At 44.6% G+C, this 138,116-nt stretch overlaps 5 protein-coding genes and 1 long non-coding RNA gene across 8 annotated transcripts; all 6 read right to left on the minus strand.

Annotated features, from left to right (window-relative positions):
* Positions 1 to 24,059: 24,059 nt before the first annotated feature.
* On the minus strand, positions 24,060 to 41,986 carry LOC121550848 (ribonucleoprotein PTB-binding 1). Of its 2 annotated transcripts, XM_041863237.2 has the most exons (15): positions 41,631 to 41,986; positions 39,901 to 39,967; positions 39,225 to 39,694; positions 37,554 to 37,745; positions 37,320 to 37,440; positions 36,590 to 36,690; positions 36,402 to 36,473; positions 35,979 to 36,057; positions 30,420 to 30,607; positions 30,206 to 30,290; positions 29,947 to 30,086; positions 29,402 to 29,473; positions 27,180 to 27,323; positions 26,315 to 26,374; positions 24,060 to 26,202 (listed from the first exon to the last, which is right to left on the minus strand). In XM_041863237.2, exons 1-15 carry the CDS (start codon positions 41,937 to 41,939, stop codon positions 26,056 to 26,058), a joined length of 2,247 nt encoding a protein of 748 aa, XP_041719171.1. In that variant the 5' UTR covers positions 41,940 to 41,986; the 3' UTR covers positions 24,060 to 26,055. The 2 variants fall into 2 exon arrangements, with proteins under 2 accessions (XP_041719171.1, XP_041719172.1); XM_041863238.2 differs by lacking the exon at positions 36,402 to 36,473 and having other exon boundaries at positions 41,631 to 41,985.
* Positions 41,987 to 44,699: 2,713 nt separating this feature from the next.
* Positions 44,700 to 57,511, minus strand: LOC121550849 (non-receptor tyrosine-protein kinase TYK2-like). Its single transcript, XM_041863239.2, has 24 exons — positions 56,826 to 57,511; positions 56,025 to 56,227; positions 54,356 to 54,479; positions 53,295 to 53,427; positions 52,969 to 53,132; positions 52,379 to 52,754; positions 52,060 to 52,245; positions 51,661 to 51,818; positions 51,467 to 51,584; positions 51,147 to 51,330; positions 50,866 to 50,984; positions 50,453 to 50,626; positions 50,082 to 50,169; positions 49,685 to 49,812; positions 49,319 to 49,454; positions 48,791 to 48,942; positions 48,518 to 48,668; positions 48,321 to 48,412; positions 47,985 to 48,177; positions 47,629 to 47,747; positions 46,116 to 46,288; positions 45,882 to 45,999; positions 45,612 to 45,722; positions 44,700 to 45,521 (listed from the first exon to the last, which is right to left on the minus strand). The coding sequence occupies exons 2-24, from the start codon at positions 56,200 to 56,202 to the stop codon at positions 45,381 to 45,383; spliced, it is 3,516 nt and encodes a 1,171-aa protein (XP_041719173.2). The 5' UTR covers positions 56,203 to 56,227; positions 56,826 to 57,511; the 3' UTR covers positions 44,700 to 45,380.
* A 95-nt stretch (positions 57,512 to 57,606) lies between these two features.
* On the minus strand, positions 57,607 to 60,501 carry LOC121550850 (hsp90 co-chaperone Cdc37-like). Its single transcript, XM_041863240.2, has 8 exons — positions 60,161 to 60,501; positions 59,604 to 59,885; positions 59,382 to 59,487; positions 59,165 to 59,280; positions 58,660 to 58,782; positions 58,368 to 58,550; positions 58,171 to 58,242; positions 57,607 to 57,988 (listed from the first exon to the last, which is right to left on the minus strand). The coding sequence occupies exons 1-8, from the start codon at positions 60,269 to 60,271 to the stop codon at positions 57,848 to 57,850; spliced, it is 1,134 nt and encodes a 377-aa protein (XP_041719174.2). The 5' UTR covers positions 60,272 to 60,501; the 3' UTR covers positions 57,607 to 57,847.
* A 146-nt stretch (positions 60,502 to 60,647) lies between these two features.
* On the minus strand, positions 60,648 to 63,496 carry LOC121550852 (hemicentin-2). The gene is made up of 6 exons (XM_041863243.2): positions 63,287 to 63,496; positions 62,441 to 62,707; positions 61,952 to 62,284; positions 61,580 to 61,831; positions 61,416 to 61,463; positions 60,648 to 61,003 (listed from the first exon to the last, which is right to left on the minus strand). The coding sequence occupies exons 1-4, from the start codon at positions 63,336 to 63,338 to the stop codon at positions 61,581 to 61,583; spliced, it is 903 nt and encodes a 300-aa protein (XP_041719177.1). The 5' UTR covers positions 63,339 to 63,496; the 3' UTR covers positions 60,648 to 61,003; positions 61,416 to 61,463; position 61,580.
* Positions 63,497 to 64,516: 1,020 nt separating this feature from the next.
* LOC121550853 lies at positions 64,517 to 75,894 on the minus strand. 2 transcript variants are annotated; one of them, XR_005996990.2, is made up of 4 exons: positions 74,777 to 75,894; positions 67,467 to 67,742; positions 66,995 to 67,371; positions 64,517 to 66,409 (listed from the first exon to the last, which is right to left on the minus strand). It is a non-coding gene; the product is annotated as an uncharacterized LOC121550853 (long non-coding RNA). The 2 variants fall into 2 exon arrangements; XR_005996991.1 differs by lacking the exon at positions 74,777 to 75,894 and adding an exon at positions 74,291 to 74,335.
* A 1,270-nt stretch (positions 75,895 to 77,164) lies between these two features.
* On the minus strand, positions 77,165 to 98,593 carry LOC121550851 (hemicentin-1). The gene is made up of 8 exons (XM_041863242.2): positions 98,275 to 98,593; positions 97,452 to 97,724; positions 97,036 to 97,362; positions 89,714 to 89,974; positions 80,460 to 80,708; positions 79,770 to 80,099; positions 79,294 to 79,536; positions 77,165 to 78,118 (listed from the first exon to the last, which is right to left on the minus strand). The coding sequence occupies exons 1-8, from the start codon at positions 98,336 to 98,338 to the stop codon at positions 77,892 to 77,894; spliced, it is 1,974 nt and encodes a 657-aa protein (XP_041719176.1). The 5' UTR covers positions 98,339 to 98,593; the 3' UTR covers positions 77,165 to 77,891.
* Positions 98,594 to 138,116: the final 39,523 nt, after the last annotated feature.

The following is a 138,116-nucleotide window of genomic DNA, read 5'->3' on the forward strand; positions in this document are numbered from 1 at the left end:
GAATGATGGAGGAGGAGGTGTGATGGTGTCGGGGTGCTTTGCTGGTGACACTATCTGTGATTTATTTAGAATTCAAGGCACACGTAACTAGCATGGCTACCACAACTTTCTGCAGCGATACGCCATCCCAACTGGTTTGCGCTTAGTGGGACTATCATTTGTTTTTCAACAGGACAATGACCCAACACACCTCCAGGCTGTGTAAGGGCTATTTGACCAAGAAGGAGAGTGATGGAATGCTGCATCAGATGACCTTGCCTCCACAATCACCCGACCTCAACCCAATTGTGATGGTTTGGGATGAGTCGGACCGCAGAGTGAAGGAAAAGCAGCCAACAAGTGCTCAGCATATGTGGGAACTCCTTCAAGACTGTTGGAAAAGCATTCCAGGTGAAGCTGCAATTTAGCTAAATATAATGTGGCTGTCCATGGCACTGATTTCTGTGTGTGTGCGTGCGTAAGTAGAAAAAACATGTTGACTCACTCTACTTGTAGAGAAACACCAATGCCATCCTCCTCTCTTTCATGTTGCTGAAATGGTCTATGACTCTGTCATACAGTACATGCTTTTAGTTTTTGTTGTCATAAGCTACCTGGCTAAAATGCTTGCTCGCTAGCCTAACTTCCTTTCATGGGCAACAATTAGTCAGCTAGTTAACATTAGCCTACTACATCTACTGGGGCGGCAGGTAGCTTAGTGGTTAAGAGCGTTGTGCCAGTAACTGAAAGGTCGCTTGTTCTAATCCCCGAGCCGACTAGGTGAAAAATCTGTCGATGTGCCCTTGAGCAAGGCACTTAACCCTAATTGCTCATGTAAGTCGCTCTGGATAAGAGTGTCTGCTAAATGATTAAAATGTAAATCTAGCTACATATTGAACTTCCATCTTCTCAGGCCAGAAGCACAATGTGTGAATTTATGATTTGATCAGAATCGCTGTTATAATCATTTGCCAGTACAGAGAAGGAAGTAAAAACCCAAGTCCAACTCCCTATTTCTGTCCATGGCTAATTTAGGAAAGGGTCAATTTTAGCTAGCTAGCTAGCCACAGGAGCACAACAACACAGCAAGATGCAAAAATTCAAGTTTTTTTATGTTAATGACATTTGGCTTGATGTGATGTGATTGGTGTGAAACCAAATCCAAACTGGCTTCCCTTTATACTTTTTTTGGTGCACCACGACCATTCACAGTTGAGCTCACTCAGTTTATCAAGGCCAAATGCTTGCTGGCTTCCCTTGCATTCAATGCTACAGGCGTCAACAACATCATACTCTCTTTGACCAGACAGCATCAGATAGATGGGCTACACATACAGAGACAGAGGGGCGCTGTTTTGCTTGCTCGGATGCTTTCTCCGGTGAGATACAGTGCATTCGGGAAGTATTCAGACCCCTTGACTTTTTCCACATTTTGTTACGTTACAGCTTTATTCTAAAATGGATGAAATTGTTTTTTCCCCTCATCAATCTACACACAATACCCCATAATGATGAAGCAAAAACAGGTTTTTAGAATTTTTTGCAAATGTATAAAAATAAAACAACTGAAATATCACATTTACATAAGTATTCAGACCCTTTACTCAGTACTTTGTTGAAACACATTTGGCAGCATTTACAGCCTTGAGTTTTCTTGGGTATGACACTACAAGCTTGGCACACCTGTATTTGGGGAGTTTCTACCATTCTTCTCTGCAGATCCTCTCAAGCTCTGTCATGTTGGATGGGGAGTGTCGCTGCACGGCTATTTTCAGGTCTCTCAAGAGATGTTCGATTGGGTTCAAGTTCGGGCTCTGGCTGGGCCGCTCAAGGACATCCAGAGACTTGTCCCGAAGCCACTCCTGCGCTGTCTTGGCTGTGTGCTTAGGGTCATTGTCCTGTTGGAAGGTGAACCTTCGACCCAGTCTAAGGCCCTGAGCACTCTGGAGCAGGTTTTCATCAAGGATCTCTCTGTACTTTGCTCCGTTCATTTTTCCCTTGATCCTGACTAGTCTCCCATCCCCTGCCGCTGAAAAACATCCCCACAGCATGATGCTGCCACCATTATGCTTCACCGTAGGGATGTTGCCAGGTTTCTTTCAGACGTGACGCTTGACATTCAGGCCAAAGAGTTCAATCTTGGTTTCATCAGACCAGAGAATCTTGTTTCTCATGGTCTGAGTCCTTTAGGTGCCTTTTTGCAAACTCCAAGCGGGCTGTCATGGTCATTTTACTGAGGAGTGGCTTCCGTCTGGCCACTCTACCATAAAGGCCTGATTGGTGGAGTGCTGCAGACATGGTTGTCCTTCTGGAATGTTCTCCCATCTCCACAGAGGAACTTTGGAGATCTGTCAGAGTGACCATCGGGTTCTTGGTCACCTCCCTGACCAAGACCCTTCTCCCCCGATTGCTCAGTTTGGCCGGGCGGCCAGCTCTATGAAGAGTCATGGTGGTTCCAAACTTCTTCCATTTAAGAATGATGGAGGCCACTGTGTTCTTGGGGACCTTCAATGCTGCAGAATTTTTTTTGGTAGCCTTCACCAGATCTGTGCCTCGACACAATCCTGTCTCGGAGCTCTACGGACAATTCCTTTGACCTCATGGCTTGGTTTTTGCTCTAACATGCACTGTCAACTGTTGGACCTTATATTGACAGGTATTTGATTTGATTTGGATTTGTGTGTGCCTTTCCAAAACATGTCCAATCAATTGCATTTACCACAGTTGGACTCCAATCAAGTTATATAAACATTTCAAGGATGATCAATGGAAACCTGAGCTGAATTTTGAGTCTCATAGTAAAGGGTCTGAATACTTCTGTAAATAATGTATTTCTGTTTTTTTTATTTTTTATAAATTTGCAAAATTACAAAAACACTGTTTTCGCTTTGTCATTATGGGGTATTGTGTATAGATTGATGTTTTTTTATTTATTTAATCCATTTTATAATAAGGCTGTAACGTAACAAAATGTGGAAAAAGTCAAGGGGTCTGAATTGAAGGAAAGTTATGAAACACAGAGAGACGAAAGAAAGCTTATTTTATTTCTTTTTTTCTTCGTACAGTTTTTGGGGAAGCCTGGCTTCCCTTGGCCACTGCCTTTCGATGGTGGGGTCATATTAGTGTGTAACCCAACTGTTCGGACTCTACAGACAGAAGTTGGCAGATCAGTGGTACCAACTTCAGACGAGTCCCGTGACGCTTGTGGGGGTCAAATGGTCAAATAAATATTTTGCTAGGACTGTGGGAGTGGTCTGAGTGAGGGACCTAATGGGATGGGCCTCATAGGAGGGATACAGTATGTAACCTGAAAACCAGCTGTTATTGGTAGAGGGGTTTGGACCTCTCTTCGTGATTGGTCTTTTAACTTATACCGCCTGGTGATGTCACCAGGCAAGCCAAAACTGCACCCATGCAAAACCTGCTGATTAGAAGGTCCTGCATAGATTGTATTTTCAACCAGCAACTATCAGGAAATAACACTTTTACAGTGTTAGCTTCATCAGCTATGACTGTAAGTCGCTTTGGATAAAAGCGTCTGCTAAATGGCATATTATTTATTATTATTATTATCAGCTGTTGAAAACACAAGAAAAACTGAATTTTGACTGCACAGGGCCTTCGAAAAAGCTAGCATGTGCCATCAGCAGGGCATCAGTAAGGGAATGAGCAGCTGTGTGTGAAGCTGTGTCCCCTATAGATACCACGGGCCTGAAGGAAGCTACACTAGCCCTGGGATATAGACAGGGAGAGCTGCCTGCTGGAGCCTAACTGTTATTAATAAAGCTTGATAAATCCAGAGAGGGGCCCAGGCACCCAGCTCACAACGTCCATTATTATACTGATGTCAGTGTGGGGGGCGGGATTTTGCTCTAATAAATGAAAATAATGGAAATTGTGTGACTCCCCCCATCCCAACCCCCCTAAGATATGAATGTAGATAAAACAAGCCTTATTACCATCCAGACACAGCTAACACACCATCCTGCCACCAACACACACACACACACAGACACACACACAGACACACACACAAACAAAATAGATTAATCACAAACCACTCCCATAATATTTATTCATACAAACGTACGCATATTCATACATACACTGTCCTGATCGCAGACACCCACAAACAGATGCACACCATTTCACTAATGACCTAAAGTGCACACTTAGACACAGACATATTTCTGACCTCACAAACACACTGTTGTGTACACACAAAACACACACACACACACTCTACTCATCAGACACCACTCACAAACACACTTAGGCTGCGTTTACACAGGCAGACCAATTTTGATCATTTTTTAACGAACTGGTCTTTTTATATTTTTTATTATTATTTATTACAGGTATATTATCTATTTCAAATTATATGTTTATAAAACCTGTACCCGTAGGCTGCCACTCAAATGAAAAAAATAAAGTATTAAATACATACAGAGTTTAAGATAAAAGAAAACAGGAAAAGAAAACATAAAACCTCCCATCCCATTCCCCCAACCCCACCCAGCCAACATGTCTCTATACAACCACCCCACCCCCCACTCCGTGAAACCATGCCCCACCCCAGCAACTAAGGTTGCTCGTCAGTCACCCAGCAGTAATCGTCTCTGATTGTTTGAGAGATTCAAGGAGCTATCATCGTTACATAACATAATAGATGCAAATCATTGCATGTTTACATTCATGTACTTCAAAATGAATTTTGTAACTTTGCCCCAGAGGCAATAACTGCAGGGCAGTTTTTACATTTACATCATTTAGCAGACACTCTTATCCAGAGCAACTTACAGTTAGTGAATACAATTATTTTTTTATACTGGCCCCCCGTGGGAATCAAACCCACAACCCTGGCGTTGCAAACGCCATGCTCTATCAACTGAGCTCCATCCCTGCCGGCCATTCCCTCCCCTACCCTGGACGAATTGTGCGCCGCCCATGAGTCTCCCAGTCGCGGCCAGTTGCAACAGAGCCTGGATTCGAACCAGGATCTCTAGTGGCACAGTTAGCACTGCGATGCAGTGCCTTAGACCACTGCGCCACTCACATCAGATCTTTTCAGAGCTGATCTGATTGGTCAAAAGACCAATTAGTGAAAAAAATGATCTGAATTAGGCTGCCTGTCTAAACGCAGTCTTACACTCCGAGCCGCCTGGGCTCACTCCCCCTCTCTCGCCATCTCTCTCTTTCTCTCTCTCTGCGCCCTGCCACCCACAGTAAGGGAGTAGGGTCAGGCAGAGTCAGCCCTGCTGCACTAATGCTTGGACTGGCTGTGAGCATGTCCTGGGGACTGGAATTCCACTCCAGTGAGTGTTGATCTGGCCTTATTCCCAGGAGCCTGCCGTGACGGCAAGCTGTGGCCCAGAAGAAACCTGCAGGGAAGGAAGCTAGGACTGGGCTCCCCGCGGCCCCCAGGGGCCCACGACACTCACAGGAGTCTGCTATTATTACTGTAATAATCACTGTCTTTACTGGACTACTGCTCTGGAAACCACCGATTTGGATTGAGAGAGAGAGAGAGAGAGAGAGAGACAGAGACAGAGACAGAGACAGAGACAGAGACAGAGACAGAGACAGAGACAGAGACAGAGACAGAGACAGAGACAGAGACAGAGACAGAGACAGAGACAGAGACAGAGACAGAGACAGAGAGAGGGAGGGAGAAACAGAGCGAGAGAGAACCACAAACACTCCAACAAACGCTTTCACACCCACACACACACATTCAGGAGAAACATCTGGGGGTATCAGTGTGTCACATGGGAGGAACAGCTTGGAATAACAGCATGAAGGCCTGTCTCTTTTTCTCACTCTAGCTTTCATACACATAAACACAAACACATACAGTCCACACACACACACACATTCTCTCTTATGCTTCTATGTTGAATATGTGAAAATACAATTATACAAAATGTGAGTCAAACAGAGGTGGCGTTCAGTTCTCCTTATTTTCCCCCTGTTCTTTGAACATTTGGGATATAGCAGCTCAAGAGTTGCCGAAGAAGCCATAGTCGTATTGATGAAGTTTAAGATTGATATTGGACTGGGAGGACTTTTAATTGTTGTGAGAGAAACAAGAGTCAGATATAGATTTTTGTCTGACTTGGCTCATCCAATTACAATGGTTCATCAGGAAAGCTTTAACAGAGTACAGCTTTCAGTCCTGCTTTCCTGTGCTACTGTCACTATCTAGAAAATAACTAATTAATTATGTGGTAATTCTATAGCCATATTGGATTGAAGCATAATGCATCACTATTTCATAACCTGTGGGCTATGTATCTGTGCCCCTGTGCCAATCATAAAATGAAGCACTATGTCAGTAATATCCAACCTAGCCTTGTCCAGAACCAGGCTTCCGTAATCAGAAAGCCTGTTGAAGTCAATGGCTGTGTTCGAGAGCATCAAAACCGTGATGTATCATGGGTAAATTGTGACGGACTGACTGATATACAAAAAATATTGACTAGTTATTTAGGATGCAAGGTGATTTGTAGATCAGTCCGTCTCGACTCTGCTTTAAAGTCAGCTCAAATCAAATTGTATTTGTCACATGCTTTGTAAACAACAGGTGTAGACTAACAGTGAAATGCTTACTTACGGCCCTTCCCAACAATGCAGAGAGAAAAATAGAAAAATTATAGAAAAAAATAATAACACAAGGAAAAAATACACAATGAGTAACGATAACTTGACTATATACACTGAGTACCAGTACTGACTCTGTGTGCAGTGGTACGATGTAATTGAGGTAGATACTGTACGTACATATATGTAGGGACAAAGTGACCAGGCTACAGGATAGATAATAAACAGTAGCAGCAGCGTATGTGATGAGTCAAAAGAGTTAGTACAAAAGGGGGTCAATGCAGATAGTCGGGGTAACTATTTGGTTAACTATTTAGCAGTCTTTTGGCTTGAGGGTAGAAGCTGTTCAGAGTCCTGTTGGTTCCAGATTTGGTGCATCGGTACCGCTTGCTTTGCGGTAGCAGAGAGAAAAGTCTATGACTTGGGTACTGGAGTCTTTGACAATTTTTAGGGCCTCCCTCTGACACCGCCTGGTATAGAGGTCCTGGATGGTAGGGAGCTCAGCCCCAGTGACGTACTGGGCCGTATGCACTACACTCTGTAGCGCCTTGCGGTCAGATGCCAAGCAGTTGCCATACCAGGCGGTGATGCAGTCAGTCAGGATGCTCTCAATGGTGCAGCTGTATAACTTTTTAAGGATCTGAGGGCCCATGCCAAATCTTTTCAGCCTCTTGAGGGGGAAGAGGCATTGTCGTGCCTTCATCACGACTGTGTTGTTGTATGTGGACCATGTTAATTCCTTAGTGATGTGGACACCGAAGAACTTGAAGCTCTCAATCCGCTCCACTACAGTCCTGTCGATATGGATGGAGGCATGCTCGACCCTCCATTTCCTGTAGCTCCTTTGTCTTGCTGACGTTGAGGGAAAGGTTGTTGTCCTGGCACCAAACTGCCAGGTCACTGACCTCCTCCCTATAGGCTGTCTCATCGTCGTTGGTGATCAGGCCTACCACCGTGGTGTCGTCAGCAAACTTAATGATGGTGTTGAAGTCGTGCACGGCCACGCAGTCGTAGGTGAACAGGGAGGGGACTAAGCACGCACCCCTGAGGGACCCTGTGTAGAGGGTCAGCATTGGAGGATGTGTTGTGGCGGCCCATCAGGAAGTCCAAGATCCAGTTGCAGAGGGAGGTGTTCAGTCCCAGGTTCCTGAGCTTAGTGATGAGCTTGGAGTGCACTATGGTGCTGAACACTGAGCTGTAGTCAATTAACAGCATTCTCACATATGTTGTTGTAGGTGTATATCGATCCGCTACTACAGGACTAGTAAAGGCACTACTTTTGTGAGATTTTTTTTTCTTCAAAAATTAAGAGACCACTGCAAAAATTATTAGTTTCTCTGGTTTTACTATTTATAGGTATGTGTTTGGGTCAAAATAACATTTTTGTTTTATTCTATAAACTACTGACAACATTTCTCCCAAATTCCAAATAAAAACATTGTAATTTAGAGCATTTATTTGCAGAAAATGACAACTGGTCAAAATAACAAAAAATATGCAGTGTTGTCAGACCTCGAATAATGCCAAGAAAATAAATTCATGTTCATTTTTAAACAACACAATACTAATGTTTTAATTTAGGAAGAGTTCAGAAATCAATATTTGGTGGAATATCCCTGATTTTCAATCAAAGCTTTCATGCGTCTTCGCATGCTCTCCACCAGTCTTTCACATTGATGTTGGGTGACTTTATGCCACTCCTGGCGCAAAAATTCAAGCAGCTCGGCTTTGCTTGTGACCATCCATCTTTCTCTTGATCACATTTCAGAAGTTTTCAATGGGGTTCAGATCTGGAGATTGGGCTGGCCAAGACAGGGTCTTAATCTGGTGGTCCTCCATCCACACCTTGATTGACCTGGCTGTGTGGCATTGCGCATTGTGCTGCTGGAAAAACCAATCCTCAGAGTTGGGGAACAATGTCAGAGCAAAAGGAAACAAGTTTTCTTCCAGGACAACCTTGTACGTGGCTTGATTCATGCGTCCTTCAAAGACAAATCTGCCCGATTCCAGCCTTGCTGAAGCACCCCCAGATCATCACCGATCCTCCACCAAATTTCACAGTGGGTGTGAGACACTGTGGCTTGTAGGCCTCTCCAGGTCTCCGTCTAACCATTAGACGAACAGGTGTTGGGCAAAGCTGAAAATTGGACTCATCAGAGACGATGACCTTAATCCAGTCCTCTACGGTCCAATCCTTATGGTCTTTTGCAAACCTCAGCCTGGCTCTTCTTTGCTTCTCATTGATGAAGGGCTTTTTTCTAGCTTTACATGACTTCAGCCCTGCCCCTAGGAGCCTGTTTCGAACCGTCCTCGCCGTGCACTTCACCCCAGCTGCCGTTTGCCATTCTTTTTGTAGGTCACTTGATGTCATCCTACGGTTGTTGAGTGACATTCGAATGAGTTGGCGGTCGTCCAGGTCAGTAGAGAGTCGTTTTCGCCCTCTGCCGGTCTGTAGCTTTGTTGTCCCCAATGTCTGCTGCTTGACCTTGTTCTTATGAACCGGCGTCTTTGAAATTTTAAGGATGGAAGCAACCTGACGCTCACTGTATCCCTCTGCCAGTAAAGCCAGAATTGAACCCTTCTTTTCTTCACTCAAAACTTTCCTTTTCAACTCTTTTGGCATGGTCAATACTTATTTTTTGATTAATATTACTTTGAGGTAGTATTAGCACTGTTTCTGCCATCCAGCTGGTCCAATTGCAAGAGGATAGTGATGACCACAGCAGTGGTTTTTATACTTTTCCTCGTTAAATAAGATTTGGTTCAGGTGATCTCCTAATTAGTACCTAATTCAGTAGAATGAGATGTGCCTGTGTTGGAATTCAACAGACACTGGAATGGAATGGCTGTCATACATGTAGAGATGCTGATTTAAGAAAAATTTGCAGTGGTCTCTTAATTTTTTCCACAGCTGTATATATCTCTTTTTTTTTAAATAATATTGTTTTTTAAATTATGATTTTTCAGGGGATGCTGCAGCACCCTCAACACCCCTACTTCCTGCGGCTATGCCGGTTTGTGTCAAGAACTGCAACACTGCTGGGTTTTTCACGCTCAACAGTTTTCTGTGTGTATCAAGAATGGTGCACCACCCAAAGGACATCCAGCCAACTTGACACAACTGGGGAAGCATTGGAGTCAATATGGGCCAGCATCCCTGTGGAATGCTTTCGACACCTTGAGTCCATGCCCCGACGAATTGAGGCTGTTCTGTGGGCAACTCAATATTATGGTGTTCCTAATATTTTGTATACTCAGTGTATGTGCATACTGTATTGCTCATCCTATATAACTACTGCTGTACATGCCTTTTTCGTCTTTATACAGTGAGCTCCAAAGGTATTGGGACAGTGACTTTTTTTTGGCTCTGTACTCCAGCACTTTGGATTTGAAATAATATAATGACTATGAGGTTAAATTGCAAATTGTCCGCTTTAATTTGAGGGTATTTTCATCCATATCGGGTGAACCGTTTAGAAATTACAGCACTTTTATACATAGTCCCCCCATTTTAGGGGACCAAAAGTATTGGGACAAAATCCCTTATATGTGTATTAAAGTAGTCAAAATATAAGTATTTGGTCCCATATTCATAGTACGCAATGACTACATCAAACTTGTGACTCTACAAATTTGCAGGATGCATTTGCTGTTTGTTTTGGTTGTGTTTCAGATAATTTTGTGCCAAATAGAAATAAATGATAAATAATGTATTGTGTCATTTTGGAGTCACTTTAATTGTAAATAAGAATAGAATATGTTTATAAACACTTCACCATTCATGTGGATGCTACCATGATTACGTATAATCCTGAATGAATCGTGAATAATAATGAGTGAGAAAGTTACAGATGCACAAATATCATACCCCCAAGACATGCTAACCTCTCACCATTACAATAGCAGGGGAGTACATGACAAATAAACTTTTATATGATTTCTTGAAATGTAACATCCAATAAAAAATGTAGCAGCTGGAAGCCAGCATACCATTTTAGCCGTTTCGGCTAATACAAAACTCCCCAGACCTCCAAGGAAACGTGACAGCAGCGTGATTTGGAGGTATGGCTAGGTCAGTTCCACCCTTGAGGGCAACATAATCTGCTGGTTCTCATTTTAACCTTTCATTTGATTCAATTCAATAAGAAAGATGATATCATCTTACTGAGGCACTCAAGCCCTGAAATGAGAACCACTGCCTTTAGGTGATGCACCTGACCTGTCCAGGTAGGATACATGGAGATGCCCCGCCTCTTTGTGAACTCTACCCATGGATGGCGTATCAGCTATGCCAACATTGCCAATAGCCGAACGCTTCAGTGGAAGATTATCTGAGTCAGGTATGCACGCACGAACGCATCCACTAGACCTTTTTATCCATTACAAACGCGCAAATCAACTGTATTTCTGTTATCTATATAATGTGTCTGTCATGGTCATATAGGCCTATGCTACTCTTAAAACGTTATTGATATTTTCCGTTGTTATTCCTGTTTTTGTGTGGGCGGGCGGGTTTGCTCACAGTGCTACTCGGAATGCTTAAATTCATGTTCTCTGACATGCCCAAGACGCATAAAGCATCACCACCGAGAACCCACGCGTCCCGCCTCCCAATACCAAGCACTTCATATCAGTTAACCCTTCCGGCATACTTTAACACAGAGCACTACACACTCATTTTTAGAGGCTCTATTTATGTATATGTGCCTCGATTATAATGTAGGGGAATGTTTGTTGAATGCACGTCATACCGTTTATTTCCAACACAATTGCCGATGGAGGTGTTCGTGGTTCCTTGGAACGAGGATGGCCAGGACATCCGACACTTCCTAAGCCCCGGTCTGTCGCTCGTGTCCATGGCATTAGAGCGCTCTATCCCTCGGTGGTGATGGCGGTCGGTGTCGGAGTATCCCCGGTGTTTGATTTTGATGGGGGTCCGTGGCTGCCTCCAAAGATGTTGCGGAGGCTTTAGGGTCGCCTGCTCCCGGGGAACAGGGAGCGAGAGAGAAAGGCTCTTCTTCGAGCATGGTGGTGGTACTTCCATCATAGTGCAAATTAAAATATCCCTTTTATATCTCAATTTATTGACACAAATAATAATATGGCTATATATTCTTTGACTTCAAATTACTAACCGGTTAATGTCCATCATTGGCACTTAATCGTAGCCTACCCTGTGAAATTGGGTAGAAAAAGTGACCAAGTTGAGTGCAGTCCGATGTTATATGTAATATTCTAAATAATAACATTTAAACCTTTCGACAATTATCACAGTGGTACTGTCAGGCAGAGAAGGTGACTAATTTCACCCGGAAAGTGTCTTAATGATTTCTACCGTCTATCCAATTAAATTCCAAACAAAAGTTAATCTCTCTTCTAAATGTAAAACGCTTCCCTTCTTTTATGCTTAGAGCTTCGCCAATCGTTAAAGTATTCGTCTGGTAGGTGACGATAGCCACTTGCCGGTGCTTCCCCTGAAGTTTGACGGCTTGTCGCTCATTGCGCACTGGATCACTTTATTTACGGAACAATTTAATGCTTTCATCAGCTCCTTATTGCAGAATCACAGACCGCTGGCGCTGGCTCCTGTGCGATGCGGGGTATTATTGCTGCTCCCGACTGCACATGTCTGTCAAAGACGCTCGTAACCGCTCCGTCTCCAGCTGGAGCCATAAAAAGTAACACACAGAATACCGCGGTGCATCTGGAACTACATAGGCCGAGCCACACGCGCGGAGCCCACTGTCTCGACTTTCCCCTGCATTAAAATGTTTGATCCAATTATTTCAGTTTGAGATTAAATTAGACTTCGAGCAATAGAACATCTACATTAATTACATAATTTCGGTTGCCTTTGGAGTTGTGGTTGTGCCTGTATCCAAAACCCACGCGATGTTCTTTTCTTTGCCGCTCTTCTTCGCACAATGCATTATCAAAAGCAAAAGGCCACTAGAAAAGCATTGACTGTCGAAGTCCTGTAGGTGCTGCTTGCATTATCTGTCCATTATCAGGTCTGAACTCCAGATTGACGACAAATATTACATGAACCATAACGCATCATCAACCCCTCCAGTCTCTGTCTCTCGCTTTTTTCTCTCGCTCTTTTTTTCTCTTCAGCAAGCCCACACTCGCGGCTCCGGTCCAGTTGGTTTATCTATTTGGACTGAAAGGAATTTAATAATGTATTATTATTTCCCTCATATTGCGTTATTTTCTCGACAGTCAATTTTGTACAAACGCATTTGACGGTATTCTCCTGAAAAGCCCTCGACATAAAATCAAAAGAACTGATGTATTTTAATAGCCTACTAAATCGTTTTTCACCACTGTCTGCTTTCAGTGCACTGCAGACGTGGTCAAAAGTGTTAGCCGTAGTAAATGGATAACCACTTCTCACAAAACGCGCTATTTGTTGTATCCGTTTTAGCTGTCACTTAGATTTCTCTGACCGTTTTCAGCATAATTGGATCAAATCTGGACTCGCAGGGTTGAAACCAAGCGCACTCTCAAGGCAATATGCGTTTGTTGAGCGCATTCACAACTGCATCTCTACAACCTTCCGTTAATCATAGCATTAATCATATTATCGTCTCATCTGCTGATGCATAATGATCAGGGATTCTCAGCTCCAGTTTTATTAAATCTCCAGGCAATGACATGGCACCGTGCGCCATCAAATTAAGTATTTGTAATATCACATATGAGCACATCTGCTCACCTATAAAGGCATTCCATAATTTGCTTGTTAATCTGAATGCGGAAGTGCTCTCACATCAAACATATTTTTTTTGTTTATCAGTTAAACATTCTACAGCTGTGGAGAGAGATGGCTATAGGCTACAGGAATAATTGTGTGCAGTGCAGTCAAAAACGGGATTTTCTTTGTTTTATATATACACTACATGACCAAAAGTATGTGGACACGTGTTTGTCGAACATCTCATTCCAAAATCATGGGCATTAATATGGAGTTGGTCCCATTGCTGCTATAACAGCCTCCACTCTTCTGGGAAGGCTTTCCACTAAATGTTGGAACATTGCTGCGGGGACTTGCTTCCATTCAGCCACAAGAGCATTAGTGAGGTCAGGCACTGATGTTGGGTGAATAGGCTTGGCTCGCAGTCAGCGTTCCAAATTCATCCCAAAGGTGTTCGATGGGGTTGAGGTCAGGGCTCTGTGCAGGCCAGTCAAGTTCTTCTACACCGATCTTGACAAACCATTTCTGTATGGACCTCACTTTGTGCACGGGGGCATTATCATGCTGAAACAGGAAAGGGCCTTCCCCAAACTGTTGCCACAAAGTTGGCAGCACAGAATCGTCTAGAACAGGGGTGTCAAACTCATTTTAGCTCAGGGGCCACATGGAGGAAAATCTATTCCCAAGTGGGCCGGACCGGAAAAATCATGGTATATATAACTTAAAAACAACAACTTCAGATTGTTTACTTTGTTTTAATACGATCAACATACAACATAAAGCTGGAGCCTGAGGACAGTGTGTCCAAAATAGTACAAGCACAACATCACTATTAATCATAAAACACTTCAAGTTTATTTGAAAATTCTAAAGAAAAAGAACACACAAACACACAATGCCTCAGTGATTAACAGAACTGTTTCACAGATCACAGAACTATATCAGGGTGTCATTTCTCAGGCAGAAATGTAGATAAAAATAATGAAATCCTGTTCCCCAAACAAGTGCAAGAACCACAGAGTCAAGAATAGGTTAAATATACAAATAAAATAAAATCAATTAAAAACAATAGCACATCAACATAAAAACATATAAACATAAAGCTGGAGCCTGAGGACAGTGTCCAAAAGCACAACATCACTATTAATCATAAAACACCTCAAGTTATTTGAAAGTTCTGAGGACAAAGAACACACAAACACACAATGCCTCAGTGATTCACAGAAGTATATCACAGATCACAGAACTATATCAAGGTGTCATTTCTCAGGCAGAAATGTAGATAAAAATAATGAAATCCTGTTCCCCAAACAAGTGCAAGAACCACAGAGTCAAGAATAGGTTAAATATACAAATAAAATAAAATCAATTAAAAACAATAGCACATCAACATAAAAACATATAAACATAAAGCTGGAGCCTGAGGACAGTGTCCAAAAGCACAACATCACTATTAATCATAAAACACCTCAAGTTATTTGAAAGTTTTGAGGACAAAGAACACACAAACACACAATGCCTCAGTGATTAACAGAACTGTTTCACAGATCACAGAACTATATCAGGGTGTCATTTCTCAGGCAGAAATGTAGATAAAAATAATGAAATCCTGTTCCCCAAACAAGTGCAAGAACCACAGAGTCAAGAATAGGTTAAATATACAAATAAAATAAAATCAATTAAAAACAATAGCACATCAACATAAAAACATATAAACATAAATCTGAAAGCGTTGCTCAAACTCCCGTAACAGTCCCGTTATTTTATCTTTGAACCGCTTCATGTCTGCCACATGTTGGGTCGCGCACACATTTTTTCAGACAGGGGAAGTGAGCTGCATCACCACCGGCAAGTTGCGTCTCCCACAATGACAGCTTCAACTTGAAAGAATGTATGCTGTCATAATACTGCATGACAACTTTGTTGCGCCCTTGCAGCTGTTTGTTCAAGTTATTCAGGTGCTCTGTAACATCCACCATAAATGCAAGGTCCTGCATCCATTCTGCGGAATGAAATTCTAACACTGGTTTGCCCTTTTCTTCCATGAACTGTTCAATTTCTTCTCGTAAATCAAAGAAACGCCTCAGCACAGCACCTCGGCTTAACCATCTTACCTCAGTGTGGTATGGCAGGCCATAGATGTGGTCTTTCTCTCTGAGAAGGCTGTCAAACTGACGGTGATTCAGGCTTCTGGATCGGATGAAATTAACAGTTTGGATGACCACCTTCATGACGTTATCCATCTTTAATGACTTGCAACACAAAGCCTCCTGGTGCAAAATACAGTGAAAAGTCAAAAAATCACGTCCTCCATTTGCAGATTGCACTTTCTCTCTGAACTTTGTCACAACGCCTGCTTTTTTCCCGATCATTGAGGGCGCACCATCTGTAGCCAGGCTGACAGCGCGGGACCAGTCCACTCTGACCCTGTCCAGCGTGCCGACGAGTGCGGTAAAAATATCAGCTGCTGTCGTTGTATCTGTCATCGGCACCAACTCCACGAACTCCTCGGTGACGGTCAATGTGTCATCAACTCCGCGGATGAAAATGGCCAGTTGTGCAACATCTGTAATGTCCGTGCTTTCATCAATTGCAACCGAAAAACGCAATAAATGACTTTACTTTTTGCTTCAACTGGCTGTCCAAATCCACTGAAAGATCGGAAATCCTGTCTGCAACTGTGTTTCTTGTCAGGCTGATATTTGCAAAAGCCTGCCGCTTTTCAGGGCACACAATCTCCGCTGCTTTCATCATGCATGTTTTTACAAATTCACCCTCACTAAATGGTTTTGAAGCCACTGCGATTTCATTAGCAATGAGGTAGCTAGCTTTCACTGCAGCGTCACTGATGTCTTGGCTGTGAGTAAACACAGACTGCTGTTTCTTCAGACCCGCCAACAGTTCATTCACCTTCTCTCATCTCCGCTGTCCTTGAAAGTTGTCATATTTGTCGGCATGAAGACTCACATAGTGGCGACGAAGGTTATATTCTTTCAGCACTGCAACATGCTCTGAACACACCAAACATACAGCTTTCCCATTCAATTCCGTGAATAAATAGGAGGATGACCATTTTTCTTGGAACACTCTGCACTCTGCGTCCACTTTTCTCTTTTTTGACAGAGACATATGAGGGTGCCAAAGCACATAATGTTAAAAGTAGAAGCCGTAATAAATATCGCGGGCAAAACAAAGTAGCTCATTGGCTGCACGTGCTTGAAGTATGCTCTGCCCCGGTATAAACAGTTTGCTTGCTTAACACAATTGCTATTGCGCCATCCAGTGGACGCAATTGGAACAGCAGTTTATTTTATAGAAAAATTGCAGCGCATTTTTATACTTTACAATTTTTTATTTTTTTTTATCATCTCGCGGGCCGGATTAAACCCGTTTGCGGGCCTGATCCGGCCCGTGGGCCGGACGTTTGACACCCCTGGTCTAGAATGTCATTGTATGCTGTAGCGTTAAGATTTCCCTTCACTAGAACTAAGGGACCTAGCCTGAACTACGAAAAACAGCCCCAGACCATTATTCCTCCAACCAAACTTTACAGTTGGCACTATGCATTGGGGCAGGTAGCGTTCTCCTGGCATCCGCCAAACCCAGATTCGTCCGTCGGACTGCCAGATGGTGATGCGTGATTATCACTCCAGAGAATGCGTTTCCACTGCTCCAGAGTCCAATGGCGGCGAGCATTACACCACTCCTGCCGACGCTTGGCATTGCGCATGGTGATCTTAGGCTTGTGTGCGGCTGCTTGGCCATGGAAACCCATTTCATGAAGTTCCCGACGAACAGTTCTTGTGCTGACGTTGCTTCCAGAGGCAGTTTGGAACTTGGTAGTGAGTGTTGCAACCGAAGACAGACGATTTTTATGCGCTTCAGCACTCGGCGGTCCCATTCTGTGAGCTTGTGTGGCCTACCACTGTTGCTCCTAGACGTTTCCACTTCACAGTAACATCACTTACAGTTGACCGGGGCAGCTCTAGCAGGGCCGGAATTTGACGAACTGACTTGTTGGAATGGTGGCAGCCACGTTGAAAGTCACTAAACACTTCAGTAAGGCCATTCTACTGCCAATGTTTGTCTATGGAGATTGCATGGCTGTGTGCTCGATTTTATACACCTGTCAGCAACGGGTGTGGCTGAAATAGCAGAATCCACTAATTTGAAGGAATGTCCACATACTTTTGTATATATAGTGTATTTCCACACTATGAGGTTGGAATAGTACTGTGAAATTGTGAAAAATATGAAAATGCAGTTTAGTGTCAGAGCTGTTTGAAAAGACCACCTGAAATTTCAGCCTGTTTTGTTGAGATTAAGTTTTGGCCTGCAGTATAAGTTAATAGATCAATAAAAAATTGTTTCAAACCTCGCTGCCAATAACAGTCCGTTTTCAGTTTACATTTCCCTACCATTAGGCTCGTCCAATTAGGCCCCTTACTCAGACCACTCCCAGACAGTCCTAGCAGAATTCTTGCTTGAGAAATTGGTCTTTGCTAAGAAGCAATTTTTGTTTATTTTAATCAGTCAATCAGTCAATTTTAATTGAAAAAAAGAACAGTAAGGTACTTAATTTTCCCCCAGAAATGATTTGATGTTGAGATAAAAACAGCTGCATTGGGCCTTTAACACAAAAAGAATGGAACCCTGTATATTCACAATTTATCATTTAAATGCATTCTCCAAATCATAACCAAGGCCAAACTGGCTAAGTCCCCTGCAGACAACATGTGACGGTCTCCTCTCACGCCTTTGAGGTGGCGGTGTTGCCCTGTTCACTTTGGGGTTTCTGAGAAGAACACTTGCTGCCTATAACCTCAAGGTTTCTGGTTCAATCCCTGCTGCAGCCCTTCTCCTCAACCGCTATATTATTTATCAGGTTGTAGGTTTTCTCCAGCACCTAATTCTGACATGCACCATAGTGCAGCTGCAAAGTAGATATAGCCTACAGACCTGCATGTGCGCAACGGAGTAGGGGGGGTATCCCACTGGTTGAAACAACGTTGTTTCCACGTCATTTCAACCCAAAAAATCTATGTGATTACGTTGAATCAAAACTGAAAACTTGTTGAATTTGCCAAAAGTCATTAACATAAAGGCATTTCTCTTTTTTTCACTCAACTTTTAACCTAAATCCAGTGACATGGTGATATTCTTTGTTGAATTCACATTAGTAGGACAACTTAAACAAATGTAAATCAAATATTATGACACTGATTATACCAAACATTAGGAACACCTTCCTAATACTGAGTTGCACCCTACCCCCTTAATGTTTTGTATACTCAGTGTAAATACCTGCTATGCTGATGAGGTAACATTATAAACACTACTATAGATACATGCTACGCTGATGAGGTAACATTATAAACGCTACCATATAAATACCGGATGTGCTAATGAGGTACCATTATAAACACTACCCTATGAATACCGGCTATACTGATGAGGTAACGTTATAGACACTACCTTATAAATAAATACCTGCTATGCTGATGACAGAGATAGGAAGCAATGTGAATTATATGTGTTTACTAGATTAATGAAAAGTGACGATCCATTCAGACCAGCCTTACTGATTGAACTTTAGTAAACTACATTACATTCTGCTGGTAAAATACCATGGAGGCTATTCACATTTAGCCCCCTGTAGAAATCTCTCATTAGTCCTCTGAATATAGTGTGTGTGTGTCTATGTGTGTGTGAGAGAGAGAGAGAAAGAGAGAGAGAGATAGAGAGAGAGAGAGGGAGTTAGAGAGCAAGAGTGCTCAACATAAACCTGTGCCTGCTGGGTATTTGATGTTTTGGAATATTGATATTAAGATGATTCCGGTAAAGGAGCGCACCCTCTCTCTCGCTCTTTGATGCATCACCAACACACGAAAGACTCCTCTGTTTATATCATGCCAAGAAAAGCCCTCAGTGTCTGTCTGGCCTCTGTCCCAAGCTGTAGTGTAGTGTAATGTAGTGTGGTGTAATGTAGTGTAGTATAAGCACCAGGGAATTCTGGGAATTGGAGCTCCTCTCTTCTCTTAGGGAGGCCCATGAAATATTAATCCACACCACTTTTCTGACAGTGAAGAATAGTCTGGCCTGGCCAATCAGTTTGTGTATATGTTGTGTGTGTTGCGATCATGTGTGTGTGTGTCAGTAATTATGTGGTCGTTAATTTGTACTGTAGGACAATGGGTGGTGGAATAAAGTGCATACATGCTCATATGCCTATGGTGTCATAGAATGGCCACCATGTGAATACAGCCATGCTCAAGAATGTACTAGATGTATTTTCCTCCAGCGGGGTATCTGATGACATCTGTATTATGTGGTTTGATACAAACCTAGAAATTGTCTTTTTCTTTCTCTGCAGTGGTGATGGTACAGTGTGTTCATATTGGCTAGGAGTCCGTTACCTACCTGTGTCCTACTCTAAACTCCATTTGAACCTGCACTGCAGTGGCTCTCTCTTTGTGTGTGTTTGTGTTACAGGACCGAGGAGAGAAAGAAAGAGATATGGCGTGACGTAATGTATTAGGAATGGGAAACCTTGAGGAGACTGTGGTTTACTTTGGGGACCAGCTGAGCAACATCTATGACTTTAAAGGCCAGATAAGTAGATTTAGGAGCTTCTTAAGACCATATTGATGAGGTTGAGCGGCTGGAGAGGATATCTGAGAGCAAGATCCAGTAGCCGACCCATCCACAAGGCTGTCCAATTTCCTCACTGCCGCTCTCCCATCTCCCCATCCACTGCCATGGCTTCTGTTTCAAACACAATTAGAAAATGATGCTGATACTGCTTCTGTATGGAACATGGGCATTGGACACCATTGATGTTGCACCACTGAAATTGAGAGTGCATGGCAAAGCAATTGCTTTTTTCTTTTCTTTTAACTTTGGAACCAGTTGAGCTTGACCTATTGACCACCACATAGAGATTCCTGATTAATAAAACATAGCAGGCAGTCTTACATTTTTCACATGGCTTAGCAAAGCTTTTATACAGTCAGCAAAGCAAGCCATGTAGTGGAAAGGGTGGTTGAAGAGGAATTCATGCTAAAAACGGCTTCATTATTTGAAAAGGATTTTAAGAGTATGATTTGTAAACCCCCTAAAAGTCTCTGGTTGATTGAGTGTTCAATTGTCATTTCACTATTGCTTCATAAATAAATTATTCTAAACAGAATTTATCCTGCAGAATAGGCACACTTCATGTCTGTAAGTGTAGCACAGGGAACACATTGTTCTCTCTACTGCTGATATTTATGGTGCAGTCCTCTGCTCTTCGTAGCGCTTCTATCTCCCTCTCTCCTGTATTTTGGAAAATCACAGGTTTCTGCAGCATTCAACGGCAACTGTGTACAGGGTGACTGCGTGGGTGGAAATATGAAAGGCAGAAATCTAAATGTGTCTGACACACCGTCCACTGAGCTGCGTTTGGTGGTTTCCCCAGAGCTCTCTGGTTCAGGAAGCAGGCACCACAAGAGAGATATGGGGCACTAAAAGTATCAACAACAAATATACAAATACAAAATGGAGGTGTGCAGATTTATTGTTTCCAACATGCTAAAATGATGTAACCATCTGAGCACTGTTCCATTTCTATGGTAACATGTTTCCTTTGTCATAAAATTGATATGAATGTTCCATTTAAACCATATGACAATGGTGTTCAACCAACGTCTGCTGCCGAAATGTAACACACTTTTCCTCTACATGGCATCTAATTTGTCACACCTCAGTGCCCCAGTCAATAGCTGCTGCTTCTAGCGGTTGTGACCAGGAGACAGTAACAGCCAACCAAAGTCACCTTGTAGCCTGATTACAGGATAAAGGAGGACCGGCCTCTTCAGTCCCCCTTGTTTCTTACAGTAGAGGAGCTGAGGGGTTGAAGGGCACCAACAGTAAAACGTTATGCCACAGTGTGCCCTAACCCAACCCTGCGGTTTTCACAAGTATCCCAGTGCTGGTGCCCTTAACCTCATCAGCTCTTTTTCTGCTGTAAGAGACAAGGGGGACTGAAGAGGCCGGTCCTCCTTTATCCTGTAATCAGGCTACAAGGTGACTTTGGTTGGCTGTAACTGTCTCCTGGTAGTAGTACTGTTTTCTCCCTACTGGACACAACCCTGATGTCCACAATACAATGTACCCTGAACACTAGGTATAACTGTCCCACCCCTCCTATTACCCTCTGACTATTCAGACGGAGAACTGGACAAAACGAATAAGATAGTTCACATTTCCACACTCATGTCAGTCTCTCCATAGGGATCTCTCCATTTCATCGTATTGACATTTATCCTCCTCGCCACTGAGATAAATCACACTGGGTTTGTGTTTATTGATAAGAGTAATCTTTAAATTTCAACCTTTGGAGTTGACACAACGAAGACAGCCAAGGCTTTGGGGGGCTGCAGTCAGCCAGTCTCAATGGCCAGAGCCGGGTTCACCGAGTCTAAAGTATATTCTGACATCTTCCTCCATGTCTGTGCAACTCCAGGACTGAATTGTGCATGTGGGAGAGATGCTTTGTGGCCCAAGGCACAACAGACACAGAAACAAAGCAAACATAACAATCCTCTCCGCTAACAGCCGTCCTATGCAGCCTACATGACAGAAGCCATACTTGGTCAGTTTGTATCTGTATTCTGAAGCCATCTGTTGTATCATTGATTTACCACTACAATGGTTTCAAGGCAGCCAATGAAAATGTCAGTTTATGAATAGCAGAATTGGCAGTTTATGAAAGCCTATTGAAAAGCAGTTATTGTGCATAGGGTAGACCTACAACCAAAATAGTGCAGGTTTGTATGCCAACTAAAAACTGGTAATTGCAATTTTATGGGGTTGCATTTAGCCAGATAATATAACCTATTTGCATGTGTACAGGACTCCAAATGTATTCACTTGATGGGATAAGGATTATGGAGGTATTGAGATAGATGTACAGTGGGGAGAACAAGTATTTGATACACTGCCGATTTTGCAGGTTTTCCTACTTACAAAGCATGTAGAGGTCTGTAATTTGTATCATTGGTACACTTCAACTGTGAGAGACGGAATCTAAAACAAAAATCCAGAAAATCACATTGTATGATTTTTAAGTAATTAATTTGCATTTTATTGCATAACATAAGTATTTGATACATCAGAAAAGTAGAACTTAATATTTGGTACAGAAACCTTTGTTTGCAATTACAGAGATCATACGTTTCCTGTAGGTCTTGACCAGGTTTGCACACACTGCAACAGGGATTTTGGCCCACTCCTCCATACAGACCTTCTCCAGATCCTTCAGGTTTCGGGACTTTCAGCTCCCTCCATAGATTTTCTATTGGGTTCAGGTCTGGAGACTGGCTAGGCCACTCCAGGACCTTGAGATGCTTCTTACGGAGCCACTCCTTAGTTGCCCTGGCTGTGTGTTTCGGGTCGTTGTCATGCTGGAAGACCCAGCCACGATCCATCTTCAATGCTCTTACTGAGGGAAGGAGGTTGTTGGCCAAGATCTCGCGATACATGGCCCCATCCATCCTCCCCTCAATACGGTGCAGTCGTCCTGTCCCCTTTGCAGAAAAGCATCCCCAAAGAACGTTTCCACCTCCATGCTTCACGGTTGGGATGGTGTTCTTGGGGTTGTACTCATCCTTCTTCTTCCTCCAAACACAGCAAGTGGAGTTTAGACCAAAAAGCTCTATTTTTATCTCATCAGACCACATGACCTTCTCCCATTCCTCCTCTGGATCATCCAGATGGTCATTGGCAAACTTCAGACGGGCCTGGACATGCACTGGCTTGAGCAGGGGGACCTTGCGTGCGCTGCAGGATTTTAATCCATGACGGCATAGTGTGATACTAATGGTTCTTTGAGACTGTGGTCCCAGCTCTCTTCAGGTCATTGACCAGGTCCTGCCATGTAGTTCTGGGCTGATCCCTCACCTTCCTCATGATCATTGATGCCCCACGAGGTGAGATCTTGCATGGAGCCCCAGACCGAGGGTGATTGACCGTCATCTTGAACTTCTTCCATTTTCTAATAATTGCGTCAACAGTTGTTGCCTTCTCACCAAGCTGCTTGCCTATTGTCCTGTAGCCCATCCCAGCCTTGTGCAGGTCTACAATTTTATCCCTGATGTCCTTACACAGCTCTGGTCTTGGCCATTGTGGAGAGGTTGGAGTCTGTTTGAGTGTGTGGACAGGTGTCTTTTATACAGGTAACGAGTTCAAACAGGTGCAGTTAATACAGGTAATGAGTGGAGAACAGGAGGGTTTCTTAGAGAAAAACGAACAGGTCTGCGAGAGCCGGAATTCTTACTGGTTGGTAGGTGATCAAATACTTGTCATGCAATACAATTCAAATGAATTACTTAAATCATACAGTGGTTTTTTGGATTGTTTTAGATTCCGTCTCTCACAGTTGAAGTGTACCTATGATAAAAATTACAGACCTCTACTACATGCTTTGTAAGTAGGAAAACCTGCAAAATCAGCAGTGTATCAAATACTTGTTCTCCCCACTGTATATACATCTATCATGAACACAATAATGGGGGGCTATAGGAGAGCCATAGGAGCAACAATCATTTATTGAGGAGTTTGATCTGTGTTCCTCACTTATGAGAGGAGGCAGGGGGCTCAGGTGTGGTGGCTGCATCCATGGCAATAAAACTTCACAAGTCAGTGTTTTCCTGAGTTAACGAGCTTCAAAACGTAACAGAAGTGCTGTCTAAAAAAAACATTGCAACCGTATTGACCATGTAAATAAATGGAGACCACAAAAATATGAATTAAATAACATTTACTTGCTCCAAAACATCACAAGACATGGCGGTACAGATGACAGACAACAGGTATGAGGAAAAACAACGAAAGCAATCTGAATACATATACAGCAGCACCTCTTGGTCTATACAGAACATGGGGCAATCTACCAGACAGGTGGCTGCACTTGGGAATAGTCACTAAAAAACATACACAAAAAATATTGAGCAGCAAGTTTCAATCTTAATACAACAGACCAGAGGCCAAAGATATGATTGAGAAAATAGTTTAGGACTCAGGAGGAAATGATCACGCTTTAAAGTATGTACACAGCAAATAAAACAAAACAAAAACGGGGGTAAATGTAGTCAAAAAGCCCAGAGGGGAGGATGAGATGACAGGGAAAATGACTATTAAGGCTCAAGTGTAATTGCAGTTCCCATCAGAAGTCAAGAGGTAATTGTTATCACAATCAAAATATCAACCAGATTATTCTTCAGACTCAGAACTCGCTCATCACTGACCAATCAAACTTAATTTCCATGCAAACCGTCCGAGGCAGACCGAGAAACACCTGTTGTTAAGAGTCACTGGACACTCCAGCATAGTAACACTTCAGATAGAACTTAACAGTGAGCACAGGCATAGCCTGTCATCCAGACTGGCTTCTCCTGGACTGGAAAACTGTATGGTAATTCTAAAACCGGTTTCATTTTGTCAACAGTCAGTGTGTGAAACTGCCAAGGTTGATATCATTTCAGTTTAGCCCCCCTGAGGATAAACAGCCCCCCCTGCTGGTCTACAGGGGAGGGACAGCCACAAGGGAGCCAGCCTAGCCATGGATCATTAATAAATGATTGTACAGTTAATTAAATGTTTAGGCTCTGGGTGGACAGAGGCCACAGGTGTCCCTGATAGCTATTATAATATGCAGATAATAAAAGTCTGGAAAAGGCACAGCAACCATCCCCTCTCCACCGAATGAACAAGAGCAATCAGGTGCGGTGGTGGTTGAAATGGAAATACTAACTCCGCAGACAACGAGCTCACGTCAAACACAGAATATACAAAATTCTGCACAGAGAACAGATTGGAAAAAAAACAAAAACAGGTGAGAACAGAGCAGAAATTCAACAAACCTGGAGAATTGTGACCCACCCGTGCCCTCCAAGTCCAACACTAAACATTCAGTGCAGAGAATGGGCTCCCTAAACAAGATGGAGGGGTGGAAGCGTATAGGGTTGAAAACAGCATATTCCAGACTAGTTTTTCAGTAAGGTGACAATTTTTCCAAAGGACAAATGACAGACAAAGACAGTACTGCTACACAGAGTACTACTACACAGAGTACTACATGAATCCAAGTAAAGAATGCCTGAATCCTGTCCAGACAGTCAGTATTACACCAGTACATAACCCCTGTGGGAGGAAGGAGTGGGAAAAACACCATCCTGTCAAACAAACTAATGAACTATATACGAAAATATCGGGAGGAAAAACTTTTAAAAATAGAAACCAGTTGACACAATCACAACAGGAAGAAAAAAACCTAAATGCAAAAAAATAATATATATTATTATTTTTAAAAAATGAAAGTGTTCAACCAATGAAGGGAATACGCAGCAAAAAAAAGACCTGTAATTAGATTTTACAATTTTCTTATAGTACAAGATAACTCCCAGTTTTTAAACAAAAGGATTTCCTGATGGGGGGAAAAATAAGACAATAAAAATCAAAAAGGTTAAAACTTAATTTACAAACACACTGAAATCATATATTTACCAAAAAAACACATCAAAACTCCCATACACTGGCACGCATTGTTATGTCCTGATTAGCGACAGGCTGCCCCCCCAGCGCTCTCTTGGGGTCGCTGGCAGGAACACAAGTGAGAGACCACAGGACCGCCAAGCCCAAACCTAAATGCTGATTGGAGGAGTTCCGGGGGAAAATGGAGCCCTGAGCCACATCCTGGCTGTTAATTGGCAACTCATACAGGAAGCTTTGATTGGTTTACATTAGAAGATACGCTTGCGTTTCAGGTAGGAGTCAGCATAGTGGCCCCCCAGGCCCTGGGAGTGTTGGCCCACGTAGCCCCCTTCTGGGCTGGGCTCTGGCGACGGGATCAGACGGTTGAACAGACGCTTGTGACCACCAATGGGAGACTGGAGGGGGCAGAAACATCATACAATCACTGTCAATGCAATGCCATTGTCAAAAATGGGGACAGAACAGGAAATGGCAGACAAACAGACAATGACTAAGAGATGCACTAACCTTCATCCCCAGACCAGATGGGTATGTGTTAGAGTGGCTCACAGGAGGCATGCCCACAGCCTGAACAGTGTTCAGTGATCAACCAAAAACAGAACCACAAAGCATTAGTCTCATCTAAAAAGGCACAATATGTACATTTTATTTCCAGTAAAGACAGGAGGCTTGGGTCTTTGTGAGTGCAAAACTAAAGAACAACAAACGGGCATAGTAAAGCCTGATTTATACCTTAAACTTTAGTGCAGGCCGCTCAAACAAAATGATGCAATATCGAACATTCGCTCCCATACGCATATGCCTTCACAGGGTTCAACTATGAAATCTCTGCAGGACACGTCGCCACCATTTTATTTGTCATTGTTCTGCCAGCATGGCTACTGTGGTTATGCTAAAATGCGCAGCTATAAGCATATCGGAAAATGTGTTGTCCGCTTCCGTTCGAGTGGACCAAGGACACGCAGATTTAGAAGCCAATAATTTCGCTTAACATTTTCAGCCCAACTGTGTTTCATAATACATTGTCCCCAACATGATGGGTGCTAGGCTAGCCAACAGATGTCAATACATCCATCTTCTACATGCTGAGAAGTCATCTCCACTAAGTATAAATAACAGAGGTCAGCCTTTCTTCTTTGATCAGACACATTAAGCAACCCTCATATCCTTCCTGCTCAGCTCTGCCAATCAATACATCAGAAATAAACACCCAAGGTGACAATGTACTGTAGCGTCGGCTAATGCAGAACTGCGGTGGTACCTTCTGCTGGCAGCTACAGCACACAGGCAATTCAATATGTTTATTACATTGGGAAGCAGCAGAGAGTGCATGTCTTAGCAGCAGTGGGGGCGGGAGTCAGTGTGGGCCTACCTTGTTGAGATGGCTGGAGGGGAAGCTGCCGGGGAGGCTGCCGGGGCCAGGTGCCACCAAGCTGTAGTAGGAAGACGAGGGCGGGCTGGGGGGGTAACTGTAGTGGGAGGAGGCCTGCTCACTATAGCCGGGGTGGCCAAACAGCTACAGAGACGTTCATTATGTTATTCTATGCTGCATGTACAGTTGAAGTTGGAAGTTTACATACACTTAGGTTGGCGTTAGTAAAACTCATTTTTCAAACACTCCACAAATGTCTTGTTAACAAACTATAGTTTTGGCAAGTCGGTTAGGACATCTACTTTGTGCATGACAAGTAATTTTTCCAACTATTGTTTACAGACAGATTATTTCACTTATAATTCAATGTATCACAATTCCAGTGGGTCAGAAGTTTACATACACTAAGTTGACTGTGCCTTTAAACAGCTTGGAAAATTCCAGAAAATGATGTCATGGCTTTAGAAGCTTCTGATAGGCTAATTGACATCATTTGAGTCAATTGGAGGTGTACCTACATTTTACATTTTAGTCATTTAGCAGACGCTCTTATCCAGAGCGACTTACAGTTAGTGAATACATTTTTTTTTTTTTATACTGGCCCCCCGTGGGAATCGAACCCACAACCCTGGCGTTGCAAACGCCATGCTCTATCAACTGAGCTACATCCCTGCCGGCCATTCCCTCCCCTACCCTGGACGACGCTGGACCAATTGTGCGCCGCCCGATGAGTCTCCCGGTCGCGGCCGGCGGCGACAGAGCCTGGATTCGAACCAGGATCTCTAGTGGCACAGTTAGCACTGCGATGCAGTGCCTTAGACCACTGCGCCACAGTGGAAGGCCTACCTTCAAACGCAGTGCCTCTTTGCTTGACATCATGGGAAAATCAAAAGAAATCAGCCAAGACCTCAGGAAAAAAATGGTAGACCTCCACAAGTCTGGTTCATCCTTTGGAGCAATTTGCAAATGCCTGAAGGAACCACATTCATCTGTACAAACAATAGTACACAAGTATAAACACCATGGGACCACGTAGCAGTCATACCGCTCAGGAAGGAGATACGTTCTGTCTCCTGGAGATGAATGTACTTTGGTGCGGAAAGTGCAAATCAATCCCAGAACAGCAAAGGACCTTGTGAAGATGCTGGAGGAAAAGTATCTATATCCACAGTAAAACAAGTCCTTTATCGACATAACCTGAAAGGCCACTCAGCAAGGAAGAAGCCACTGCTCCAAAACAGCCATAAAAAAGCCAGACTACGGTTTGCAACTTTTAATGGGGACAAATATCGTACTTTTTGGAGAAATATCCTCTGGTCTGATGAAACAAAAATAGAACTCTTTGGCCATAATGACCATCGTTATGTTTGGAGGAAAGAGGGGGGAGCTTGCAAGCCGAAGAACACCATCCCAACCGTGAAGCACGGAGGTGGCAGCATCATGCTGTGGGGGTGCTTTGCTGCAGGAGGGACTGGTGCACTTCACAAAATAGATGGCATCATGAGGAAGGAAAATTATGTGGATATATTGAAGCAACATCTCAAGACATCAGTCAGGAAGTTAAAGCTTGGTCGTAAATGGGTCTTCCAAATGGACAATGACCCCAAGCAAACTTCCAAAGTTGTGGCAAAATGGCTTAAGGACAACAAAGTCAAGGTATTGGAATGGCCATCACAAAGCCTTGACCTCAATCCTATAGAACATTTGTGGGCAGATCTGAAAAAGCATGTGCGAGCAAGGAGGCCTACAAACCTGACTCAGTTACACCAGCTCTGTCAGGAGGAATGGGCCAAAATTCACCCATCTTATTGTGGGAAGCTTGTGGAAGGCTACCCGAAACGTTTGACCCAAGTGAAACAATTTAAAGGCAATGCTACCAAATACTAATGGAGTGTATGCAAACTTCTGACCCACTGGGAATGTGATGAAAGAAATAAAAGCTGAAATAAATCATTCTCTTTACTATTATTCTGACATTTCACATTCTTAAAATAAAGTGGTGATCCTAACTGACTTAAGACAGGGAATTTGTACTAGGATTAAATGTCAGGAATTGTGAAAAACTGAGTTTAAATGTATTTGGCAAAGGTGTACGTAAACTTCCGACATCAACTGTATGTATATAAAAAAAAGACTACAAAAGGGGAGTGGAGATTGAAAAGGCAAGAGATGCCACAGTTTGAAGGCTGGATGTGAAGAGGAGATGGTATAGTGTCTCTTACCTGCTGTCCGAACCCTGCCAGAGATCCAGTGTCCAGAGCCTCCTGCTGTTCATATAGATGGGCCAGAGGATCCTGGGGAGAGAGGAGCCAAACGCCATTAAACCTGCTGCTCATGTAACTAAGTTAAGATCGTACCATACGTTTACTCCACAGCTTCAAAAAGTCTGCACAAATTCAAGCTTTTTGGTGCCGCATCTGGCTAGTACGTTGTTAAGCGGGCAGTCACGTGTTTGCGAGGCAGAGGACCATAGGTTCAAGCCATTGTGAGGACAGTGTAGCCAGACAGGGAGGAAGTGGTGTGATAAGCAGGCCCACTGTGTTCCATCACACCTGCATGACACACTAGAAAAGTCCATGTACTGACCACTGGGCAACCACGGAGTTAGAAAACCCACCTGCGGCCACAATGACCTTAACCAAGGCAGCAGTGTCCTCTGATATCAATGAAACATCAATGACCAGGCATTCTATCACAACACCATCCAGATTAACCTGGCCAAGCAGTAGGGCTGGACAGTAAAGGTTAGAGGATAAGGGGGACCTACCTGGTGTATTGGGGGGTAGTCTGGGGTGTAGGACTCCTGGTAGCGCAGGCTGTAGTTAGAGTGGATGCTCTGTGTGCGCTGGTTGGATGAGTTGCCTAGCGCTGGCCTCTTCCTGTAAGGGTGGGGTCTGCAGTTGGCGCCTGAGTGAAGGACGGCAGGAATTGAAAAGGTCAAACAAACCCTATGGGTCAGTACTGGGAAGGAATCAGAAAGCAGAGCCAGACTCCACAGGCTGCAGACAGTAGGAGGGGCGGCTCACCTGAGGATGGGAACAGGCTGTGGACATTGAAGAAAGGGTTCTGGGGAAGATTCACATCTTTGGGAGGGTGTCCTAGTATGGACACCTATGGGAGATAACATCAAGTACCCTGATTAAATGTCATGTAAAGAGGCGCTAGTCGATGACTTGAGCATCCCTGCTGTTAGGGACAACATTAGAAAAGTATACGAAGCATTTTAAAGCATCGTCATACCCCAGGTGCTGTAAGCCCCTCTGCCCCCATCACTCCACCAAGGTGGGACATGGACATGCCCTGGAGGGTGGGGGAGGGGTTCTGGGAGAAGCTGGTGGGAGACTCTCTGCCCAGGGGGCGACCCATAGAGTGGGGGTTAATGGGGCCCATAGTGTCTGACTGGAGGCCCAGGGATGGAACCACACCGCCTGGGGACAGGAAACAAACACCTTATTAATATAAGAAACACCTCATCAAGACACTGTAGAGGGCCCTGAGATTTCACTGAAAATCAATCAAGGCAATATCAATACAACACTAGTGACAAACACAGTAAATAACCTAAATGTAATACGTACTGCCCAAATTCACTACATGTGTAAAGAAGCTGTAATGTAAACATCACTAACAGACCAGCAGGACTAGAATAGCATTCACATGCTCAGCATCAAAATAGAGCATTGCTGTATGTACAGTTGAAGTCGGAAGTTTACACACACTTAGGTTGGAGTCATTGATGGACACGATGGGGTGAGGTTGTGTTTCTCTAAGCGGGAGGTTTGAATGCACCAATTTCTAAGTCGCTCTGGATAAGAGCGTCTGCTAAATGATGTAAATGTAAATTTAAGCTTAGCTTCTTTATATGGTGTCGAGTAAAGCTTAAACCATGTATTTAGATTGTAGGTAGGTATTGTAGGTAGTTATTGTATTCGGTGAAGCACGAGGCTAGCTAACCCACTACCTGGACCAATAAAGCTAGCTAGCTAGCGGGTAGCTATTGGTAAATATTAGCAACTGTGGATAGTGGTTTCCAATGTTACTTTCACGCTTAAGAGTACCTGTAATTATGCCAGCTAGCTACCTACCATTCAGCTGTTTTTCTAACCTCATTATCTGAAGCGTTAACGTTAGGTAGTTAGTAGCTACTGTACTCGAAACGTAGATAGCTTGTTGCTACCTGGATAGCTAACTAAACAATAGCTGGAACGACCTAGCTGTAATGTTTGGAGACGCTTTCTCTCCGTTGGGACAGATGCGAACTGGCTAAATCGATTCAGTAGCTAGCTTTACACGTAACTAGCTAACAGTAGCTACTAAGGGTAAGTTATAACCTACATTTATTTTTACATACTGGTAACCAGAGTCGTTCAAAAGGAATTCAAGACATGGGTGACTAGTTAACGTTAGCTTGGCTCTGTGTGTTTCATACCGTGGGAGGAGGGGTTGGTTTGTTGACAGAGAGCAATGGCTAGCTAATATGCTAACTATTCTAGCTAGCTAACTAACTGGCTGATTAAGTTGACGACGTACTCTCTCAAACTGTCAAAACTTTGCACAACGTTAGACACGGACACAAATTATCTGTTTAGCATGTTAACACACTATTGGTAGTTTGTTGTAACCGAGTATTGGTGCTAAACTGTGTTATTGGAAGCTAGCACGCTAGTTAGCTATTGCGTCATAGGATACGGTGCCCTGGGCGGTTTTCACGGAAGAATACTGTACCAAGTTAGTTAGCTGAATAAACTAAGTTAGAGTCTATTCCTAGAAAACATTGAACCGCTGTAGTTCACAACAATTATAATTTCTAAAGTGGAAGTTGGGAGAGTTATATTTGAGTGTTTCAGTGAAACGTAAGTGAGGGAGGCCCCGCTCTCTCGCTTTCCCAGATGTTTAGTTCATTTCATTCCTATCTCCTTTGCATTATTGTAGCCTTCTCTGTAGCCGGTCAACTATGTGTCCGTCTATCCCTGTTCTCTCCTCTCTGCACAGGCCATACAAACGCTTCACACCGCGTGGCTGCTGCCACAAATCTGGTGGTCCCTGCGCGCATGACCCACATGGAGTTCCAGGTCTCCGGCAGCCTCTGGAACTGCCGTTCTGCGGCCAACAAGGCAGAGTTCATCTCAGCCTATGCTACCCTCCAGTCCCTCGACTTCTTGGCGCTGACGGAAACATGGATTACCACAGAAAACAATGCTACTCCTACTGCTCTTTCCTCGTCTGATCATGTGTTCTCGTATACCCCGAGAGCATCTGGTCAGCGCAGTGGTGGCGCAGGAATCCTCATCTTTCCCAAGTGGACATTCTCTCTTTTTCCCCTGACCCATCTGTCTATCTCCTCATTTGAATTCCATGCTGTCACAGTCACTAGCCCATTCAAGCTTAACATCCTTGTCATTTAAAATCGCCCTCCAGGTTCCCTTGGAGAGTTCATCAATGAGCTTGACAAGTTCCTTTCCTGAGGATGGCTCACCCCTCACAGTTCTGACTAATTTCTCTGCCTCCTTTCCTCTTTTGACCTCACCCTCCCCCCCTACTCACAAGGCAGGCAATACGGTTGACCTCATATTTACTAGATGCTGTTCTTCTACTAATCTCACTGCAACTCCCCTCCAAGTCTCCGACCACTACTTTGTATCCTTTTCTCTCTCGCTCTCCTCCAACACTACTCACTCTGCCTCTACGCCGATGGTAATGTGCCGTCGCAACCTTCGCTCTCTCTCTCCCGCTACTCTCTCCTCTTCCATCCTATCATCTCTTCCCTCTGCTAAATCATTCTCCCTCCTCTCCTCCCTTTCTGCATCTTTTCTCTCCATGTCCCCTATCCTCCCGGCTGGCTCGGTCCTCCCCTCCTGCTCCGTGGCTTGACGACTCATTGCGAGCTCACAGAAGAGGGCTCCGGGCAGCCGAGCGGAAATTGAGGAAAACTAGACTCCCTGCGGACCTGTCATCTTTTCACTCCCTCCTCTCTACATTATTTTCCTCTGTTTCCGCTGCTAAAGCCACTTTCTACCACTAAATTCCAAGCCTCTGCCTCTAACCCTAGGAAGCTCTTTGCCGCCACCTCCCTGCTGAATCCTCCTCCTCCTCCCTGTCTCCGCACCACGTGCTCTCACCACTAGTGTCCCCCAGGGCTCAGTTCTAGGCCCTCTCCTATTCTCTCTATACACCAAGTCACTTGGCTCTGTCATATCCTCACATGGTCTCTCCTATCATTGCTACGCAGACACACAATTAATTTTCTCCTTTCCCCCTTCTGATAACCAGGTGGCGAATCGCATCTCTGCATGTCTGGCAGACATATCAGTGTGGATGTCAGATCACCACCTCAAGCTGAACCTCAGCAAGACGGAGCTGCTCTTCCTCCCTGGGAAGGACTGCCCGCTCCATGATCTCACCATCACGGTTGACAACTCCATTGTGTCCTCCTTCCAGAGTGCAAAGAACCTTGGCGTGACCCTGGACAACACCCTGTCGTTCTCCGCTAACATCAAAGCGGTGACCCGATCCTGCAGGTTCAAACTCTACCACATTCGCAGAGTACGACCCTACCTCACTCAGAAAGCGGCACAGGTCCTAATCCAGGCACTTGTCATCTGTCTGGATTACTGCAACTCGCTGTTGGCTGGGCTCCCTGCCTGTGCCATCAAACCCCTACAACATATCCAGAACGCTGCAGCCCGTCTGGTGTTCAACCTTCCCAAGTTCTCTCATGTCACCCCGCTCCTCCGCAAACTCCACTGGCTTCCAGTTGAGGCTTGTATCTACTATAAGACCATGGTCCTTGCCTACGGAGCTGTGAGGGGAACGGCACCTCCTTACCTTCAGGCTCTGATCAGACCCTACACCCAAACGAGGGCACTACGTTCATCCACCTTTGGCCTGCTAGCCCCCCTACCTCTACGGAAGCACAGTTCCCGCTCAGCCCAGTCAAAGCTATTCGCTGCTCTGGCACCCCAATGGTGGAACAAGCTCCCCCACAACAGCGGAATCACTGACCACCTTCCGGAGACACTTGAAACCCTACCTCTTTAAGGAATACCTGGAATAGTATAAAAGTAATCCTTCTACCCCTCCTTCCCCCACCCAATAAAAAATAAATAAAAAAGTAGTTGTCCCACTGGCTATCATAAATTGAATGCACCAATTTGTGATGTAAATGTAAAATTAAAACTACACACATTTCTTGTTCACAAACTATTGTTTTGGCAAGTCTTTGTGCATGACACAAGTAATTTTTCCAACTATTGTTTACAGACAGATTATTTCACATATAATTCAATGTATCACAATTCCAGTGGGTCAGAAGTTTACATACACTAAGTTGACTGTGCCTTTAAACAGCTTGGAAAATTCCAGAAAATTATGTCATGGCTTTAGAAGCTTCTGATAGGCTAATTGACATCATTCGAGTCAATTGGAGGTGTACCTGTGCATGTATTTAAAGGCCTACCTTCAAACTCAGTGTCTCTTTGCTTGACATCATGGGAAAATCAAAAGAAAATCAGCCAAGACCTCAGAAAAAAATTTGTAGACCTCCAACAGTACAAACAATAGTACGCAAGTATAAACACCATGGGACCACGCAGCCGTCATACCGCTCAGGAAGGAGACGCGTTCTGTCTCCTAGAGATTAACGTACTTTGGTGCAAAAAGTGCAAATCAATCACAGAACAACAGCAAAGGACCTTGTGAAGATGCTGGAGGAAACAGGTACAAAAGTATCTATATCCACAGTAAAATGAGTCCAATATCGACATAACCTGAAAGGCCGCTCAGCAAAGAAGAAGCCACTGCTCCAAAACAGCCATAAAAAAGCCAGACTACAGTTTGCAACTGCACATGGGGACAAAGATCGTACTTTTTGGAAAAATTTAATCTGGTCTGATGAAACGAAAATAGAACTGTTTTGCCATAATTACCATCATTATGTTTGGAGGAAAAAGGGTGTCACTTGCAAGCCAAAGAACACCATCCCAACCGTGAAGCACAGGGGTGGTAGCATCATGAAATGGGGGTGCTTTGCTGCATGAGGGACTGGTGCACTTCACAAAATAGATGGCATCATGAGGAAGGAAAATTATGTGGATATATTGAAGCAACATCTCAAGACATCAGTCAGGAAGTTAAAGCTTGGTCGCAAATGGGTCTTCCAAATGGACAATGACCCCAAGCATACTTCCAAAGTTGTGGCAAAATGGCTTAAGGACAACTAAGTCAAGGTATTGGAGTGGCCATCACAAAGCCCTGACCTCAATCCTATAGAACATTTGTGGGCAGATCTGAAAAAGCGTGAGCGAGCAAGGAGGCCTACAAACCTGACTCAGTTACACCAGCTCTGTCAGGAGGAATGGGCCAAAATTTACCCATCTTATTGTGGGAAGCTTGTGGAAGGCTACCCAAAACGTTTGACCCAAGCTAAACAATTTAAAGGCAATGCTACCAAATACTAATGAGTGTATGCAAACTTCTGACCCACTGGGAATGTGATGAAAGAAATAAAAAGCTGAAATAAATAATTCTCTACTATTATTCTGACATTTCACATTCTTAAAATCAAGTGGTGATCCTAACTGACCTAAGACAGGGAATTTTGACTAGGATTAAATGTCAGGAATTGTGAAAAACTGAGTTTAAATGTATTTGGCTAAGGTGTATGTAAACTTCCGACTTCAACTGTATCTGATAAATAAGCCAAACTAGAGAAATGGCTACTAGTGAGTTGTATTGGTAATACAAATAGACTGTAGTCATGCCAATACAGCATTCTGAATTGAGATGAATGGAAGGCCAAACCTTGAGGCAGGTCTCCCAGCAGATGGACACCCTGCTGGAGAGGCAGAGCAGCCAGAAGGTTGTCCCCCATCAGTCCTGCCTGTTGGAGGAGAGGACATGAGGTTAGACACAGCTGGGTGGGTTACACACAATGCCTCAGCGACCCACAAAATACAAAAATAGACATTCTACATACAAGATATTTACTGAACCAAATATGTACCCAAGTCACATTCCCAAATTATGTCAGTCACCAGAATTCACACTAAGACATTTCAAAACCAAACCAGCAGCACATCACTATTACTAGAAAAGCACCACTCAAAAAGAAGGCAACAGAAAGAAAAACACTTCCCCAAAGGAGAGCACATACCAGCTCTGGTTTAGGGAGCAGTCACTTCACAACAAACCTATATCTACCACACACACGCAGTGATCACTCACACAGGGAAGTAGTCCATTCTCTTTATTGTGCAGCACCTGAGCCCAGAGAAGATGATTCCCCAAAAAGGCTTGCTGATAGTAGAGGAGGAGAGAGAATAAAGTAGCAGAAGTGTGGATGGGAGAGACTAATGAACCAACATAAGAGGGGAGGGAAGCTGGAGGAGAGAGAGCTGTGGTTACTACTGTACCTGTTGGACTTGGGCCTGGTTCTGGAGGAGGAGCTGGAGCAGAGCAGCGGAGAGGGCAGGGTTAGCCAGCAGCGGCATGGTGGGAGCAGCACCAAGGAGACCTGAAGAGAGACCATTTGACCTTAGGACCATGCATTAAAGATGCAATATGCAACCTTGTTGCTAAAATTCAAATAGTTCGCCTAACTTCAGTTTGTGACAAAATAAGCAGTGTAGAGAATTAGTGGCATCTAAACCACTGTGAAATATATTTTCAATAACAAAAAATATTGCATTTTCAGCTATTTGAAGCTAGTGTACAAAACCGAAAGTAAAAGACAAAAAAATAATGGGAAGCATAGAAATGGTGCACATAGAAAAGATATCCCACTTCTTAAAACTTGCTTTCAATGAGAATGACAATTGTATAACTCACATTTCTATGTGAATTTGGTCAGGTCTCCAAAAAAGTTAAATATAGTAGCTTTAAAGCATGTGTCAAACTTATTCCACAGAGTGTCTGCATGTTTTCACTCCTCCTTTGTACTTGATTGATGAATTAAAGTCACTAATTAGTAAGGAACTCCCCTCACCTGGTTGCCTAAGTCTTAATTGAAAGGAAAAACCAAAAACCAGCAGACACTAGGCCCGCCATGAATGAGTGACACCCCTGCTTTAAAGCATTAAAACCAGGGTAAGAGACTCGTACCATACATTTTCTTCCTTTAGGAAATGCCGTGATCTTACTCACCTTGTTTCCTGCCCTGGGTGAGGGGGTTGAGCAGCATCTTGAGGGTGGCAGGGTTACTTAGGCCTGTGAGGATCTGCATGGCTGTGGGCTCAGGGAGGAGACCTTTCCCTCGGTTCAGGGCCTGTGGAGGGGGAAGGGGAGGAGAGCCAATCAGGGACAGATGTTTTGCCAAAGTAACATAAGGGAGTAATAGTTCTAACATATGGTCTGGTAAGGTAACCAAGAAGTCTTTACCATGGTCTGGGCAGCGATGAGGGCAGCCAGCATGCTCCTTCCCGGGGGTCCAGGGGCACAGAAGGAGACCCGGATGTGGGTCCCACCTAGCGCCCTGCCGTCAACCTCTCGCTGCACCTGCTCAGCCATCTCTGCCGAGGAGAACTCCAACATCGCAAACCGCCGGAAACTACCATCCTGGCCCTGAGCCAACTGAATAAAGGAAAATGAAGTTAAATATGCTTTCTTATGCACTCAGTCAAAAACAAAACGAATGACTATAAGCCTTGGTTCTGCCAAATCAACTACATTCACTTAATTATACATTTAAATATGTTTACACATATAGAAGAATGCCGTAATAAACATCTTGACAATGTTAAAAAAACCATCCACACACACTATGATACAAAACATTTCTTACAGCAATTAGTAGAAAGGAGTATTTGATAAGATGGTAGAGATAGTAGGTGGGATTAAACTGAATCATGCCCAGAGGCATTCTGGAATATTCTCTCTCCAGTTTGGAACAACTACTTCCGGAGTCTCAATGTTTAAAAGCAATGACCAATCAATTCTCTCCAGTTTGTCTAACTACAAGAAGGCAATGAACAATGTATCCCTTGTTTATCAAGACCAAGTGAGCTATGAAAAAATAATGAGCTTCATATTCCAGAGTTAACAGATCTCCAACCTGGCCAATAGTTAAAAATTGCCTCACTCACGCTATTACGCAACAGCTTTTTGCCAGACCGCGAACTACTGTGCCCTATAGGTATATGAATGACTGTGTGCTTGTGTGTATGTGTGGTGCCAAAAGGACACTGCTCTGTCTCATTCCAGAAAGGCCTGTAGGGCCAGAGGCCTGCTGACTGACACCACCTGGGAGAGTCAGGTGGTCGTCACCATAGAAACCAGCAATGCTCATTGCTATAGAAACAGAGTGGCCACAGGAAAAGCAGGTCAAAGGTGAGGGCTGAAAGCCAGCTTCATAGAAAAATACTCAATCTATATCCACCTCCTTTATGTGAACTGCCCAAGACCCTTTCATCACTACAGATGCCCCATGTTTCATGATAACACAACCAACTGAACCTTGTAGCACAGCTACCTCAAACACTACATTCAACAGATGTGTCAAACACACTTGCTCAGTGTAAACCAAAAGCAGTTGCAGTGTTTCTACTACATGCACATAGCAGCGGTGCACTGCCATTAAACCTTGGCCCGCCACTGCAAAAAATAAAATTCATTAAAAAACGTTTTTCTATAAGAATAATAACAATAATTCAGGATGGTAAAACATTTTCAGTGTAAACTTAAAAATGAAAAAAACCAGATAAAGTACGTAGACAAGATAATGGCGCAATATATTTTAAAATAAGTTATTTGAGAACTAACAAATCACCTATGTAAAAAATGACAGTCAGGGACAATCTAAAATTCCAAAGATGTCATGGCATTGGCCCCCCATTGATTTTGTTATAATGTTTGAGTCACCCAGATAGCATAAGAACAAGGCATTAGCAATAGCAAAGTGTATAATTGCAAGAATGTAGCTCTGAAACTGCCAATGTTCTCTCTGCCCAATGGCGAAATGTGTAGAATTGCAGGAAATTAGCTTTAAAACAGCAAAATTGTGTTTTTGTGAGAGAGGGCGTTAGAGTTCATGTGTGCCCGCATGTGACCGACCTGGCAGAAGATGGGTGTGTGCGTGTCGGCCAGGGCATTGCGGAGGTCCTGGGCGGTCAGCAGGCTGGGGGGCAGACGGTCTACACAGAGACACCTGGAGTGCAGCAGGGGGTAGGTGAGGGAGCCCACCTCAGTCCAGTGGACGTACAGCATCCTGGAGCCCAGCTGCTTCCCCAGCAGCTCAGACTTGGCCCTGGCTGCAGAGTCCTTCTTCATGTACTCGACGAAGCCATAGCCCTTTGAGTGGCCAGTGGAGGCGCTGTGGACCAGGAAGCAGCGCTCCAGGTTGCCAAAGGGTCTCACCAGCTCCTCAAACTGCTGCTGGGTGAAGGCGTGGGGCAGGTTGGCGATGCACAGCAGAGCGTCGGTGGGCTGCAGCTGCACAGAGATCTCCCGCTCCCGCAGAACGTGCTGGTGGAACTCTTTGATGGCACATTGTGCCTGCTCCCCGTTCAGCAGTGTGACGAAGGCTGGGGGGAGAAGGAGAGAACATGAGCTAAGACCTTGTAATGGACTATGTGGAAGGTTACATTCACACAGAGGGAGAGCGAGACAAGCTCAAAGTAGGAAGAGAGTAGAGGAATCTGTTTGCCTAGGTCTGTGAGAGAGCCTGCTGCAGTGCTGACACCAATTAGTCTTACTGTGATTTACATTTTAGTCTGTTTTTTTAACCTACCTGTTCCCTTGTATTTGTCCACAAAGCAGTACTTCAAGTCATAGTTGCTCAACAGCTCATGTACCTCCTGAAAGGGAGAAAGTGTGGTTAGCTACAATCAGTGTTTCCCCTAGGATTTATTTCAGCAGCATTCTCCAGCCATCATTTTTAAATGGCCACAGAGACAATTTTGCTGTTTTGAAGCGAATTTCCTGCAATTCAACACATTTTGCCAGGGCTTATGTAGTGTTCTTATGCCATATGAGTGACTCAAACATAACAAAATCAATGGGGGCCCCATGCCATGACATTTGTTATTTTAGATTCTCTGTCTAGTTTTTATTTTTGTGATTTCATCATATTTGTTGGCATGGCAGCAACGATTTAGCAGTGGCACCCTCCACTGCTAAATTAATACCATTACCTTTATAAGAAATTAATGGGTTATTCTTCAACTACCACAGACCACTTTTAAAAAATACACATGATATGCCCAGATTATTAAAGGTCTACTTTTAACCATACAATGGTGTGTTGTAGAATTGTAGGCATAAATTATGCCTAAAACGAAGTGTTAGACACCAATCACTTGAAAACATGACAAACTAACGTGATGTGTGAACATCCCTAAGATAAAGCCATCTGTTGTGTTGCTCCATCTACATGTCGACTTTTATTCACTGACCATCTTTTCCATTAATTTGGGGTCGAGGCATGTTGCGATTCGTTTTTTTAAATTTCCAATTGGGGATAGTGTGACATTGTTAAGCGCTTTCCACAACAACAAGATTTGATTATACACCATCTGTGGTACCTACATTCTCATCATTATTGAGCAAAACAACTTCGGATGATTGTCTTGCTTACAAACAGGTGTCTTTGCTAATATGAAACAAAAACAAAGCGAAATGTTCCACAATGCTTTGCCAGTTCCACAAACTAATCGCAATGCTGTCTAGCATTTTCTGAAAGCGGCTACGTTGTCTCTACATCTTCAACCTTTTGTCACTGCAACTCACGTTCCAATCTCGAACTCCCAATATGCACCCACGCAAACAATGACACGCGCACAGGCCACAGTTCCCCACGAGTCAAGCATGTTCCAACAACTTTTTTTGTGTGCAAATGTTACAGGGCCATGAAGCTTATGTTTCAATTAGGGAAATTAACTGAAAATCTGTTAACGACAACAGACTTTTGAACAATCCACATACAATGTTTGTCAATCCATAGTCTGACAATTCCTGGTCAAAACAAAACAAAAAGTGTTGCTAACGTTAGCGACTAGCATTGCCTGTCCATCAACCACGCGTAGTGATGATGATGAGTGGGCAATTGCAGCCAGGGCGTGATTAACAACCAAACATCACCTACCACGTACCAGATACTTTGAGACCTCATAAAACCCTAAATATATTCGCGACATAATTAGGAACGACAATTAGGTAGCAAATCATGAACATGCAAGTTAGCATAGTTTCCTAGTAGCTAACAAACTAACGTTAAGATAAGCTAGTTAACTAGATATAGACATCACCAAAAGCCAGCGAACTCAGTTAAATTACTGGTAATATAGCTAGATTTCAATTTCATGGCAAGTTAATTTTTAAAAAAATATTTATTAGGGTAACCTGGATTTGGCATGTGATGAAATTACTACTATACCAACTAGCGAACGTTCACCCCTAGCCGAGTTGACCAGCGTTAGCTTCCTAACGTTAGTGAAAACTAAAAAAGTTTAGCAAACTTACCTGATTGCTAACATCGGATGGCAGGTTTTTAATTATGATTTTACGGCGATTGTAAAACTCTCGACGAGTTCTGTCCAAGCGACTCTCAATCTCTTCAGGGCTAAGCGTCGTCAACTCTTCATCGACCCTTCGCTGACACTCGTTGTCCAGTGTTGATGTATCCCCATCACTGGGCTCGAGTTCGGGGTCTCTGGATACCCAATTCTCGTGTTCGACAGCGGGGTCATAGTTTTCGTGAAGTGGACGGCTAGCGAATATGGGCCCTGCATTTGGGTTTTCTTCTCTGGCAGCTGCGCTAACGGCCGCCATTACTTTTGCTTGGAAGTTTTCTGAAACTGACAACACCGTCAGATTTGAGCAGTTTAAACAATACACACATGGGCGCAACTCGGTTTCTAATTGGACGAGAGGATGCATTTTTTTTATACCACGTCTACGTCATGAACGGGTGGTTGTACTGTAGCTTGCCTGTCATAAATCAAAACTAGTGACGCCCACTGCAACTTCAACAAACCCACATGATCCAGTACATATACTTTTATTACCGGTATGAAAATATGGAGAAAATCACTATATAATTTCTGATTCAATTGAAGTTGAGGTATTTTCATTACATTCAGCTGTGTATGTCCCTGATTGACAGAGGAAAATATATTTTATTTTGGAAAAACAACTGTAGTGTATTGACAATATGATGGTGTTAAATGTTGTTTAAATGGAACTGAAAGAAGGTTGATTTTTGGTATCAAGAAGGAAGGTTTTAGCGTGACGCCACATATGACAGACAGGAAGTGGGTTGTAAGATACGGGGATTGAACAGTAGAGGGAGCCATTCAACTCTTGGAAGGCTATATAAAGGGGGGAAGAACGGCGGAGAGTTAGAACGGCCATAGCAATCGGGGAGCCGTTCTCCGGACACCGCGGGTCTGTACCTATGCTGTAATCTTGTGGTTTGAATAAACCTTATGATCAACGTTCAGTATGAGCAGACTCCTTTTGTTCATCAGCAATAATTGCCACCATTCATCCGATACGACACAACTATTTGGGAAAATATATAGGCCTAAAATCTAATTAGCTTTCGCCTCAAGGCACACTGGACCTTTGCATGTTTATCATACCACATCTGAGTAGGCAGTTTGTTGAAGTTGAAAAACAGAAGAGGACCTCCCTTTGCATGCATGAGAGCACCAGCTGTTCCGGATGACTATGTGATCACGCTCTCCGTAGCCGATGTGAGTAAGACTTTTAAGCAGGTCAACATTCACAGGGCCGCAGGGCCGGACGGATTACCAGGACGTGTACTCCAAGCATGTGCTGACCAACTGGCAAGTGTCTTCACTGACATTTTCAACATGTCCCTGACTGAGTCTGTAATACCAACATGTTTCAAGCAGACCACCATAGTCCCCGTGCCCAAGGACTCTAAGATAACCTGCCTAAATGACTACCGACCCGTAGCACTGACGTCTGTAGCCATGAAGTGCTTTGAAAGGCTGGTCATGGCTCACATCAACAGCATTATCCCAGAAACCCTAGACCCACTCCAATTTGCATACCGCCCCAACAGATCCACAGATGATGCAATCTCTATCGCACTCCACACTGCCCTTTCCCACCTGGACAAGAGGAACACCTACGTGAGAATGCTATTCATTGACTACAGCTCAGCATTCAACACCATAGTGCCCTCTAAGCTCATCACTAAGCTAAGGATCCTGGGACTAAACACCTCCCTCTGCAACTGGATCCTGGACTTCCTGACGGGCCGCCCCCAGGTGGTAAGGGTAGGTAACAACACATCTGCCACACTGATCCTCAACACGGGGGCCCCTCAGGGGTGCGTGCTCAGTCCCCTCCTGTACTCTCTGTTCACCCATGACTGCATGGCCAGGCACGACTCCAACACCATCATTAAGTTTGCCGACGACACAACAGTGGTAGGCCTGATCACCGACAACGATGAGACAGCCTATAGGGGAGGAGGTCAGAGATCTGGCCGTGTGGTGCCAGGACAACAACCTCTCCCTCAACGTGACCAAGACAAAGGAGATGATTGTGGACTACAGGAAAAAAAATAGGACTGAGCACGCCCCATTCTCATCGACGGGGCTGTAGTGGAACAGGTTGAGAGCTTCAAGTTCCTTGGTGTCCACATCACCAACGAACTATCATGGTCCAAACACACCAAGACAGTCGTGAAGAGGGCACGACAAAGCCTATTCCCCCTCAGGAGACTAAAAAGATTTGGCATGGGTCCTCAGATCCTCAAAAAATTCTACAGCTGCACCATCGAGAGCATCCTGACTGGTTGCATCACCGCCTGGTATGGCAACTGCTTGGCCTCCGACCGCAAGGCACTACAGAGGGTAGTGCGTACGGCCCAGTACATCACTGGGGCAAAGCTTCCTGCCATCCAGGACCTCTATACCAGGCGGTGTCAGAGGAAGGCCCTCAAAATTGTCAGACTCCAGCCACCCTAGTCATAGACTGTTCTCTCTGCTACCGCATGGCAAGCGGTACCGGAGTGCCAAGTCTAGGTCCAAGAGACTTCTCAGCAGCTTCTACCCCCAAGCCATAAGACTCCTGAACAGCTAATCATGGCTACCCGGACTATTTGCACTGCCCCCCCACCCCATCCTTTTTACGCTGCTGCTACTCTGTTAAGTATTTATGCATAGTCACTTTAACTCTACCCACATGTACATATTACCTCAACTACCTCAACTAGCCGGTGCCCACGCACATTGACTCTGCAACGGTACCCCCCTGTATATATAGCCTCCCTGCTGTCACTTTGTTTTACTTCTGCTCTTTTTTTTCTCAACACTTTTTTTTGTTGTTGTTTTATTCTTACTTTTTTTGTTTAAAATAAATGCACTGTTGGTTAAGGGCTGTAAGTAAGCATTTCACTGTAATGTCTGCACCTGTTGTATTCGGCGCATGTGACCAATAAAATTTGATTTGATTTGATTTGCACTCAACCCTCTTTTTCTGAATAAATACACAAATGGGTCATTTACATTAGGTGAAAGTGTTACAAATGATGAACTAACAATTCACATCCTGCATTTTTTGGGCTTTGGTCAAATTTATTAAACAGTCATTGATCGGAGTGATACAGATGCTTAATTTTCAGCATTCACCCACTCAAGCATTTAATACATACAAACATAAGGAAAGACATGATATGATACAATAAAAAACAATACATGTTTTATATTTACACCAATAAAGAAATAAAGAAACTGTTGGTAATATACATGCCTCAAATGCAGTGTTATATTAATCATATGAACATTATGAATGACAAATCATGTGGAATGACAGCGCCTCTCCTGTTCTGGATAGTAAATATTTTATATGAATGGGATCCTCCAACTCTGGCTAAAATGTAGAACCTAATTGGATCAGTCATGGAACATTGACCCGTTTCTACTCCCGAGACAGCACTATGGCTGCCATTCAGGGAATTTCACACCTAAAAAATAATAATCTGTCGCATCAACATAAGACAAGGTTTGTGCCATCACTAAGGGGTCATCTATATGAATGAATGGATGAGAATGACTAAAAATCTGAGTTCTCATTTATTAATACATAGAGTAGTATATTCCTTCAAAACAGACAGAGGGCACTGTGGTGTAGAGAAGAATGCAGGGTGTGGTGTAGACTCTAGAGTAGAGTTATGTAGCAAAGTGCTGAGGTATACAGGAGTAAGGCCAGCTGGCCTGTGGAAAAGTAAGGTTATCATTGGCTAATTTGGGCCAGCTGCACATTGGGTTGCCGTTCATATGTCTTGCGAATCGCTTCAATGGTCTCAATGAGGGATTTGAAAGATGGCCTTCTCGCGGGGTCAAAGTCCCAACACTGCTGCATCAACATGTGCACCTGTTGAAAACAAGACATGTTCATTTCCCTAGGTGCATTTGGCCTACAGAAATAATGAAGACTGTGTGAGTGTTTAGCTGTATGCTTTACCTCAGGAGGACAGTCTCGGGGGCAGGGCAACCTATTGTGTTTCTCCAGCAGCTTGATCAGCACCATCACCGTCATCTGACCCTGCACATTCCCCATCATCTGAATGAACTTCTATAAAAAACACATACAAACGCACACGTCACAATAAATACTCACCAAACCACACACTGACTGCATCACTATTATGTAAAGGGTTGGTGGCCTTGATTAAATGGATCATGCAGATTTAGACTGAGCTGGTTGAGAGAGACGGAGGGTGTGGTTTCGTACCGCTGGAGGGCTCTGACGATTGTCACAGTGGGTCAGGACCTCATAGAGTGTCACGCCAAAGGACCAAATGTCTGAAGAGAAGGAAAACTTGCTCTCCTTCAGACACTCAATCGCATACCTGTAGAATTAGTCAAAGGTTACTGTAAGACACCTTTTTAATGCACACATCTGGACTCTAAATTAGCAGCCAAGAGCCCAGCAGGGAAGTAATTGCTCAATGGCTCCAGGACTCACCAGTACACAGGGCTGTCTCCATCCTCACGCACACGGTAGTAAACATCTCCCTCTGGGATGTATTTGGTCAAGCCAAAGTCCCCAATCTTCACCAGATGCTCATTTTCCACCAGTACGTTCCGGGCAGCCAAGTCCCGGTGGATGTATCGCCTGGAGTGCAGGTAATCCATCCCCTTAAAAGGAGAGGAAAAACAGCAGGAGGAGAGATGAGGGAGGCCAAGGCCAAAGAGAGTGGTGGTTAGAGAAGAAAATACAGTACTTTCATCCTTTGCTGTATAAAACAATATTCCAATATTGGATAGCAAATCTTCAAATTGAACCCAAACAGTATACCAGCCATAGAACTAAACAGAACATTAGAAGGAATCTAGATTACGTACAGTGCTATGAAAAAGTATTTGCCCCCTTTCTAATTTTCTCTTCTTTTGCATATTTGTGATACTGAATGTTATCAGATCTTCAAGCAAAACCTAATATTAGATAAAGGGAACATAAGTGAACAAATAACACAACAATTACATATTTATTTCATGAACAAAGTTATGCAACACCCAATTCCCCTGTGTGAAAAAGTAATTGCCCCCTTACACTCAATAACTGGTTGTGCCACCTTTAGCTGCAATGACTCCAACCAAATGCTTCCTGTAGTTGTTGATCAGTCTCTCACGTCGCTGTGGAGGAATTTTGGCCCACTCTTCCATGCAGAACTGCTTTAACTCAGTGACGTGTGGCCCACTCTTCCATGCATGAACTGCTCGTTTCAAGTCCTGCCACAACATCTCAATTGGGATTAGGTCTGGACTTTGACTAGGCCATTCCAAAACGTCCAATTTGTTGATTTTTAGCAATTTTCATGTAGACTTGATTGTGTGTTTTGGATCATTGTCTTGCTGCATGACCCAGCTGCGCTTCAGCTTCAGCTCACAGACGGATGGTCTGACATTCTCCTGTAGAAATCTCTGATACAGAGCAGAATTCATGGTTCCTTCTAGTAAGGCAAGTCGTCCAGGTCCTGAGGCAGCAAAGCATCCCCAAAGCATCACACCACCACCACCATGCTTGACCTTTGGTATGATATTCTTACTGTGGAATGCAGAGTTTGGTTTTCGCCAGGCATTACTGGAACCATGTCGTCCAAAAAGTTATACTTTTGAATAATCTGTCCATAGAACGTTCTTCCAAGAGTCTTGATGATCATCCAGGTGCTTTTTGGCAAACTTGAGTCAACTTTTTGGATGAGATGGGTCCCATTATGCCTGGCGAAAACCAAACACTGCATTCCACAGTAAGAATTGGGTGTTGCATAACTTTGTTTATTAAATAAATATGTAATTGTAGTGTTATTTATTCACTTACGTTCCCTTTATCTAATATTAGGTTTTGGTTGAAGATCTGATAACATTCAGTATCACAAATATGCAAAAGTAGAGAAAATTAGAAAGGGGGCAAATACTTTTTCATAGCACTGTATATCTTTATATTACCAGCCCCCCATGCAGTGCTCTTGTCTCACCTGGCAGATCTGCTGTGCAAAGAGGAGGCTGTGAGCCACGCCCAGGCGGTGTTTGAGTAGGTACTCTCTGAGGCTGCCCAGGGGTAGGTACTCCATAATCAGCTGTACCATCTGCCCTCCTGTGGAGAGACAACAACAAAACAGGCATTTACACTCATACATACAGATGCTACCCTACACATGTTTACTGTATATGTGAACAGATGCTGGAAACCCCCACACATGAACATGTAATACGTAGGAAGGAGCCAAGCAAGAAACGTAATAAACAAGCATTGTATGAAAATGAGACTAATGGTCATATACATCAGGTGGATGACAGACAGGTGAGCTTGACTGGATCACATGCTACTCACCCAGCTCAGAGCAGCAGCCTTTGTACTTGACTATGTTGCTGTGGTAAAGAGACTTGAGGATCTCAATCTCCTTCATCCAGCCTTCATGGAGATGGCTGCCTCCCTCATGCTTCAGGGCCTTCACTGCCACATAGTCCCCTGTCCCGTCGTTGGCTGGGTCATACACATAGAGCATCACCTTCCCAAAGTGACCCTGGAGACAGAGAGAGAGCACAAAGCATTCTCTCAGTTAGAGGGAGGCCAGGGAATACTGTTTTACATAAAGCTAGTAGATCACAAAGTACAACAGAAGAAGGTTTATAAGAGTCATGTTGTTCTGCGGGGAAATTAACTCACCTCTCCTAAGTCCCGGATCTTTTTCAAGTAGCGTTTTAGGAAAACGTTCGGGTCAAAGTCCGGGAGAGACTCCAGGGGGGATATGTCAGGATCTGATCAGAAACCAGGACAGCAATATTAAAGCAACAGTAATCAATCACTAAAATGTGGTCAATCTAAAGACAGAAGAGGAAACTGAATAAAAGGAGAGGACATACTCTTGATCTGTAGCTCAGTGAGCTCTCGAAGCACAGTGCGGAAGGACGGCCTCTCCCGGGGTTCGTAGGTCAAACACATGCTAATGAAGCTGGCCAGTTCCTGTGACGAGGGCTCGGTGAGGCGACTCCGCGTCTCGTAGAAACGCTCTTTCTGTTGGCAGGAGAGAGGTCAGGGGTCAGCATGAATCACAGGCATGGCAAGAGGATGGCAGATAAATTAGTTATGATTAGAGGAGGAGAATTGGAGGGCAGTGATGATAGGGCTGTAGGTACCTCAGTGAGTGTGCTGCCACTCATGGGCAAATCTCCATTGTTGCAGATCTCCAGCAGTGTGGCACCAAAGCTCCACTGGTCGGCAGCGCGGCCGATGGGGGCACCGCTTGGCACACACTCCGGGGCGATCCATGGGATTCGCTCGACACGCTCTGTAGAGCACACAGACAGCCTAACTCAGACCAGGCTCGGCTATATAATACCACTACATTCTGTAGCTACATGAATCACATGGTCTCACAGCACAAACAACATGACCTCTAAAGCCTTCGTGCAAAGTGTCAATATGATGACAAGTGCAAGACAACAGGAAATGGGCCTCACAGCAACCAGGAAGTGATTTGCGCAGGGCTTCCTGTGACTCAATCTGATCTAAAAGAATGAAGAGCAAGCAAAACCACCAGAGACGGAAATCAAGAGTAGCCAAAATAAAATAACTCACTGTGGAGAGATTCTCTTTGTCATGTAGTGTTGCCCAACATGGAAGTGGTAGGAACTAACTGTTTTATTGGTCAGGTAGGAACTAACCTTCTCTGGACAGCACGTTGAGGGCGATGCCTGGATCGCTCAGCTTGATGAAGGGAAAGGTGCCCTGCTCCAGACCACGGCGAGCCACCAGAATGTTTTTGGCACAGACGTTACCATGTACCAGTCGTTTAGTCTCCTGCAGTAACCAGGTGGTAGGGGTTACAACATACAGTACATTAAGGACACTCAACAGTGGGAGATAAGGGTTGGCAATAAATTAACTATAGACACAAGGGTTTGGAGTTTGAAATGGAGGGGCTATCACAGAAGACAGGATACCCCAACACCCTAAAATATAATTGTTTCATATAATGAGTTAGGAATAATGGTAGTTTTTTGTGATGTGAGGGTATCAGGCTGACTTACAAGGTAGCTCAAGGCACTGGCCAGCTGTTTGGCTACAGTAAATTTCCACTGAGGAGTGACCAGCGCCCTTTCCCTTCGCAGGAACACATCCAGAGGCCCAAACTCCACAAACTCCTCCACCATGATGTCTGCAGACAGGTCAAAGACAAGAATTATTATCAAGGATCACACCACTTACTGTTACAGATGACCGTAACGTCAATGTATTGAGTCTAATTAAAGGGCTATGGTTTGGCTGAGAGTCGGGCTTGTGGTTGTACTGTACACCAGTACAGTTGCCTTGTAATTCAAACAACCAATACAATTCACCTTCTGAGAGGGAAGTGTCAGCGCTGAAGAAGGAAGTTGCACAGCTGAATGAGGAAGTGTGAGGTTGAGTAGTGGCATGGTGACTTACTCTCAGATCCTTTGACAGACACTCCGTGTACAAAGACCAGGTGACTGTGAGATACTTGGCTCATCAGACTGGCTGTTTCAAAGAACGCCTACGAGAGGACAGGAAAGAGGAAGGACATTGTAAACAAAGGTTCACATTCAACAGAGTTGAATTGGTGAAAACGGTAGTTTAGAAACAACAAGGTCCATAAGAAACCGTTGCGTGATAGTGGCAAACTGAATTGGAACGTGGGATGGTGTTATCGCAGAGCTAAAGCCCAGGCATTATTTGACAGAGCTAAAGTCTTCAGGTCTCAGGTAAGGTTACTCATCACGCGATAAATGCTTATAAGAGGATAATGAGCTGGCAATGATACAGTAATGGTAACTCACTAATGCTATGTCCTTGTGGCTCTGGTCCAAGATCTTAAGAACCACTCGGATCCCTTTGCAATCAGTAAGGTTGTTGTTCCACTTGTCCTCCTCATCCTCATCCTCCGCTCCGCCCCACACCAACAGAATGCCCGAGTATATGTTGGTCCTGGTCCCACGGCCCAGATGCTGCTCCTGAGCACAGGGACAAACAGACATACAGACATTTTAGAAGTACTGGGTACAAACTGGACAAAGATAGAGAAGTGCATCAGTGTTCAGTAGGGAAAAATGTCTTGAAATTAAGTGAAACTGGGAGGTACCGTTGCAAATTGTTTCGCTACGGTGTGCCCTACTGAATATAACCCAGGTGAAACATACACAAAGGAGGGCAGAGAGATATATAGAAGAGAAGAATGCTCTCTCTCTCTCACCTGGGTGATCTCCTTTTCTTTGATCTGATGGAACCTCAGCTGAGTCAGACAGAGGGCCACAGAGTCAGGCTGAACACACTGGTCCGCACCCTGCCTCATCACCAAGAGGTTGGACAGTTCTACAGCACACACAAACACTCGTTCAAATACAGTACAGGAAAACATGGACACACAATACAACACTCCCTTACAGAATAACATCTCTGTACATATGTTGAGCTGTTTTAAGTTAGCACAGCACCAATGCACATCTATAAAACACACATCACACAAAAACTAACCTGCAGGTCGGGGTAGGCAGCATTTCTTCACAGTGAAATTGTCTGTGCCAGACTTGAGCACAAAGGTCTTGAGGCTGTCGGTGAGCTCCTTGACAGTGGAGAACTCTCGGTCCCAGCCTTCCAGAGAAAACACTGAACCCCTCTGCAGGATCCTGAACTGCTTGTGGATTGCAGCTTGTCCATTCTATAGGAGGCCAGCAAAGACACACACATGCATCCAAATATATAACTTCTAATGACATTGTATTGCTTTTATATTTTTTTACCCTACATTTGCCATGTTCCCCATCCTTCAGGGTTTGATGTGGAGGCACTTTTACCTGACTCTTGTTTAGAACAGCTAATATGATGCGGTGGTAGTCGAGGACGCTCCAGCGCACAAGAAAGGCTCCCTCTTCAACTGCTTCCTTCCTCAGTCTCTGCAGCACAAAGTCATCACTGAAAAAGACAGTCAGAATTGTAGTGGGAGCCAGGGCAGTGTGTGTATGTGTGTGTGTGTGTGTGTGTTACTCACTTCATTGGTCCATGGAGGCCATTGGTGGCACTGAGCACTACTCTGGGCGGAGCCACCTCGTGACACAGGTAGTGGTGTGCGTCTGCAGTGAGCCGGAAGTACCCGTCCAGGAGAGAGACGAAAGACAGAGCCTCCAGGCTGGACATCATTTCAACCTCCTACACACATATAAACATATCATCCCCAGAAAACACCACCTACACACATTTCACAGTCAGATACCCCGCTTCCATATAGACATACATCATATAGTAAGATGCAACTTCACACACACACCCAAACCTAACTTGAGATCTGAACACTTGACTCAGGATTTTGTATAAATCTTGAGTTACGTGTGTATATTTCAAGATAAAATTGGGGCCCAACAGAAAGCAGTTGAGAGGCAGGTGCTCTAACCATAGAGAAGTTGTCCTGTTTAATGATGCTGACGTTGGCTCCAGTGATGGCGATGTGGGAGATTTCAGGGAAGTCGCAGAAAGACGTCCATGTGTCGAAGGATTTGGGTTCTTGCTGGAGGAGCGATTGCTTCACACTTTTCCGATTCCCTAAGTAATCATTCCCAAAGTAACTGTTGGCCTGAGCCTAGAATGGATAGACAAAGTTACAGAACATCCCAAAGAAGGCATACTACGAGAAACACACAAAGGCAAAACTCACAGTTCTAATTAGAAGTCAAAAGAGCCTGATAGACATCCAATGGGACAGACAGACATACCTTCTGCACTGTGATCTTCCTCCACTGAATCCCCTTGGTACCAGACACCATGACTTCATGCGTGGCCTGAGGGCCAAAGTTCTCAGGGTCAGAGGCCCCGTGGGCGTGGCTGGTGGTGAGGTAGGAGCCGCTCCCATCCTGCCTCAGCTCCAGGTGGGCCGCGAGGAAGGTCTCAGTGCCGAAGTGGGGGGCTAGGTGCTCCAGAGTAGACAGGTATTTATACATGACCTCCTGGGAGCCCAGGCGTCCTACGTCCACAGTGTGCTCCTGGAAGTTCCTCACAAAGTCAGCAAACACACGCCGGATACGGATCTTGGTCAGGAAGTTGTCCCTCGCTATGTGTTTGGAGAAGGATCTCGGAATGCAGCGCAGGAAGCTACAGTATGGCAAGGGGAATATGGAAGTAATACAAAACATTAAGGCTGCGTTTGTAATGGAACTAGATTCCCTATATAGTGCACTACTTTTGATAGTGAATAAGGTGACATTTTGAACACAGCCTCAGTAATGTCTGAAACCTTGTAATGTCTGAAACCTTGTCAAAGCCCTTCCTGAAGCAATGCACCCATCCACTCTGACTCATGGCTTACCTGACGGACTTGGCCACTTCCTGTAGCGTGCAGCCTGAGTGCAGGGCCTGGTGAGAGAGGTGCAGCACAGCCATCCCCAGACTCTCATTCTTAAAGCGACTCAATTCTTCCTTTCCCTGAGCATCCTCCATCGGCACGACATCATTCACAAAATCAAACTTTGCCTAAGAGAAACAAAAAGGAAATTACTTATTACTTTTTCTTACACATGTTTACAATATGAAAATGTAAGTGTGACACAGGATTGTTATGTGAATGTACACTTCCACAGGAATATATGAATACAAACACATTTGGGATAAACCACGCCTCATTCTGAAACTCACCTGGGAGAAGAGGTATTCCAGGGAGGGCATTTCTAGTAGAGGTGAACCCTCGTGCCCTGTCCCTGACTGTGGGTCATATCGCAGCACTGACGGCTCCTTCTCACTCAACCCATGCCAATTCCGAAAGTAAAACCTGGGAATAGAAAGAGAAAATCCCCTATAGAAATATGCCTGTACGTAAAAGCATACAGTGCATAGTCTCCCCATACAGACCGATACTAACACTCTTTCACACACACACACACACTATAAAAACGGTTGGCTGGTATGCCCTCGCCCGTCTGAGCGGTCAGCTGTGAATGCTCTCACCTGCTAGTACAATTATGCTGACTGGGATTTGGGTCCGGTGAGAACAATGCTGATGCTTCTCTTTTCAGGGTTTTTATTTCCTTTTCATTACATTTCATTTCAGTCATTTAGCAGACGCTCTTATCCAGAGCGACTTACAGTAGTGAGTGCACACATTTTTAATTCCGGTCCCCAGTGGGAATCGAACACACAACCCTGGCGTTGCAAGCGCCATGCTCTACTAACTGAGCCACACACGACTACTTAGTTACTTTACACCACTGCCAATTGTATTTCCCGTTCACACCATAGTAACAATTATAGATAAAGAGAGAAACACACATTAAGCACACACCCACTTTTGGTAATATAACATGAATCTTGACTGGGAGTGAATCTTGGTGGAATAGTACTTGTGTTACTCCAAATGATTTGTGGTTATTTCGCAATGCACGCACCACATTCAGGTTACTGTCCACAATAAAAATAGTCATCAGAAATATGCGTCTTCTTTCTTCGGACAACGATAACACTCTGACCTGAGTGGGTGGGTGCAGTGTCCAGATGCGCCTTTCCAATCGCTCTGATTGGTTGGGAATGGCAGGGCCATGATGGGTGAGGGATAACGAAGGTATGCTGAACAGCCAAACTAACGGGACTCAAGGGAAACTGAAGGGACTGTGGGAAATGTAGGTAGAGAGGAGGGGAGCAGGACAGCCTTTTTTACACACACACACACACACACACACACACACACACACACACTAACTAACCTCATGCGATAATGGAGTGTCAGGCTTGTCTTCTCTTCTGGGTTGAAGAAATGGTTTGGACTGTACCAGCAGTGGGATTCAGGGTCATATAGGGAAAACAGAACATGGCACAGTGGAGTGATACCTAGGGGGGACAGATATGTAGGTTACACACACCTTGGATAAACCCTTTCAATGACATAAAGTGCATTCGGAAAGTATTCAGACTCCTTTCCGTATTTTGTTACTTTATAGCCTTATTCTAAAGTGGATTAAATAGTTTATTTTCCTCATCAATCTACACACAATACCCCATAATGACAAAGTGAAAACAGGTTTTTAAACATTTTTGCTAATGTAAAAACCCCCAGAAATACCTAATTTACATAAGTATTCATACCCTTTTCTATGAGACTCGAAAATTGAGCTCAGGTGCATCTTGTTTCCATTGATCATCCTTGAGATGTTTCTACAACTTGATTGGAGTCCACATGTGGTAAATTCATAAGGGCCTTGGTCAGGGAGGTGACCAAGAACCCGATGGTCACTCTGACAGAGCTCGAGTTCCTCTATGGAAATGGGAGAACTTTCCAGAAGGATAACCATCTCTTCAGCACCAATCAGGCCTTTATGGTAGAGTGGCCAGACGGAAGCCACTCCTCAGTAAAAGGCACGTCAACCCGCTTGGAGTTTGCCAAAAGGCACCTAAAGGACTCTCAGACCATGAGAAACAAGATTCTCTGTTCTGATGAAACCAAAATTGAACTCTTTGGCCTGAATGCCAAGTGTCACGTCTGGAGGAAACCAGGCACCGCTCATTACCTGGCCAATAACATCCCTACGGTGAAGCATGGTGGTGGCAGCATCATGCTTTGGGGATGTTTTTCAGCGGCAGAGACTGGGAGACTAGTCAGGATCGACGGAAAGATGAACGGAGCAAAGTACAGAGAGATCCTTGATGAAAACCTGCTCCAGAGTGCTCAGGACCTCCGACTGGGTTGAAGGTTAATCTTCCAACAGGACAACGACTCTAAGCACACAGCCAAGACAACGCAGGAGTGGCTTCAGGACAAGTCTCTGAATGTCCTTGAGTGGCCCATCCAGAGCCCGGACCTGAACCCGATCGAACATCTCTGGAGAGACCTGAAAATAGCTGTTCAGCAACGCTCCCCATCCAACCTGACAGAGCTTGAGAGGATCTGCAGAGAAGAATACAGGTGTGCCAAGCCTGTAGCATCATACCCAAGAAGACTTGAGGCTGTAATCGCTGCCAAAAGGTGCTTCAACAAAGTAAAGAGTCTGAATCCTTATGTAAATGTGATATTTCCGTTTTTTTTATTTGTAATACATTTGCAAACATTTCTCAAAACCTGTTTTTGATTTGTCATTATGGGGTATTGTGTGTAGATTGATGAAGAAAATAAACTATTTAAATCATTTTAGAATAAGGCTGAACGTAACAAAATGTGGAAAAAGTGAAGGGTTCTGAATACATTCCGAATGCACTGTGCAACCCAGATGCCTGGGGTCATCAACCCACACACACCCTTATGTACCAGGCTGCCAATGTCCTCAAACATGAGGAAACAGAACACCACACAGCTAACCTGAGAGCCCTAAATTCCTTCTCAATACTCGCACAAAATATTGTATCTGTTTCATTAGAAAAATAAATGGCACTTGCTCTTACCCACAGTCTGTGCTGCAGAGATAGAAAGCTCCTCGGCTGTCACCTTGCCCTCTGTGTGGGTCAGATAGCGCTCCCCTCCCTTGGTCCAGAACAGATAGACATGGAAGCCTGGTCCCTGAGGAGGCTCACACTGGCCTGTGGATGACCTTGTCCTCTTGGAGCGGCCACTTCGAGACATCGTGGACCAGGCTGGGTCACTACACCTGTCACAGGTTGGAAGTAAGAGAAAGGTATTTCACTGTAATCTAGCACTTACCACAAACAGTAATCCAATACAGTGTCTTGCAGTGCAGAATCACTCATTGAAAAGGAAAGTAGATAACAATGAAAGACATATGTTTTATACTTTATACATGGGTTTTGTTTATATAAAAAACGTATTGAAATTACAATGAATTCTGGCATCTCATTAAAAAACATAGCCTTATTGTAGCAAGTAAGCACATCTGGATCAAATAGATTTGTTACCATGTAATTTATCAGCAACATTACCATATTCGGAGAATATTTTCTAGTAAGGCCTTCCGGGTATTGTAAAGACGCAATTGAAACGATAACATGACATGAAAATCTGGATATGATTTATCCAATGTTTCCACAATTTATTCTCACCAATACATGAATCACTGTGTCATCGAACTGATTTCTCACGGATATAGTGGTATATAGCCTACCGTGTACTGTAAACAATTGTAAGCCAGAGACATAAAGCCCACTTCCTATGCTTTATCCGCCAATGCTGGAATAAACAAGGGGATTTGTAAATTGTACTGCACATTTGTCAAACTATAGGTTTCTTACCATTTAGTTGCGTCTCTAAAACGTGTAGTTAGAAAACCCAATGCAGGTTGAACCGAAGTCCAGTCTTCGTATGATTTCCTAATGCGTATTTCCCCTACTCCCACGTAATCCCGTGAAGCGCATAGATAGAGAAATCAGCTACGAGACGAAAACACTGAAAGCCACGTTTGGCCACCCCCATTGAACCAGCTGTACTACAGTTGGCTTGTGGGATAGATGTTGCACTTAGCATTATTATGCAATGGAAGACAGGTGAAACGATCTTACAATGTTTCAAATAAATCAAAATTCAAGAACACCCTATACTGACTCATGTACACCACATCAGTGTTATTTTTAATAGCAAATACTAATAAAAGTGATTCTCCCATCAACGTAAAAGGTGATGTGAGGCGACACCTGCTGGTCAAGTGAAGGAGAAACCAATTAGCAAAAAGGTCGTAAGGGGCCAGTACACCGCAATTCAAAATATGTCACATTTTGATATGATCCCATTTCAATCTCAGGTACTAGGCTATACCAAAAGAGTATGCATTACATACCATCACGTTACAGCACTATGTATAATTCTATCACATCAAGAACTCAAATCCTGCCGTGCCTATCCCTATACATGCAGAACCTGTAGTGAGACTATTGAATAAAAAAGAGAAACAATGTTCCCCAGCAACTGAAAGCACACAAATACAAGGTAGACAACAGATTGGCTGGCTAACACACACACACAAACACACAGTGTACAGGCAGACACACACACAAAGAGACTATGTACAGGCACACACAAGTTTAAGAATACAGCTTTACTAATAAGGCCCAAGCAATAATTATGTTTAAAAAAAGAAAAGCATTCAGCAAGTGATATTGGTGTGATATTGTTGTCCACAAAGAGTGGACATCACCACAGAGAGGTTACATTGTTCCAAAGCGTTAAGGACAAATTCATGACAAAACATTGGGAGTAGCAATAGAAGTAATGACTACATAGATGAAAATATCATCATCGTAAAGTCAATTAATGTCAATCATTCTATCTTCTGTTCGCCCATCTCCTTATTCAGCTCTTCATAAGTAGCGTCTTCCTCCTTGTCGTCTCCCTCGTCTGCCCGTGAGTTAGGGACCCAGAGGCCAGAGTCAATGCATCTCTTCATGTGGACCTTAGCCTCCTGAGGGGTGGGAACAACAACATTCAGAGCACCAGTTTATAACAACTCCAGGAGGTTTTATGTCACTATTGAGTGTGCCTTTACATTTGTAGTACAATGTATGTTGTCATATGCTTGCCCCGAGCATGTGGAAGACAATATAACAAAAGAAACACAGCAATGGATTTGGTTTTGTAACCTACCGTTGGGTCCAGCTTAGTGATGACAGTCTGCAACATGGCAATGTCCTTCTCGTCAAAACATTTCTGCATCTCCTACAAACAGGACAAAATAAATGGCTTCTTTAACTTGCAAAACCAAAAACAGAGGTAGGGATGATGATTATGATGTAAGGATGGTGCTAAATGAAGGAGGAGGTGCAGCAGTAGATGTCCTGTACCTCAGGTAGGGACTCATACACCTCGGCAGGGTCCAGTCCTCCGGGCCCCAGGCGTTTCTGTCTCTCCTCCTCTTCGTACTCCTTCATGGCCCTCTCGATGCGGATCTTGGCCCTGCCGCGCACCCTCTCCTTAAAGGACTCCAGCTCATCGTTGAAGGCATCCTGATACTGCTGATCTGCAGTCTGAGAGAGGGAAATGTAACCGTTGTTGGTCTATATGCTTTGCTATTGAGTGCAAGTGGGAAATGTATTACCTTTACACACAGACACACTTAGTCACAACCAAACAAACCTTTATCTTGGCGAAGAACTGACGGAAGCAGCCGCGGGGATCCACCTTTAGGCTCTTAGCCAGCTCCAGGATGAACTGCATCACTATGGTCTGGTGGGCCACCTGCTCCATCAGAGCTTTCTTCTACAGGGGGAAAACATCAACAGGACACTGACGTTAAGCCTTGTGTATGCTCATCTGTATCAAGAACAGGCAACTGCATGTGTACTTCGTACTGAGGCATTTTTGGGCAAATAAAGAGGATCAGACGATCACTTACTGACCTACTTCATAACCTTCTCTACACCAGGATTATGCACCAAACGTAAGAAAATTTACTGAAACAGGGAAGGACTACCTGGACTTGTCCAACAAGAAACACTATAGCTTTGTTTCAAAACGTTTTGCTACCTTGTGCCCTACTGAACATGACCCTGATGAGTGTCCTCAGGGGGAATGTATAGTGGATGAAAGCCCTAATGGGTTATTAGTGGTGAGGTTTGTAGTATTACGGTCCTGCTCTCACCTCCTCCACCTCCAGGTCAATGCACATGATGACTAGGTAGTTGGCCGTCTCCTCACACACCAGGTGAGGGTTGTCTGATAGGTACTTCTGGCTGTCGTCCCAGCGTTTCATCATACCTGACAACACAGACAACAGAGAACATGGCCATGACAACACCTCACAAAGAACGGGGACAACAAAGAATGGGGACAACAAAGAATGGGGTAATGACTCTCACCAAAGTGTTTGATCTCTTTCTCATACTTCTCCACAAAGGTCTTGTGTTTCTGCTCTTTCTGCTCCTCGGTCTCCTCCTTCACATCTGGCTTAACGTTCATAACGCTCTAGGAGAGACAGAGAGAAGGACAGAGAGAGTGTGAGTGGGGTAAGTCAAGTGGCATCAGCAAATAACCATCACCTGCAGCCAGGGAGCACCAGTGGTTCCACACACTAAACCCACCTTGCTGAAGCCCTCCTTGCAGAGTGTGTCCACGTTCCATGGCATCTTCTTCTCTTCCCGCCGGTGGTCCTCCAGTTTCTTCTCCCAGTCTCGCTCCTCCTTCTTCAGCCTCTTCTCCTCGGCCTGTGCCTTGCTCAGCTCGGCTTTGGCATCGTCTGTGGCTGAACTGGACAGATTCTTTGTCTTCTTCTGTGCTTCAGTCAACTTGCGCTTAGATTCAGCCAGCCCCTTCTCCAGGTCCTCACCAGCCTTTATGAACTGCTCCATTCTTTCCACACGCGCCTAGTAGATGGTGGGGAGAGGGGTCAGGACAAAGGGACCTCATCGAGGATAACTAGCTATACAACACATAACGCCAAATGTTGTGACAAACGTTATGTAAACTTTCCATTGCGTTTATCAGCGATAGCAGGCTGTTTACATAACGTAGCTAGCTATTTGCTAGCTACATCATCTGCAAACCTAGCAAGCTAGCTAATAATGTGATAACTAGCTAACTTACAGAGACCAAGTAACGTTAGCTATCAAATGCATCACTCTAATCGACATAACGTTACCTCGTGTCTCCATTTGAAAAGGCTGGGTGTATCGATGTTTGGATGCGTGTCATCTTCATCATCTGAAACCTCAATGTGGTCCCACACGCTGTAGTCTGTCCTACTTGTCATTCTAGCTACCTAGCTAGCAGGCTAAAAATTTGCTTGCAGCAAGAGCACGTTAACGTGATAATAACAGATGTGAGTCTAATGATAGCCAATTACAACGTAACTAGCTAACTTCAAACCTTGTTAGAAATTATATCGGTAGCTAATATATTTACTATTGCTGAACAACAATGTAGCGCTAGCTAAGGAGGAAACCCTGGAAGTTTCCGTTCAGACGTCTTCCACGTCTCTACGTAAACTCGTCATTGAAGAACGTCAAGGCAAACGCATGTGGGTGAGGCATAAGTATTTTATCATTTAAAAGAAATATAAATATTATTTTGTAGATATAATAATAATAGCCTACCATCATTGATAATAATAAAACCAACTGGCCATAGACATTTACATTTGTCATTTTATTAGTGTTATTATGACACGTAAAAAAGAGAGAAAGAACATTAACAACAATGTAGATTTCCAAAATAAAGTTAATGGATAGCTTATTCATGGAGTGTATAACTATTCACACTACCTCGCGTTCTAGGGTTCTCCACACTGAAAGTGAACCGTATACCCTACATATATATTTAAACACATCAAAGTATACGTTATGTTGCAATAACAACAAGAATCAATCATAACACAATAATATGCTACTATAAACTACTACATGACCAAAGTCTTTAAAAATGTAAGGCGATTCTTCTTTTTCTATGTGATGGTCTGGCTGACATTGATGACGCTCTCTGACACCTGTAACAAAACAGTGCAATTGATATTAGAGACAGACAATATCTTCCCTCTGCTAATCCCCCAAATGTTGACTTTTGTTTTTTAAAGCCAACACTCCACTGCGGGGAAAAGTCACATCAAATCAAATTGTATTTGTCACATGCACCGAATACAACAGGTGTAGACCTTACAGTGAAATGCTTACTTACAAGCCCTTAACCAACAATACAGTTTTAAGAAAGAATACCTAAAAAAAAAATACTAAAAAATAGAAAAAAATAAAAGTAACAAATATTTAAAGAGCAGCAGTAAAATAACAATAGCGAGGCTATATACAGGGGGTACTGGCACAGAGTCAATGTGCGGGGGCACCAGTTAGTCGAGGTAATTGAGGTAAGATGTACATGTAGGTAGAGTTATTAAAGTGACATACCTCCAATGTGGCCCTTTGTACCTTCAAGAGACTCCTCACATTACATACCTTAGAAAAATCAAATAAGAACAATGGCTTCTATAACAAGTGTGATGGGAAGGAGTGCTAGCTCAGTCCACTAAATGTTTGCATTTAACAATGCTCCCTTCATTGTGTCCTCCTACCTTAAGACTTAGTCTTGATGATGAACTGCTTACTCTTCTTGCCAATCTTATTAGAGGAAATGCAGGTGTAGGTCCCTGGGAGCAAGGTGGAGGAGGTAAGAACAGGTTGGTCGTCCATCTTCTCTTTGGGATCTGAAGACTGCCAGCTGTACACAGGACTGGGGCTTCCTGTAGCCGTGCAGTTTAATGTGATTTCATCCCCCACTCCAATGTGCAGGGTCTCAGCCTCAGGACTGAGGAAGGATGGGGGGTCTGAGAAAATAAGTAGAAGGGAAAGGGATGGATATTGCAAATAAACAAATACACAAACACAATTGTATTACATTGTTTCTCATGAAACTATTAATGGTTGGGTTGAGTGGATAGACTCACAGTTCACAGAGACGTTGAGAGGCTCTGATGTCACTGAAGGAGACGGTTGTGGTCCCTCTGGTCCCAAGTCCAACTGAGCCACACACTTGTACTGAGCTCCGTTATCAGCTTTGGTTGGGGTGATCAGGAGGATGGAGGATACTTGGACAGGGGAGGCAGGGGTCAGGTCAGAGAAAGAGTGGTTGTAAACTTCAGTCTGCCCTCTGTACCACCTCAGGGTGAGGTACTGAACGGGGGCGATGTTCTGGACATCACAGAGCAGCTGGTACTCTTTCCCCTCCGACATGGGACCAGTGTGGTTCGCTGAGCTGATAGTGACGCTGTCTGGAGTCTCTGTGAAAGATCAGCTGGTTAGTGTGTCAAGCACAACATGTACATGTAGTAGCAGTCGCCACAAACATAATGAATCATTATGAAATATGGTCTGATGCATGTACAGCACCCATGCTCTGCCTTTAAGGCAGCTTTATTTAGGCCAGGTTGACTCACTGTAAAGGATGAGGTTGAGTTTCTCCTCACACTGTCTGGGTGCAGTGAAGAAGACTCCATAGCAGATAGGCTCCTCGATCCAGTCGATCAGACTGTCCACCTTCCATTGGACAGCACGGTCCTGTTGGGTGTGTGCTGACCCGATGGCTGACTCCCAGCCTAGGACACGCACCGGGCGAGACGCCTCACAGCTGACAGACACAGGCTCCCCAAACCCCACCACCACCCTGGAGGGTTTCATCTCCAGAGAGCATCCTTCACTTGACACTGAGACATGGACAATATCATCATCACCATCATCATCATTATTACATCGTCTTCATCAGCATCATCATCGTTGTCACAATCTTTTTCATCATCATCATGATCATCTCATAATAAAATTAGAAAGTTATATTATTGCTGGCCTATCCACAACATTCATATTTGTTCAATAAAATAACATTTACAGATACAAAGATAATGTTGCTTGCAGTGATTTGATTGTGTGACTTTAGCAGGTGTTTATGTTCGGTTTGTATCACTGTGGATATAAGATTGGGTGGGATGCAGGTTCCACTTTGCCATCATCTCTGGGGTGCACGTTTAATTTCAGTGGACAAAGCACAGGTAAATAATTCACACACTCATATATGCAATATTATATAAGAGTATTTTGCCAAAGAGCTTTAAAACAATTTATGACCAATTCTATTACCAAAAACGTCTTCAAACTACAAACTCGTTGATACAAAGTCCTCTACTGCAGATGTCCCATTATCCTCGACTCCAAATAAAAGCATTGCACAACACAGAGAATAAGCTAATCTTATGAATAATAAAATGTTGTCTCTTACAACATCTTACCAGTGCAGAACATGCAAAAGGTTAGGATCCATTTTAGAAAGTAGTTTTCCATCTTTTTGCAGACTTTGCTGAGGTCCACTATGGTCGGAGTTGAAAGGCGAGTGGAATTCCGACTTGGTCCTGCTTGGCAACTCCAAAGTGAACTGTGATTACAAACAAAAGCCCTCCCTCACCAAACGAGGGCTCTCATACCGTAGTCTGTGTCTGACTGCAGGGCCCCGAGGGGGAGAAGAGGGGGCTAAGGAAGTTTGACAGACATCAAGGCCTGACCTCCTCAATGGTAACTCATTAGGCCTACATCCCACAGGGGAAATTCTTCCTTTATTCATCTATTTGTGATTTAGTTAGAATCTGTATTTTCATGTTCAATGAGAGTTGATATGTCAGACCCATTATATATTTCACCCCAAAATGTATTCCTACTCCTAGAATCTCAGCCTAGATCTTCTGTAGTTCTGTTCGCTGTCATGTATTGTTACAGCAGCACAACCCCAAGCTATTCAGATGACATCTCTTTTCTGTTTTTAGAAAATGCCCATATAAAATTCCATGACTTCAGAAGGGTGCTACAGTTACAATTTTCAGTTATTTTATCTGAAATTAAACCCCAATGACCTGTGTTAACTTGCCTGAAACTAAACAGTTCCTGGGTGACTGTGGTTTGATATACATAAGTGGTTTGAGAGAACTCACACTGCAGTTTTACTATTTTCTGCAGGCATGTTTGATTCCCATACGCGCGCTGCTTGGAGACCCCATGCTTTGTCAAGACTCAGCAGGTTTGATTGTTGGACTTGAGTTGTCCGGCATGTAGTGTGTAGGCCTCACACTGTGATCAGAATGTACCACCACTGCACAACAGCACCGGCCGTGAGTGGGGTGCCAGAAACATTGCTCAGTAATTGGATGCTTATTGGGTGTATTTATAGAAGGCACAGCTGCCAATCCTCAGTGTCTACAGTATGTCTACTCTCTTTTGTTTTGCTATGTTGTGCATTTCTGTTTGCTGTGGAAGTACAGTACAGTACACTTGTTTCAGAAAATTTTCATGTGTGTATAATATAAAATGTTTTTGCTCCAGAACTAAATGTGCTGGCAAATTGTCAACACTGCAGCCAGGTTGTTATAGCAACAGTCAGGCTGCACACACAAAGTGTTTCTTGGCAAGGCAGAAGTCTCCTTCACCAGGATGAAGCAGAACCCGAGTGACACAAAAAGACACACACTCAATTCTGAAAAAGGAAGTATTTATATGAGCCACCTTAGACAGGATAACAGATGGACTTTCATGCTTTGCTTCACATTGACCTTAGTTTGCACTGACTAGTATGGAAGTGTCACTGCTACAGTGATGTATGGGAGACAATGAGAGAAAGGTTCACAATGGCATACAAAAGACAGTAGAGGAACATGTCACAGTGAAAGACTGATTCTTTCAAAACTTGAACTCAATGAGTATAGCTGGTTGATGTTTGACAGTGAATGCTGTGTATGCATGGTAAACATCACCTACATTGTCGATTCAACACTTTCAACCAATGTTACAGCACTATTGAAAAGGGAAATTAAAGACAGCATCATTCTCACCTAAATAGGTTGCAGTAGAACACTGCATGAAACGGAATCTCAATGCTGAGCCTGACAGTATCAGCATTCCGAAGAGAGAACTAAATGTCTGAACGGAAGAGCAGTCAGATGGAAACCCTCACATACATCACAGAGGTCATATAAACATAAGCAAGCTGACAAAAATGTCTAAATAATGTAGAGCATGACTGTAAGTGACTGTTAAAGAGAGCATATAACAACATTCAGTGCTGAAATGAAATTGACAATAAACACATAATTAGTTAGTGACACAATACACAAACATTACATGTAAAAAGCTAATTTACAATAGTGCAACTCAAATAGTGTTGTGTGCACCTTACAAGCACTATTTCCAACTGCACCAATGCTATTCCAGCCCTGCGCAACGTGAACTGAACATACCTTGCGCTTAACACTGTAATCATACCTTGAAATATCTAGCATGAATGTGATGATTGAAGGACTGTGCCACTGCACTCTTGTCAAAACAGAAAGAAGTGGCAAGTAACATCATCATCTCAGGGCATTGTTTCAAGTAACACACAGTATTGCAACATCTTAAAGTACCATGTGAGCCAGCTATGGTGAGATATGACTGTGTAGCCTATTCACCTGAGAAAGATAAAACACATTAGTGGACTTTCTCTCTTCACAGCCCTGAGCCTGTGTGCAGGAGACTGTCCATGGGGATCATGACGGTTTGGATGTTCGCTTCCCTATGGTCCACAGATATAGGTTGAGAAAGTGAAAGACCAATGATTAATGCTATCATCAAGCATACTGACAATACTGAGAATCAAGGGTGTTGTGATGGTAAAAGAGAGAAATAAAGTGGAAGAGTGTGGGCAGAGATAATGAGGAGAGATGCTGCCTGTGGCTCTTGGAATAGCGAACTTAATCAGTTAAAATGCTCTGGTATCACCAATTTAGAGCAATAACTAAAAAAAAGCATTAGATAGGAAGTGATGCATTGCATGGCTCATTTCTCACTGTACAGTCACATAAGGTCACTTGGTGCTGTCATCAGACTACAGCGATCAGGCTAGTCTCTTTTCACAGCCGCTTTACCTCCGTGACAGAGACACAGTTGCTGTGAGAAGAGAAACTACATTCAGGTATGCTTGATTATAAAACAAATAATAAAACAGGACACACATGCCTGTGAATGAATGCTTTGTAGTGTCGCGCCACATGCTTACACAGACACAGCACAAGCCACATTCAAAACAACGCAACACCACATCCAAATGGCACAAAGCCATTGGGTGGAGTAGGCTAATAGAAAGCACTCTTTGGATTTATAAGCCATGCAGGATTGAAGCCATCCATCATAATAATTAAATAAGCAACCATTATTATTCATAGAGTGTCTGTTGAGGAAGTCCTGCTGGTCAGACTGGCGATAGAATTGCTCTTCCTCTGGCCTGCTCAGATGATGGAGTTGGGACCTGCTGTCTGTTTGACAAAGAAATAGCCAATCCCGACCAGCAAGGCCAGGCCCAGGCCCGATCCTAAGATGGCATAGAATGTTCCCTGTGGGAAGAGGGTGTGGTTAATGAGGGTTTGATCAGCTGACCATCCCAAGCTCCTCAGCCCCAGCAACAGCAGAGTTTATTTGTTTGTGATGCAACACACTGACAGACACTAGAGCAAAGGAAGCCAGCACGCCCAGTACTATCCCTGCAGTGGTTCCACGACTGCCTGGAGAAACAGGAGCAAATTGGCAATATTAGACATTTAAATATACTGTCAAAGGAGATATTTCTCAGAGTAGTAGTCTATTTGGGAAATATTAAGAAAGTAACACATATTCATGGTATGGGAAAATTGGGTCCCACTTTACATTAAGTGGCCTGAAAAACCTATTTCCATGGTAGCTAGTTTCATATGTACAGTGTAGTTACAATGTAATAATTGCAAAGTAACAAAGTACTTGTGGTTACCTGATGATGTACCCTTACCAATGGACACAATCTCATTCAGGTAAAGGGTAACATGAATGCCACTAGTGAGTGAGTGAAGGGGGGAACGAGAAGGGAAGAGGGAAGGGTAGAAGGAGAGAATAGAAGCATTTGTGAGAAAGATAAGACTAGGTACTAATTAGAAACATGATCCTACCTTTAGGTTTGGGATTCACAGTGAATGTCTTGCTGTTCTTGCCTATCAGATTGGAGGCAGTGCAGGTGTAGGTTCCTGGGAGCTCGGAGGAGGCGGGGAAAAGAGCTTCTTGGACATCTGAAGACTGCCAACTGTACAGAGGAGTGGGCCTTCCAGTAGCCGTGCCATTTAAGGTGGTTTTCTCCCCCACTCTGATGTCCAGGGTCTCAGCTTCAGGTCTGGAATAGGTTGGGGGGTCTAATTCCCTTTGTACCACTTCACAACCAGGTTCTGTAGAGGAGCGATGTTCTGTATGTCACACTGCAGCTGGTACTCTGTCCCCTCCACCATGGGACCAGAGTGGCTCAGAGGAGAGATGGAGACGCTGTCTGGAGTCTCTGTAGAGGAGGTCAACAAGGTAAAAAACCCTCAATGCTGATATACGGTTAAACAGAAACATAACTTTCACATTCACAAGGAGGAAAATACTCACTGTAAAGAATGACTGGAAGCACTTCTATGGGTTGGTCGCTGTTAGTGAGGGTGATGTAGCATTTAGGTTCTATTGTCCAATCAGTAAGGTTATCCACAGTCCATATGACAATGTTGACAGCTTGTTCTAAACCTGTACCTCCGTATGCGGCCTCCCAGCCCATCCCCTCGTGGTCTGTGGATGATGTGCTGCAGTTGACTGAGACTGAGTCTCCATATCTCACCACCACTCTGGGAGGGTTGAGCACAAGAGGAGAGGAGGCATGTGTAGGCCTGCCTACCGGTCAGACCACATGACATGTGAGCAACATGGCAATGATTACATGCAACCGTAAAATAGCACTGGCATAACAAAGCAATGTCTGTCAATAAACATATATTTGCTAGTATTTTTGCTGGTTTGTATTACAATCTCTCTGCTGGCCAAGACAACTGGTTTGACTATGCAAAACTGAACGTTTGAAGTGGCCATACTTTTCTCTATCAGAGGGTAAGCGAAATTTGCCTATTGATTCTGCAAAAAAAAGGACACAGTGTCACTCAGTCAAGTCAGGAACAATGGAGTAAATGATTCAAACTTTTAATATTGATAGTGCTCTAAGGCAGGGGTTCCCAAACTTTTGCACTCAGACCCCTTCCAGCATTGTGGAACATCCTGCACCCCCCTGTGCATGCGCCACGTCTATTTCTATGGGCAAAAGCACTGTTCATGACACAAACTGTTCACACCCCTCTTGTTGGCGAAGAGAAAATCTTGCAGGTTTAAAGCTTATTTCCTGCAATTCTACACATTTTGTCATGAGGTGCAGAGACAATTTATCATTTTTAAAGCTCATTTTCTTGCAATTCAATACATTTTGCCATGTCCAATGTGTATTTATGTGATATTTAAGTGACTAAAACATTACAACAAAATCTATGGGGCAAAAAACCTAGCAATAAAACCTTAGCTGACATGGGTAATAAAAAAAACTCAGTCGGGCTTTCAATTTATTAATGTGGTTGAGAGTTGTAACAGTAGAATGCACAAGGTGCAATTTCGAAATTTGGTAGTGCATGGGAAGTTTTTATCTTGTTATGTCATTCACTGACAGACATTAGAGAGCTATTTATAACATGTCAGAAATGTACAGTTGATCAACTAGCCCATGTTAGCTAGGTAGGTATGTCAGGCTAACCAGCTTGTAGTTATCATGGCCAGTGTTACGGATACAGGTATCCTGTGTCTTTTTGTGTTCTTCCTCTCCTTCTGCCCTAATCACAGGTGTCCTGTATGTTCCTGATTGGTGGTCGTTGGGGTGTCTGCTGATTGCTAAGGTGGACCAATCAGTGAATATTCCTCTGCATTGCACCACCTGTTTCTGGTTTTTCAATCACACATCCCATTGTTTAAAAGCCGGTCAGTTGTGTTTGTTGTTAGGGAGACGATTTCTGTATGTGAGTATGGATACTGTGGTGTCCTGTGTTTTGTTTACTCACTAAGTTGCTGGTTACTCTGTTTGGTAACTTTGTTAGACTACTTTTCGTATGTGAGTATGGATACTGTGGTGTTTTGTGTACTCACTCATTTGCTGGTTACTCTGTTTGGTAACTTTGTGTGTTTCTGGGAAAAGGGGAATTTAAGCAAGTTGCCCTTGGGCGTACATTACCCTTAGGAAGAAAACTGTCTAAAAACACTAGTTAGACCTGAGCGGACCACCCACTGTACTTTTGTATGATTAGCAGTAGCTTAGCGGTTCTTGAGGCAGGCAAGATCAGTTTAGGGGTGTTTTACACCATTGTTTCATTTCTTGGGTCCTGCTCAGCCCTTTTTCCTAAACCTTTACCGTGTGTTTAAAAATAAACCTTATATGTTTGACGGTAGTTTATGGTTGTCGTGTAGTTTTTGTTCTCACTGTTCCATGTCACGATTCTAATTTGCATGAATTATGTTACGGGTCTCTTCTCCATCCACCCTAGACGTTTAAAGCCACGGGGTTCGTAACAGCCAGAATATGTGCCCATGGGGGCCTCCATTGATTTTGTTGACTCACTCAGGTATCATATGAACACATTTAAGACATTGCAAAATGTGTAGAATTGCAGGAAATTTGCTTTAAAACTGCACAATTTTTTTCTCTGCCCATGGCAAAATATGTAGAATTTCGGGTAAATTCGCTTAAAACATGATAAATGTTATTTCTGCCAACAAGAGGAGAGTGAGCAATTTGGGGTCATATGGTTCGCGACTCACGAGGTGGGGGGTTGTTACTATGCCAACAAAGACAATATCCATCCAGACTTTTACCACCTAGGAAATGACTGACATGACAAGAGAAACTGATGATACAGTACCCAATTTTGAAATTGCACCTTGTGCATTCTACTATTACAACTTTCAAGCTTAAATTGAAAGCTGGACTGAGTTCCTCAAAAACCCTCCCTGCTGACCCCAAGGGGGGCGCGCCCCACAGTTTGGGAACCACTGCTCTTAGGGACCAAATTCGAGAGAAACAATTTATATTCTTCAAAATGAATCTACCACACCCACCAATAGAGATCTTTCTTGATCAGATATCTTTCTTGATCAGAGACATATTGATTCAGTGGGAGAGATTGGACTTGGACTTCAAATAGTCAAAAACAAGTTTACTATGACTTCCAGAAAGTTTATCATCAATCCTAGAAAATACAATTAAATAGTAATTGAGTTGTTTAAACAATGTAATATTCACACGGTAATACGAACAGCAAACATCTGTAGATCAACAAAAAAGTACAGTGAGGGAAAAAAGTGTTTGATCGCCTGCTGATTTTGTACGTTTGCCCACAGACAAAGAAATTATCAGTCCATAATTTTAATGGTAGGTTTATTTGAACAGTGAGAGACAGAATAACAACAAAAAAATCCAGAAAAACGCATGTTAAAAATTGATTTGCATTTTAATGAGGGAAATAAGTATTTGACCCCTCTGCAAAACATGACTTAGTACTTGGTGGCAAAACCCTTGTTGGCAATCACAGAGGTCAGACGTTTCTTGTAGTTGGCCACCAGGTTTGCACACATCTCAGGGGGGATTTTGTCCCACTCCTCTTTGCAGATCTTCTCCAAGTCATGAAGGATTCGAGGCTGACGTTTGGCAACTCAAACCTTCAGCTCCCTCCACAGATTTTCTATGGGATTAAGGTCTGGAGACTGGCTAGGCCACTCCAGGACCTTAATGTGCCTCTTCTTGAGCCACTGGCCGTGTGTTTTGGTCATTGTCATGCTGGAATACCCATCCATGACCCATTTTCAATGTCCTGGCTGAGGGAAGGAGGTTCTCACCCAAGATTTGACGGTACATGGCCCCGTCCTTCGTTCCTTTGATGCTGTGAAGTTGTCCTGTCCCCTTAGCAGAAAAACACCCCTAAAGCATAATGTTTCCACCTCCATGTTTGACGGTGGGGATGTTGTTCTTGGGGTCATAGGCAGCATTCCTCCTCCTCCAAACACGGCAAGTTGAGTTGATGCCAAAGAGCTCCATTTTGGTCTCATCTGACCACAACACTTTCACCCAGATATCCTCTGAATCATTCAGATGTTCATTGGCAAACTTCAGACGGGCATGTACAGTGGGGAGAACAAGTATTTGATACACTGCCGATTTTGCAGGTCTTCCTACTTACAAAGCATGTAGAGGTACAAAAATCCAGAAAATCACATTGTATGATTTTTAAGTAATTAATTTGCATTTTATTGCATGACATAAGTATTTGATACATCAGAAAAGCAGAACTTAATATTTGGTACAGAAACCTTTGTTTGCAATTACAGAGATCATACGTTTCCTGTAGGTCTTGACCAGGTTTGCACACACTGCAGCAGGGATTTTGGCCCACTCCTCCATACAGACCTTCTCCAGATCCTTCAGGTTTCGGGGCTGTCGCTGGGCAATAGACTTTCAGCTCCCTCCAAAGATTTTCTATTGGGTTCAGGTCTGGAGACTGGCTAGGCCACTCCAGGACCTTGAGATGCTTCTTACGGAACCACTCCTTAGTTGCCCTGGCTGTGTGTTTCGGGTCGTTGTCATGCTGGAAGACCCAGCCACGACCCATCTTCAATGCTCTTACTGAGGGAAGGCGGTTGTTGGCCAAGATCTCGCGATACATGGCCCCATCCATCCTCCCCTCAATACGGTGCAGTCGTCCTGTTCCCTTTGCAGAAAAGCATCCCAAAGAATGATGTTTCCACCTCCATGCTTCACGGTTGGGATGGTGTTCTTGGGGTTGTACTCATCCTTCTTCTTCCTCCAAACACGGCGAGTGGAGTTTAGACCAAAAAGCTCTTTTTTTTGTCTCATCAGACCACATGACCTTCTCCCATTCCTCCTCTGGATCATCCAGATGGTCATTGGCAAACTTCAGATGGGCCTGGACATGCGCTGGCTTGAGCAGGGGGACCTTGCGTGCGCTGCAGGATTTTAATCCATGACGGCGTAGTGTGTTACTAATGGTTTTCTTTGAGACTGTGGTCCCAGCTCTCTTCAGGTCATTGACCAGGTCCTGCCGTGTAGTTCTGGGCTGATCCCTCACCTTCCTCATGATCATTGATGCCCCACGAGGTGAGATCTTGCATGGAGCCCCAGACCGAGGGTGATTGACCGTCATCTTGAACTTCTTCCATTTTCTAATAATTGCGCAAACAGTTGTTGCCTTCTCACCAAGCTGCTTGCCTATTGTCCTGTAGCCCATCCCAGCCTTGTGCAGGTCTACAATTTTATCCCTGATGTCCTTACACAGCTCTCTGGTCTTGGCCATTGTGGAGAGGTTTGAGTGTGTGGACAGGTGTCTTTTATACAGGTAACGAGTTCAAACCGGTGCAGTTCAAACAGGTAATGAGTGGAGAACAAGAGGGCACCTTAAAGAAAAACGAACAGGTCTGTGAGAGCCGGAATTCTTACTGGTTGGTAGGTGATCAAATACTTATGTCAAGCAATAAAATGCTAATTAATTACTTAAAAATCATACAATGTGATTTTCTGGATTTTTGTTTTAGATTCCGTCTCTCACAGTTGAAGTGTACCTATGATCAAAATTACAGACCTCTACATGCTTTGTAAGTAGGAAAACCTGCAAAATTGGCAGTGTATCAAATTTCTTGTTCTCCCCACTGTATATGTGCTTTCTTGAGCAGGGGGACCTTGCAGGCGCTGCAGGATTTCAGTCCTTCACGGCGTAGTGTGTTACCAATTGTTTTCTTGGTGACTATGGTCCCAGCTGCCTTGAGATCATTGACAAGATCCTCCCGTGTAGTTCTGGGCTGATTCCTCACCGTTCTCATGATCACTGCAACTCCACGAGGTGAGATCTTGCATGGAGGACCAGGCAGAGGGAGATTGACAGTTATTTTGTGTTTCTTCCATTTGCGAATAATCGCACCAACTGTTGTCACCTTCTCACCAAGCTGCTTGGCGTTGGTCTTGTAGCCCATTCCAGCCTTGTGTAGGTCTACAATCTTGTCCCTGACATCCTTGGAGAGCTCTTTGGTCTTGGCCATGGTGGAGAGTTTGGAATCTGATTGATTGCTTCTGTGGACAGGTGTCTTTTATACAGGTAACAAGCTGAGATTAGGAGCACTCCCTTTAAGAGTGTGCTCCTAATCTCAGCTCGTTACCTTTATAAAAGACACCTGGGAGCCAGAAATCTTTCTGATGGAAAGGGGGTCAAATACTTATTTCCCTCATTAAAATGCAAATCAACTTATAACATTTTTGACATGCGTTTTTCTGGATTTTTTTGTTGTTATTCTGTCTCTCACTGTTCAAAAAAGTCATTTTTTGTCATACCTGTGGTATATGGTCTGATATACAACAGCTTTCAGCCAATCAGCATTCAGAGCTCAAACCACCCACTTAAAAAAAGTAATGTTAGGCAATTTTCTGGCAATTGTGACTTTATTATGTGCCAGACGTTAAGACTACAAACCGTTATAAATGGCCTATTTGCGAGATTGACTTGTCATTTCAATAAGCTAGGCCTACTGACTAAAATCTGGGTTCATGATTGTAATTCAATTTTGACATGGTTTGGTTAACTAGATGCAGGTAGCCTATATCCCCTGATAGACCTACATCTAATTTCAGATAGCCTAAAGTAACCTAGGCAAGATGTAAAATGAACGATTTAGCAGCTTGCTTAGTTCAAATTGACAGACTAATTTATTCAACATGAATAGCGAGGCGATTTCGAGGTAAGAAGTGCTTCTGTTGCTCTACTGGAATAGGCTAGTGAGGATGGGGTCGTCATTTCAATCACTGATTCAAATCTTAATAATAAGGATATGAACAATAAACTGACGTTATAGGCTATTTATTAAAACCGTTTGCCAACTCCAGGAAGGCTACACAAGTGTCACAAATTGATTTGCAATGACTCCAGTGATATAGTAATTGTATCAAATGGTAGGCTACAGTATCCTACATAGGCATAGAAATTAATAGGCTACTTGATGGCCAACAGATACAAATGTAGGATATCATTTTCCAAATGTAATGCCAGTTTCATTGTGGTCTTGTCCCCTTAATAGAAGCACGCGAGGGAGTTCCATAACTTCCATTTAAAATGTCCACTGAGCATGCGTAAAACCCTTCGCTTACTATGGTTTTCCATAAGCAAAATCGAAATCAGAATGCAGTTTAAACCACCTAGCGAATTTATCTAATGCGCTCTAGACCGCCTAAAGTTGTTTTCCTGGGGTTTGTCGCCGTTATTGCTTGATGCGCATCTGTTCTGTTCTAGCGCGTTAATGTTTTATAGAAAAAGGGTTGGAAATAGGTCTCCATAATGACAATCTAAATAGCCTACCTACAACTGCTAAAAAGTTGTCAAGATGTGCGCGTGCTGCTGTCGCTACTCTCACTCACGTGACTCAGCTGCTGCGCCCAGTCTCAACACACACACAACCCCTCTGGCCCTCCCCTCCCCTCCCCTCCCCTCCCCATCACTCACTCACCCACTGCCAGATATTCAGCAGCAGCAGGTCACAGTGAATTATATGTTATTTGTAAGAAAAATGCCATGGCGGCCGCGATGTAACATAGAAGTAGCCCAAAACCCCGCAACCAATAGGCTACATTTTCATCCGCGACATCATTTTCAAAGTAGCCCAATTGTACAAAAATTGCGAACATGGCAACCCTGAATCATCGCCCTCATGGTGGTGCTATCAACAGCCAATCCAGTACGGGCTGGAAACCATAGTGAGATTCGATTGGTCAATAGCAACACGATGTCGCGTAAGCGACAAAAGTTCAATATTTCAACTTTCCCAAAGATTATGGATATACAGACTTTCCCCAATTTTGGTCCCGCCCTGTTCACGCTCCGTCTTCCACGCTCGCGTCGCCCAATGTTCGCCCCTACCACTTCGCTTCCTTCAATGAAAATGAATGGGCTTCCGTTGTTTCATCGGGGATGACGGAGATCCCAAGGGGCGCGTCGCAAAGGAACTGTTGTGCAAGATCAGAATGATGACCAGCTGTTTTGAAATCCTGTAGATTCCTCATATGAGCAACATACAAGAAAAATAAAGTTCTGCAAATCACACAACAAATCTTATGAGATAGATTCTTTGAAATTAACACATTAGTTTTCAGGTCTCTTCTATAATTCATTAGGCCTAAGGATATGATTGTTTTTCTAAACAAAAGGCCTATTGAAATATTTGATATATTTTTCACAAGTTACATTTTAAATACTCATAAATTGATCTCCAGGGGGCGCACAAAATTCACCAAAGAAATGCTGTAGTGTGGGGTATCCTCTAGGCCTACTAGGGCTATAAAAAGACATAGGGGCCTAATTTACATTTTGTGGCCACAAATGTAACAGTTAAAAAATATTTGTAAATATATAATTTACTTTCTGACATATTTTTAGAGAAATATTAACACATTTTGCTCGATAGTTTTTTTCAGTCATTTTCACAATAAAACAATAATTATCATTATAAAAACTCCATATTTTAATGATAACGCAAAGCAATATTATACAAAAGATTAATACAAATTTTGTGTAGGCTACATACAGTGGCGAAAGGGTGTCAAGGGAGATACTCTCTCTCCTAACAACCAGAGGACCAATATTGATAGAAAATCGACACTGACTATCCCTTTGTACAATATGAATTGTTCTCTTCTTCCCTATCAGCCCCCCCCCTTTGCAATCTATTCTCCATGTACTCTAAGGGCCCTTAAATGTTGAGGCACTCATTTTTACAGACTTTAATAAATATACAGTTCTATATTTTATATTACATACACAAAAGGCTTTGCGTTTACATGAAGTGGCCTAAAACGTATGCATTTATATTGTAGTTCCATACACTCACCGGCAAGTTTATTAGGTACACCCATCTAGTACTGGGTCAGACCCCCTTTGCCTCCAGAACAGCCTGAATTATTCGGGACATGGATTCTACAAGTCAGAAACATTCCACAGGGATGTTGGTCCATGCTGACGCAATGGCATCACGCAGTTGCTGCAGATTGGACAGTGGTACACCACCGCCACCAGCCTGTACCGTTGACATCAGGCAGGATGGGTCGTGGGCACCCGTTTCTGAGATACTGGATCTGGCGTGCCATGCTCAAAGTCGCACAGGTCACTCGTTTTGCCCATTCTAACGTTCAATCAAACATTAACTGTATGCTTCGATGCCTGTCTGCCTAATTTATATAGCAAGCCACGGCCACGTGACTAACTGTCTGTAGGAGCGATCCATTTTCGTGTACGGGGTGGTGTACCTAATAAACTGGCCGGTGAGTGTATATGGGCACCTTGTAATTACAAATTGTTACATACTTGTAACTGTATAAAAAAATGGTATAACAGCTGTAAGTACTATGTAACTACCATGTAATTACAAAGGTTTTAGGCCACTCAATGTGAAGTGGGACCTAAAACGTATTGACATTACTCTTGATCTCCAGGCTTTCTCTTGACTCCTACATTTGATAATAATGGCTTGATTCAATCTGTTTACAGGAAGAGGCAACCACACACCAACTGTCCCTTCCACACATTCAGAACTCACATGCAGTCAGGCATTACAGCGATGCAGTTAAAACACTGAACACTCCAGATGCAGTGCTGGGTGAGTAGAAGCAGTGTAGAGTAGTAACAGAGTAGCTTTGACCCCCAAATGAGACATGAGCTCCCCTAAATGATCTCCCCACTGGTTTAAACCACTTTCAATTGGTTCAGGTTCTTTCAATCGCATTCATCTCTCTACTCTGCCTGTGCACTGTTTGGAAGTTGGTATTCATTTGGAGTGGACAAAAATGCACAGGTAACTTACTTTTTGAAGTGATTTGTTTGAGAATCAGATGAAACATCATGACTGGTTGTGTTCATGCCACATTAAAAGGTAATACATGTTTACCGTTAAAATATATCTTTACTATTAGGCCCCAAATAAATGTTAGGAACTCCCGTAAAAAAAATTGAGACCACCTGAATTTCACGGTATAATTTGCACTCTGGGGAAATAATACTCTTCATATTCACATAGGCTAAGTTAATTGGTTTCAGTGATCATTGTGCTCACAACCTAAAGAGGTTGTGTGTATATACTGTAGCACAGGAGGTTTGTAGCGCCTTAATTGAGGAGAACGGGCTCGTGGTAATGGCTGGAGCGGAATCAGTGGAATGGTATCAAATACATCAAACATTGTTTCCACGTGTTTGATGCCATTCCATTCGCTCCGTTACAGCCATTATTATGAGCCGTCCTCCCTTCAGCAGCCTCCACTGTACTGTAGGTTTACACTCCAAGCTTCTTGTCACGAGCAAGACATCACATCCAAGCAAAAGGGACATTCTCACAATTTCAACCATGTGCTGCTCTTCAAGCAATAACATAATGTGATAGCAATTACATTGTCATCAGACCAAACTAAAAAAAGACATTCAAAATGATATCAGAATTCACTTGTTGGTGCTTATGCAACACAAACCAGTTTTTCCAAAACCAGTCATATAAAAAATACATTTCAATAAAGCTGTTTTCCAAAGAGGGATTTCACCTTGTCCATTTGCTGCATCTTCTTCTTGTCCTTCAGAGAAAACATCAGCTACACTTTGATGGTAAATAGATCATATAGCTCACACTAAAATAAAAGGTGATTATACTTCATCAGGTTCTCCAGGAGAAGGGGAAAAAGAGGGACTGATTTGTACTTAAAATCTTAGTGCTAAAGAGGAAAGGGAGTGCATATGAAGCATAGGGAGGTTGGAGGAGAGTCAGGAGACACTCCTAACTATCACAATCCAGACCTGAGTCTGCCAGCTGAATGAGTTGCTACCAGTCCCTCAACCACCTCAACCACTTAGTCTCTCATTGGGGAAAGAGGGCTCTTCATTCAGAGTGGCCCATCCCATAGACAACCCAATACAACTCATCCTCCTAGAAGTAGATGTTTGGCTGAGACAGTTTAGTCATGGGGAGCGGAATGTCCCGGCCACCGTCCTGCGCTACGTTGCCGTTGGGCGTGCTGCTGAGCTTGGCGTTCTTTAGGCTGTAGCGGCCCATCTTGGTGTTCTTGTAGTAGATGGAGTAGATTAAGACAAAGATGACGGAGATGACCACGACCATGAAGGCCACGAAGCCCGCTATGAGGGGCAGGTAGTCCTCTGTGACAAGAGAGACAAAACAACAAACACCCATCAATCCATCACACTCTGTTAACGTTGTGGCGCCACCTCAGACTGAACCATTGTCACCTTCAAATAGAGGTGAGTCAATACACTGATTTATCCTACTTCCACCAACAGGAAAGAATAAGCACGAATCACTTAACATAATATTACATGATCCCGCCAGTCAGAGTAGATCTACAACATCTACCATAAGAGTGGGGACATCACTTAACTTTACCCTTGAAATACTATTCTACAAGGCAACAGTCAGCACTGAGCTAAACTGCCAAATATTCAACAACTTCACCCAACACTCTTCAATGAATGATGGATGATGCTCAGTTCTACCTAGCACTCTGACAAACGGTCAATAGCTTCACCATGGGCCCTTCCCAAGGAGTGTGTTTGATGGCTGATCTATAGCTTCACCATGGGCCCTTCCCAAGGAGTGTGTTTGATGCCTGATCTATAGCTTCACCATGGGCCCTTCCCAATGAGTGTGTTTGATGCCTGATCTATAGCTTCACCATGGGCCCTTCCCAAGGAGTGTGTTTGATGCCTGATCTATAGCTTCACCATGGGCCCTTCCCAAGGAGTGTGTTTGATGCCTGATCTATAGCTTCACCATGGGCCCTTCCCAAGGAGTGTGTTTGATGCCTGATCTATAGCTTCACCATGGGCCCTTCCCAAGGAGTGTGTTTGATGCCTGATCTATAGCTTCACCATGGGACCTTCCCAATGAGTGTGTTTGATACCTGGTCTTATATGTGCATAAAAATATACTGTCTCCTCATCATCTCCTCATGTTTTGCAGCTTTGGTTCAAACTCCCTCACACAACATATATGTACTACATGTATCTGACTACAGAATGTGGCAGGAGGAGAGCAGTTCAGAAAGCAGTAACTAAGAGGTATTGGATAGCTCAAAGGATAAAGGACATATGAGAAAAACTGCTTAGTTAAAAGTTAATAATTACATTTGTTCAGAGAACATTAATCAGTCAACCCATGAATAGCAGACACAGACAGAGAAAGGAGACCAGAGAGATGGGAGGAGGAAGCAGACAGAAAGCTACACCAGCCAGAAGAATCATCCTACAAGATGTTCATAAACAGTAAATCATGGGTTAATAAAGGGTTTAATACAGTTTAATAAAGGTTCCATTACCTTTTAAAACCACCTCTACCACAATGAAGCTAGTCTCCACATCGTTGGTGGCGGTGCAGTTGTAGAGCCCTGCCTCAGAGACAGTCAGGTTGCCTCCCGCCTCACTAACATGCTTCGCTGGGTCATAGAGCCACTGTATCCTGGGCTGTGGGTAACCCTCAGCCTCACACACTAACTCCTCAGGATAGCCCCTGAACACAGGTATCCTCAGTGGCAGTCGAGATGCATTGATGCATGGCTTATCTTAGAGAGAGAGAGTATAAAGTCAGGTGGTTTCTTAAATGAATTACTGCAGTGAAGGAGACAAACACAATTGCACGTTTGATTAATTTCTCCTAACATTACAAATGGAGTGGAGTGAGACTTCACCGTAGAATATTAGGCATTTATGGAATGTGCATTGGGACATTGCATTATCACACATGTTATGCAACGTTAGTGTGGTTTCTATATATTAACAGTTCTCTGCAACTCACAGTGCACAGTAATGTTGAGAGGTTCTGATGTCACTGTAGGATGGGGTTGTGGTCCCTCTGGTCCCAGGTCCAGTTCTGCTCCACATCTATACTGAGCTCCATCATCATCTCTACTGGGGGTGATCATCAGAGTAGCTGACACATTCACTGGTGTCTTAATGATGTTACTGTAAGTTACATTATCTACGGGTTCATTCCCTTTGTACCACTTCACAACCAGGTTCTGTAGAGGAGCGATGTTCTGTATGTCACACTGCAGCTGGTACACTGTCCCCTCCACCATGGGACCAGAGTGGCTCAGAACAGAGATGGACACTCTGTCTGGAGTCTCTGTGGAAGACAATTTTCAGACTTATTAGTGTTCCAAGATCAAATCCAACCTTAAAAAAAAACTAGAAGTTAATATGAAACAGTAAAAAAGAGACAGTAAATATGTGTAAGAGCATATCGTGAACAATAGAGGTGTAACGGTTCACCAAACCCACGGTTCGGTACGTATTGTGGTTTTGGGGTCACAATTTGTTTCGGTACAACAGGAAAATGAAATGCCATTCACAATGTTCATATAATACAATATACAGTATAATATATTATACCCACCAGATACAGAGGATACCCACTACGGATGGCGACAACAAGTCCCATTGTTCTTCTGACATAGAGAATGAGGAAGACAGCATCTTCACTTACTGTATAGTGTGATGTGCAGAGGTATACTGCATCTTCCAATCCCCTGAAAGGTTGCATTACAACTAGGCCTTATGTCCCAGTCTAGGAGTTCCACAACACTCCAGGTAGTATCATTGACAACTTGGGGACCTGTGGTCCAGTAGATCTCTTCAACACTAGTTGTGTTGCTGCATGACACTGAGACTGGAGATCCATATTCCACCACCACACTCTCAGTGCTCAGCTTCATAGGACATACCGGCTCTGCACCTACAGAGTTAGGAGAAAAGAGAGATAATGAATTACATCATTTAAATACCTGGTAATAACCAACAATAAATCACATCATATTTCAATGACCAGCAGCAAAAAAGGAAAAGGGTGGTCAAATGTGACATGCAGCTGGAACTAAAGCCGCCATTGACTCAGTAGACCAAAATACAGGAAAATGAGTCAGGAAGGGTACCCTCCCTTGCCTCCCATTCTTTAGTGCAGCTTTTATGTCACTGTCCCTTCCCTAATAAGCTCCATCAATTATATAACCCACTTCACAACAAAGTAACATACTTCACAACAAACATTGCATAAAGCACATATCTATGTAACTTCAATGTAACTTCAACTAGTTAAACAATGATTTATTCAATGAACTGGGGTCTAGTGTGTGTGTGCACGCACTTCCCTTGTTCTTTAACACTATTGCTGGATTCATGAATATGAATAAAATACCTAGGAATAATATTTCTATACATGATGTTGACTCTCTCAGAATCAGAGAGCCCAGTGCCAGGTTATCCCATATAAGTCAATATCTACCTTTGTAGCCACTTTCATCTCAACAATGTGCGTTTATTAGTGTGGTATTTTTTTCTCATCATATTTTTGGATAGGCAAAATAAAGTTGTCAGCAATTTGTATGACGACGAGAACGTTAACATTTCCTACAGTGGACAACACCGATGACGTCCCGTTCAGTGCGCGACAAAAACTTACTTGATTCTGACCCATTCAACAGCAACAACAGTTCCAAAGTCAAAGCGATTGAAATAAGACGATTTAGGTACAAATCCTTCATTGCCTGAGCTCTTCAGAGGCTTTGTAACCCGTCTGAATGTCTAGCGGCCCGTTATCTAGCAGCCTCTGAATATATCTACTCGAGTGCTTTCCTCCAGTTCACTGGAAGTTGCAGCCGCGCGGCGCCGACTTGTTGACTTATTTAACGAAAGTGCAGCCAGCACGGCACATTCACTCTATCCCTCAACTCCACTCCCTCTTAAATATAATAGGAACCAACCCTCCCCCACAAGCACCAGCGCCTTTATGGAGGGCCAGGCCGTTTCTAAATGTGTTATTCAATGATGGAACGAGAAACCACATCAAAAAACATTATCTAGGCTATAAAAAAGGTTATCTAGGCTATAAATAACGACATTTCAGAAAGCAGAGATGAATTTGGGAAAACAAAGCTGTAGGCATACTGTTTTTTTCTCTCCAGTAAGATACTGGTTGAGCTCAGTTTTATTCCTGGTATTAAAGGGAGAGTCCAGTAATATTTATTTCAATTCATGTTCCTCATCATATTTGATGTCACGAAATTGTGATATTATCATATTATAATAGACTATCATATCCAAATGCATCACTGAACCATGACATAATGTCCAGTAGGCTTAAGCAAAGATGACACAAATGCAACTGTGAATACAGCACATAGACATAGAGTATACAGTGCCATGCAAAAGTATTAAGCCCCCTTTGTCACGATTCAGACAGACGACCAGAGGACCACAATTGCGTCACACCAGAAAGTTTATTAAACTTAAGGGAAAAGGGAAGTAGGGAGTGAATGAAGGCTCCAGGGGTAACAGGGATCCCGTCCAATGCGCTGGGTCTGTGCCCCCCCCAGTGGCAGCGATGCGTCCTATGAAGCCGGTGGTGGGTGGTCCAGAAGTCCTGGGGGGAGACACAGACACAACAGGGCGGAATGAAACCAGGCAGCAGTACAGTTCAAGGGAAATCCAAAATACGTAGTAGCAAGGCAGAAGGCTGGTCAGAGTTACCGGGATTGAAGAGTAGTCAGGAGTCGTAATGGCAGAAGCAGGTCTGGATCTCCTGAGGCAGAAGAGTATCCAAAAAACAGGCAGGTCCGGGGTCACAAAACCAGGGTGAGCCAGAAGCGCGAGCAAACAGGTTCCGGGTGTGAGCTTTGCAGACGATCTGACACCGGAGAGCTGAAAGACAGGGCCTTAAATACTGGGAGAGGTTAGTGGGTAATGCAGCGCAGCTGGCAGAGTAATTAGAGCCGAGCAGAGCAGGGACAGGTGGAGCTAGTTAGGCTGAGTAGAGAGAGGGAGGTGAGCAGAGTGGAAGATAGTGGAAACAAATTAAGGTGGTAACCCGGTGGAGTGAGAGGGCTCATGACAGAACCCCCCCAAGGGACGGCCCCAGAAGTCCCAAGAGCAACACCACGCCGGGCGGGAGGAGGGGAGCCGGAGGAGGGCTAGAACTCCTCCGAACGGTCCGAGTGAACGTCCTCATCCTCGGAGGAAGCCGGAGGGCCGTGGTCGGGGAGATGGGACAGGTCCCGAGACAGGATCAGGCACAGGACAGGAAGCCGAGCGGGCCGGACGGTTAGGGACCCCTCTGGGGCGGCCCCCTACGGATTGCAGGTTGATCCGGATGCCGTTGGTGAAAGCGGTGATGAGAGTCCTATCCACAATCCGACTAGCTGGCACCCAGGTCCTTTCCTCAGGTCCATAGCCCTCCCAGTCAATGAGGTACTGGAGACCCCTACCCCTCCGTCTGGACCGAAGCAGGCGGCGGACGGTGTAAACCAGACCACCATCGACGAGCCGTAGAGGAGGAGGACCAGGCGCAGCAGGGACCAGCGGACTCTCATGGATGGGCTTAATCTTAGACACATGGAAAGTGGGGTGCACCCTCAGGGAATTAGGCAGTTGGAGCCGGACAGCAGTTGGGCTAATCACTCTTATGATAGGGAATGGGCCAATGAACCGAGGTGCCAGCTTCTGCGACTCCACCCTGAGTGGCAGGTTCTTCGATGACAACCACACCCTTTGACCAACATGGTAGGTGGGAGCAGGAATTCTCCGACGGTTGGCCCCGGTAGTGTAGCTGGCAACGGACCTGAGGAGTGTGGCTCGGGCTTGTGACCAGGTGCGGCGACATCGACGGGCAAAAGCAAGTGCAGATGGGCAAGTAACCTCCTCCTCCTGGCTGGCAAATAGAGGAGGCTGGTATCCATAAACACATTGGAAAGGGGACATACCGATGGCAGAGCAGGTCAGAGAATTGTGTGCGTACTCCACCCATGTCAATTGCTGCGACCAGGAGTGGGGGTTGCGTGAAGTCATGCATCGCAGTGCCTTCTCGAGCTCCTGATTAGCCCGCTCTGACTGCCCATTGGATTGGGGATGGAATCCGGAAGTCAGACTGACTGTGGCTCCCAGCAGGTGACAGAACTCCTTCCAAAAAGCGGAGGAGAATTGTGGACCACGGTCAGAAACAACATCCCTTGGCAGTCCGTGGATCCGGAAGACGTGTTCCAGGACCACCTGGGCGGTCTCCTTGGCGGTTGGGAGCTTGGGGAGGGAATGAAGTGTGCCATCTTGCTGAAACGGTCAACGATGGTGAGAATGACGGTCATGCCACTTGAAGGGGGCAGCCCCGTGACAAAGTCAAGGGCGATGTGAGACCAGGGACGTCTGGGCACAGGCAGGGGCTGCAGCAATCCGGCTGGGGGCTGGCAGGACGACTTGTGTTGGTTGCAGATGGGGCAGGCTTGGACGAATTCCCGTACATCCTTCCTCAGAGAGGGCCACCAGAACCTCTGGGCGAGCAGGTTGTAAGTGCGGGTGGAGCCAGGGTGACAAGCTAGGCGGGAGTCATGTCCCCACTGAATGACCTGGGACCTCAGGTCTTCGGGGACAAAAAGGCGGTCAGCTGGGCAAGTGCTGGGACCTGGCTGGTTACGGAGAGCCTCCAGCACCTGTTCCTCAACAGCCCAGGTCAGAGCTGCAACGATGCAGGGACTTGGCAGAATCGACACAGGGTCCTTGGAGGGGGTGTCATCCTTCTGGAATTGACGGGAGAGGGCGTCTGGCTTGGTGTTGCGTGATCCAGGCCGGTATGACAGAGTGAAATTAAACCTGGTGAAGAACAGGGCCCAGCGGGACTGCCTGGAGTTCAACCGTTTGGCCGTGCGGATGTACTCCAAGTTCTTATGATCGGTCCAAACGAGAAATGGAATGGTGGACCCCTCCAGCCAGTGACGCCACTCCTCCAAGGCAAGCTTCACAGCCAGCAGCTCACGGTTCCCTATGTCGTAATTGCACTCAGAGGGGGACAACCGACGTGAGAAAAAGGCACAGGGATGGAGCTTCCTATCCTCCGCAGCCCACTGAGAAATCACAGCACCAACTCCCACATCCGAGGCGTCCACCTCCACAATGAATTGCCGGTCCACATCAGGCATCTGGAGGATGGGAGCGGAGGTGAACCTCACCTTGAGGGTACTGAAGGCTTTGTCGGCTGCTGGGGTCCAGGTGAAGGGTTGCTTGGTGCTGGTTAGAGCAGTGAGAGGGGCAGCAACGGTACTGTAGTTCGGATAAACTTCCTATAGAAGTTAGCAAACCCCAGAAACTGTTGCAGCTTCTTTCTGTTCTCCGGAACTGGCCATGAAGTGACTGCTGATACTTTGGCAGGATCCATTTGGATACTTCCTTCTGCCACTATGTACCCCAGGAAGGCCACTGTCTTGACGTGAAACTCACATTTCTCTGCCTTGGCGTAGAGGGAATTCTCCAGAAGACGATGAAGGACTTGCTGGACATGGCGGGTGTGTTCAGACAGGTTTCTGGAGTAAATTAAGATGTCATCCAGGTAAACGAAGACAAACTTGTTTAACATGTCCCGCAGTACATCATTCACTAGAGCCTGGAACACAGCAGGAGCATTGGTGAGGCCAAAAGGCATAACCAGATACTCGTAGTGGCCTGTTGGTGTATTGAATGCGGTTTTCCATTCATCTCCCTCCCGGATCCGCACTAGGTGGTAAGCGTTTCTGAGATCCAACTTGGTAAAAACAGTGGCTCCCTGGAGCAACTCAAAAGCAGAGGTGAGCAGAGGCAGAGGGTAACGGTTCTTCACTGTGATGTCGTTGAGTCCCCTGTAGTCGATGCAGGGGCGAAGAGATCCGTCCTTCTTCCCCACAAAGAAGAAGCCAGCACCAGCAGGAGATGAAGATGAACGGATTAATCCTGCGGACAGAGAGCCATTGATGTAGTCCTCCATGGACTTTCTTTCAGGAGCAGACAACGAATAAAGACGACCCCTTGGAGGAGCTGTTCCAGGGAGGAGGTCGATGGCACAGTCGTACGGTCGGTGAGGGGGCAGAGATGTGGCTCTTGCTTTGTTAAACACCTCTCTGAGACCATGGTAGCATTCTGGGACATTGGAGAGGTCAGGAGCGGAGTTAGTAGGTACTGGCCGAGGGGGTAGTGCGGCAGCAAGCAGGCAGGTTCGGTGGCAGTCCTCTCCCCACTCCCTGATCACCCCGGTCACCCAGTCGAGCTGAGGGTTGTGCCCGGGCGGAGCCATGGGTAACCCAGGATGAGGGGTTGGCCTGGAGAGGGGGAGCAGGTGAAACTGGATAGTTTCTTGATGGTTTCCCGGACAGACCCATCGAGACCGGGGCCGTGACATGAGTGACCGATCCGAGTAAGTGTCCGTCCAGTGCCCGGGCAGGAATAGGAGGTGTCAAACGGAGGTTCTCCAGTCCCAGTTGGCGTGCCAGCTTGATGTCCATTATGTTGGCTTCGGCGCCAGAATCCACCAGAGCAGCCAGGGTGTGAGTTGAGTCAGAGAGGCGGAGGTGAACTTGCAGCAGGGGTTTGCGGTCGGAGGACTGGATGGTCATTGAACTCAACCGGACTCCCCCTACGCCCGGTGAGCTTCGGCCCTTTAAAGGGCAGGTTACCACACGATGTCCATCACCTCCACAATAGAGGCAGAGGTTTGAGGTGAAGCGGCGCTGGCGCTCTGCAGGAGTGAGGGAGGCTCGCCCAATCTCCATAGGCTCAGACTGATCAAGCTGACCTGGGTGAGTGGCAGTAGATGACAGGAGCCCAGTCGGATCTCTCCGAATGCCGGTAGTAGGTGGACCTTGGCGCCCCCTCTCACGACGACGGGTCTGTATCCTTCTGTCGATCCTGACAGTCAGTGCGATGGCTTCATCAAGAGTGGAAGGCAGTTCATGGGAGACCAACTCGTCCTTGATATAGTCAGCCAAACTATGGAAGAACGCGTCCACCAACGATGGTGTGTTCCAAGAACTTCGTCTAGCCAGGGTTCGGAAGTCGATGGAATGGTCTGCGACTGTACGTCTGCCTTGTCGAATACTGAACAGTTCACGAGACGCCTCTGCGGTGGGTGAATCCAGGTCAAACACCTTCAGCATCTCCTCAGCAAACAGGTCGAAGGTTGCACATGCGGGGGTTTGACGTTCGAACTCTGCTGTTCCCCAGAGTCGAGCTCGGCCCGTCAGGTGAGTGATGGCATACCCAACTTTAGCCCCCTCCGTGGCGAAGGTCCTTGGCTGCAAGGAGAACTGAAGTCGGCAGCTAGTCAGGAATGGCCGGACCTGGGTTGAATCGCCGTTGAACCGCTCGGGGTTTCCAATCTTGGGTTCGGAGCAGCGGCTGCAATGACCGGGGCAGGTAACTCGGGGGGCTGGGCTGGTGGGCAGACTGGCTGGGGGTAAGGTTGGTGAGGAGTTGAATGATCATGGCGAGTTGTTGTTGCTGCTGCTGGAACTGCTGCTCATGCTCATCGGTCTCCATGTCGGGGAAAGTGTGCGCTGAGTCCATAATGGTCAGATCGTACTGTCACGATTCAGACAGACGACCAGAGGACCACAATTGCGTCACACCAGAAAGTTTATTAAACTTAAGGGAAAAGGGAAGTAGGGAGTGAATGAAGGCTCCAGGGGTAACAGGGATCCCGTCCAATGCGCTGGGTCTGTGCCCCCCAGTGGCAGCGATGCGTCCTATGAAGCCGGTGGTGGGTGGTCCAGAAGTCCTGGGGGGGAGACACAGACACAACAGGGCGGAATGAAACCAGGCAGCAGTACAGTTCAAGGGAAATCCAAAATACGTAGTAGCAAGGCAGAAGGCTGGTCAGAGTTACCGGGATTGAAGAGTAGTCAGGAGTCGTAATGGCAGAAGCAGGTCTGGATCTCCTGAGGCAGAAGAGTATCCAAAAAACAGGCAGGTCCGGGGTCACAAAACCAGGGTGAGCCAGAAGCGCGAGCAAACAGGTTCGGGTGTGAGCTTTGCAGACGATCTGACACCGGAGAGCTGAAAGACAGGGCCTTAAATACTGGGAGAGGTTAGTGGGTAATGCAGCGCAGCTGGCAGAGTAATTAGAGCCGAGCAGAGCAGGGACAGGTGGAGCTAGTTAGGCTGAGTAGAGAGAGGGAGGTGAGCAGAGTGGAAGATAGTGGAAACAAATTAAGGTGGTAACCCGGTGGAGTGAGAGGGCTCATGACACCCTTGGCGTTTTTCCTATTTTGTTGCCTTACAACCTGTAATTTAAATGGATTTTTATTTAAACAAAATAGTCCAAACTGGTGAAGTGAAATGAAAGATTCTTTAAAATAAATAACGGAAAAGTGGGGAGTGCATATGTATTCACCCCCTTTGCTAGCAAGCCCCTAAATAAGATCTGGTGCAACCAATTACCTTCAGAAGTCACATAATTAGTTAAATAAAGTCCACCTGTGTGCAATCTAAGTGTCACATGATCTGTCACATGATCTCAGTATATATACACCTGTTCTGAAAGGCCCCAGAGTCTGCAACACCACTAAGCAAGGTGCACCACCAAGCAAGCGGCACCATGAAGACCAAGGAGCTCTCCAAACAGGTCAGGGACAAAGTTGTGGAGAAGTACAGATCAGGGTTGGGTTATAAAAAAATATCAAAAACTTTGAACATCCCACGGAGCACCATTAAATCCATTATTAAAAAATGGAAAGAATATGGCACCACAACAAACCTGCCAAAGGAGGGCCACCCACCAAAACTCATGGACCAGGCAAGGAGGGCATTAATCAGAGAGGCAATAAAGAGAACAAAGGTAACACTGAAGGAGCTGCAAAGCTCCACAGCGGAGATTGGAGTATCTGTCCATAGGACCACTTTAAGCCATACACTCCACAGAGCTGGGCTTTACAGAAGAGTGGCCAGAAAAAAAGCCATTGCTTAAAGAAAGAAATAAGCAAACACGTTTGGTGTTCGCCAAAAGGCATGTGGGAGACTCCCCAAACATATGGAAGAAGGTACTCTGGTCAGATGAGACTAAAATTGAGCTTTTTGGCCATCAAGGAAAACGCTATGTCTGGCGCAAACCCAACACCTCTCATTAACCCGTGAACACCATCCTCACAGTGAAGCATGGTGGTGGCAGCATCATGCTGTGGGGATGTTTTTTATCGGCAGGGACTGGGAAACGGGTCAGAATTGAAGGAATGATGATGGCGCTAAATAAAGGGAAATTCTTGAGGGAAACCTGTTTCAGTCTTCCAGAGATTTGAGACTGGGACGGAGGTTCACCTTCCAGCAGGACAATGACCCTAAGCATACTGCTAAAGCAACACTCGAGTGGTTTAAGGGGAAACATTTAAATGTCTTGGAATGGCCTAGTCAAAGCCCAGACCTCAATCCAATTGAGAATCTGTGGTATGACTTAAAGATTGCTGTATACCAGCGGAACCCATCCAACTTGAAGGAGCGGGAGCAGTTTTGCCTTGAAGAATGGGCAAAAATCGCAGTGGCGAGATGTGCCAAGCTTATAGAGACATACCCCAAGAGACTTGCAGCTGTAATTGCTGCAAAAGGTGGCTCTACAAATGATTGACTTTCACCCCAAAAAATATTTTGCATCTTCAAAGTGGTAGGCATGTTGTGTGAATCAAATGATACAACCCCCCCCAAAAATCCATTTTAATTTCAGGTTGTAAGGCAACAAAATAGGAAAAATGCCAAGTGGGGTGAATACTTTCGCAAGCCACTGTAGCACCATAGAGAGAGACATGGTAGACCTGAGCCAAGAGTGTCATTAGCCTACATTACCAATGTCCTGGACGCTTTGATGACAGAGGCTGATGAGGTGAGTGTCCCCCTTAATATGTAAAGCGCTATGAGCGTCCGGACAGGCAAAATCCAATAATGTATTAAAATTGGAGAAGGTCTTACCTCTGACAGAGACCCTGGCTCTTTTAGAGACTTTTCCCAGGGTATTACTGGCGTAGCATGTGTAGTACCCGATGTTCTCCCCTGTGGCCTGCTCGATGGTCAGTAGGGACACCCCGTCATTCTTCAACTTTACATTGGGAGCCCGGTGATAAGTCCAGGAGTACTCTGGCCGGGGGTTCCCATTGGAGGAGCACTTCAGCCCAGTACGGGAACCAACATCAACTTCTGTGTCCTTCAGCTCCAGAATATCCTGTGGCGGGACTGGAGGCACGAGAGTCACATGAGCATAATAAGACCAAAATGCAACAAGCACTGATATAGAAAATACAAATATAGACAGAAGACCTGGGTTCAAATCGTTTTTTTTACATTTTCATGAAAATACTTTGCATATTTGCTTGGGCCTGTCTGGATTGCTACGTGGGTGGGGTTTGCACTTTTGGGACTATTGCATTGATTCCATTGTACAGATAAGCTCAATGAAGCACCGCTAAATCAATTGAAAGATTTTAAATACTCTTTATATTGTACCAGATTACCTCAGGTACAGGATAACCCTTAACAGTGCAGCTCAGGTTATGGGTTATGTACTCATAATTCTCATAGTACTCATAATATTACTGCCGTAATATCTCAATAAGTATAGTAACAGTATAAGGGAAAAAATGACAGAGACCTTTCAGCGGGCCGTTAAATTAACAGCACAATGAAGCCAATTGGAAAGGTAGGAGAGACAAAACACATGCAAATTGATGTTGTGATCGTTTTGAATTTTTGATTTGTTGGACACCATTAGTCCGTGTCTGGCTACCCAAACTCCTTGCTCCGGCCATCACTAGCACATTAGAAGCTGCTTCCTATAGACATAGACTAGAAATCACTGGCCACTTTAAGAAATGGAACACTAGCCACTTTAATAACGTTTACATATCTTGTATTACTCACAGTACAGTTGAAGTCGGAAGTTTACATAGACTTAGATTGGAGTCATTAAAACTAGTTTTTCAACCACTCCACAAATTTCTTGTTAAAAAACTATCGTTTTGGCAAGTCGGTTAGGACAACTACTTTGTGCATGACACAAGTAATTTTTCCAACAATTGTTTACAGACAGATTATTTCACTTATAATTCACTGTATCACAATTCCAGTGGGTCAGAAGTTTACATACACTAAGTTGACTGTGCCTTTAAACAGCTTGGAAAATTCCAGAAAATGATGTGTTGGCTTTAGAAGCTTCTGATAGGCTAATTTACATCATTTGAGTCAATTTGAGGTGTACCTGTGGATGTATTTCAAGGCCTACCTTCAAACTCAGTGCCTCTTTGCTTGACATCATGGGAAAATCAAAAGAAATCAGCCAAGAGGAATGGGCCAAAATTCACCCAACTTATTGTGGGAAGCTTGTGGAAGGCTACCCGAAACGTTGGACCCAAGTTAAAACAACAGTTTAAATGTATTTGGCTAAGGTGTATGTAAACTTCCGACTTCAACTGTATGTACTGTATTCTATACTATTCTACTGTATCTTAGTCCATGCCACTCTGACATCGCTCGTCCATATATGTACACTACCAGTCAAAAGTTTGGACACACCTACTCATTCAAGGCTTTTTCTTTATTTTTACTATTTTTTACATTGTAGAATAATAGTGAAGACATCAAAACTATGAAATAACACATATGGAATCATGTAGTAAACAAATGTTTTTTAAACAGATTCTTCAATAGACACCCTTTGCCTTGATGACAGCTTTACACACTCTTGGCATTCTTTCAACCAGCTTCATGAGGTAGTCACCTGGAATGCATTTCAATTAACAGGTGTGCCTTCTTAAAAGTTAATTTGTGGAAATTTTTTCCTTCTTAATGCGTTTGAGCCAATCAGTTGTGCTGTGATAAGGTAGGGGGGTATACAGAAGATAGCCCTATTTGGTAAAATACCAAGTCCATATTATGGCAAGAACAGCTCAAATAAGCGAAGAGAAACGACAGTCCATCATTACTTTAAGACATGAAGGTCAGTCAATACGGGAAACATTTTTTTCTTAAAGTGCAGTCACATAAACCATCAAGAGCTATGATGAAACTGGCTCTCATGAGGACCGCCACAGGAATGGAAGACCCAGAGTTACCTCTGCTGCAGAGGATAAGTTCATTAGAGTTACCAGCCTCAGAAATTGCAGCCCAAATAAATGCTTCACAGAGTTCAAGTAACAGACACATCTCAACATCAACTGTTCAGAGGGGACTGTGTGAATCAGGCCTTCATGGTCGAATTGCTACAAAGAAACCACTACTAAAGGACACCAATAAGAAGAAGAGACCTGCTTGTGCCAAGAAACACGAGCAATGGACATTAGACCAGTGGAAATGTGTCCTTTGGTCTGGAGTCCAAATTGGAGATTTTTGGTTCAAACCGCTGTGTCTTCGTGAGACGCGGTGTGGGTAAACGGATGATCTCCGCATGTGTAGTTCCCACCGTAAAGCATGGAGGAGGAGGTGTTATGGTGTGGGGATGCTTTGCTGGTAACACGGTCTGTGATTTATTAAAAATTCAAGGCACACTTAACCAGCATGGCTACCACCACATTTTGCAGCGATACGCCATCCCATCTGGTTTGGGCTTAGTGGGACTATCATTTGTTTTTCAACAGGACAATAACCCAACACACCTCCAGGCATTGCAAGGGCTATTTTACCAAGAAGAAGAGTGATGGAGTGCTGCATCAGACAACCTGGCCTCCACAATCCTACGATCTCAATCCAATTGAGATGGTTTGGGAAGAGTCGGATGGCAGAGTGAAGGAAAAGCAGCCAACGAGTGCTCAGTATATGTGTGAACTCCTTCAAGACTGTTGGAAAGCATTCCAGGTAAAGCTGGTTGAGAGAATGCCAAGAGTGTGCAAAGCTGTCATCAAGGCAAAGGGTGGCTAATTGAAGTTGTGATGTCACGAGAGGCTGTGTCCTGGAGGGACGTTACATCCCCCTGAGGTGGCTGCAAACCCAGACAGCTATGGCTCCATCTGCTGGTATGGTCGGGAACTCCACCCCTCTATGGCCAATCTTCCCACGCAGCTGAAACAAATGAGGAGCTGATGAGCTGAAGGTTTGGGAAGGGAAGAGACACACTGAGGGAGTGTGTGGGTTGTGAAGTAACACAGTCTCCAACCTGGGCTCTCTGGAGGACAAGAGTGCTGCACGTCCACTTCCATGAGGAATATAAGGATTTGGAGATACTTACCTTTGGGAAATACTCACCTTTGGATATATGCACCTGTGGAAATACGTGAGAGACATTTGGAAGGACTTTTTGCTGGGTTGGCCACTAGCTGCAACGTGGAATACAGTAAGACTGGGGAAAAGTTATTTGAGCGAGGGAGAGTTATGATTTTGGATGTGGAAGAGACATCCCTGAACTGTTAACCCTTAAAGAGCCACCAGAGAACAGAATTGTGTTATACTTTCGTTAGTTTCCCAAGACCTTTAATAAAATCCTTGTTTTGGTTGAACCTGGTCTCCTTGCACTACTTGAGCAATCCCGCTGAAAGCTGTGTAGCCTCTCGTGACATCACAGATGGTGGAGAATACGGGCACGCTCAAGCGTTAATAGTGCATGTCAGAGGAGGATACCGAAGGTTTGATCACCCAGTTTTCCAAGTTGGCCGTAGGCTCCCCGCCCGACTGAAATGGAGGACATATTGAAAGCCCTTGTTGCTGGCCAGCAAGCCCAGATGCAAGCAAACGTGGCTCTCTTGGAGGAGCAAAAGAAAGCCAACCTTCTGAAGGCAGAGGAATTGCAGTTGCAGAGACAGAGGGTGGTCCAAAATACCCGCCCAATAAAGGCAAGTGACTTTATATCTAAGATGGGAGCTACCGATGACATTGAGGCATACCTGCATGCATTTGAGGCCACGGCCACTAGGGAAGCCTGGCCCAAGCAACAGTGGGTTGGTCTGTTAGCCCCCTTTCTAACCGGGGAAGCGCTGAATGCTGTCCGGGACCTGGGCCCTGACCAGGTTACTGACTATGATGCCCTGAAGTCTGAGATCCTCAGCAGATATGGACTCACAAAGTTTGGTATGGCCCAGCGCTTTCACAGTTGGACCTTCCAACCAGACCAACCTCCTCGGGCGCAGATGCATGAACTTGTCCGAATCGCAAGGAAATGGCTGGATCCGCAGAGGAATACAGCAGCGGCGGTGGTGGAGGCCGTTGTGGTGGATCGTTACCTACGCGCCCTGCCTTATGAGGCAAAACGGTTCATCAGTCAACAGGCCTTGACCACGGCTGATCTGACCGTGGAAGCTGTGGAAAAGTACCAGGCCACAGCGGAGATGCTGAATGCTTCCCGAAAAGACCCCAGGAGTGCGCCCCCACCACAAATGGGAAGAACCCGTCCAAAGGACCCCAAGGTCTCGAACCCAGCCACGTCAGGACTTATCCCGGCTCCAGGGGGAGCCAGAAACCAGGCGGGTCCAAGAAGAGTACACCAGGAGGGGGAAACTCGACAGTGTTACCGGTGTGGGGAGATGGGACATATCTCCTGGCAGTGTGGGAAACCAGCCGATGAACCTATGCCCACTGCGGAGTCCTCCAGCTCAGCACCCACACACCGTTTTGCCTCGCTCTTGGGAGTCGTAGATGGCGGCCCAGATCGACCCCCCACCTGCCCGGTAACTGTGAATCACCATGATGTGGAGGCCTTACTGGATTCTGGTAGCCGGGCCACCCTGGTGCGTAAGGATGTGGTGGGCCCAACGTGTCTGACCCCGGGGAAAGTCCTCCCAGTTTCCTGTGTCCATGGAGACACCAGAGAATACCCCATGACTGAACTTACAATGACCAGCACACGGGGAACCATACACACGACGGCGGGGGTGGTTGATTCCCTCCCCGTCCCTGTCCTAATTGGACGAGACTGCCCAGCCTTTTACCCACTCTGGGGAGAGTCTCAGGAGAGGATAACCCGAGTACCTCGGAAACGGAGAGGCAAGACTCATCCTGGGAAGGCTCCGGTGCAATCCTCCGAATTACTCACTCCCGCCCGGGCTCTGATAGGGATGGCAGGTGCCCAGACCGACACAGAGACGGAGCTACAGAATCTGGACAAAGAACTGTCTGGTCTGAAGGGGACCGCTGAGAGGTATCGTTTGTTAAAGCAACAGTTAGACATGAAGACAGAAGAGTTAGATATCCTCCAGGCTAAACTCCAACAGAGCTCCTTCCTAAGCAACAGGAGGAGCTGGAGAGGCTGCGCAGGACCATCGAGGAGTGTGAGGAGACCCTGCGCAGTAGTAAGGAGGTCCAGAAGAAGGCAGAGGAGAAGTACAAGGTGTTGGAGAACAAGATGAAGAATGCGGAGGCAGAGAGAGAGAAGGAACTGAAAGCTGCTCAACAGAAGCTAAACTCTGCTAAAACCAAGGCTGATGCGTTCAGTAAGAAACTCAAGGAGAGACAACAGGAGGCTGAGTCCCTGGTCCTAGAGTTGGAGGAGTTGAAGAGAGAGCAGTCTGGCAAGCACCACGGCAATGCGGACGCCCTCTCCCGGCGTGATGCCTTCTTCGCTGCCTTTACCCCGGACGAGGGACGTCGGTCCCGAGGAGGGGGATGTGTGATGTCACGAGAGGCTGTGTCCTGGAGGGACGTTACATCCCCCTGAGGTGGCTGCAAACCCAGACAGCTATGGCTCCATCTGCTGGTATGGTCGGGAACTCCACCCCTCTATGGCCAATCTTCCCACGCAGCTGAAACAAATGAGGAGCTGATGAGCTGAAGGTTTGGGAAGGGAAGAGACACACTGAGGGAGTGTGTGGGTTGTGAAGTAACACAGTCTCCAACCTGGGCTCTCTGGAGGACAAGAGTGCTGCACGTCCACTTCCATGAGGAATATAAGGATTTGGAGATACTTACCTTTGGGAAATACTCACCTTTGGATATATGCACCTGTGGAAATACGTGAGAGACATTTGGAAGGACTTTTTGCTGGGTTGGCCACTAGCTGCAACGTGGAATACAGTAAGACTGGGGAAAAGTTATTTGAGCGAGGGAGAGTTATGATTTTGGATGTGGAAGAGACATCCCTGAACTGTTAACCCTTAAAGAGCCACCAGAGAACAGAATTGTGTTATACTTTCGTTAGTTTCCCAAGACCTTTAATAAAATCCTTGTTTTGGTTGAACCTGGTCTCCTTGCACTACTTGAGCAATCCCGCTGAAAGCTGTGTAGCCTCTCGTGACATCACAAAGTATATAAAATATATTTTGATTTGTTTAAAACTTGTTTGGTTACTACATGATTCCATATGTGTTATTTCATAGTTTTGATGTCTTCACTATTATTCTACAATGTAGAAAATAGTAAAAAATAAAGAAAAACCCTTGAATAAGTAGGTGTGTCCAAACTGACTGGTACTGTATATATTCTTAATTAATTCCTTACTTAGATTTGTGTGTATCGGGTATATGTTGAGAAATTGTTAGATATTACTTGTTAGATATTACTGCACTGTCGGAGCTAGAAGCAGAAGCATTTCGCTACACCCGCAATAACATCTGCTAAACACGCGTATGTGACCAATAACATTTGATTTGATTTGAAATGATACGCTACGCTACGCCCACAGACGTTAGTTTCTTCTCCGCAATGAGTCTGGATCTGAGTACCTGATTGGTTAGAGATTATCCAATCGCTGATTACTTTGTGTTGTAGAACACCACTCATTTTGACGTCACCACAAACAACTTCAACGATGGCAGTTTTAGATTGAGGTTTGTAACAAACATAGAGCAGTGTAAGAATTCAGTTTGAGTTGTCAGGCAATATGGCGCAGACCAAAATAATGGCTGCCTTCCCCTTTAAGATGAGCCACCGCAAGCTGTCATCCAGGCAGAACTACAGTTCCCCTCAGTCAGCAGTCCCCACATCCTGCCGCTAGTGGCAATGGGTGCAGCAACCAAGGATTTGACCACTGTTTTGGCAGATGACAGTTCATGCCAGTGATACAGACTACAGGCACTGCAGACTGACCTTAACGTCAAACAATAGGGTCAATGACATCACTTTAGGATCGTTTGAAGAATGTGAAATGAAAAAGTCCCTTAGCCCTTTAAAAGGTCCTTTTAATGCAGGGCTGTTCAATTCTGGTCCTGGAGGCCAGAAACACTTCTGTTTTTTTGTTTCTACCTGGTAGTTAATTGCTCTTACCTGGTGTCCTAGGTCTGAATTAGTCCATTGTTAGAAGGAGAGGATGAAAACCAGAAGTGTTTCGGCATTCCAGGACCAACATTGAACAGCCCCAAAAAGAAAACAAAAAGACTTACAGTAAACAGGAAAATGAAGATTCTGTGATGACATGACAGAAGGTTGTGGTCCCTCTGGTCCCAGGACCAGCTCTGCCTCACATCTGTACTCTACTTCATCTTCAAATCTCCTGGGGGTGATGTTGAGGGTGGAGGACACATCCTCTGGTTCCCTCGTGGATGTATTAAATGTTTGAGTTTTTACAGTTTCATTCCCTTTGTACCACCTCACAACCAGGTTCCGTAGAGGAGCGACATTCTGTATGTCACACTGCAGCTGGTACTCTGTCCCCTCCACCATGGGACCAGAGTGGCTCAGAACAGAGATGGAGATTCTGTCTGGAATCTCTAGAGACAAAATAGTTACATATAGTGAGAAAAACTAATTGTTTTCACTGACAAAACTCACTACAAGACGCAAATGAAAAACAACTTACTGTATAGAATGACAGGGAAATTTTCCAAACACTGACTTCCATTTTTTAGTGCGATGTAGCATTTAGGTTGTATTGTCCAGTATGTTAGATTCTCCACAGTCCAGATGACAAAGTTGACATCTTCTAAACCTGTACCTCCGTATGTGGCCTCCCAGCCCATCCCCTCGTGGTCTGTGGATGATGTGCTGCAGTTGACTGCGACTGAGTCTCCATATCTCACCACCACTCTGGGAGGGTTGAACTCAAAAGGACAGGCGGCATGTGTAGGCCTGCCTACAGGTCAGACCACATGACAGAGACCATAATCAGCTAAATTGCATTCTCAAGCAGACAAATCCATAATAAATACAAATACTGTAGCTTTAAACAAAAAGGATCCTAAGCATAGGCCTAGGATGCAGAATGGTAAACTACCAAGAGGTTAAAATTAGTTGCCTTTTTCAGAAGGCAGTTGCTAATCAGTAATTGAAATATAGGAGCATAAAGTTTAAAAAGTAATGTATTGGACAAAGACATACCCATTAAGACAAAGAACTTAAAGAATTATCATTTTGTGTCATATGTCAAATCATCTTCACTGCGAGCAGACAGATTTTATTCGCTACTACATTGCCCTCTCCTGGTTATTCCAAAAAGGGTTATTGGTCTATCTCTCTAGCCACTATGAAATATGATACAGTTATTGTGGATTTTAACGCGAACCAAGGCGGATACTGTTCTTATCCCTCTATCAGGAATGTAAAATACTTTAGCGTTATCTGTGTTCCTATTCTGCTTGAAATTCTTAAATCTTTCAATACTGGTATAACAAAACTAACTTTACCTGCCATCCAGAGGAGTAGGACGGGAAACCCAAGAAAAATCCGACGAAATATTATTTCACACATTTGATATTAAACTAATGTTTTATTCTCAGAAAGACGTTGAAAAATGTAGGTATTCCTTGCGGTCAGTGTCAGTGATGTCCAAGCGTCCAGTCCCCACATGCACACAGTCCAACTCTTCAACAGGCGCAGTCGTGAGTGGTCCTACAATATATTTTGGCTCTGTATTGAATTACAAGAATAAGACTGTGAAATAGTGAGAAGTCACGTGCTCTTTACTGGAAGACCCCTTCAATTGATTCAGTCATCAAGCGCAAAATACCTTTCGATGTCGACTGGGAATTTCCCAACCCCCTCGTGCTTGCATAATACGGAGTTTACTATCGCTAGGACATAATAAGAACACCAAAGCCTGCCTATACCAAGTGGGCTAAGTGTTCTTTTCAACTCGTTTTATATCACATTGTTCGGCCTCTACATAGCCTACAATCCATTGAAAATGTCCTCTGTTTTGCAAATATTACATTGTTTACAATGATCAGTATTCAATTAATGCATAGGCCTAATAACAATGTAATTGACACCTAACCAGTGCTTAATATGAGACGGATCGGACTTCTCAGTTTTGGACTGTTTCGTTCCGGAAAGCCATTTTCCAGGACTGGTACCTCTCTCGGCACTGTTTGCATTGTAAAAAAATTATAATAAAAGCAATCAGAGTTAATTCAAGTTGCCTCTGTAATTCGCCTATCCTCTAAAAAACGTAATGTGAAAACGTGGCTGATATTCTATAGTAAGTATTGATTAGAGTTGGCCGGCCCGGCTTTATGGTTTGCGCAACATTGTAATGCTTACAGACCAACGGGTGGCCATTGCTGTGGTGAGAGAGTGAAGCGCGCCTGTATCTCTCACAGAACTAGAATGACATTCACTTTCTATGATCTCTCTCGCTCTGATTGTGATGAGGTGTGAATGACGGAGTCAGGCGCAGGAGGTAAAACACCGAAATCAAGAGTTTATTAACATTTACATTTTAGTCAATTAGCAGAAGCTCTTATCCAGAGCAACTTACAGTTAGTGAGTGCATACATGTTTTCATACTGGCCCCCGTGGGAAACGAACCCACAACCCTGGGGTTGCAAGCGCCATGCTCTACCAACTGAGCTACAGTGTACATGAATAAAGCGCAGCAAGCGTCAAAACGAAACTAGCACAAGGGAAAAATCCACCTTGGCTACATACAAGGACACCGAGCTACTCACTCTCACAATGAAAAATCACTCACAAAGGACAAAGGGGCAGAGGGAACACTTATACACAGACTAATGAGGGAATGAGTACCAGGTGTGTGTGATTGACAAGACAAGACAAAACAAATGGAGTGATGATAAATGGAGCGGTAGTGGCTAGTAAGCCGGTGACGACGAACGCCGAAACCTGCCCGAGCAAGGAGGAGGGGCAGCCTCGGCTGAATTCGTGACAGTACCCCCCCTTGACGCGCAGCTCCAGCAGCGCGCTGACACCGGTCTCGGGGACGGCCAGGAAGACGCGGAGCAGGGCGAGTCGGATGGCGACGATGGAAGTCCCTCAACAGAGAGGGATCGAGGATATCCCTCACCGGGACCCAGCACCGTTCCTCCGGACTGTACCCTTCCCACTGCACGAGGTACTGAAGGCCCCCCACCCGGCGCCTCGAATCCAGTATGGAACGGACAGAGTACGCCGGCGCCCCCTCGATGTCCAAAGGAGGTGGAGGGACCTCCTGCGCCAGACTCCTGGAGCGGACCAGCCACCACCGGCCTGAGGAGAGACACATGAAACGAGGGGTTAATACGGTAATCAGGGGGGAGTAATAACCTATATGTGACCTCGTTGATTCTCCTCAGGACTTTGAATGGCCCTACAAACCGCAGGCTCAGCTTCCGGCAGGGCAGGCGGAGGGGCAGATTCCGGGTCGAGAGCCAGACCCCATCCCCCGGTACAAAGACGGGGGCCTCACTGCGGTGACGGTCAGCGTTGGCCTTCTGACGACGCACAGCGCGTTGGAGGTGAACATGGGCAGTGTTCCACGTCTCCTCCGCGTGCCAAAACCAGTCATCCACCGCAGGAGCTTCAGTCTGGCTCTGGTGCCACGGTGCCAGAACCGGTTGATAACCTAAAACACACTGAAATGGCGTTAGGTTTGTAGAGGAGTGGCGGAGAGAGTTCTGGGCATATTCTGCCCATGGCAGGAACACCGACCACTCCCCCGGCCGGTCCTGGCAATAGGACCTCAGGAACCTACCCACATCCTGATTTACCCGTTCCACCTGCCCATTACTCTCAGGGTGGAACCCAGAGGTCAGGCTGACCGAGACTCCCAGACGTTCCATGAACGCCTTCCAGACTTTTGACGTGAACTGGGGACCTCGGTCAGACACTATATCCTCTGGTACCCCGTAGTGCCGGAAGACGTGTGTAACCAGGGCCTCCGCAATTTGCAGAGCCGTGGGGAGACCGGGCAGAGGAAGGAGGCGGCAGGCCTTCGAAAAGCGGTCCACAACGACCAGGATGGTGGTGTTCCCTTGAGAGAGAGGCAGATCAGTTAAAAAATCAACACTCAAATGAGACCATGGTCGTTGTGGAACTTGTAAAGGTTTTAACTTACTCGCTGGGTGGTGCCTAGGTGCCTTACTCTGGGCGCACACTGAGCAGGAGGGAACATACACCCTCACGTCCTTAGCCAAGGTAGGCCACCAGTACTTTTCGGTCAGGCAGCACACTGTACGACCGATACCTGGGTGACCAGCGGAGGGTGACGTGTGTGTCCAGTAGATCAGACGATCACGGATAAGCACAGGCACGTACTGCAGCCCAGCTGGACACTGCGGTGGAGATGGATCTGTGCGTAATGCCTGTGCTATATCCGCTTCCATCGCCCATACTACCGGCGCCACAATGCATGAGTCTGACAGTATGGGGGTATTGTCTATGGGCCTCACCTCTGTATCATACAGCCGGGACAGTGCATCTGCCTTCACGTTCTTCATACCCGGAATATGACAGTATGAAATCAAACCGGGTGAAGAATAGGGCCCACCTGGCCTGGCAAGGGTTCAGCCTCCTCGCTGCCCGGATGTACTCCAGGTTACGGTGGTCCGTCCAGATGAGAAATGGGTGTTTCGCCCCCTCGAGCCAATGTCTCCACACGGTCAGAGCTCGGACAACAGCCAACAGCTCCCGATCACCAACGCCGTAGTTCTGCTCCACCGGGCTGAGCTTCTTTGAGAAGAACGCACAGGGGCGGAGCTTGGGTGGCGTGCCCGAGCATTGAGACAGGACTGCTCCCATCCCAACCTCGGACGCATCCACCTCCACTACGAACGGTAGTGATGGATCGGGGTGGGCCAGTACCGGGGCCGAGGTGAACAGTTCCCTTAGGTTACTGAAGGCCCTGTCAGCCTCAGCAGACCAGCAGAGCCGGGACGGCCTACCCTTCAACAGAGATGTAATGGGAGCTGTGACCTTGCCAAAGCCCCGGATAAACCTCCGATAATAGTTGGCGAAGCCAAGGAAGCGCTGCACCTCCTTTACTGTGGTTGGAGTCGGCCAATTACGCACGGCTGCAATGCGGTCGCCCTCCATCTCCACACCTGTGGTAGAAATGCGGTATCTGAGGAAGGAGACGGACTCTTGGAAAAACATACACTTTTCTGCCTTAGCATAAAGGTCATTTTCCAACAGTCGGGCCAGTACTTTGCGAACCAGGGACACATGCTCGGCGTGAGTAGCGGAATACACCAAGACGTCATCGATGTAGACCACTACACCGCGACCAAGCATGTCCCGAAACACCTCGTTCACAAAGGACTGGAAGACTGAGGGAGCATTCATCAAACCATAGGGCATCACCAGGTATTCATAATGCCCCGTGGTTGTGCTGAATGCTGTCTTCCACTCATCTCCCTCTCGGATACGCACCAGGTTGTACGCACTCCTGAGATCTAATTTAGTGAAGAAGCGCGCTCCATGCAATGACTCAACCACTGACGGAATGAGGGGGAGAGGATAACTAATCTAATCGTCTCCTTGTTCAGTGGTCGATAGTCAATGCACGGGCGCAGACCGCCGTCTTTCTTCTTCACAATAAAGAAACTTGAGGAGGCGGGTGAAGTGGAAGGACGTATGTACCCCTGGCGTAGGGACTCGGTGACGTATGTCTCCATAGCCTCCGTCTCCTGGGAGGTACAGCGTCTACCCAAAGGTTTATTGCGCAATCCCCCGCCCGATGAGGTGGCAATTTAGTTGCTTTATTCTTGGAGAAAACTTGTGCCAGATCATGGTATTCAGGGGGAATGCGCACGGTGGAGGCACCGTCTGGACTTTCCACCGTGGTTGCACCAACGGAAACACCCAGACACCTACCCTGACACTCTTGCGACCACCCCGTGAGAACCCTCTGCGGCCATGAGAAAGTGGGGTTGTGGAGTGCTAGCCACGGAATACCTAACACCACAGGGAAAGCAGGAGACTCAATGATGGAAAAAGTGACCTGCTCACAATTCGTCTCCTGTGTGATCATGGTGACTGGTACCGTGACTTCCTTTATCAACCTGGACCCTAATGGTCGACTCTCAAGTGCTCTGATGGGGCGTGGAATGGATAGGGGAACTAATGAAATGCCCTGGCGGCGTGCGAAAGTGTTATCCATAAAGTTCTCAGCTGCGCCTGAATCTACTAGCGCCTTACACTTGGGAACTCTCATGTAATCAGGGAAGTATATGGGTATGGTACAGTGCGCAGCAGAGGGCTCTGAACAAGTGTGGGTGCTCAATACCTGGGGTGATGCGAGAGTGCCCTGCCGGCCGCCTCCTGACCCAAAAGAGCGCTGACGACAACGTGTGGTGGAATGTCCCTTCGTGCCATCCGATTGGCACTGGCGCTGTCGTCTTCCGCTCTCTCAGTGCGCGGTACCACCCAGCTCCATGAGCTCTGGATCCGCGTTGGGCGGGGCGGGAACGGGCAGACCTCCTCCAGGACGTCCTCTGGTTGCCAGCAGGTTATCCAGACGAATGGCCATGTCCACCAGTTCGGTAAAAGACAAACTGGTGTCACGGCAGGTTAGCTCCCTTCGGACGTCCTCCCATAGACGGCACCGGAACTGGTTGATCAGGGCCCGCTCGTTCCAACCGGATCCTGCTGCCAGAATCCGGAACTCCAGCGCGAACTCCTGTACTGTCCTCGTCCCCTGCCTCAAGTGGACCAGCTGCTCACCTCCTCTCGACCCTCGGGCGGGTGATGGAAAACCGCCCAAAATAGGCGGGCGAACTCCCTGTAGTCCTCCAACGCGGCTCCTCCTTCTCTCCAAACCGCGTTGGCCCACTCCAGGGCTTTCCCCGAGAGGCAGGAAATGAGGACGGACACCTGCTTTCGATCTGATGGCGCCGGCCTGACACTGGAGCAGTACAGCTCCAGTTGGAGAAGGAATCCCTGACACAGAGCCGGCGTCCCATCGAACGCCCGTGGTCGAGATATCTGGATCCCTCCGGGTGCTGTGATGTAGGTGGCTGGATCCGGTTGGCCAGCTGGTCTGGACGGATCGGTTCCTCTTCTCTCCAGGCGTTGGACGACCTGAAGAACCCGATCCATCGCTTCCCCCAAGCTGGCCAGCATAGTGGAATGTTCCTGGATCCTTGCCACTATTCCAGGCACGTGCTCCTCTCCTGCAGACTCCATAGAGGTGAGTGATTCTGTGATGAGGTGTGAATGACGGAGTCAGGCGCAGGAGGTAAAACACCGAAATCCAGAGTTTATTCAATGAATAAAGCGCAGCAAGCGTCAAAACGAAACTAGCACAAGGGAAAAATCCACCTTGGCTACATACAAGGAAAGAGTAGCTCAACCGAGCTACTCACTCTCACAATGAACAATCACTCACAAAGGACAAGGGGACAGAGGGAACACTTATACACAGACTAATGAGGGAATGAGTACCAGATGTGTGTGATTGACAAGACAAGACAAGACAAGACAAATGGAGTGATGATAAATGGAGCGGTAGTGGCTAGTAAGCCGGTGACGACGAACGCCGAAACCTTCCCGAGCAAGGAGGAGGGGCAGCCTCGGCTGAATTCGTGACACTGATAGACATGAGCCTGCAACTGTACTACCATCTCTCCAGCGTTGTACTTCATCATTTATTTCCTTATAGAATCATAGCCGCGGGAAGGGTGCCGGTGCCACAGCACCCCTGATACATTGAAATACATTTGTCAAAGTTCATATTTGTATTATAATTTTTCATAGTATTGAAATTAGTACAATAGGGGACAATCTCTGTTCATTCTAGAATTACCTGTAATTTCCTGTTTCTCTCCGCAGTTTCCTTTCTATGAGACTCGTGGAAAGTACTAAATATCCTAATAATGTGATGTGTGCTCTGGTAGAGTGGATGCAGTACTGAGTTGTGAAGTGGTGATGATATAATAAGTCATTAGATGAGGGGGAGGTAGTGGGCGGTGGAATGGCTCCATCCACAATTAACATCTCTGTAGGCTGAGACTGAGATTTAGTAAGAATAGAGATGTTGAGAACACAGAAATGCCTCCCTCACTATCTTATTCACTATACAGGCTTTAAAGCAACCCATAGGTGGGCAAGTGCAGGTGGGAAGAAACTCAAGAGCTCCATCCAATCAAAACCTGTATCTGCTACTAGTCTGAATGGGACCCTCAGTCTAGTCACTGTAACAGTCTGGACTAATATAATGTAATTATGTAGCTAAATCTCTAGCCTTTTAGTTTATTTCTTAGCCCTCCATCATCCATCAGCCCATATCTTGTCTGTGTTTATACAGTGCTATGAAAAATAATTTGCCCCCTTTCTAATTTTCTCTACTTTTGCATATTTGTGATACTGAATGTTATCAGATCTTCAACCAAAACCTAATATTAAATGAAGGGAACATAAGTGAACAAATAACACAACAATTACATATTTATTTCATTTATTTCATAAACAAAGTCATGCAACACCCAATTCCCCTGTGTGAAAAAGTAATTGCCCCCTTACACTCAATAACTGGTTGTGCCACCTTTAGCTGCAATGACTCCAACCAAATGCTTCCTGTAGTTGTTGATCAGTCTCTCACGTCGCTGTGGAGGAATTTTGGCCCACTCTTCCATGCAGAACTGCTTTAACTTAGTGACGTGTGGGTTTTCAAGCATGAACTGCTCGTTTCAAGTCCTGCCACAACATCTCAATTGGAATTAGGTCTGGACTTTAACTAGGCCATTCCAAAACTTCCAATTTGTTGCTTTTTAGCAATTTTCATGTAGACTTGATAGTGTGTTTTGGATCATTGTCTTGCTGCATGACCCAGCTGCGCTTCAGCTTCAGCTCACAGACGGATGGTCTGACATTCTCCTGTAGAATTCTCTGATACAGAGCAGAATTCATGGTTCCTTCTATTAAGGCAAGTCGTCCAGGTCCTGAGGCAGCAAAGCATCCCCAAACCATCACACCACCACCACCATGCTTGACCTTTGGTATGATGTTCTTACTGTGGAATGCAGAGTTTGGTTTTCGCCAGGCATTACTGGAACCATGTCCTCAAGACATTCTGCGTCTGTGTTATATGTCCTGCATCAACATGTAAAGTCTCTATTCAATGTCCAAAAACGATATAGAAAGTTCATACACAGACACTCAATGTGAATAATAGTATTAGATGTAAATGGATAGATCAAAAACGTTGTTATTGACCTCCAGCCAAAAGGAAACTTTAATCTCCACACAGGGGCATTGCTTATCTAAGCAACAAGTTCAAAGGCAAAGTAAATAAACAGTTGCCAAACAGTACAGATATTTTCAGATCTCTAGCTGAGGAAACCAAAACTCAGCTTTCCTCTCGCTCCCCTTTGTCAGCCCTGTGTATGTTTTGATACTTTACCACCAGATATCCTGTAGCTACACTGTACATTAAAGCAGAGAGACCTGGAGGGAGTTAACACATTGCTTGTTGGGTCAGACCTCAAACATTTCAGTTTCCTGTGGATCAAAGGTTCAGTTTGCAACTCATGTTTCAGTGAGCGACATGTCAAAACGAATACAATTTGAGGATTTGAAACACAGCAGCTTTTCTTTGAGTGTTCTTCCCACACGTGACTTCCCCTTAAGATGACACTTTCATTACTTTTTTTAGCAACTTTGACACAAGAACACGTGACAACAGTGCAACATTTGCAGGACAGTACATCCCTTCTGGCAACATGAAAAGAACAGAGAATGCACCAGACAAATGAAAACACTATTACAGAGGAAAACAGTACAATGTGTTCCAGAAAGTAGAAATTGGGGAAAAGGAAAATGTTGGCACCCTCTTACACTGTTTCTGAAATGCAGAATGTGGCCCCCTGTACCTTATGTCCCCCTTACAGTGTATTAATCTATCCATCTATTCACCCTTCGGTGGCCCTATCACATTCCATTCCTCTCTCCTCACTATTTCATTGCTCTCTGTGCCCCTCAGTGTGTACACATGTGTGTGTGTGTGTGTGTGTGCGTGCGTGCGCACAGTCAGTGTGTGTCCCACTCAAAGGCCAGCCTCTGATAGCTTTGTAATGCTTTGATACAGGACACCGATGGCATGACCTTGTACCCTGTTGACAAACTAAAGACCACGTCAGCTTTAGTGACCAGAATGTATTTTCTCACACTTCTGAGTACAGTCAACAGTCTCGTTGTTAACACAGTTCAGTAAACTGTTTGGAAGTGTAAAAGATATAAAGTCAAAAATGGCTACATTTTGTGGAGCACATTAAAACAATCTGGTCGTTGTTCGTTTAATTCCTGACGCAAACATCTGAAATATGATCATGTAGAATACATGAGCTCAACAAAAGCCCCTCTGTGACTACATGTTCCTCATGGGGCTACTGGCATTTAGAAGCCATTTCCCATATCTTGGCAATTAGGATAAGGCCTGGTGAGTGGGTGAGTAAGTGGGTTGGCTGCTCTCTGGGTAGGGGGTATTTTCCCAAACAGTATTTAGAGTAGATTTTAGATAGAGCATCTGCCACTCACTCCCTCAGTATAAAACTGAAAGGGGGTTTCTAACTAAACACCCACAAGGTTGAATCCGAGTTTGTGAAACACACATTATTCTCAGAACACACACTCACAACCACGTCTGCACATGCTCTATGTTTAGTCCTGAGTTTTAGGAAGATAAAGACATTTCCAGGGAATTCTCCTCCCAATTTAACTCTGACCTGTCAGCTGCCCCAGACTGGTCTGATAGACTAGACGTAACATACTGTAGTTAACATCAAATCCGGTACACTCAAACTAGTATGATATGTTATGTTTGGTGTGGTTACATAAGATTGTAGGTTACTTATGACAAAAACGAAAGTATGGTGGGTGGGCGTATAATGCGAACGTCTAGCAACCCAAAGGTTGCGCGTGCGAATCTCATCATTGACAACTTTAGGTAATTAGCAACTTTGCATCTACTTACTAATTTTTAGCATGTTACCTAACCTTTCACCTAACCCTAACCTTTACCCTTTTATCATTTACATTTACATTTACATTTTAGTCATTTAGCAGACGCTCTTATCCAGAGCGACTTACAGTTAGTGAATACATATTTTTTTATACTGGCCCCCTGTGGGAATCGAACCCACAACCCTGGCGTTGCAAACGCCATGCTCTATCAACTGAGCTACATCCCTGCCGGCCATTCCCTCCCCTACCCTGGACGACGCTGGGCCAATTGTGCGCCGCCCATGAGTCTCCCGGTCGCGGCCGGCTGCGACAGAGCCTGGATTCGAACCAGGATCTCTAGTGGCACAGTTAGCACTGCGATGCAGTGCCTTAGACCACTGCGCCACTCAGGAGACAACCCTAACCTAAACCCTTTATCGAACCCTAACCCTAACCTTAACCCTTTAACCTAACTCCTAACCTTAAGCCCTAACCCGTTGAGCTAGCTAATGTTAGTGTTAGCTGCCTAGCCATCTAACATTAGCCACAACAAATTGGAATTCATAACATTTCATACGTTTAGCACATTTTTAACATATTGTAAGTTTTGCAAATTCGTAACATATTGTACGAATTGCATTTCGTAACATATTTTATGAATTGCAATTCGTAACATATCAAACAAATTGTAATCCGTAACATATCATACGAAATGGATGATGGACATCCACAAATTAATACTTACCATACGAAACATAACATAGCATACTAAATGGAGTGTCTCGGATTTACTTAAATAATAATACGAAATGCTCTGAGACCATGTTGCAGAACGATGGCTGTTCATAAGACTATAACTACTTCCATAATGATTCTTGCATGAAGACTCAAACTGATTCTGCTACTCTTTGTTTGCTACATACAGAATTTTCCAAATGCCTCTTTACCCACGTGTGTTATGACTCTGGCTCAACCCATCGGTTTCTGGGACCAGTCAGAATGGTTAGAATATGTTTGCATTCTAGAAATCGTTGGGAAGGTACTCAGATCCAGACTCATTACGGAGAAGAAACTAATGTCTGTGGGCGTAGCATTTGACTGGAGCAAGGAGTTTGGGTAGCCAGGCAATAATGATTAATGACGACAACAGAACTGCAGTCTGGATCATCTGCAACGATTCGATCGATATCAGCTAATCCTAGCTCAAATCAGTCACACACATGAATGTCCAGTAGGCCTACAGCATTCACATGGCCATATTCTTATTCAAAGTTAACATGATTGACATTTACATCAAAAATTTAGATTTGGTTTTTTTTAAGTGTCACATCCTGATCTGTTTCACCTGTCTTTGTGATTGTCTCCACCTCCTCCAGGTGTCGCCCATCTTCCCCATTGTCCCCAGTGTATTTATACCTGTGTTCTCTGTTTATCTGTTGCCAGTTCGTTTTGTTTCATCAAGCCTACCAGCAGTTTCCCCTTGCTCCTGTCTTTTTCAAGTTCTTGTTTTCTAGTTTTCCCAGTTTTGACCACTCTGCCTGCCCTGACCCTGAGACTGCCTGCCATTCTGTACCTTTTGGACTCTGATCTGGATTACTGACCTCTGCCTGCCCTTCACCTGTCATTTGCCTGCCCCCTGTTTTTGTAATAAACTTGTGTTACTTCGACACTGTCTGCATCTGGGTCTTCTCCTGAAACGTGATAAAAAGTCATTTCATTGTCATTTGACATTGGTATGTCCCAGGGAGAGCATAAACACCTGTTTTGGGCTTCTCTGACAGATTCGTCTTGGTAATAGTGACGTGAGCCTGACATACCCCCAACCTGAGTCTTATGGACTAGACAGGTTTGTCTGCTCCAATAATGCATTTTCTTTTCATTGACCAGTTAAATTGTGAAGTTTGTAAATAAACTATTTTTTTTATTGTTTTGTAAATATTGATATTTACAAAATACAATTGCACATCTGAACCACCATCTTCTTCTGTAAATAAAAGTCAACTTCTGCACCGGATCCTGTCTGACTCCTGCAACACTTCTTCTCTTACGTCTGCTACAAGGTCCCTATTTTACAATGATGTAAACACTTTCTCCTGATCATTCTTTCTCTGTCACACACCCCTTAGTGCTTATGTAAGTAAACAAACTTTCCTGGCCAAAACCAGTCACTTGTTTTCCCTGATTGGGTCCAATCTGGACTACGTACAGTATGTGCTCTGAGGGAAGGTATACTCTACTTCCATACGAACTGTTCTGGGAATGATCCAACTATCCAGATGATGCCATTCTTTGTTTGCCAATCATCATGGAGAATAATCCATGGAAAAATCACTCACAGAGAGCACAATGTTAGCCAGCACAATGTTTGCGTATAATAAATGTAAGATTGTTTGGCTGCATTAACACAGGCAGACCAATTCTGATCTTTTTCCACTAATGGGTCTTTTGACCAATCAGATCAGCTCTTTTGACAATAATTGGGCAAAAGATCAAAATTGGGCTGCCTATGTAAATGCTGCCATAGAGCATAAACTTGGTTCTGTCTGAACTTTTAAGAATACTCGTATCACATGCTGATGACTAGATATGTTTTTTTATCATACAGTATACTAGCGTCATACTCCAGAAGGGTTTAGCCATTACTCCCCATATCCACTGTATTTCTGGGTGGCCGTGGTTGTTGATTGTTCAATCATAGACTTCCCTGTCGGGATTCTTAGAAGTCGTTATCAACGTTACTTCCACTTTTCCAGTCATCTCAAAAGAAAAACCTTTCAACACATTCAGAAACACTGTACTGCAAATAGATGGGTGGGGAACTTTCTACCCTCTAATGTACAAAGATTTTCCAAGATGGCGTAGCAGTGCGGTCGTGTGTTCTGTAGTGTCCTTGTGTAAATAGACAGTTTTTTAGTTTTTTAGTCTATTTTGTATATATATTTCTAAATTTTACTTTTCATTCTTTAACTAAATATACTTTCCTGCAACCCGCCTCACCCAACGTGGAAAGGATTCTATTATTTCTTTATAACTTTTATCAAGAACCTTAAGCTGAAACTAGTCTACCTGCAACCGAATGGCTGTGGTAGCCAGCTAGCTAGCTACTTACTATTAGCCACCGTTAGCGTCTTCACCATTGTACGTGGCCTGCACTACCCACCAGCCAGCTCTAGCTCTAGCCTGGACAATTTGTTGGCCAGTCTGCACAGCGTGCTATCGACCCAGAGCATATCGGATTTTCTGCCGGAATCTATGGACCCTAGCTGCAACCAAATGGCTGTTGTCGTTGAATATTTACCATTGCCCCTTAGCAAGCACCAGTTAGCCTTGAGCTAGCCTCGAGCCAGGCCCATCTCCCGGCTATCTACCCCTCTGTCAACCGGATGGGACCTCCTAGTGTTGAGACGGAGCCCCGCCAATCCAACACGACTGGTTTGCCGACGAAATCGTCTGATGTGGTTTCAACAGGCTTCCCGTTACAACGTCGACCACGAAGATCCATCTGCTAGCCCCGGCCCGCTAGCACACACAAGCCGGGCCTCTTGCTCGCCAGTGCTGTAGCAGCCCCCAAACTACCTCAGAACTCTCCTATTGCTGTTCACCGGACCTTATGATAACTCAGCTATACAGCTGATGCCTGCTGGACTGTTCCTTTATACGGTACCGCATCCTGTTTATGTTTAGCCTCAGCCCAAACTTTGTTGCCATTACCAGCTGTTGTCTTAGCTCTCTCAAATAACACCTGTGATTGCTTTATGCCTCTCTCCCATGTCAATATGCCTTACTTATTGCTGTTTCGGTTATTTCTTATTGTACTATTTCACTGCAGAGCCCCCAGCCCAGCTCAACCTGCCTTAGACAGCTCCTTTGTCCCACCCCCCATACACGCGGAGACCGACTCAATCGGTGCCTCCAGTGATGCTATCTCTTTCATCGTTACCCAACGCTTAGGTTTACCTCCACTGTACTTATATCCTTCCATATCCTTGTCTGTACATAATGCCCTGAATCTATTCTACAATGCCCGGAAATCTGCCCCTTTTTTTCTCTGTACCCAATGCACTAGAAGACCAGTTCTTAAAGCCTTTAGCCGTATCCTTATTCTACTCCTCCTCTGTTCCTCTGGTGATGTAGAGGTTAACCCAGGCCCTGTAGCCCCAAGTATCACTCCTATTCCCCAGGCGTTATCATTTGTTGACTTCTGTAACCGTAAAAGCCTTGGTTTCTTGCACGTTAACATCAGAAGCCTCCTCCCTAAGTTTGAGTTATTCACTGCGTTAGCACACTCCGCCAACCCTGATTTTCTAGCAGTGTCTGAATCCTGGCTTAGGAAGGCCACCAAAAATTCAGCCATTTCCATCCCCAACTACAATATTTTCCGTCTCAATAGAACTGCCAAAGGGGGTGGGGTTGCAATCTACTGTAGAGATAGCCTGCAGAGCTCTATCATACTATCCAGGTCTTATGGTATTATTGTATGTATCATTAAGGCAAATGTAGGGAGAGGTCAAAGGTAAAATAATATTATTAGTAATAAACATGACTATGTTTAAATGAATGTATGTGCTCTGTCGCAGGGGCTCTCAAACTGTGACCCATGGGCTTGTTATGGACACATGCTATGCATTACATTAGTTCTTTTTTAAGAAGGGGCCTAAGCCACGCAGCCAATAGAATGATAGAATGAGAGGCTTCATATAGAAAAAAGCATTCATGACCTTTTGGAGTGGACATTGTGTGACAGCTGGACGTTGAAAAAGAAGGGTGGTGCAGAACTAAAATAAGTTAGGAATGTACGCATGTTTGTTCATTTGTGTGTATGTATAAAAGGGATGTCTAAGCCAGAGAGAGACAGTTGTTCCATGGAGCAAGCTCGGCTTTATTATGCAATAAAGTCTAATTCTTGGATTCACAAGCTCTGGTGTCTTGAGAGATATTTTTGAGTTGATTATTTATTAGTCAAATATTTCTACGACATAATTGGTGAGCTTTGCCAGGAGTTGAAAAATAGGAACCAGAGACGGTATACATCTGCAGTTGTGAAACGGCTTGGACGGACCATACAAACAAAAGCGGCCGCTTTTAAAAAGTAAGCCAAGTTCTTACTTATATAGTATAACGTTTGTGTGGTCCGATCCGGGGCTCGGCAACATCTAAAGAAATACCAAATAGGTCTCTCCAAATTTAAGAACCAGAAAATTAAAGACTAGGAGCTTTTGAATTTAAGAATACATGTCGCTGTCGTTTGTCTGAACCGTCTGTTCAATTGATTTGATTCATTTGATTCATTTGATTCATCTTGCTGATCGCTCTGTCTGGGTCATTTCGACACGGGCGGCTGTCCAGCTGGTTGAGCGATCAGACAATAACATGTTATTGTATGCACGTATGACTGTAAGTCGCTTTGGATAAAAGCGTCTGCTAAATGGCATATTATTATTATTATTATGTTAAAAAGACCTACAGATACTGCTCTAGACGTGTAGTGGAAGTGAATCATCTTGAGGACTGCTTAGGTAGGCAGAAATCCTGTGTAATACCGCTCCTTTTTCTGTGTTGAGGAAGTGTAACAGAAAAAATAGGGCAGAATTTACAGGTCGCTTAGGAAAGCATAGTAGAAGTCCAGGTGTGTAGAGGAAGTGTAACACCTGGGCTAAATAAATAGAAATCCTGTGGATACCGCTTTGGAGAGCTAAAATTAGCACTCCAGAGGTCTGAACGGGCAGGTGGCTAGCTAAATTTGGGACCTACGGTTACCGCTCTGATGAGGAATTCATTGTTAGAGGTCTGCTCGGGTAGGTAGGGCATCATCCTGTGTTGTGGTGATGCCAAAATTAGGTAGGGTCGATCAGGTAAAAAAGTTAGGTCATCCGGCGTTGGTGACACCATAAATTGGAGTAACACCGGTCATCCTGAGTAGGTGAACGGGTTAAATAGCTACAAGGGCTTCAAAATATTGAGAAAGTGTTAAATAGAGTAGGTCTGCTCATCTCGTATGGGTGAATGGGTTGCTTGGGCGGCTGTGAGTCATTCAACTGTCTGATTCATTTGGGCACAAGTGGCTGCTCATCTGTATGAATGAGAATAATAAGAAATCCTGCAGATAACAGCTTATTTTCTGTGTTGAGGAGAGAAGCTGTGTTTGAGGTCGTTTGAAGTGTCGGTGTTTGGTGGAGAAAGGTTGGCGCACCTTTCCTGGACCGTTGTTTGAGTATAACCTGGTAGGAAGGACGCACCCGGTCTCACACCAAGAGAAGAATAAATGGTGCGTGGATATTCATTGACCAACTGAGTGTAGAAAAGTCACGTTACCAGGAGGGGTAGAATAAAACCTGTTGGAGGAACAGGTCACGTGTACCGGTGTGATCATATAACGTCTAGCATTTTATTTTGATCAATCTTTTAGGGTATGTTTCTGACATTATATTTAGAAACTTTAGAGGTGATGTAGTATTATGATAAATTGACTACAGTAAAATAATAACTAGGATAGGGTTAACATTCCAAATTTGGGCCCTTTGATAGAATAAAATATTCCTGTAGGTTATACAAATAGTAATTAAGCGCGTTTAAGAACAACATTGTATAAATATGGAATAAAAGTGGTATAATGGTGTAAATTAGTCGCACTCTGAAGTTTGAATGATGAGATATAGAGGTGTGTGTGATAATTATATATACAGTGAGGGAAAAAAGTATTTGATCCCCTGCTGATTTTGTACGTTTTCCCAATGACAAAGAAATTATCAGTCTATAATTTTAATGGTAGGTTTATTTGAACAGTGAGAGACAGAATAACAACAAAAAAATCCAGAAAAACACATGTAAAAAATGTTATAAATTGAGTTGCATTTTAATGAGGGAAATAAGTATTTGACCCCTCTGCAAAACATGACTTAGTACTTGGTGGCAAAACCCTTGTTGGCAATCACAGAGGTCAGACGTTTCTTGTAGTTGGCCACCAGGTTTGCACACATCTCAGGAGGGATTTTGTCCCACCCTCTTTGCAGATCTTCTCCAAGTCATTAAGGTTTCAAGGCTGACATTTGGCAACTCGAACCTTCAGCTCCCTCCACAGATTTTCTATGGGATTAAGGTCTGGAGACTGGCTAGGCCACTCCAGGACCTTAATGTGCTTCTTCTTGAGCCACTCCTTTGTTGCCTTGGCCGTGTGTTTTGGGTCATTGTCATGCTGTAATACCCATCCACGACCCATTTTCAATGCCCTGGCTGAGGGAAGGAGGTTCTCACCCAAGATTTGACGGTACATGGCCCCGTCCATCGTCCCTTTGATGCGGTGAAGTTGTCCTGTCCCCTTAGCAGAAAAACACCCCCAAAGCATAATGTTTCCCACCTCCATGTTTGACGGTGGGGATGGTGTTCTTGGGGACATAGGCAGCATTCCTCCTCCTCCAAACACGGCGAGTTGAGTTGATGCCAAAGAGCTCAATTTTGGTCTCATCTGACCACAACACTTTCACCAAGTTCTCCTCTGAATCATTCAGATGTTCATTGGCAAACTTCAGACTGCCCTGATATGTGCTTTCTTGAGCAGGGGACCTTCACGGGTGCTGCAGGATTTCAGTCCTTCACGGCGTCGTGTGTTACCAATTGTTTTCTTGGTGACTATGGTCCCAGCTGCCTTGAGATCATTGACAAGATCCTCCTGTATAGTTCTGGGCTGATTCCTCACCGTTCTCATGATCATTGCAACTCCACGAGGTGAGATCTTGCATGGAGCCCCAGGCCGAGGGAGATTGACAGTTGTTTTGTGTTTCTTCCATTTGCGAATAATCGCACCGACTGTTGTCACCTTCTCACCAAGCTGCTTGGCGATGGTCTTGTACCCCATTCCAGCCTTGTGTAGGTCTACAATCTTGTCCCTGACATCCTTGGAGAGCTCTTTGGTCTTGGCCATGGTGGAGAGTTTGGAATCTGATTGATTGATTGCTTCTGTGGACAGGTGTCTTTTATACAGGTAACAAGCTTAGATTAGGAGCACTCCCTTTAAGAGTGTGCTCCTAATCTCAGCTTCGATACCTGTATAAAAGACACCTGGGAGCCAGAAATCTTTCTGATTGAGAGGGGGTCAAATAGTTATTTCCCTCATTAAAATGCAAATCAATTTATAACATTTTTGACATGCGTTTTTCTGGATCTTTTTGTTGTTATTCTGTTTCTCACTGTTCAAATAAACCTACCATTCAAATTATAGACTGATCATTTCTTTGTCAGTGGGCAAACGTAAAAAATCAGCAGGGGATCAAATATTTTTTTCCCTCACTGTACGTTGGAATAATAAGCTTTTCTTTAAATGATATCTTGGAGTTTCGTACAACAATGCCTGTCATAGAATTTTGTAAGATCAGGGAATAGTGACCAGCATATATGATTCTGGGAGGATTCTATGACTGAGGGGAAGGATTTGGGAAATTTGTTGTTCGTTCCGCTGAGACTAGATTGTGATTAACAGATTGTGGCAATAAAGAATAATTAGAAACATGAATGGTTTGGTAGATATGAATATATTGGAATATAATGCATTTTATGTGAGTGTGATTTAATACGAGGGATTGGATAAAATTATAGGTGTTGACTTGCCCAAACACGTAGACGTACGTGGAAATGGGAGAGAGTACATAGGACATGTGGTAGAATTAAGCATTATAATAAACTATCTATTATTTCAGAAGCAGAGGTAAGATAGTCAAGGAATTTTAGTATATTTGTCAGCTTCCTGCTTCCCCTGTTTGTCTCCTGGCCTCTAGAGGTCAGCTGTGTTCCCCTTTGCCTTAGTTTTTCCTCATGTGTCCTAATTAGCTTATCTATGTCACCTGTGCCTTGTTTCCCCTTGAGTATTTTAGCTGTGTGTTTTCCCCTTGTTTCTGACTTGGTTATTGCGTCCTGTCTATGTGTCTCCTGCTTTGTCCCACCGTATCAGTCCTAGTAAGTTATTCGAAGTTATCTTTAGTTTGTTTTTCTCCCCTCGGGGAGTTGTTTTGTTTTGCCTCCTGTTTTGAACATTAAATCTACTTACCTGGAGTATTGCCTGGGGTGTTTCATTTGGGTCCTACAACATCTCCTCTGTGGCAAGGGGTAGTACCCCCAGCTCTACACATTTGAGACCGGAGTTCTAGCCCGGCTTGTGACAATATTAGGGGAAAATATAATTCATTTGGTTAGGTCGTTAGATCTGTTTCCAAATCAATGAATGTGGGGTTTGACTTGTTGACTGCTAAGTTGATTACGTTGAGCGTGTGAGATCTATGTCCTTCAAAGCTATTTTCTGATAAAGTGTGGTATGTGCCAGATACTAAAACTACTGACCATTATCATTGAAATAAAGGAGGATTAACTTGTCTTTTCAATAAAGCATAGATTCTGCATCGCTGAACAGAGTCTAGGTTTTCTAAGTATAGTTTAGCTATAGTTGTGGGTTGTTTAGATTGAAGGAACATTCAGGATAAGACTGGACGATCTAGTAGCCTGAGTCTTTTCGGACTGAAGGACTCACTTATTCAACGGGAAAGAAGGAGGAGTGTCTATAGTCTAAATCAGAAAGGACAGTTACATTTGAATAGCGGACTGGCAATTTGGATAAGAGATTTGGCCATAATTTGAATTGTTTAGGTAGTATTGCTTTGTGGAGACGATTTACTAATGAAGAACATGTCTCGATAGTTGAATAAGGAACGATATTTGATAATTGATCATTTTATTATGACATTATATAGTTTGTTTAAACAGCAGTGAGTTATGATGAAGTTTTATTACTTCAGTTAAAGATAATTTGTTTATAGTACGTTGAACCTTGGGAGGTAGTTGTTGCTGGTGGCTTGATGGATTAAGTAGACATCTTTTTATGGGTTTTGGATTATGAAACAATAAGTTTCTATAAAAAAAAAAAACATCAATGCAACAGTTTGCGACGTTTAAATTACTAAAATGGGGTTATAGGTTTATAGTGGAAGGTGTAGTTAACATAATAAAACGTGTTATTATCTAGTGTCTTCTAAGTGGGAGTTTCTTTTAAGGGTTGATGGGAGTCTCCTATAATATTATGTTAGGGGTAAGATAGGACTGGGGATATATGTATGATGTTTTGTGTGTAATTACTATCTTTGGATTGTTGATTATATGTTAACGACATGTATACTTTCTCTTCCAGGAACATGGGGATTTTTTATTGGGAGGTTAAAAAAGTCTGTAGGCTAGGGTGGAACTAGTTAGTAAAATTAAGTAGTTTTTTTTTTAGGTTGTCATAGGGAGCTACCAAAATAAATAAGGCCTGGACATTTTTGTTTGTTTATTGTTTTACTATATGGTGTTCGAATAACCACAAACAAACTACTTGTCACTAGAACCGATGTGGATGTGGTGGAGGAGTCAGGCGCAGGACACAGAGGTTAAGTCCAACAGACTTTAATAGTCTAATGTTACGAGAAAAACCCCGACCTCAAAAATACACCAAGAGGCGAGGAAAATTACGCTTACACGCGTAAACACTAAACACAAAACAAACAGGGTGCAAACACGTAGCTCCGACACAGTGGCAGTCATAACAACACACAATCAATCTAGTGCAAAACAAGGAACTTATAAGACACGTAATCAACACACAAATGGACACAGGTGTAACAGGCAGACAAAAGCAATCAAATGACGAAACATAGAGCGGTGGCAGCTAGTACTCGGGGACGCAGAACGGCCGAAGCCTGCCCGAACTAGGAGGAGGAGCAGTCTCGGCCGAAACCGTGACAGTACCCCCTTGACGCGCGGCTCCAGCCGTGCGCCGACCCGGCCTCGGGGGACGGCCAGGAGGACGCGGACCCGGGCGCGTGGGATGCCCACAGTGAAACTCAGTCAGGAGGGATGGATCGAGTATGTCCCTCCTGGGCACCCAGCACCGTTCCTCCCGGACCGTACCCCTCCCACTCCACGAGATACTGAGACCACTCATCCGGCGCCTCGAGTCCAAGATGGTCCGGACCCTGTACGCCGGGGCCCCCTCGATGTCCAAAGGGGGCGGAGGGGTCTCTCCTATCTCATCTTCTTGGAGTGGGCCAGCTACCACCGGCCTGAGAAGAGACACATGGAACGAGGGGTTAATATTTTTATACTAAATAGGCAGTTGTAACCTGTAACACACCTCGTTCAATCTTCTCAGGACTTTGAAGGGCCCCACAAACCGCCGACCCAGCTTCCGGCAGGGCAGGCGGAGGGGCAGGTTTCGAGTCGAGAGCCAGACTCGATCTCCCGGTGCGTACACCGGTCCCTCACTGCGGTGGCGATCGGCGCTCGCCTTTTTGTTGACGGATGGCACGCTGCAGATGGACATGGGCAGCGTCCCGTCTCCTCCGAGCGCCGAATCCACTGCGTCCACCGCAGGGGCCTCGATCTGGCTCCGTGCCATGGTGCCAGGACCGCTGATAACCTAAAACACACTGGAAAGGTGTTAAATTGGTGGAGGAGTGGCGGAGAGAGTTCTGGGCCATCTCTGCCCAGGGATGAACCTAGACCACTCCTCCGGCCGGTCCCGGCAATAGGACCTCAAAACCTATCCACATCCTGGTTGACACGTTTCACCTGCCCATTGCTCTCTGGGTGGTACCCAAGTAAGGCTTACCGAGACCCCCAACCGTTCCATGAACGCCCCCAAACTCTGGAGGTGAACTGGGGACCTCGGTCAGACACTATATCCTCGGGGACCCCATAGTGCCGGAACACATGGGTAAATAGGGCGTCAGCGGTTTGTAGGGCAGTAGGGAGACCCGGCATGGGAAGGAGACGACAGGCCTTGGAAAACCGATCCCCAACGACCAAAATGGTGGTATTCCCCTGGGAGGGGGTAGGTCGATTCACGAAATCCACCGATAGGTGGGACCATGGTCGTTGTGGAACGGGCAGGGGATGTAGCTTACCCCTGGGCAAATGTCTAGGCGCCTTACACTGGGCACACACCGAGCAGGAGGAGACATAAACCCTCACATCCCTAGCTAACGTTGGCACCAGTATTTCATGCTAAGACAGTGCACGGTCCGGCCAATACCTGGATGTCCAGAGGAGGGTGATGTATGAGCCCAATAAATAAGTCGATCACGAATCTCGAGGCGGAACGTACGTCCGCCCCCACAGGACACTCGGGAGTAGGGTCGGTACGCAGTGCCCGCTCGATTTCGCATCGACCTCCCATACCACCCGGAGCCACCAAACAAGACTCCGGCAATATGGAAGTAGGCTCGTTGGACCTCTCCTCTGTGTCATACCGCCGGGACAGGGCGTCTGCCTTACCATTCTGGGACCCAGGGATGTATGTGATCTTAAAAACAAACCGGGTTAGGGAACATGTTCCACCTAGCCTGACGAGGGTTCAATCTCCTAGCTGCCCGGATGTACTCCAGGTTACGGTGATCAGTCAGAATGAGGAAAGGGTGTTGAGCCCCCTCAAGCCAATGCCTCCACACCTTTAGGGCCTGGACTACGGCTAACAGCTCCCTGTCCCCAACATCATAGTTGCGCTCCGCCGAGCTGAGGCTTCTTGGAGTAGAACGCACAGGGGCGGAGTTTAGGTGGCGTGCCGGACCGTTGTGACAGAACTGCCCCAATACCGGTCTCGGACGCGTCTACCTCTACTTGGAATGGTAAAGAGGGATCCGGATGCGCCAGCACAGGAGCCGAGGTGAACAGGTTCTTTAGTTTGACAAATGCCCTGTCCGCCTCAGCCGACCACTGCAACGAACCGGACCCCCCTTTAGCAGGGACGTAATGGGAGCTGCAACCTGTCCAAAACCCCGAATAAACCTCCGGTACTAATTAGCAAAACCCAAGAACTGCTGCACCTCTTTTACAGTGGTTGGAGTTTGCCAATTACGCTACGGCCGATACCCGGTCTACCTCTATCTCCACACCAGACGCGGACAACCGATAACCCAAAAAGGAGACGGACTCCTGGAAGAACAGGCATTTCTCTGCCTTGACATACAAGTCATGCTCCAACAGTCTTCTCAACACTCGGCGCACCTGGGCTACATGCTCGGCTCGTGTAGAAGAATACACTAGGATGTCGTCGATGTAAACTACTACACCCTGCCCATGCATGTCCGGAAAATCTCGTCAACAAAGGATTGGAAGACTGAAGGAGCATTCATTAACCCGTATGGCATGACGAGATACTCGTAATGACCCGAGGTGGTGCTAAATGCTGTTTTCCATTCATCCCCCTCCCTAATGCGCACCAGATTATACGCGCTCCCTGAGATCCAACTTTGTGAAGAACCGCGCTCAGCGTAATGATTTCGTCATCGTCGCAATCAGTGGAAGTGGGTAACTGTATTTAACTGTGATCTGATTGAGACTACGGTAATCAATACTTCGGCGCAATCCCCCGTCCTTCTTCTTCACAAAGAAGAAACTCGAGGAGACCCGGGGGAAGTGGAGGGACCGATGTATCCCTGTGCCAAGGACTCGGCTATGTAAGTCTCCATAGCCGCTGTTTCCTCTTGAGACAGGGGATACACACGACTCCGTGTCTGGAGATTTATCGCACAGTCCCCTTGTCTATGAGGAGGTAGCCGTGTTGCCCTCGATTTGCTAAACACGAGTGCTAAATCCTCATACTCAGGGGGAATGCGCAGTGCGGGCACTTGGTTTGGACTACGGAAACACCTAGACATCTCCCTACATACTGGGCAGACCACTCCATAAGAGCCCTCTGTTGCCACGCTATGGTAGGATCATGGGTGCTTAACCAGGGAAGGCCCAACACCACGGGGTACGCAGGAGAGTCAATCAGATAAAACTGAATGATCTCCTCATGACCCCCCTGCGTCGTCATCGTCAGTGGTGCTGTGACCTCCCTGATCAGGCCCGACCCCAACGGCCGGCTGTCTAATGCGTGGACAGGAAATGGAGCTTCTACCGGCCGAAGGGGAATTCCTAACCTACAACAAAATGCCCGATCAATAAAGTTCCCAGCTGCGCCTGAATCTACTAGCGCCTTATGCTGGGAATGAGGTGCCACCTGTGGAAATCTCACAGGAATACTCATGTGACCAACAGAAAGCTCTGGGTAAGTGGGGCGCCTACTCACCTGAAATGACTCCCCAGTGCGTGGCCTGTTGTCACCCCTCCCAGGAGACCCTCCCCAGCACCTGGCCGCGGTGTGTCCTCCACGACCACAGGTGGTGCAGGGGATGGCCCCCCTCAGGTTCCCTCTCCTCCTCTCTCTAGCGCCGCCAGCACCCCCGAGCTCCATGGGAATCGGCTCGGAGGTGCTGGAGGGTGGAATGGACGACCCCCACTCGGGACGTCCGCGGGTAGCCAGCAGGGTGTCTAGACGGATGGAAATGTCCACCAACTGGTCGAACGACAGGTTGGTGTCCCTGCAGGCCAGCTCACGACGAACGTCCTCTCGTAGGCTACACCGGTAGTGGTCGATGAGGGCCCTCTCATTCCACCCCGCATCCGCCGCTAGTGTCCGGAACTCCAGTGCGAACTCCTGTGCGCTCCTCTTCCCCCTGTCGGAGGTGGAATAGACGCTCTCCCGCCGCTTTCCCCTCAGGTGGATGATCGAAGACAGCCCTGAAGCGGCGGGGAGAACTCCGCGTAGGTGATGGTTGCGGCGTCTATTCCCCTCCATTCGGCGTTGGCCCACTCCAACGCCTTGCCGGATAGACAGGAGATGAGGGCGGAGACGCCTCGTATTCCGAGGGCGCCGGGTGTATGGTGGCAAGGTAAAGTTCCACCTGCAGGAGGAATCCCTGACACCCGGCTGCAGAACCGTCATATGCCCTCGGGAGCGAGCCGAATGCCACTGGGTTCCGGTGCTGAGAGAGGAGGACTGGCCGTTGGTGATGGGATGTTGTAAGAGTGCGTGGGCACCTCTCGATTCACCAATCGGCGCAGAGTGTTGGACACCTCGTCCATGGCGGCCCCGAGTTGCCGGATCATGGTGTCCTGGTAGTTGATCCGGTCTTCCAGGGATTCGGGTGCCGCCGCTGTTCCTGCTGACTCCATGGTGGTGTGTTGTTCTGTCACTAGAACCGATGTGGATGTGGTGGAGGAGTCAGGCGCAGGACACAGAGGTTAAGTCCAACAGACTTTAATAGTCTAATGTTACGAGAAAAACCCCGACCTCAAAATACACCAAGAGGCGAGGGAAAATTACGCACACGCGTAAACACTAAACACAAAACAAACAGGGTGCAAACACGTAGCTCCGACACAGTGGCAGTCATAACAACACACAATCAATCTAGTGCAAAACAAGGAACTTATAAGACACGTAATCAACACACAAATGGACACAGGTGTAACAGGCAGACAAAAGCAATCAAATGACGAAACATAGAGCGGTGGCAGCTAGTACTCCGAGGACGGCGAACGCCGAAGCCTGCCCGAACTAGGAGGAGGAGCAGTCTCGGCCGAAACCGTGACACTACTTAGTATGAAATGTTAGTTGTATAGGATTTTTATTTCTATTTGGGGTTTTTAGATGGGATGGAAGTGAAATATCTTAAAGGGGCATACACATGTAATTTGGGTTTTATTTACTGAGGGATAAGTAAATATGTGTGATTTATTTTGAAAAGAGTTGTACTAAGGACTTACAACATTTATGAAAGGTCTTGATGGTTGTTAGGAGTAGTATACTATTGGATGAAACAATTCATTGAATGATTTCAATGACCTCTGAAATCTGTCCTGGCTTTATAGTGTGACCTGATCACCCGCACTATAAATTCTAGAGGCATGCTGAATTAAGGGGTTAGATATAATAAGGATAATTGTGAAGAAGTTTATAATTTGGAAAAAATCCTATATATAAATTAGTCGAAACAGGACAAGGATGAAGTGAGAGGGTTAGTCCTGAAGGAGAGGTATTCCTTGAATAGTGTTATGGAATACAGTTAAGTAAATATATGCTCAAGGGTTGTCATTTTAAGGTTAGTTATTATTTTAGGTTTGATAGGCAATTTTGTTTTGTTTTGTTTTTTGTACACATGAATGACGATGTGATGCATGTGTCCAAGGGGGGAAGTTGGGATTACAGAGGTTTTAATGTTTTATTATGGTTTTGTGGGGAAATATGCAAGGTGTATTAAGGATATGAGCAGTAGTAATAATGTGTTATGGGTTAGGTTAAATCATTTTTGTTTTTGTGATAGGAGGCATGGTGTAGAGGTGGTCTGTCTATGAGATAAGTGAACTACAACAAGCTGGAAGCAGGTGTGCTTCATAATCTCAAGGCTTCTCTTGACGGATGAGAGGACATGAGTAGCATACTGTGTCTCACCTAACCTAACAATGTTCTTAAGATTTTCTTTTCATGGGTGAAGATAACACTGCCCAACTGAGTAGGATAATCTGAGTATTTTCTGTGCCCTGGAGACTATGTGATGGCAAAAGACTACAGAAGAAAGAGCTGGAAAGACCCTATGTGGAGGGGCCTGTACCAGGTGTTGTTGGCTACCTTAATGATGGTAAAAGTGGTGGAGACAGATACTTAGATTCATATTTCCCAGTATAGGAGTGTTCCAACCTCAGCCATTGGGTAGCATTGTTGTCTTTTGTGTGTGTCTGTGCTTGTGTCTTTGCAGCAGTAACTCTGAGCTTCCCTATGGGTAGGCTGATTGAAGGACACTTTTCACAGACCGATGTCGATAGATTGAGAGGGACTCTGGCTGATCCGGAGACCCTAGTGACGGGGGAAGGTTAACAACTGAAGTGACCATACACATCGTTGTCCAGGTTATACCAACGATGGTGCGGATAGAGGGGGAGTATCGGGTATCATCTTAACCATTGTACCAGAGTGAGGGAACTGATGATTAAGAGACTTTAAGGACCTTCCAGACCGCCGAGAGATTCCAGACCACCGTGAGATTCCAGACCACCGAGAGATTCCAGACCACCGAGAGATTCCAGACCTCCAAGACGCACCAGATATCCTTATTATTGATTTCTCTACACTTGACTAGTTACCTGAGAATAAGGGGAATGGAGTACTGATAATAATAAAGAGCAGAAGAACAAGACATAGAAGGGATATAGACAGGATTAGAATGTATATTCTTGCACAGGCAGGAACCATAACTAAAAATACAGGAAGGGATCACTATTAAAATACAAGGGTTAAAATATTATTGGTGTGTGAGAAACCAGCACAAAGAGTATGGGGAAGTCACATGGGGTAGTGTGACCTTAAGATAATGAAAGAAAGAGACAGGTGAATCATAGACATAAGGAGAACAGTCCAAGACTTAGATAAACAATTTGATGTAGTATTTGGTGTTAGATTTCCAGGGGGAAGTGTTATTGGAGTAGTTATTCCTTGGGAAAGTGCATTAAACCCTGTATATGTTAGAGCTATACCAAACACAGAAGAAAGGGAATTGAAGGAGCCGTTAAACAATGATTGATATAGATGAGTACAATATATTATATTACAATTAAATAAAGAAAATAGTCTAATATGCACCACATCTCCGTTTAAAGAATTAACAGTAGTTCAAAATCTTCACAGTTACTAGGACTGTGTTATGATTCAACTACAACTTTTGTCATATAAGGAAAGACCTCGGAAAGACCATATTGGCCAGCAGAATGTTTGTAATATTTAGGAAATCCTAAATATAAACAATTTTATGATCAACCAGGATGAGGAGAGAAGTGTAAGCAATTGTTAGAATAGGAACAAGGAAAGGGAAACACCAGAGTAATGTCAAATAGAGTATGAGCAAAAATATAGGAATGTTACAATAAAACAATTGGGTTATATAATTTGGGAGAATTCAAGGGAGAATGTGAATCTAGGGGGTGTTTAAACAGATAGCCTTTGGAATACAGGGACCCCTCAAAGGAAAATCTATCAGGCATTAGATAGAAATGGGTATAAGAATGAGTGATGAAACATAATGATTTGTCATGTAGACAATGTTAATAGGGATGTTTTGGATTGGAAATTAACTCAACTGAACTGTTATGATCTGTCCTTTCCTGAGGTTACTACGGATGGTGTCGTAATGCATTGCAGAGATCATTTGGCCCAGAACGGTGTAAACCTCAATAAAAACCAAAAATCCTCTACTCGGCTGAAGAGGAACAACAAAGGCGTTGAAGACGTTCCTGTCTGACACCACCTCTGCCAGGAGACCTGAATCCAGCATCAAATCAAAGCAATCAATTGCCTTCTCTTTTGTGCCTTTTCTTTCAAGAATGTGAGGAAAGAGGTCTATGCAAATGCAACGTTCTTCCTAGTTTGGGTATACTGGTTTGCACATGGACAAAACAGAATGATGGTGGAGGTGTGGCGGTTCAGGTGTGACATTGGAATTGGGACATTGCTATGGGTAATCCAAGATGAACTATGAAGCTATCTGAAGAACATAATGAAGACGCCTGAAGATTGAGTGCCGGTAGAGGAAGGGGAGTGTTAGTTGAGGTAGTATGTTGATTAAGGAGGTATTATACACTACTAAATTTATAGTAATTTGGACAATGCATTAAGGTACTGATCTGTTGTAATTCTCGTTATGAGGAAGTTAATGCTAGAATTATTATAATATAAATATACATTCGGCCAGTGTCAATATGTGCCAAGGTGAGAGATTTAACTTTGAATGATGGAACAAAGGTGACTAATTAAGAATTGTCATTCTAAAGTTGTTTTGGGTAATTAATTTGATTATGATTATAAATTATAAGTGGACTGATTGATCTGAATAACTTATTAATATTAATGCTTAGTGATGTTGACATGGCAATTACTTGATTAGATATGGATATTGATTATTTCGATTGTTATAATACTTGTGATATGGGTGAAAAAGGTTATGTAAGCTAAAGATATTGACACCATTCTTAAACATGTCCTAGATATTATTGTTAAGACAAAGTTGCATATGTTGATGTGATAGGATACTAACACATATATGGGAAAGGCTATAACTAAACAAAAGTGGGGAGCATTGTTTATAAAGAAATACACCCAGTTCAGGGAGCGCCATGACAGTACGTAAATAAATATGGGACATTTTGGGAATTTGGGAATCCTGAATGTTTGTATGGAGTTGTTCCTGGGGGTGGATGGGCCTGCCATGGTTACAAAGCCCAACAGGAAAATGTGGAGGTTAATTTAGAGGAAAACCTTCTAGACTTGTAATCAATACCTGACTGGGCTATGGGTCCTCATCAGGATGGGTCAAGTAATGAGGAAGATATATTGGTTTAAATATATGCATATGAAAAGTAACCACATATGGCAAGGTTAGAAATAAGGAAATGCACATGCTTATATTCATTTTTACAATTAAATCTTTGTATTGTTGGGACATTGTTGGAATGTCCCATAGGGGGGATTATATGGTATTATTTTATGTATCATTAAGGCAAATGTAGGGAGAGGTCAAAGGTAAAATAATAATATTAGTAAATGAATGTATGTGCTCTGTCGCAGGGGCTCTCAAACTGTGGCCCATGGGCTTGTTATGGACACATGGTATGCATTACATTAGTTCTTTTTTAAGAAGGGGCCTAAGCCACGCAGCCAATAGAATGATAGAATGAGAGGCTTCATATAGAAAAAAGCATTCATGACCTTTTGGAGTGGACATTGTGTGACAGCTGGACGTTGAAAAAAAAGGGTGGTGCAGAACTAAAATAAGTTAGGAATGTACGCATGTTTGTTCATTTGTGTGTATGTATAAAAGGGATGTCTAAGCCAGAGAGAGACAGTTGTTCCATGGAGCAAGCTCGGCTTTATTATGCAATAAAGTCTAATTCTTGGATTCACAAGCTCTGGTGTCTTGAGAGATATTTTTGAGTTGATTATTTATTAGTCAAATATTTCTACGACAGTCTGTGCCCAAATAGTTTGAGCTTCTACTTCTAAAAATCCACCTTTCCAGAAATAAGTCTCTCACTGTTGCCGCTTGCTACAGACCCCCCTCAGCCCGAGCTGTGCCCTGGACACGATATGTGAACTGATTGCCCCCCATCTATCCTCAGAGTTCGTACTGCTTGGTGACCTAAACTGGGATATGCTTAACACCCCGGCCAACCTACAATCTAAACTAGATGCCCTCAAACTCACACAAATTATCAACGAACCTACCAGGTACAACCCAAAATCTGTAAACATGGGCACCCTCATAGATATCATCCTGACAAATGTACCCTCTAAATAAACCTCCACTGTCTTCAACCAGGATCTCAGCGATCACCGCCTTATTGCCTACGTCCGTAATGGGTCCGCGGTCAAACGACCACCCCTCATCACTGTCAAACGCTCCCTAAAACACTTTAGCGGGCAGACCTTTCTAATTGACCCGGCCCGGGTATCCTGGATGGATATTGACCTCATTCTGTCAGTAGAGGATGCCTGGTTGTTCATTAAAAGTGCTTTCCTCTCAATCTTAAATAAGCATGCCTCATTCAAAAACATTCAGAACTAAGAACAGATATAGCCCCTGGTTCTCCTCAGACTTGACTGCCCTTGACCAGCACAAAAACAACCTGTGGCGTACTGCATTAGCATCGAACAGCCCCCGTGATATGCAACTTTTCAGGGAAGTCAGGAACCAATATACACAATCAGTTAGGAAAGCAAAGGCTAGCTTTTTCAAACAGAAATTTGCATCCTGTAGCACTAACTCCAAAAAGTTTTGGGACACTGCAAAGTCCATAGAGAATAAGAGCACCTCCTTCCAACTGCCCACTGCACTGAGGCTAGGAAACACTGTCACAACCGATAAATCTACAATAATCGAGAATTTCAACAAGCATTTTGCCCATGGCTGGCCATACTTTCCACCTGGCTACCACTACCCCGGCCACCAGCTCTGCACCCTCTGCTGCAACTTGCCCATGCCCCCCCGCTTCTCCTTTACACAAATTCAGACAGCTGATGTTCTGAAAGAGCTGAAAAATCTGGACCCCTACAAATCAGCTGGGCTAGACAATCTGGACTCTTTCTTTCTAAAATTAGCTGCCGAAATTGTTGCAACCCCCATTACTAGCCTGTTCAACCTCTCTTTCATAACGTCTGAGATCCCCAGATATCGGAAAGCTGCCGCGGTCATCCCCCTCTTCAAAGGGGGTGACACTCTAGATCCAAACTGTTACAGACCTATCACCGACCATTTCAAATCCCACCGTACCTTCTCCGCTATGCAATCCAGTTTCCGAGCTGGTCATGGGTACACCTCAGCCACGCTCAAGGTCCTAAACGATATTATAACCACGATCGATAAAAGACTGTACTGCGCAGCTGTCTTCATCGACCTGGCCAAGGCTTTCGACTCTGTCAACCACCACATTCTTATTGGCAGACTAAATAGCCTTGGTTTCTCAAATGACTGCCTCGCCTGGTTCACCAACTACTTCTCAGATAGAGTTCAATGTGTCAAATCGGAGGGCCTGTTGTCTGGACCTCTAGCAGTCTCTATGGGGGTGCCACAGAGTTAAATTCTCGGGCCGACTCTATTCTCTGTGTATATCAATGATGTCGCTCTTGCTGCTGGTGACGCTCGGATCCACCTCTATGCGGACGACACCATTTTGTATACAGTACATCTGGTCCTTCATTGGACACTGTGTTAACAAACCTCCAGACGAGCTTCAACGCCATACAACACTCCTTCCGTAGCCTCCAACTGCTCTTAAACACTAGTAAAACTAAATGCATGCTCTTCAACCGAACGCTGCTTGCACCCGCCCACCCGACTATAATCACTACTCTCGGCGGGTCTGACCTAGAGTATGTGGACAACTACAAATACCTAGGTGTCTGGTTAGACTGTAAACTCTCCTTCCAGACTCACATTAAGCATCTCCAATCAAAAGTTAGATCTAGAATCGGCTTCCTATTTCGCAACAAAGCCTCCTTCACTCATGCTGCCAAACATGCCCTCGTAAAACTGACTATCCTACCAATCCTTGACTTCGGCGATGTCATTTACAAAATAGCCTCCAACACTCTACTCAGCAAATTGGATGTAGTCTATCACAGTGCCATCCGTTTTGTCACCAAAGCCCCATATACTACCCACCATTGTGACCTGTACACTCTTGTTGGCTGGCCCTCACTACATATTAGTCGCCAAACCCACTGGCTCCAGGTCATCTATAAATCACTGCTAGGCAAATCCCTGTCTTATCTTAGCTCACTGGTCACCATAGCAACACCCACCCGTAGTCTGCACTCCAGCAGGTATATCTCACTGGTCATCCCCAAAGCCAACACCTCCTTTGGCCGCCATTCCTTCCAGTTCTCTGCTGCCAATGACTGGAACGAACTGCAAAAATCTCTGAAGCTGGAGACTCTTATCTCCCTCACTAACTTTAAGCGTCAGTTGTCAGAGCAGCTTACCGATCACTGCACCTGCACACAGCCATTCTGAAATTAGCCCATCCAACTACCTCATCCCCATATTGTTATTTATTTTGCTAATTTGCACCCCAGTATCTCTATTTGCACACCATCTTTTGCACATCTATCATTCCAGTGTTAATACGAAATTGTAACTATTTTGCACCATGGCCTATTTATTGCCTTACCTCCATAATTTACTACATTCGCACACACTGTATATATATTTTCTGTTGTATTTTTGACTTTATGTTTTGTTTACCCCATATGTAACTCTGTGTTGTTGTTTTTAATCGCACTGCTTTGCTTTATCTTGGCCAGGTCGCAGTTTATTTTTTTTAAAGGTCGAGGTACATAAGGAAATATGAGCAAAAAACCTGTGTGGGACCAGATAACAGACAGGAAATATATATCTTATGAGGCTATTGTAAGGACAGGAAAGACAGGAAGGAATGGAGCATGAAGAGTCTCCTCCAACCAGAGTCAAATCAGGAGTTGAGTCATGAGCAGCAAAAATAGTCTAGCGATAGTTGATGATGGAGGATACAGCTCTCTTCCTGCTCTTATTTGTATCAGGGTTGGGCTCAATTCAGAATGCCTCATAAATTCCCATTTAATTATTGGATGGCAGGTAGCCTAGCGGTTAAGAGTGTTGGGCCTGTAACTGAAAGGTTGCTGGTTTGAGTCCCTGAGCTGACTAGGTGAACAATCTGTTGACATGCCCTTGAGCAAGGCACTTACAGTGGCTTGCGAAAGTGTTCACCCACCTTGCCATTTTTCCAATTTTGTTGCCTTACAACCTGGAGTTAAAATGGATTTTTGGGGGGGTTGTATCTTTTGATTTACACAACATGCCTACCACTTTGAAGATGCAAAATATTTTTTCTTGTGAAACAAACAAGTCCCCAAAGTCAATATTTTGTAGAGCCACCTTTTGCAGCAATTCAAGCTGCAAGTCTCTTGGGGTATGTCTCTATAAGCTTGGCATATCTCGCCACTGGGAATTTTGCCCATTCTTCAAGGAAAGACTGCTCCAGCTCCTTCAAGTTGGATGGGTTCCGCTGGTGTACAGCAATCTTTAAGTCATACCACAGATTCTCAATTGGATTGAGGTCTGGGCTTTGACTAGGCCATTCCAAGATATTTAAATGTTTCCCCTTAAACCACTCAAGTGTTGCTTTAGCAGTATTCTTAGGGTCATTGTCCTGCTGGAAGGTAAACCTCCGTCCCAGTCTCAAATCTCTGGAAGACTGAAACAGGTTTCCCTCAAGAATGTCCCTGTATTTAGCGCCATCCATCATTCTTTCAATTCTGACCAGTTTCCCAGTCCCTGCCGATGAAAAACATCCCCACAGGATGGTGTTCTCAGGGTGATGAGAGGTGTTGGGTTTGCGCCAGACCTAGCGTTTTCCTTGATGGCCAAAAAGCTCAATTTTAGTCTAATCTGACCAGCATACCTTCTTCCATGTCTTTTGGCGAACACCAAACGTGTTTGCTTATTTTTTTCTTTAAGCAATGGCTTTTTTCTGTCTACTCTTCTGTAAAGCCCAGCTCTGTGGAGTGTATGGCTTAAAGTGGTCCTATGGACAGATACTCCAATCTCCGCTGTGGAGCTTTGCAGCTCCTTCAGGGTTATCTTTGGTCACTTTGTTGCCTCTCTGATTAATGCCCTCCTTGCCTGGTCTGTGAGTTTTGGTGGGCGGCCCTCTCTTGGCAGGTTTGTTGTGGTGCCATATTCTTTCAATTTTTTATTAATGGATTTAATGATGCTCCGTGGGATGTTCAAAGTTTTGGATATTTTTTTATAACCCAACCCTGATCTGTAACTACAGTGAGGGAAAAAAGGTATTTGATCCCCTGCTGATTTTGTACGTTTGCCCACTGACAAAGACATGATCAGTCTATAATTTTAATGGTAGGTTTATTTGAACAGTGAGAGACAGAATAACAACAACAAAATCCTGAAAAACGCATGTCAAAAATTTTATTAATTTACTTTCATTTTAATGAGGGAAATAAGTATTTGACCCCTCTACAAAACATGACTTAGTACTTGGTGGCAAAACCCTTGTTGGCAATCACAGAGGTCAGACGTTTCTTGTAGTTGGCCACCAGGTTTGCACACATCACAGGAGGGATTTTGTCCCACTCCTCTTTGCAGATCTTCTCCAAGTCATTAAGGTTTCGAGGCTGACATTTGGCAACTTGAACCTTCAGGTCCCTCCACAGATTTGCTATGGGAATAAGGTCTGGAGACTGGCTAGGCCACTCCAGGACCTTAATGTGCTTCTTCTTGAGCCACTCCTTTGTTGCCTTGGCCGTGTGTTTTGGGTCATTGTCATGCTCGAATACCCATCCACAACCCATTTTCAATGCCCTGGCTGAGGGAAGGAGGTTCTCACCCAAGATTTGACGGTACATGGCCCCGTCCATTGTCCCTTTGATGCGGTGAAGTTGTCCTGTCCCCTTAGCAGAAAAAACCCCCCAAAGCATAATGTTTCCACCTCCATGTTTGACGGTGGGGATGGTGTTCTTGGGGTCATAGGCAGCATTCCTCCTCCTCCAAACACGGCGAGTTGAGTTGATGCCAAAGAGCTCGATTTTGATCTCATCTGACCACAACACTTCCACCCAGTTATCCTCTGAATCATTCAGATGTTCATTGGCAAACTTCAGACAGGCCTGTATATGTGCTTTCTTGAGCAGGGGGACCTTGCGGGCGCTGCAGGATTTCAGTCCTTCACGGCGTAGTGTGTTACCAATTGTTTTATTGGTGGCTATGGTCCCAGCTGCCTTAAGATCTTTGATAAGATCCTTCTGTGTAGCTCTGGGCTGATTCCTCACCATTCTCATGATCATTGCAACTCCACGAGGTGAGATCTTGCATGGAGCCCCAGGCCGAGGGAGATTGACTGTTCTTTTGTGTTTCTTCCATTTGCGAATAATCGCACCAACTGTTGTCACCTTCTCACCAAGCTGCTTGGCGATGGTCTTGTAGCCCATTCCAGCCTTGTGTAGGTCTACAATCTTGTCCCTGACATCCTTGGAGAGCTCTTTGGTCTTGGCCATGGTGGAGAGTTTGGAATTTAATTGATTGATTGCTTCTGTGGACAGGTGTCTTTTATACAGGTAACAAACTGAGATTAGGAGCACTCCCTTTAAGAGTGTGCTCCTAATCTCAGCTCGTTACCTGTATAAAAGACACCTGGGAGACAGAAATCTTTCTGATTGAGAGGGGGTCAAATACTTATTTCCCTTATTAAAATGCAAATCAATTTCTAACATTTTTGACATGCGTTTTTCTGGATTCTGGTCTCTCACTGTTCAAATAAACCTACCATTAAAATTATAGACGGATAATTTCTTTGTCAGTGGGCAAACGAACAAAATCAGCAGGGGATCAAATACTTTTTTCCCTCACTGTATGTCCCTGATCTGTTTGGAGTGCTCCTTGGTCTTCATGGTGCCGCTTGCTTGGTGGTGCCCCTTGCTTAGTGGTGTTGCAGACTCTGGGGCCTTTCAGAACAGGTGTATATATACTGAGATTATGTGACACTTAGATTGCACACAGGTGGACTTTATTTAACTAATTATGTGACTTCTAAAGGTAATTGGTTGCACCAGATCTTATTTAGGGGCTTCATAGCAAAGGGGGTGAATACATATGCACGCACCACTTTTCCGTTATTTATTTTTTAGAATTTTAATAAACAAGTTATTTGGACTATTTTGTGTATGTCCATTACATGAAATCCAAATAAAAATCCATTTAAATTACAGGTTGTAATGCAACAAAATAGGAAAAACGCCAAGGGGGATGAATACTTTTGCAAGGCACTGTACGCCTAATTGCTCTGGAGAAGAGTGTCTGCTAAACATGACTATTTAAAAAAATAATAATGATGTAGTAAACAGGATACAGAATTTGAATGAAAGGAAATATAATTTAATCAAAATGCCTCTTCTATTAGGGTTAGTGTTAGATCTTCGACGTAAACATCAAACATGTTGTTATATACATATGTAACAGATGTCATCACACTTCGTAACACTCTTGCGTTGTGTTTTTTGTTTTGTTTTGTCCAGCCAGCAATCCCAGTTGATTGAACCACATCAGATGTGCAGGACAACAGTATGTTGATGGCTTTAGAGTCGTGATTCGTCCCTTGCATGTTAATATCAGACTGGGTATTTTGTAATCAAACATCATAACAATAACAAAAATAGTACAAAATACAATAAATGTAAGTACTTCACGATTGACACAAGGAAGCACATTAGATGTGCAGGACAACAGCATACTGATGGCTGTTGATTCGTGATTTGTCTGTTAGCATGGAAATAACTGTGAATTAGCAGGGAGCTAATGCGACCATTACAATTAGAACATGCTAGCTAACTTGCTCTTACAGCATTAACATACAAAAGCACATCCAAGGAAGCACCCAACATTTAACAGGTACCGTACACACAAAATGCTTTATTTTAGAATGTGACCTACCGCTTGCATGTCAATATCAGACTGGGAAGAATTGAAGTTTGTGATCTCCCCCTTCCTTATTTCACTCTGTCATGGAGGTTAGTATTGTGGAGTAACTACAATGTTGTTGATCCATCCTCAGTTTTCTCCTATCACAGCCATTAAACTCTATAACTGTTTAAAAATCACCATTGGCCTCATGGTGAAATCCCTGAGCGGTTTCCTTCCTCTCTGGCAACTGAGTTATGAAGAATGCCTGTATCTTTGTAGTGACTGGGTGTATTGAAAAACCATCCTAAGCGTAATTGATAACTTCGCCACGCTCAAAGGGAAATTCAGTATCTGCTTCTTTTTTTTTACCCATCTATCAATAGGTGCCCTTTGCGAGGCATTGGAAAACTACTTGACTGAGGGAACTTACAGATAACTGTATATGTAAATTCAGGCTGTAACACAACAAAATGTGGAAAAAGTCAAGGGGTGTGAATACTTTCTAAAAGCACTGTATAAGGTATGGTCTAATATACAGTAACTGCATTGCTTGTCGAGAAAATATACTTGTCTATTCTAAGCACTAAGGAGTAAATTAACATTGTTTTCAGAGAAAAGTGAGTGATATATTCTTTGGTATGAGGAAGTGTGACCTGTTAGATTCAATAAAACTATCATGTTCTATGACTGAGTGGAATTTCTTTGAATTGCACCGAATTAAATACTACTTCCCATCACTCAAACTCTAATTCTAATTCTACATGCTGTGGGTTGTGGCTAATTAAATTCGAATTTCAACTCATGAGTTGAATGGGAGTCAATACAAAATTCTGAATTGAGTCCCACCTTGAATCCTATAATTGAATGTTCTCCTCCTGTATGTCCATCTTTCTGGATCCATCCTGAATGTTTCCCTATCCCCCTTCCTTTTTGTGTTTGTCTTTTGGTCTTGTTCAGTAAGTTTCCATATTGTCTGAGCCTGTTTCCCTCTTTCTCGTTCACTTTCACCATGTCTGTGGTAAACCAATAAGGACCTGAGTCTCACAGAGAGAAAATATGTATTAATGTCACACTTCAGTCCCTGTTCCTCAGTTCAGATTGGGCTTCTCTGAATATGAACAGGGTCGGCGTTATTTGTTATACCTTTATTTAACTAGGCAAGTAAGTTAAGAACAAATTCTTATTTACAATGACGGCCTACATTGGGCAAACCCAGACGACGCTGGGCAAATTGTGCGCCGCCCTATTGGACTCCCAATCACGGCCGGTTGTGATACAGCCTGGAATAGAACAATGGGGTCTGTAGTGATGCCTCAAGTACTGAGATGCAATGCCTTAGACCGCTGCCACTCGGGAGCCCTGGCGGGAGCTAGGGGGCCTGGCCTGCCCTACCGTACGTCCTTGCCGTCCAAATAGAATATTTAAATATTGATCATTTATTTGAGCGGGACGCGCACAGACAGAAAGACGGATCAATCTCAGATAAAGCAACCGAATGAGCAAAACAGCGCCCCTCTGTCGCCGTATGTGTTCACCATGTATCTGATGCTGTCTGGACAAAAGGAGTATGGCATCACATACTTTTTCTGTTCAGACAGCGTCATATACATGGGCGGGGCGCTGTTTTGCTCGCTAGTTTCAGCAGAGCGGAAGTGTCGAAGCGAGAGGGCTCACCAAAATATTTCCTCAATAAGCCCAATACATTTCTATGAACATAATATGCAGACCTAAACTTGTTGCCTGCATTCCCGCCTTTGGGAAAACGACTCGCATTGTGAGGGCGGAGACATGAGCATCTCGTCATTATATACAGATCTCTGGTTTCAGCCACTTGCGAATTAGAAAGGAAAATTGGCGGGTGCATGGTGCACTGTTCGGATGCTGGCTTCCCCTAAAGTAAATTGATGTTTTGCCAAAATTATATAATTACTCCTGTCTAAATAAAATAATGTAAATACTTTACATTTGTTAAACGGGTGTCCTGACTCTCTGTGGTCACTAAATATCCCATGGCACTTATTGTAAGAATGGGTGTCCTGGCTAAATTCCCAATCTGGCCCTCATACCATCATGGCCACCTAATTATCAATCCCCAGCTTCTAATTGGCTCATTCATCTCCCCTCTAACTATTCCCCCAGGTCGTTGCTGTAAATGAGAATGTGTTCTCAGTCAATTTACCGGGTAAAATAAATAAAACAATTGTTAAAAGTACATTTTGTCCTATGCCGATTTATAGTTTAGAACACCTTTTATTGAACTGCTACAGAACTAAAGAAATATGGGACCTGATGAGAAGTATTAATTTTGATGTATGTATAAATCACTGTGTTTTTGATACTCACATGGATGACAATACTAAATATCTATGGTGGACAATCATATGCATTGTGAACAATAAGATGTGGAAGACTAGATGTTACAGTGGTGTAAAGTACTTAAGTAAAAATACTTTGACATACTTCTTAAGTCGTTTTTTTTGGTATCTGTACTTTACTTTACTATTTATATTTTTGACAACTTTTACTTTTACTTCACTACATTCCTAAAGAAAATAATGTACGTATTACTCCATACAGTTTCCCTGACACCCAAAAGTGATGGCTGTTGAGGGACAGGATTTCACAGTCCGTTACATAGACAAAGAGTCGTCTTTGTCGTCGTCATGGTCGTCTATTAAGGTATCTTTACTTTTACTCAAGTATGACAATTGGGTACTTTTTCCACCACTGTGACTATAAAACAACTTTTTGTCACCTCTAACCAGCACCTCCTGTGTGGTAGAGGAAGCGCTCCATCATAAACTGTAGCTGCTGGCTGACTGGCTCTTATCGTTTTATCATGTAACTATGCACACATGACTGTAAGTCGCTTTGGATAAAGCGTCTGCTAAATGGCATATTATTATTATTATTATTATTATTATTATTATTATTATTATTATTATTATTATATTATTACTGAAGAAAGAAAGATCCAGTAACTACGTGCGTGGGGGTCATATGTAAGGCTGTGCCCAGAACAAAAATAGCCTGGGCTTTATTACCCCCATCAAGATTTGGGTTGGGTCCTGTGCTGTGTTATGTGTGATTGTGGAGGAATTATAACAGAGTGTGTAATGCATTAGGGGGTAATAAAGTGGAAATATTTTCAGTCAAGTGAAATTTGATTTCTATTGGCGGCCCGTTTTTCTGCATAATATGCCGATAGAAACGCATTGGGTTTATTCAGGCCAGATGTTGTCGAGAGTGAGCCCTCTCGCTTCGCCTCTTCCTCTCTACGAAGTTTTGCTCGCTCTGAAATGTTATCTGAGAGTGATGCATCTTTCTGTCGGCGCGCATCACGGTCAAATAAATGATCAATATTTTAATATTTCATTTGGAGAGGCAAGGAGGTACGGTAGGGCGGGCAAGGCCCCGTAGTGCCCGCCCATAACGCCGGCCCTGGCACACACACTTGTACACGCACATGCACGAGCGCGCGCGCGCACACACACACACACACACACACACACACACACACACACACACACACA

The sequence above is a fragment of the Coregonus clupeaformis genome, chromosome 7 (genome assembly GCF_020615455.1).
Source record: "Coregonus clupeaformis isolate EN_2021a chromosome 7, ASM2061545v1, whole genome shotgun sequence".
NCBI lineage: Eukaryota > Metazoa > Chordata > Actinopteri > Salmoniformes > Salmonidae > Coregonus > Coregonus clupeaformis.

Excerpts from the sequence above, each read along its gene's own strand:
- LOC121550848 (XM_041863237.2), bottom strand. The coding sequence starts at position 41,939 with ATGGCGGCCGTTAGCGCAGCTGCCAGAGAAGAAAACCCAAATGCAGGG. Across the intron at positions 39,968-41,630 it reads CATCCGATGTTAGCAATCAG|GAGGTACATGAGCTGTTGAG; the intron begins GTAAGTTTGCTA and ends TCTCCCTTTCAG. Across the intron at positions 30,087-30,205 it reads CAGCCTGTTCCCATCCTCAG|GCGCCAACTGCAGACCCCAC; the intron begins GTGAGCCGCCCC and ends TCCTTCACTCAG.
- LOC121550849 (XM_041863239.2), bottom strand. The coding sequence starts at position 56,202 with ATGTCTCGAAGTGGCCGCTCCAAGAGGACAAGGTCATCCACAGGCCAG. Across the intron at positions 51,331-51,466 it reads CTGTTCTAAACAAGAGTCAG|AATGGACAAGCTGCAATCCA; the intron begins GTAAAAGTGCCT and ends GGCCTCCTATAG. Across the intron at positions 45,723-45,881 it reads ATCGTCAGAGCCCTCCAGCG|AAGTTCATTCAGATGATGGG; the intron begins GTACGAAACCAC and ends TGTTTTTTATAG.
- LOC121550850 (XM_041863240.2), bottom strand. The coding sequence starts at position 60,271 with ATGACAAGTAGGACAGACTACAGCGTGTGGGACCACATTGAGGTTTCA. Across the intron at positions 58,783-59,164 it reads TTGACCTGGAGGTGGAGGAG|AAGAAAGCTCTGATGGAGCA; the intron begins GTGAGAGCAGGA and ends TTCCCCCTGTAG. Across the intron at positions 57,989-58,170 it reads TCACTAAGCTGGACCCAACG|GAGGCTAAGGTCCACATGAA; the intron begins GTAGGTTACAAA and ends CCCACCCCTCAG.
- LOC121550852 (XM_041863243.2), bottom strand. The coding sequence starts at position 63,338 with ATGGAAAACTACTTTCTAAAATGGATCCTAACCTTTTGCATGTTCTGC. Across the intron at positions 62,708-63,286 it reads CTTTTGCATGTTCTGCACTG|TGTCAAGTGAAGGATGCTCT; the intron begins GTAAGATGTTGT and ends TCCATGTCTCAG. Across the intron at positions 61,832-61,951 it reads TCTCAACGTCTCTGTGAACT|ACCCCCCATCCTTCCTCAGT; the intron begins GTGAGTCTATCC and ends TTATTTTCTCAG.
- LOC121550851 (XM_041863242.2), bottom strand. The coding sequence starts at position 98,338 with ATGTGTGAAATAATATTTCGTCGGATTTTTCTTGGGTTTCCCGTCCTA. Across the intron at positions 79,537-79,769 it reads TCTCAACATTACTGTGCACT|ATAAGCCATGCATCAATGCA; the intron begins GTGAGTTGCAGA and ends TCTCTCTCTAAG. Across the intron at positions 78,119-79,293 it reads GGTAGAGGTGGTTTTAAAAG|AGGACTACCTGCCCCTCATA; the intron begins GTAATGGAACCT and ends CTCTTGTCACAG.